Source organism: Calypte anna, chromosome 2 (genome assembly GCF_003957555.1).
Source record: "Calypte anna isolate BGI_N300 chromosome 2, bCalAnn1_v1.p, whole genome shotgun sequence".
Classification (NCBI taxonomy): Eukaryota; Metazoa; Chordata; class Aves; order Apodiformes; family Trochilidae; genus Calypte; species Calypte anna.
Window position 1 is genome coordinate 5,161,309 of NC_044245.1, and position 143,871 is coordinate 5,305,179.

At 42.6% G+C, this 143,871-nt stretch overlaps 1 protein-coding gene across 3 annotated transcripts; it reads left to right on the forward strand.

Annotated features, from left to right (window-relative positions):
- Positions 1 to 27,860: 27,860 nt before the first annotated feature.
- CTDSPL (CTD small phosphatase like) lies at positions 27,861 to 111,990 on the forward strand. 3 transcript variants are annotated; one of them, XM_030444540.1, is made up of 9 exons: positions 27,861 to 28,485; positions 76,844 to 76,998; positions 84,184 to 84,216; positions 87,660 to 87,713; positions 90,918 to 91,019; positions 96,814 to 96,870; positions 103,670 to 103,762; positions 105,394 to 105,579; positions 107,466 to 111,990. In XM_030444540.1, exons 1-9 carry the CDS (start codon positions 28,410 to 28,412, stop codon positions 107,589 to 107,591), a joined length of 882 nt encoding a protein of 293 aa, XP_030300400.1. In that variant the 5' UTR covers positions 27,861 to 28,409; the 3' UTR covers positions 107,592 to 111,990. The 3 variants fall into 3 exon arrangements, with proteins under 3 accessions (XP_030300400.1, XP_008500430.1, XP_008500431.1); XM_008502208.2 differs by lacking the exon at positions 87,660 to 87,713; XM_008502209.2 differs by lacking the exons at positions 84,184 to 84,216; positions 87,660 to 87,713.
- Positions 111,991 to 143,871: the final 31,881 nt, after the last annotated feature.

Consider the following 143,871-nt stretch of genomic DNA (forward strand, 5'->3'; position numbering starts at 1 on the left):
GCTATAGTCATAACTGTCTATGTTACAAAACTCTCTTTAGGAGAGAAGAACTTCAATTCTGGTGTTCAGCTCAATTTCAAAACAGCCATTTTTAGCTTGCTTTGGATTTTTTTAGGTATCTGCACACACATCTGCTGGAAGATATGATAAAAAGCCCCGTGGAGAGCTGCACATCTCTGGAATTTGATGGCATCCTGACCTGGGTTTCTTTTAAGTCCTTTGTCATTTCTGCCACTGCAGGTGCCATGGGTACCCTGTGTATCAGCTGTCTGGAATCACCTGGAGCATCCCACATGGAAAAAGGTGCCAGTGGTTAGAAACTGAGTCCCTCTTAATGCAGTCAACAGAGTTGTTCATCTGACCAAATGAATCAACTTTGGGCCCCATTGACTGGATGGACAAGATCTCCACTCAGACACTCAGGGCTCATGTGGACAGCTTTTTGCAGACCCCTGAATTCAGCTGTCTCTGCCTGTCAGCTGAACCCCACCTTTCACACCATGCAGGGAGCTCAGCTCTGTTGGCAACACAGAGATCTCTCACACCTCTTCAGGGTCTTGGGGTTATCTGGCCCAGCTTCCAGCAGCTGCTCTGAGGAGGAGGGAGCTTGTAGGACTGCATCATTTCCTCCCAGACCTGTGTGGATGCCCCAGATTCCCACAGTATTTAAAAAAAAAAACAAAAAAAACACCACATATATCTCCATTTAGTCAACTGAACAGTGCCTGCATGTTTTCCAGGAACAGATGCAGCACTCAGGAACACATTGCTGTGGACACAGTGAAGAAAAGTGGGGGATTTTTACAGAGTGCTCAGACTCACAGCTCCAAAAGTGTTTCTGGCCATAAAATTTCTAAATGCCCCTCACCTATCTTGCAGGGTGTTTGCTTTGCTCAGGTCATTGGTGTAGGCAAAACACTTTTACTGTGTTATCAGAGGATCTCAGAGTGTAAATGACTAATATGAACACTGATGTTTGTTCCATCAGTGGGAATACTCAATGAGGTCAAAATTCAGTCAGACAAAATACACTAGGACAGAAAGCCACAAGCTGCATTTCATGCATGTCCATAAATAAAATAAGCTTATATTAAAAAAAAAACCACACAAAACCCCCCAGGTTCCAGTATGTACAGGGGCCAAAGCAAGCCCTTGATTACACACCTCTGAGTCCATGGCCAATGTGACCATGAGATTCTTTTTAGATGAGCAAGTTAGAACTCCTGGTGACATGTGTGAAATAAGGAATTGGTGGCACACATTAAGAAAGAAAAGAAATGGAAAAGAAAGAATATTTACCAGTGTTTCCAATCATTGGCACTCAGGGCTGGGACCAGGCTAGGATGAGAAGGTATCTAGTTTAGTGTCCAACACTGACAAATCCTACAAGGGGAAAATGCTATCCCTCTTCCCCTGGAATCAGGGGGAGAAGGAGGGTTACAGCTCAGTTGTTGCAAGGGATTCCCCTTCTCTCTCCCTCCCTAGGAAAGCCATTCCTCCATCAAGCTCCCCTCTCCACCCTGGCCAGATCCCAGTGCTCTGCTTCCAGCCTCCTGGGATGTCCTCAGCCTTATCCATAAAGGCTGCTCTTCAGATGTTCAGCCCCTCCTTTACCAGAAATGAGGGAAAATCCTGGCTATTTGGAAACCAGTGGCACTATTCTGGGAGACTGCAGGGGATGCAGAAGGGGCCTTCAGCATTTTCCCCATTTTCCTTTGTGCAAGCACTTACTGGTGCAGCCTGAGATCCTGCTCTGGTTTCTCTCACCAGAAATGCTTTCCCAATAAAAAGAGGAGCTTCCAACAGAACAAGATTTCCCTACTTGCTCCTTTCATTTCCTGGCATTTCATCATCAGCCTCTTTGTGAGGAAACTGGCTACTGGTCCTCCCAGCAAATCCACAGCAAATGAGGTCTGGGGAATGAAACTTGAGATGAGAGAGAGAGCCTGAAATAAATAAAAAAAGGAGAGAGGGAGGGAGGGAGGGAGGGAGGGAGGGAGGGAGGGAGGGAAGGAAGGAAGGAAGGAAGGAAGGAAGGAAGGAAGGAAGGAAGGAAGGAAGGAAGGAAGGAAGGAAGGAAGGAAGGAAGGAAGGAAGGAAGGAAGGAAGGAAGGAAGGAAGGAAGGAAGGAAGGAAGGAAGGAAGGAAGGAAGGAAGGAAGGAAGGAAGGAAGGAAGGAAGGAAGGAAGGAAGGAAGGAAGGAAGGAAGGAAGGAAGGAAGGAAGGAAGGAAGGAAGGAAGGAAGGAAGGAAGGAAGGAAGGAAGGAAGGAAGGAAGGAAGGAAGGAAGGAAGGAAGGAAGGAAGGAAGGAAGGAAGGAAGGACCAGCCACTAGGTCACTAACCTTCCCGGCCATGATGCAAGTGGCTCAGCAAACCATCCAGGGACTGGAAGTCAGTGCCCTAGCATGAATTGTTGGGCCAGGACTTGAATTTGGGGTGTCTGGGAGTGGAGAGGACACCCCTGTGCTGCCTGCCTGGTCCGGGGAGATGCTCGTCACCCACCTGGACCAGCACTAGAGGGTGACAGTGAGTCAAGGATGCTGGAGCCTGGTGGCTGGGACAGCTCTTCTTGATGGGGATGGAGGGCTTGGAAATGGTGACCCCCGGACAGGTAAGAGCAGGCAAGAGGAAGTGAAGGGGCAGGTTGGACTTCATTTGATACCCTTGCTATGGGGCACTTGTGGGCCTGGGATGCACTGAGGAGAGAGTAGAGGGTGTCCTGGGAGGGTGCTGGTGGCAGAAGAAATGAGATGGCATCATGAAATGATGGAATAGTTTGGGTTGGAAGGGACCTTGGGTTGCTGAGTTTTGAGCAGTGCAGGGCTGTGGGGCAGAAATCCAGGGAAAGGGATGAGGAGCCTGGTGGAAGGTGTTTTCTGCCCCATACAGGATGGTTTGGGGCAAAGAACCAACCTGGACACAGAGCAGGAGGTGCAGCCACTCAACTCCAGGTGTTATTCCCAAAGCTCAGGTTGCTTGGACTTGGCAAGGAAATCACACACTTTTGGACACGTAGAGCAGCTGAGGTGTAAACCCCCAGCTTGATGCTGCTTCAGTTCAAGACCTCATCTTCTGGACATGAGCATCCAAAGCCCTGCCAGCCACCAGGAGCCAGACCAGCTGGCATGGAGCCTCAGAGCTCCTGCAGAGCAGGCAGCAGATCAGCTCATCTTAAACCATGTTTGTATTCCCTGAGGGGCTGTGCCTGGTCATGCATCCATTGGTAAAGTTGTAGTGATGTTTTGTTTTGGGTTTTTTTCCTTTAAAGCTCCAATTTTTAATTTTTTTTTTTAATCTTTAATCAAAATTGTAAAGCTTAAGAGCAGGTTGCCTACCAATTGATGTTAGGTACCTAGGGGTTAGAAAGAACCATCAGTCAGGACTCCTGGGTCCCAGTTTCAAATCTCCCACTGACTCTTTGAGTGACCTTGAAGAAGTCAATTAATTTCTGTGTCGTTTTCCAGACAGGGAAAAAATGAGGAGATAATTCTTCTCCAGCTCGCTGGGGGATTGTGATATTTAACTGTTTGCAGGGCACTTTGCTATCCTCAGATGAGAGGTAGAGGACTGTGACTCCATCATAGCTGGAGGAAGGATGAAGCTCAGCATGGAAAGACACAAATACTTCAGGATCAGGAGTGCAAGGAGGGAAAAACTCTAAATCCCACATCCCATATGTACAGATAGCAACTTCCCCTGCACTCAGCCCTGGTGAGGCCACAGCTTGAGTCCTGTGTCCAGTTCTGGGCCCCTCAGCTCAGGAAGGAGATTGAGGTGCTGGAGCAGGTCCAAAGGAGGCAACTGGGCTGGTGAAGGGACTCGAACACAGACCCTATGAGGAGAGGCTGAGGGAGTTGGGGGTGTTCAGGCTGGAGAAGAGGAGGCTCAGGGAAGACCTCATCACTCTCTACAACTCCCTGAAAGGAGGTTGGAGCCAGGGGGGGGTTGGTCTCTTTTCCCAGGCAACTCTCAGCAAGACAAGAGGGCACAGTCTTAAGTTGTGCCAGGGGAAGTTTAGGTTGGAGATTAGAAAGAATTTCTTTATGGAGAGGGTGCTCAGGCATTGGAATGGGCTGCCCAGGGAAGTAGTGGATTCTCCGTGTCTGGAGATATTTCAAAAGAGACTGGATGTGGCACTGAGTGCCATGGGCTGGGAACTGCAGCAGTAGTGGATCAAGGGTTGGACTTGATGATCTCTGAGGTCCCTTCCAACCCAGCCAATTCTATGATTCTATGATTCTCAGTAGAGAAAAGCAACAGAGCTCTGTGCCTGGGGGCCCAGCTCTCCCCATCAGCTGGGCTGCCCTGCCCCAGGCTTTCAGGAGCTGATCTCTCCTTGCAGTCATGTTATGGAAACAGAAGTGATGAGAAGGAACCAGCTGCCTCCATGGAGAGCATCCACCCCACATGTCCCAGCTTCCCAGCTTTGGCATGTTTGCTGGTCTTCACCAGTACCATGCTGGTACCTCCCCAGTGGGGATGCATCACCAGCTGGCAGCCTCTCAGCATCCAGCCACAGCTATGATGGTCCATCTGGGCTATCAGCTGCTTTGTGGAACCTACCAAAAAAATCCAAAAAACAAAAAAACAAAAAAAACCCTTTTAGGGCCTTAGCTTTGCTGGAAAACCAAATATTTGTAGAGGTGATCTTTTTCCTGGGGTGTCCTGTTGAGGTAAGGGGAGTTGAGCCAGGCCACACTATCCTGCCCTGGGGTGGAAATGATTCCTGTAGGAAAGGATCTCTGGGTTTATATATCTGTAAGTTTAAATTTACCTTGAAGGGAAGCTCATCACTGCTCTGCCTGCAGAACTGATCATTACACAGGTTTCCCCAGATAGAAGAAAGGGAGAGGGGCTGCAGCCAGGAGAGCCTGTCCAAATTAACCTACTTACACCCCCAGCTCTCCTACAAGTGGCTGTTTGTTTGCTTTAGGCTGGTTTTGTGTGAGGAGTAACTAGAGGTGAGCAAAATTCAGAAAATTTCTTTTCCCATGGGAAATTTCAGCCTTTCAGAGGCCAATTTCCATCCCAAATCAGGCCAGTTCAGCAAAATACAATTCTGGTTGAACTCACTTGAAGCAGTCAGACTCTCCCCAGTGTAAAACTGGAATCTGGGGAAAGAAGAGAAGGGAAAAATGGGAGAAATTTTCTTTTACTTACAGGCAACCTCCCTTTTAGATAAATTGTGTTTTTCACTTGTTCCAGTCCCAAACTGCTCCAGAACTAATGCCAGGAATTCCCTCATCTATTTATACTCAGTTTTGCTGTCTGGGTCTTATTGTACCTGGTATTTGCTGTGACATATGACCGTGCTGCAAATAATACCAGAAACATTTATCTTGTGGAAGTATGGTGGAGGGAAGGTTTCCAAGAGCCCTTTTGTTAACCTGCTGTCCCCAACCTGCAGGGACTGTCCTGCTCCCTCCCATCCTGCCAGCAAGGGTCCAAAGCCTTGTGCTTTTTTTATTAACACTGCAGCAGTGCCAGCATGGGGGGCTAAATGCTCTTTCTGGTGAAAAAAAAAAAAAAAAAGCAGCAAAGCTGTGAATTCATGTCAGTTTTGTCAAATGAATTAGTTCAGCATTAAAAAACATAAGGTGCTTGAGACAGATTTCATTATGAAATGCCTCTTTGTTCAGAGATTTCCTTTCACTCTGTTTTTCTCCATAATGTGAAAAATGCTCAAAGCGAACTGAAATGTTTTCTCTGGGACTGAGCAAAACTTTTCTATTGGATCAGGGAGAATATAGATGTGTGTAATTATCTCTCAGCATCACCAGCAAACCAAAACATCTCTTGCTCACCTCGTTGTAATTGGAAGCATCATGGGACACTCTGTTAAAGCTGAAGCCGTTTGCCATTGGCTGGAATCCAAGCAAATAACTCTTAATTGAAACTTGTTTTTACACAAGGAGCCACAAAAACATTACCATAATGAATATCTGCCAGAGCCTACTTTGGGGGACAACTGCCAAGTAGTGGTTCTGAACCTGATCTCATCAGCTCTGCTGTAATTACAGCTACAATCAGGGCCATGGATTGGTGTTTTCTTGGTATTAAGCTAATGTCAACACAAGGCAGACCAGACCCAGGATGAGGCTGATTGAATGTAAATGTCTCTATTTGAGTTTTATTTGCAGTCACAGAAGTCTGGTTATGACAGTCTGTGGTGTCTAGGAAACAATCCACCTTCTCCTGAAACAGATGTCTAAACCAGTCTGGCTAAATCACACCTTATGTGAAAATCCTTATGACTCTGCCAACTGCAAACACAGCCAAGGATGACCAACTCAGATGGAGACACTGAGGGTGTAGGTGCCTAAGTACAGGCATCTCATGGCCTTTGAGATGCTCTGTTGTATCTCACCTGGTTTCTAGTTGCCTCTGACACCTCTCACTCCAGTCCCACCTCCCATCTGCCAGCCTCATGCAGATGTCTCTCATAACACAGGGCATCTCAAGTGGCACTTGACACTTGGTTCAATCCCCTGAAGTTGCATGAGATGAAAATTTCCCTCTGAGTCTTCAGGATGGCAGGACTTGGGAACACACAAGCTGGGAACACACCATCTCCTGATGGGACCATATTTCCAAAGATGGTTCACGGAACTGCAGCCTGCAGCCTGACAGCCCTGCCCAGATTTTCAGGAGGTTACCCAGCTGAGCAAGTCAGTCTCTTGTTACCTCACCTAAAACACATGGAGAGAGGAGGAATTGCTGTGGAGACTGCACTGTGTTCTTGGAAGGTCCCTGCATTAACTCCCAACCTTTTGTCACCTCCTGCGTAATCACTTCCATGATTTTCCTGCTGACAAGTCACACCTCGTGCTTTGGGGAGGGGGGTAGCACCACGCCAAGCTGCCCTCCCTCTTTGTGGTGAGGGAGATTGCTTGCATCATGCTAGGAAGCAGGAGATTTACACCAGGGGGATTGCACAATCGCCCCAGATAAGAGGAATGTAACATGTCAGCAGTGTCCGTGTCTTTATCTCTGTAGGAAAGGGATATAGGAACAGGCAGATCTTTGTGAGGTTGATAGAACAAAATATCCTTCCCCCTCAGTCTGCCTGACCATGAGTGGTGAAGAGCCAAGAGCACCATTTGCCTCAGTGCTCTTTATCTGCTATTAGACCAGAGCTGGCACTGCTTTAAATCACCATTTCCCTTCTGCTGTCATTTATAATCACTAGAGATATTTTATGTTTATACAGCTTCTTTCATCCTAAGGATCCTACAGTGTGTTATAAGGCATGATCCAGATGCAGGATTCCCCTCTCCTGCAGGTAGAATTGCTCATCTAGGACACCAGGAGGGACTTTGAGCCTCTCTGGGGTCTCTGCCCTGGTGGCTTTTTTGCTCAAGGGCAGTATGGTCAGTGATGGTTTCCCAAGTAAGGATAGAAAAAAGCACAAGCATCCCATTCAGATTTAAAAATACTTCCTTGGGGATGGTTTGAAAGAGAAGTATGGCCTGGGACAAGACACTCTTGAAGGCATGATTACTGCAATGTTTTAGGGACCAAACTCCCATCAGATCTCAGAAGGAAGAAAAATCCATCTACAGGAATATCTGACTGAAGTTAGAATAGACTGAAGAGAGGTTTGGTTTTAAAACCCTGGGATCCAGTGAAGAATAGACCATAAACCTGGGGGTATCTAACCAGATCTGGATACCTCAGATATTTGTCTATGTCTGAGCTTATTTGCTGGATCCCATGAGAGTCCATGAAGACAAAGAAGGTCTTCTAGGGCATAACCCAATACAGTATGTCTTGAAAATATCTTGTAAATGGGGTCCAAGATGATTACTCAGGAGTAAAAGTCCACCTTGCAGATGTCTCATACTAGGAGAAATTAATCTTGCCCCTTTATACCTTGTAGCATCACCTAAGAACCCAGCAAAAAGCAGAGGATCTAAACAGAAAACAGGAGTCATGCTTTCATCTTGACCAACACTGTTGTGTTCTCTGTCCTACATCTTTCAGAGCTTTGGAGGAGAACTGGCAAACAGCACTGGGCTCTTTGATCCTTTGGGTCCATATGACAAACCAGTGAAACAGGCCTGGCTGGACAATTCCTCTCAAAGTAGTCTGAAGGATGTTTAGTTTAATTACCCAGGCCAGAAAGTGGTATAGAAATCAGCAAGTGCAGACACACTGATTCACACATACCCAGAAATAACAATCTTGATATTTAAACCACTGAAACAAAAGGAGTGGGCTGGAGATGGGATCAGAAATAGTAATCTTTAAAACACGACCCATTTTAATGCTGCTTTGGAGATTATAATGAGAATTGTGGAATGACAGGATGGATGCAAGTTTCCTATTTAGCAAATTAAAGAGAGGTTTCTAGGCTTTCCAGAAGCTTCAGCCAGCTTCAAAACAAAGTGGACCAAAAACTAAACATCACCCAGACTAATCACAAACCTCATTAGAAGAACAGATCTAAGAGGACTCTCAGTGAGCACCCGATTCATAGCTGGTGGGAGTCTTTCCACTGAATTCTCTGGGTTTTGGACACACAGGGAGCTTTTTTCCCTTGAGACTCAAATGATCTTAGACCCGTGCCTACAGCTGCTGATAGAGGCCACATTTGCCTGTCTGCATTCCAGAGTTAATGCACATTCCATCCCCTGCAGAGGACTTTGCCTCACCTCGGATGTGCAAGGTCACCTCACCTCTGATCCTTGGTGTTGGGGTAAGGCTACCCGAGGAGGGCTGGGTAATGACTCAGCAGCTCACTGCCTCCTGGCTTCCTCTCTTTAACTGGATTTTTTGCTCCAGTGAAGCAGTTCTCAGAAGGGCAGAAGCTCATGTGCTCCATCCTGAAGCTCACAAGAGCCCAAAGGCTCCAGAGGTGTAAAGCCTGGTACGGCACCGCTCAGGCACGTGTGTGGCGGGGTGATGGCTCAGATGGTTGTTGTTGTTGCCATGTGAATAACAACAACTGGAGAACAGCATCATAGAACATCACAACAAACTGCCAGATGTTGTCAGGGCATCACATGTCACCCTCTTCACCTCAGCTGGAGAAATGGGACCGTGGTTTAGGGACACATCACATGTGGGAGAGGTTCTGGTATGAACCCAGTGAGTCCTCTTTGTGCTGCTAAACCCAACCAGGGCTTGGTGCTCCTGAGCTCATGAAGTGTGTACCAGAATCTTTGAGATGGCCAAAAGCCACAGGGTAAGTGACCAGTGGGAAACCAAACTGAGGGGAGGGCTGCCAGAGATCTGTACACTGCTTTTTAGCTTCCCACTGTCCCTTTTTTGGAAGGGGATGGGCCCATCTGTTTTAGCCCCAGCATGGACTGGTTGTGCCATCCTGAGCAACCTTGTCACCTCCACTCTTTCCTCAGCTGAAAGTTTCAATCACACAGCTGCCTCAACACCAGCAAAACCCAAGAGGTCTCTGCATAACCTAGACCAGGAGAGATGGATGTGAGTCAGCGTGAAACTCAGCAGCCCTAGGTGGGCCACGCTAGAGACTTGAACAGAAAATTGTCTGTTACCTGGTGTTCCTTCACACCAGATCACTGGCACTTCTACAATCACTACCATCACCAGTAAAGTCCCCCCTGTCACTGGCAATACCACCACCTCACAGCTCTCCTTGAACACCTTTAGAAGGACTCTGAAGACACAAGTACCCTGAACACGCTCCCTACATTAGTTCTGCCTCAATTTCAGCCACGTTTAATATCCACTAATTAGTACTTTGGGGAGCTCTTGAGAAAAGTACAGAGAAAATACTTAATACCAAAAAGCCTAAAATATCTTGGCTTTAACTCGTTTATACTGCATTGTAGTCTCCAACTTGAAGCACAGGGCAAAAAAAAATAGCTTCCAACAACATCATCACTTTGTTATAATGGGCTAAATTCAGCCCTGAGGGGCTGTAGAAATTAATGGACTTTGGCCCAACATGTGGTTAATGAGGACGGTGGATTTCAAACCCATAAGGTACCATACTTCTGCCACTACAGACTGGCTGGGAATAACTCATCACTTCAGAGACACTGTATTCACTTCCAGCCCTGGCCCTGTTTGCTCTAAATAGAGGCAGCAAAAATAGACATCAAACCCAAAAACATTTCTTTCAAACTCCAAATGCCTCTGGCTCTGATTTTGATCTCACATGCAGCAGAAGCTCAAGTGAGTGGAAAGGTTTATTGCTCATTTGTGCCTGCAAAAATGAAATGGGCCCACTCTGTTTAACATTGCAGAACATTTAAGACAGGATCGATATTCATAAAATGCTAACTCTGATTAAAAAACATTAAATTTTACATCTTCAGATCTCTTTCTACAGATAATCTTTTTGCATCATTTCTCTAAGTGCTTACTAACTTCTTCCCTGCCCATACAGCTCAATCCACCCCTCTAGAAGTCCCTTTGCAGAAATTTCAGAAGCAGACTGATCCAGCACCAGATTTCCAGTTTTTCATGACCCTGTCCTCACCTCAGAAAGCATATAAGCCCGTGTTCATCTATTCAGACCGTGTTTATGTGGCTGCCTGTACATAAAGATGCTTTCTTGGAGACTGCACTGTTGCTTCTCCCTTTTGCCTCTCTGTCTTAGCTCCCAGTTTAAACTTGGCCTTCACGTCTTTGCTGCTTGTTTGGAAACAGGGAACAGCCAGAGGCTCAAAACATACCCTCAATTCTTGTATCCAAATTCTCCAGCATGATCTCTATTTTCCACAAACACTGAAAACATCCAAAAAAGCACAATTCTTCAGAAAATACTAGACTGCAATTCGAGTGGGGTCAGATCTTCCAAACAGCTTTGTCATTTTTTATGTGGCTGATATGTGTAAAAGATCTCTCATATTCTCTGCTCCTCTCACAACATATCTCAGCTATTCTTAGATGAAGAGGTAACAGAGGAAGGATCCCCCCTGATTGTCTGAACAAAGCCTAAAAAGTTTCACCTACACCTCCTCTAGTGTCCCAGGGAGCATTTTGTGGTCCAGAGGCCAAATATCAGTCAGGCTGTGTCCATACTATCAAATGGAGACCTTATTCAAACTTCCCATGAGGAAAGGTCCCTCATCCATGTGAACTCCCAGACACTGACTGAAGACTATCTGGGACAGTGGCCTGGGCCAAAAATTGTGCCAGGAATCATTCCAATAACAAGAAAACTATAGCAAACAAACTCTAGGGTGTCAACACTTTGTTTCACTCCTGTAGATGTACCCCTTAAAACCTTCCCACATCACTAAAAAAAAAATAAAAAAAATAAAAAGAGAGACTAATATTTTTCTTTCTGGACTGCTTGTTTTTAGCTCAGGGTTGTTCTCTTTTTTCTAGATAGAAAGAAAGAAGTTCACTGCTGATAGAAGATGTGCTGAAGCAGAGCATACCCATGTATTTCTTTTGGGCTCAGCTTATGATTTCATTTCCGTGATGATTTTCATTTCTATGGCCCATAACCTTAGCTCCTCAAACTTGTTGACTTTCAGCAAGATAACCACAGGTGGGACTTGGCATTGTGAGTATGGACTCCTGTAGACTAAATATATGTAGGTTAGGACTTTGCAAGGAGTTTAAGGAACTAAGTTCCCAGCTCCCTTCAAACCCAAGGGCTCTACTTGGTCTTCCCTGATACAGACTCTATCTACAGCTGTCCCAGCTGAGATGAAGTGGAGGATATTTAAGGTATTATGTTTGGGTTTTTACTATCTCCTCTGCACACTCCATTAATGACTCAGATCACAGTGCAATAAAAGCTGATTTCAGATTCTCATCTGCTCAGTAATTTGTTAACTTCTGATCAAACTGAGCTTTGTCTTCCTATCTCTCTTTGCCAAACCAAGAGGCCAAGGCTGGCAAGTGAACCTCATCTTTCACACTCCTCACCTGATGCAATCAGTCACGTATTGCAGTTGATCATTACATTTTCTAGATAACTCCTTGCCCTCTACTCTGTGATGTAAAAAATGTTTGGTGTGCTAGCCAGCAGCTAATGGGAAGGAGGAGGAAAAGCTCCACTCATGTCATATGGTTGTTATCAGTTTCATTGGTGTAAAACTAGGAATAATTTAGCACTGGGTTTGGTCCATAATCAGCAGGAATTACTCGTCTCTCTAGAATGAAAACACAACCTCTATCCTCAATATACCTCATCATACCTCATTCTCTTTGGGTTGCTGTAATAGGAAAGTTGCCCAATGAACAAACTTCACCATCTTATTTTGTTTATGATTTCTGAATCCTCAAAATATCAACCTAGTCATCCTTCAAGGAGCTTTCACCCCACTTTCTCCATTATACAATTCATTTTAATTAATAGCCCTTACTCATGGATGCTCTGTGTTTCTTAGGAATTACCTCTCAAATACAACCACTTTGCTTTTCTGGTTACCCTGTCTGCTCACATCAGGTCTCTCATTTGGAAGATACTGGGACTTTCTTGGGAACTGACTGACACCTCCAGCCTACAGGCTTTAAAGTCACTGATCCTAATGAATCATCAAATCTAAGGGAAAATAGAAATTTTCAACACTTTGAAAATTGACTTTAAGACCTCCACCACCAGTTCTGGAAATCTCAACTTTGGGCTGACACCCCCATGGAGGAAAGAGACCTGTATTCATCTGGGAGTAGTGATAACACCTTGCCCTTGTTTCCAACAGAGTAATTCTGGAAGCAGACTTAGTGCCTTCAACAATTTCCATTGACTAAGGGCAGCTTTACACCTATGTAACAGGTTTTGACTATTCTCCTACCTACCCCAAAGCTTTGGCCTCACATGTCTTTGCAGCACTCTGTGTTCACTGAGCAATTGCCCTGCAAAACAGAAAGGCAGCTCCAGAGAGCAAGTTGTTGCCAATAGCAAAGAACTGGTTACTTAAAAAAGTGGTTAATGTTCTGAAATACTGAGTGGTTAACAACACATCAAGTGGATGCTGAGAGAATGCTCCTATTTACTCAGAGGTCCATTATTTACTCATAAATTCCTTGGTTTAATTTCTTTGTAGTCTATTTCCTCTATTACATATTCATAATCATAGTCTCATAAGTTCTCCTCCTACAGCTGCTAATTATTCTCTATGTTCACCACATACCCTTTTGTGCCATATAGATGGTGAATAATAATTTCCGTAGAACAGAGGTTTGGTTTGGTTTGTTGTTTTTTTTTTTAATTAAAGCAACGTTCTTTAGAAACAAATGCAATAAAATTAAATTTAACAAATCAGGAAAAGTCATTAAACACAAATGCCAGTCAAGATGCAAAGCTGAAATTCAAGCCACATCAATCATACTTCTGTTGCTCCAAAAGGTTGATTTCATCAATTACAAGTCCACAGGGTTTCAGTGAGGGAACTGTTCACACACATTCCTTTTTAGTTCCCAGTTACCAGGTCTGTACCTGGGACAATCAAAGAACATCTCTGGAAAAAAGGTGTGCAAAAGGTGTGCTCCATGCAATATGCTTCTGAGTGATGAACAGAGAAGACACCTCAGACTTTGCATGCTGCCTTCCCTCTTCCATGGGAACAAGATCAGGTACAACCAATGAAAATGAAATGAAAATGAATTCCAGCGGTGAAATGGCTGTGACTCTTTCCCAAAATACAATCCCAATGAAAGCATTTGAAATACATCACTGAAAAGAGAGGCTTACATGATCTGAGGACCCAAAGCCATTTACTTCTACAGGAAACAACTGGGTGAAGTTCTTTTTTATTTATTTATTTTTAAAAGTCTTAAAAAAAATGAAGAAGTCTTTACAGTTCTGCAGGGGAGTTTTTTCTGCATCAGCACTTCCCTATTCTGTTTATTAAAAGTATCTGGGAAGGAAGGACATGGTCACCAAGAAACTAGAACTAGACTGAGCAAAGTAGCCTGGTGCACAGCACAAAATTCAGTACTTTGGTTCCTGGCTTCAAGGGAATGGGGTAAGAAATGTCCAGCTCTGGAACTGTATATCTTCCAAGTATTTATTCCATTCATTTACAAGTTACATAGGACTGAGCACTTAACCATGGCCACACTTTGCTTACACTTCACACCACCAGCAACAACAAAAAAAAAGCAAACAGTAGCATGCACCATGCCAATTATGCTTTAAATACCTATTTGGCCCTGGGTAAGAAAGAAATAGTAACTTCTGAGAGAGAGCAGGCTCGTGGTGCAGAAGTTGGATTGTGTCCTACAGCTATCTCATAGATCTGCTTTCCAAAATTGCAGCCAGACACCCAGAGCTCCCATTAAAGTAATTGATTGCTCTGTGAGCTTAATGCTTCAATAGCCCAGGATCTACAGAACACAATAAAATATTCTATATCATAATATATAGCAAATAGCATTGAAGTCAGTTGGCACTGGTGAAGTAAAACCCAAGCTGAAGATGGATATTAGAGTGCAGGAAAAGGCACCAGGGATATTTAAGAAGCCAGCAGCTGGCTGTGTGGAGTTTAACCTGCCTGTGGGATTTCTGTGAGGGCAGAAAAACCCCATCCCATTATCTCCAGAGAAGGAAGAAGAACCATGAAGAGAGGAGGGTAAATTATTAAAGGATAGGCCAAGTATGACTGAGAGCTTATTAAAAAGGGAGGAGGATGGGGAAGCAGAGAAACAGCTTGCTAGGCTGGTTCTATTAAAATCTAAGGCTAGATCCTCTGTGTAAATTAGCATAGCTCCATTGACTCGGGTTGACTTCTCTGGCTTTATGGCACTTTACCAGCTGACATTTTAGCCCATTAACTTGAAGCATTGAATGTTGCCCTGTGAGCTTGCTCTTTGTTTGTTCTGCCCCCTCTCTCCTTTTTTTTTTCTGCCAGAACTGACAAAATTCTTCAGCTGAAACATCTGAGGAATGACATCTCATCAAAGATGGATGTTTCCATGGAAATATCTGTTTCAGATGAAATTTTTTGAGCCTTTCACGGGAAAAAATATAAATAACTGGTTGGACAAGTTTTCAATAAATCAAAATAGAAACTTTGCTGGATAAACTGCAATGTTGTTTGGGTTGTGTTTTTCCTTTCTTTGCTCAAATAAAGAACTGAAGACAGTAAATAAATAAATAAAATGAATACCTGAAGAAATGACCAAAATGAAAATTTACTGTAAATTTCCAAGAAGAGACAAAACCATATATCAGATTATTTCTCTACAGATGCCCACATTTATGGTGGTCCTGAGGCCACCAGGAGACGATGAGGAGCTGGTGGCAGTGATTGCAAGGCAGAGGAGGGAAAGGGAGAGATAAATGCTCCTGGCTTCTCTCTACACGAGGGCCTTTTCTTTTTTTCTCCCTCTTTTCCCTGCTCCTCCCTTCCCACTCATTGCAGCTAGTGCCTCAGACTGTAATCTGCTGGAAAAAAAACCCAGAAAAAGCTGTACCTCCCCTGCACCAGCCATTGCTGATAGTGAGATCCTTTAACATCAACCCAGAGGGTTTTTTCTTCCTCCTTTTGAGCACTGATTTACCCCTACAAATGGACTGACATTCACTCAGATGGGAAAATGAATTCCAGGGGTGAAATGGCTGTGACTGTTTCCCAAAATATGATCCCAAGGAAGAAGAACTGGTTATGGGAGATTACACACACTGAAAATGAATTTATTTACATGTAAAATAAAATGCAGAGTTCTGTTCAAACACACAGAGGAGTCTGACCACAATGGAAGTTGGTAACTACTTCCCTGAGAGTTTTTATTGGGAGTCTCAGCCCAAGAACACTAGAAAGAGCAGGAATGAATCCAAGATCCTGGACATGTCCTTCTTCCACCTCCACATTTGATGGCAGACTCATGCTCCAAAACAGTGCTGGGGAACCACTTCTGGGGGTCCTATTCAACCACTTCTGGGATCCCTATGCAATATAGGATGTGACAGCCAAGGCTGTGCTTTACAAAGGGGGAAAAGATTCAGGTCAGGATTTCCAGGGCTTTACCTTACCCCCACTTTCCAGAAAGCTCTCTGTAAATGAAATGTTCCAACTTCATCAATCTCTGCTCCTGGAAATGCAGAACCAGCTTCCTTGGCAGGGTTCAGAATAGAAAAAAAAAAAAGTAAGAACCCTCCTACGACTGGGGAAGAGCTACCAGCTGCTTTGAACATTTGGAGAGGAATACTTGGAGACTGTGTTGCAAATACACCAATATATCCCACTTTCCAGGAGCCTGAAGTATGTTTGGCAATAGACAGGAAGGAGCTGCTGTTGGTGTGAAACCTCAGCTGGGAGGCTGACTAGAACACTGCCTAATCCTCCACACAGATGAATATGGTGGTATTATTTTATTGCTCTGCATAAGGTCCCATAAAGAAAGTGTCACTTGCCTTACTTTTCCCACATCAAGCAAAAAAGCTGTGTTTAAAGCAGTGCTTAAATTCAGGCAGCTGCTGGCCAGCCTGGGTATGCCATCTGATGGAGCTAAGGAAAAGACACAGAGTTTTGTCACCACTGTCAAAGTGATTTTGTACAGAAAGTGCTAAAGCAGACCTAGGCAAGGACCACTTCTTTTTGGTGGAGTCAAACTCCAGCTTTCCCTCTGAGCTAGTTAGGTGAGGTCAGCCAGATTAAAATAAATAAATAAAGAACATTTTGTCCGGCCATAAACGCAATTAAACCCAAAGAGACTGCACTGGGTTATAGGTGTTATTCAGTGCATGTGAAGGGGTGCCAGAATCTGCCTCTGAATAGTTTTGATTAACAAACCTTTATCTGAATTGTTAAAGAACTGTTCATTTCGTTAAGCCATTATTCACAGCCTGTGACTGGTCATAAGTAATGTTCTGCATCCTGATGAGAGGCTTGAAGCTTACACTGGGATGATGAATGCCTGACAGCAGATAATGAATAGTGTACTTCCCTTGCAATTCACAAATGCTCTCGGGTGTCTGAATTGTAAACCAGCACTGAACAAGCACATTCAAATACCATTCCCAAAAGCAGCAGGATTTCAGCTCTTTCTCTATGGGGTAGAGTTTAATTTCCCCAAAGCGAAGCAGCACAGGTCAAGCAGGTGTCCTGGAGCTGCTGCTTGGTTTTGTCTCAGGCCCAGGCAGGATGCAAACAAAACCCAACCCCTCGGCCACAAGTTCCTCCTTAGGGGAAGAATTGATGGGGGGTTCCCTGTGAGGTCAAACCCCAAAAGGTCCTGTCACCCCACAACCCAGGCACTTCCCCTGGAGCTGCATGAATACTCGCAAATAATAACCCACATGGTCACATAGGAAGCAGCGAGTGGAAGCCAAGTAATTCATTTATCAATATATTGGCCAACAGACTGTCTTAATTATTTTACTATTCTGGTAAAAGCTAATGCATAAAGAGCTTAAATGTTGCATGGCTCCTGCAGAGGGCTCTCAGCCAAGGGGAATTTTGCACCAACCACCAGGCAGTTTGAAACCTTCTCTGAATGCAAATGGACCAAAGGAGCTGCTTCTACATGGAGCTGCAGGATGACTAGCTAAGGGGCAAAGCACTGAAAATAATGCTTGGGCCAACACATTGCCATGCTATTTTCCAGTTTTATAGCAGTCTCTGTCCACCGGTCTGGCTTGTACCCAGTCATAGAATCATAGAATTGGCTGGGTTGGAAGGGACCTCAGAGATCATCAAGTCCAACCCTTGATCCACTACCGCTGCAGTTCTCAGCCCATGGCACTCAGTGCCACATCCAGTCTCTTTTGAAATATCTCCAGGGATGGAGAATCCACTACTTCCCTGGGCAGCCCATTCCAATGCCTGATCACCCTCTCCAGAAAGAAATTCTTTCTAATCTCCAACCTAAACCTCCCCTGGCACAACTTGAGACCCTGCCCTCTTGTCTTGCTGAGAGTTGCCTGGGAAAAGAGACCAACCCCCCCCTGGCTCCAACCTCCTTTCAGGGAGTTGTAGAGAGTGATGAGGTCTCCCCTGAGCCTCCTCTTCTCCAGCCTGAACACCCCCAACTCCCTCAGCCTCTCCTCATAGGATCTGTGCTTGAGTCCCTTCACCAGCCCAGTTGCCTCCTTTGGACCTGCTCCAGGACCTCAATCTCCTTCCTGAACTGAGGGGCCCAGAACTGGACACAGGACTCGAGGTGTGGCCTCACATTGGCTGAGTACAGGGGCAGAATCCCTTCCCTGGACCTGCTGGCCACACTCTTCCTTATACAGGCCAGGATGCCATTGGCCTTCTTGGCTACCTGGGCACACTGCTGGCTCCTGTTCAGTCATTTATTTTCCCCCCAAATGAAGGTAATGGAAGTATGTACGGGAAATGTTTCATTTACTGACCTAATGGAAAGTGAAATTTAGGATTAGCTGCCAAGAATATCACCTGAGAACACCAAGATGCACGTTTTGCAGCAGAACATTTGATAGACAGCCACATGCACAATACTTCACCCATAACAGAAAGGGGAAAAATGGTTTGGTTTGAGATTATCTGCAATTCACCCCTTGATCTTTCAACCCACCTGAAGAACCAATGGAATAAACGTGGCATCCCAGCCTCTGGAACACTCAATACTTTGCAACTGTGTGAAGTCTGTTGCTGTGGCAGGCCCACCTACACTTCTTCAGCTAATTGCACCAGAATTTATTTGCTTCCATTTACAGCCACCTCTTTGCTAGCTGTAAATGACAGCAAGAGCACTCGTCAAGTCAGTGCCTTGGGACAGGCTTCAAGTTGGGAATGGCATGTGTGGGAATCTCAGCTCAGCAGGATCCTGCTGGGATGGCAGGGCAAAAATAAACAAGCAGAGGCTTCCCACTGACACCACATCAGCTTCATTTTTACCCTTGGCACCTCTTTAACAAAGAGGTTGTGGGAGGTCTTTGGTGTCTGCTCATAGGGCTGAGGCTCCTGCATCCTCCTGGGCCACTCGGTGCTTCTGTTTCTGGTGGGTGAGTGATAGGACCAGGAATTAAAGACTTGGCCTCTCTTCCAGGATAGCTTCAGTCTCAGACTGGAAAGGTTGCAGATTCCATAGTCCAAATCCTGCCAGAATTTGCCCACGTAGTCTCCATTAAATTACTCTTTCTATGCTTTGGTTTTCCACGTGAAATTATATTTCCTTTTACACTTAAATCATGTATCTCTAGGCCATGAGTCACTTCCTACAGCTTTTCTGTACAGAATCTAGCACAATGCAACCAATTTTGACAAAGATTATGGAGTAATCACCATCAAATATTTTTATTACCCTCAAATTCATCATGTTTTTTCTACATAACTGCATGTTCCTGATGCTTAGACCTTCCTGTTAGGTGTAGATATCTATCAGAGATCCTGTGCCACAGCCCTTTTACTGGAATACAAATTCAGCAGTGAAAAGTGTAGGATGTTACCCCAAAAACATTTGGCAATGGCCAGTGCCTGCTGCTTTGGGAGCTGCCAGGAACCAGTCAAGCAGCAGCATCTCCATAGCTTTGCATATTCAGGAAAGCAAAGTGATGTGGTGCTCCTGGTTTTCACTGGACTCCTTTTCATTACAGAGCCAGCACAAGGAACAACTGGAAAAGAGAACACCAAACATTACCAAGCAAAGCCACAGCACTCCTTTAAATTACTGCTGCTTTTTCCATATCTAAAGCTCCTTTCCCCAACAAAGATCACCCCACAAACACCCTGCTAGGAAATTCTCCCAGGGAAAGCCACTAGTGCTGAAATGATAAGAGTTGTTAGAAGCTTTTCTTTAAGGATTTTCTATTTCCTACCCTTTCTGTGGTTCATTTTCCTTCCTTCCCTGCCACTTCCTCCATTTACCCTTCCCCCTCCCAGCTTGCACACAGAACTCACCCATGCCTAAGGCTCCCTTTCATTAGATCTGCAGACACTCTCTCCTCTTTTCCCCACTCAGGGAAACCCACTGTGACTCCACTTACTCCACTTCCAGCCACACAGCCCACCCCACCACATGAGAAATGCTCTTTCACATTCTTAACACTCTCACATCCCACCAGCAGGTGTGTGAACAAAATTTCAACCAAAATTAAAAATAAATAAAAAAATAAAAAAATAAAATAAAATAAATGGTCAGAGTGGTGAGTAAGCAAAGCTCCCAAGACTTCAAAGAGAGTCTGTGGTTTTCATGCTAGCATTTTTTGTGGTAGTCATTCACTGCTAGTTAGGTCTAGGATCAGCCCTAACCAATCACACCACTTCACTTTCCAAATCCAGCCCATAATTAAAAAAGAAGGGCAGCAGACTCTCACTAATGATGCAATGATGTGTTCTCAGGTGCTCTTCTAGGCATGAAGCCAAAAGCTAAGTTACCATTTATGCAGTTTGAAATGAATGGCATAAAATTAGGCACTGACTGGAATTTCTCATTGCAATTCTTAATCGTTTTGACTTTCTTTTTCCAACAGTCAGCAAGTTTTTCTTTGGAGAAGTCCTTGTAAAAAAAAAAAATAAATTAAAAATTAGATGGCTATTTACCATGACTATCAGTTGACTCAGATGACAGGACATTGCATTTACAGAACCTTTTGTGTACATCACTCATCCTTTTCTGTTTCTCAATTAGGCCAAATTCTGCTGCCTGTATTCATACTTTTTGCTTTATTTCATGGCTCGCAATGATTTTTTCACTAGTGACTCCTAAAGTAAATGACTGCCTCAGCATGCCAAGATGACCCCAAGTCCTTGCTGAGGGATGTTTCAGGCCTTTGTCATGCCCTTCTTATCCTGTTTATCATCCCCAAAGCCAGGACTTTCTCACAGCTCATCAGCTGGTTCCCCCAGAAGCAGCAGACAAATACCTTCCCATGTTTAGTGTGTTTGATGGGAAAACATAATCAAGTCACTAACGTGGCATTCATGTACCATCACTCTTATTAATTCACCAGCCACATCAACTCTCTGTCAGTCAGGATGGTGTTTGGTGGCCTGTTTCAAGGAGGAAAGTTAGATATGTGAGAATTGGTCAATGCCTCAGTGGAATCAGGTAATACACTAAAATTTCCCATATTTAAGGGGCAAAATAGACACTTTTAAGATCATGTATCAGCATTTGAAATGAGAATTGGGAACATTTAGAAGCAATTAAAAGCTTATTAACCTCTAAGAGTCATCAAAACATTGTGTACCTATCCTTCTTGCCTCCAGTGAAAGTCCAGGCAATCCAGCAGTGCTGTGATGATTCCCACCCGAGCTGGGGCACAGAGAAGAGCTGAGTTATGGAGCCTCTTCCTAGAAATCAGGTGGGACATTCAGAAGTGTAACTCAGGGAGCAAAATCAACCCTGTCTTGGGAAGAATACCAAGAGAGCAATGTCAAATCCCCCAAAAGACCATGAAGGCCAGCATGAAGATGATCATGACCTAGTCTGGAAAGGACAAGCTGCTGCACTTGATGCTATGTGTCCTCAGGGGAATGTGCAGTAACTGGTTACCCCAGTGCCCTATAAAATCTGCTCCCAGGCTTTCCACAGTTGCTATTAATAGGAGTTTTAAACAGCCCCGGAACCATAACATGAGATTAGCTGTTATTATATCTGTTCCACAGACAAACTATCTGACAACCAGTAAAACTGAAATGGAAACCAAGCCTCTCCTGCTGCATTCCTGCTGGAATGCTCCAGGAGGATCCTGGAGGACAGAGAGCTCACAGTGGGTAACCAGATAAGGGCAAAGCCAAGTTTTAGCCCTGGCCACTGCTGTGCCCAAGCAAAATTAAAATACAATCAGAAATTCTGTTCCTGTTGTCACCTCTCCCCTGCAGTCCCTTGATGACACAGAATTCCCATCTCTCATCTCTGACCAAGAGCAAAATTGATCAGACATTGGAATGGGCTGCCCAGGGAAGTAGTGGATTCTCCATCCCTGGAGATATTTCAAAAGAGACTGGATGTGGCACTCAGTGCCATGGGCTGGGAACTGCAGCCGTAGTGGATCAAGGGTTGGAGTTGATGATCTCTGAGATCCCTTCCAACCCAGCCAATTCTATGATTCTATGATTCTAAAAAGTTGTAGCATGGATATAAGGCTACAGTGAAACAAGCAATGATGCTACTTAAGAGTTATTGCCAAGCACACGGCTGCTCCTGGCCCCCTGCTATTCCTTCTGTAGCTTGAAAGATTCCAAAGAAGCCTTAATCTGGTTTAGCCCAAATTATTTAGGCTAAAGAATTTAAATACTTTCCTTGAGCCAGCTGGTTCTGACTGACTGGGAGCTTTCTTAACAAAAGTCTGCCAGCATGATGAGCACCTTAGGGCAGAAGGAGACACCTTAAATATGACCACGTGAAGCAGAAGATGCAACACCAGTAGCACACCAGTGAAAGGGATTTTGCTGCCCTTTGAAAAGATGTAGGAAGAGGATTTGGCTGCTTGCTGATGAAACACAAACCCTCTTGCAAAGTTTTATCAGTTGCAAGTGGAGAGGAGTGGATGTGTCACTCCTGGGTCAGCAGGTGAGGAGCTCTGCAGAGCTTTCCACCTGTCAAAACTTTATGAATTTTATTAATTCAACCCAGCACCAAAACTACAGCCAAGCATTTTAGTTACCCCTTCAGCTCACGTGGGGTTGAGGGCTTTCCAGGCATAATTTCTCACGGAGGTGCCCAGCATCTGGCCTCATCTTAGCTGGGTTCTGTAGCCAAAGTTTCTGAATTAAAAAGCCTATAAAGCCTATAGGAATTAGGGATGGAATATAAATTGTTAAGGGGAGCAAGAGCTCCATTTACACTATCTTTGGCACTAATTTAATCCAGGATAAGGACCTGTATTTTCTGTTATGACATGAACAGTGAAAAGTCAAGGAAAACATAAATTTGTACTAATATTAAAAAAAAAAATTAAAAAAAAGTTATTTTGGGAGCAAGGAGGGAGCCAACTTATGTTACAGTTTCTGAAAGCAGATTTAATGAATCTTTCTGAGCTTGACAGTAATACCAATTCCTCCCAAACATCTCAGCCTGAAAGAGACAACTCATAAGGTTGAAACTAGGTATAGTTACAGCTGACTGAAAGGACTTAGAATGGAAATTGCTATGCAACTGCTACTTTATGAATTGCTGCCAGGTCTGAAGATAATACAGAAAGCAGCCATTTTCTTCTGATTGATTTGCTGCTCTTTTATCCCTCTGTGGAATGACAACAGTAACCTCTAAATGATCGAATTGCTTGGAGTTTTCTCATTTCCTTTTTGCACAGACAAAAAGACATAAGTACAGTGTATTTACAGGCAAAAAAATCATTGGAATTCACAGCATTTGGGGAAGCCAGAAGTGATCAAACACGTACTAGTTGAGTAAATTCTGATACATATATTCCAGCAGAGGACATGCTGCTTTACTTGGGTGAAAGCAGAGTCTCTTAATGCTCTACAGTTTTCTCATCCAAATCTCTCCTGCCATATCAAATAGGTCACTGCACTGAAATCAGGGCTATATTTTAAATAGATTGCATTAATTTTATGAATGCACCATAAAAATGGGAACCCCATAACTTTGTATTGACACTGTTTTACTGTAGCAATTTACCACTGTAATGGCACTACTTAGGAAACAATGAACAAACTGCAATGAGATAATTAAGGGATAATCTCCATTACTTTGAAGTATACAAAGCCATAAACAGCTGCCAAAACTGATTAATAGCTGAAGTGGAGTTAAGGCATTTAATCAATCTAATAAACCATTTATTACAAGAATATCACAGCTTAGACAAACTATGAAACATTTATCATATTGATACAAACTGCAGTGTTTTCCATCCTGGAGGATCTAACATCAGGAGACCTTGATTGCTCTTCCATTAAAGTCAAGGATGAAACTCCCATTGTGGGCCCAGGGTCAACCTTTCACTGAGCTGATATCAATGAAAATAAATGCTTCCTTTTAATGTAGGACAGTTCTGCTAAAAAACCTTTTCCCCCCCCCGTTATAAAACATCCTATGGCATTGAAAGGAGAACACGTTTTAGTGGCAAGGACAAATGTCAGGAGCCATGATGAAAATCTGGGGTTGCCTCCTGGCTTGTACTGCAGTTTCCTGCCATGTATTATTGTTTTTTCTGGGTCTCCACCTCCTATTTGTGTCACGGTGAGGAAACCATTCCCTTGTTCCATGGGATTATTTAGGATTTAGTTCATGTAGCATACAAAGAAACCCCAAAGATACTGTACACACTTTAGAGTGTCTAAAGGAAAGTAAAAGCAGAAAGGAAACAACGTGGTTTGTTGCTTCTTGGTTTGGCTCCATCTGTCTCACAGTTGGTTCAGGAAAAGGAGTAAGGGCTGAACAACCCTGCCTGGAGGAAGGGACCAGTTTCCTATTTCAGCAGTGCTGCCTGATCAAGTACAGCTGAGCTTCCTGAATTCCCATTTTGCTTCCCACTGCTCTGCCCATGGGCTTCCTCCAGCTCCTGGTGTGCTGCTGGTATCCAACTTTTCTCCACCTTAAACTGGAGGGGTGGAGAATGGATGGATGGATGGATGGATGGATGGATGGATGGGTGGATGGATGGATGGATGGATGGGTGGATGGGTGGATGGATGGATGGATGGGTGGATGGGTGGATGGATGGATGGATGGGAGTAGCAGGAGGGCAAGCACAGAGATATCACTCCTGGGATGTTCTTTCAAACAATTATACACCTTCTACACCACCATAATTAGCAGTTTCCCCTCTAATCTGAAATAAATCCCAAATTCCTTAATAAGATGAATAAACAGCTGACTGTTTGGGGTTTTTACAATGCAAGCTGCAAAAAGCTATTCTATCAACATTTAAACCATACATAAAACATTGGCTTCAAGGTGCTGTTGTATCTGTCACCCTTACAAACGGTGGCTTTCATCAGACAAGGTGTTTGTATCTCCTCATACCTGCACAGAAAAGGTGTTGAGAACATGGTCTTCTTCTGCATGTCATAATTTCTCTTCCCCTGCAAAGAAGTGGAAGATGTCTTGGGTGCTGGCTGACTCTCAGATATGCTCTGAAGCAAGACCTCTGTCTTAAAGCTGGTAGGAAGCTACCTTGGTTTTATTCAAATATAAATATTGATATAAAAACTCGTAGTAAATAATAACAGAGGTCTGAATTGATTGTTTCAGCAAAATATGAAATAATATAATTTAAAAATTAAAATAATTAAAAATCCCTCCAGTGCCTGGGTGGGTAACAGATCAAGCAGTTGCTGGATTCCAACATAACCAGTGCTGTGATAAACCTCCAGAACAGGACAGGAGCTGGAGCTCTCAGCTTTTAAAGGCAGCAGGGCTGATTCCAGCAGCCAACATGTACTAACTCCTCTTCATCTGTGCCCCATCTAACCTGCAAGGGACTGTTTGCAAGACTCCCATCTCGAGAAGCCCAAAGCTAAGCAGCAGGTTGGGACTTGTACAACTGGATGCAATGCAAGCAGTGGCATTGCACTCCTCCTCTCTCCCCGGTGTTTGTCATAAGAACAGGACGAGCAAACCCAAAATACAAGTCCCAGAAACCTGCAATACTGGTATCTCTGCATGCACTGCTGTTTAAGGAGTGTTGGCTTTGCCAGAGAAAACACATCGAGATTTCAAACACCTTTGAACAAATGCAGCCACCTGGAAGACTCACAGCAAAAACCTGAAACCTGTTGACTGTAGGAATACACTTGCTGAGAGAGTGATAGGCCCAATTTTTAAGTTATTTTCCCCAGAAATTAGATGTGGCACTACTGGAGAATAGGAATTCCTTGAGGCTGAGCCCGTGGCCTCCCTTTACGGTAAAGCAGAGAGAACAGCTGCTTGCAGTTTCTGGAATCACACACAGTGGTCATTTCTGCATTAGCTTGGCAGCTGAAATGCCATGGATTTTGCTGCTGTTAAGTAAAACTGTCCAGAGCCACATACATATTTTTATATATATTATATAAATTATATATATATATTTAATATATATTTTTTTTAAACGATCACAGGAAGTGGCTTTCTTTTAGGGGAAAAAAAAAGGTAGTTTTATCATTACTAAAATTCACATTGCCTGGATCTATGCCAGCTACAGATTTCCCTCAATTAGTTAATGGAATTTAATTTTTTTTTCTGTCCTTTTTGTAGCAAGGTTAAAATAGAAGACCGTATATACATTAGAAGTACTTTTTTTTTTTTTTTTTTTTTTTTTTGGAGGGAAAGGAGGTTGCAAATCCTTTTTTGATATTAAAAATACCACCGTGCTTTCTTTAAGGTTTTCTCCTGATTTCACTCTGACAGACATTTTTCACCTCACTCTGAGAGCCACTTTTTGGGAAGGCTCCCACACCTACATCCCTCAGCATCCTGCCCCAGATCCTGGGTAGTGGCAGGAGGGTAGGGGAGGAGCAGGGCACCCACACCACAGCTTTACATCCTGATACACCAACAAACAGCAGCACTGGGAATTCCTGGAGAGTCAGACATGCCTTTAACTAGGAAAAAAAAAAAAAAAAAAAAAGAGTATTTTCTCTCAGAGAAGCTGCCATACAAGCTGCTATAGAATCATAGAATAGGTAAGTTTGGGAGGGACCTTAAAGCTCATCTAGCCCCCATGGGCAGGGACACCTCTCATTCAGCCAGGTTGCTCCATCCAAGCCCATCCAACGTGGCTTCCCAACACTTCCAAGGATGGGGCATCCATAACTTCTAACATGTCATCGAAATCTCCCTTTTTTCAGACAGAAACAGGTCACCCTCATCCTATCACTCCATGCTCTTCTCCAAAGCCCCTTCCCACCTTTCCTGCAGCCCCCCCAGAGAATGGAAGGGGCTCTGAGGTCTCCAGGGAGCCACCCCCCTCAGCCTGTCCCCACAGCACACGTATTTCAGCCCTTTGCTCATCTTCGTAGCCTCCTCAGGGACATCTCCAGCACCTCCACCTTCGTTTTTGTGCTGGGGAGGGGGGGACCCCAGCCCTGTCTCTGCCCGCAGTTGCCTGGCTAGAGTCACCCCCTCACCCAGCGAAAGAACGCGGCCACCCGTAACACCCCATCCCAAATCCACACCTACACCACGCGTTCCCCGTTCCCCAAGGGACACCCAACCCCGCAGCTCAGCCCACGGCTGCCCCCGCCACAGCCCTGAGGCGACAAACGGGTGACGCGCCCCTTCCCGCCACCCCTTCCACAGTGCCCCGGCCCCTCCGCTCTGGCCACGCCCCCTCCCCATTGGCCACGCCCTCTCCGTATTAACCACGCCCCCAGCTGGCCGTGCCCCTTTGTACGCAATTGCACTCCGTTGCCGCGCCCCCCTCTGGGGCCACGCCCACCCGCCCTAGCCACGCCCGCCGCTTTCTGTAGCCCCGCCCACTCCCTTTATAACCCCGCCCCCTTGTTTACCGCGCAGCGGGGCCCGGGCGCTGCCCGCTCCCACCTCCATGTTGGAGCGTCCCGCGGGGCGGGGGCGGAGCGGGGCGGGGCGCGGGCAGCTCCGGGCGGGCTGACAGGCTGCGAGCGCGGCGGTAGCGGCGGCGGGGACGAAGGGCTGTGGCGCAGCGCGGGGAAGCGCGGCCCGGGGGGAGCGCAACGCAGCGCAGCGCGGCTCAGCTCAGCTCGGCCCCTTTCCCCTCCCTCCCTTCCTCCCCTCGCACCGCGCTTCCCTCCTCACCCGCGCACGGCGGCGGCCCGTGACCCGGGAAAAGGGGGGGAGGAGGAGGAGGCGGAGGAGGAGGAGGAGGGGGCGGCCCGGCGTCGGTCCGCTGAGCCCGCAGCGCTGCCCGCGGGAAGGGGGGTTGTGGGGGGGGAGGGAGGGAGGGCCGGGGCGGAGGTGTGAGGGGGGGGCGCGGGGATGAGATAAGCGCGGAGGAGGAGGAGGGCGGCGGGAGGGACGGGGGGGTGGGGGTATGTAGGGAGCGGCGGGGGATTGTGCCGGGGGACGCGCTCGGGGGAGGCCCCGCGGGGCGGCTCAGGTGGATGCGGGGGGCGGTGTGAGCCGGGGGTTGGCCGCGGGGGGAGGCGCGGCGGGGAGCGGAGGGCCGGGGGCACTTCCCCCGCCTCGGGAGGCGGCGTGAAGCGGCGGCGGCAGCGGCTTCTCCGGCGGGGTCTCGGGGGGAGCGCAGCGGAGGGCTTCCCGGAAGGGTGAATTGGATTAATTATTATTTTTTGTGGTTTGGTGTTTTTTTGGTTTTTTTGTTTTTTTTTTGAAAGGGGGGGGTCGATTCGCCTTCTCTCCCCCCCCCCCCCCCCCCCCAATCCCCGTTCCCTCCGCCCGCTCCCCCTCCTCAGCGGAGAATTGGCGCCTGGAGGAGGCGGCGGTGGCAGCGCTACCGGAGGGGCCCCTGTGCGCGGTGCTCCCCCTTTTCCCCCCTTCCCCCTCCCCCCCTCCCCAGCTTGGCTTCGCTTCTGGAGGAGTTGTTTAGGGTTTTTTTTTTTTTTCCCCTTTTTTCTTTTTTTTTTTAAATACAAATCTGCGTATTGATTTTTAAACAAACAAACTCCCCCCCCGCACACAAGCCTGCCTCTGGGAGGGAGATAGCCAGGTGAAATCTCACTCTGTTTCCATGGACAACCCGTCCATTATCACCCAGGTGACTAACCCCAAAGAGGAGGAGATCCTGTCCTGCACTCAGGATAAAGGTGAGCTGCTTTTTCCCTTTCTCCATTGGTGGTGGTGTTTGGTTTTGGTTTTGTTTCGTGGAGCTTTTTCCTTTTTTTTTTTTTTTTTTTTCCCTTCGTGGAAATCTCTGCTTAAAAAAAAACCCGCACGTAGTAACAACTTGAATTCTTCAGTATAATCCTCTCGGCTGTTAGGAATAGAGGAGGGCTTGTTGGGCTTGGGTTTGCTTTTTCTTTTTTTTTTTTTTGTGGGATGAAGATATTTGCATAAATGTCTCTGGAACTGCTTGCTGGATGCGGCTGAGAACTTCTTACAGTGTTTTAAGATTGAGTTTAATCAGCCGTTATTTAAATAAAATACTCTGGGAGCCTGCGAGGTAACTTTGTAAGGTTGCCACTGTTTGCAGTTAGTGCCCTGCTTCAGGGAGAGCTGTGGTAGATGTGTTGGAAGGTTTTGAAACCTCAGCTGTGAAGATTTTAAATTTTTCCCTCCATTTTATGAAAAAGAAAAAAAGGAAAAAAAAGGGGGGGGGGGGAATTCCTGATTGCTCTCTGTGTTCCTATATTTCCTCCTTCCTCACATTTGAGGATCTGTTGCTTTCAGGTTTGTTTCTCGAGGATATTTTTGTGCCTGGGCAAGAATCATGAGCACATGAGCAAGTACTTTTAAAAACAGGCTTTTTCTTTACTCTGTAGAGAAATAGCTGTTGCTTGTATAAGCCATCATGCTTAGATTGCATTTTACTCCAAAAAAAGATGAATCCTGCTTGGCCAAAGGAGCTGCTTCTCCTCCAAAGTCTAGACACTGACCTTAACCTCGTTTCCTCTTGGAAGCTCAGAGGGGTCTTGTGCTAGACGTGGTTGTGTCCTTGCAGCTGAGGATGGGGAAGGTGCTGGTCAGCAGCAGGGTTCAAGTTCTTGGCAGTTTTGTGGGGTTTTGGAAGTTAGTTGGATGTCAAGTTTTAGCCTTTGATACTGGTGGTGCTGGTTAAAAGGATGGATAGTTAGAAATAAAGTGTGTGGTGCTGTAGGTTGATAGACCTCCAAGTAGTCTTCTAAAAATGAATTGCTACATCTCCCCCTAATGCCTTGAGTATCCAGAAAGCCTCCATTTCAGTGTAGCTCCTCTTGTAAATATGAAGGGTCCTGTATCATTGGAGAAGTTGCTCCCTTTTACTTGGGAATGAAAGGCAGTGTGTGAAATATGTCATCTCATCTCACCAGTGCTGGCTGCAGAAGGAGTATGGATGTAGACTAAAAAAAAAAAAAAAAGCCATTGATTTTTATGGGGTATTCAAACAAAAAAAATGTTTTTGTTCGCTATAGGAATGCTCATGGTAATCTCTAATTCCTATTTGTTGGTGAAGTGATACGTCCACTGTGAGGCCTTGTTTATCTCAAGAGATTTCTGATGTTTTCCTCTGTTTTGGCAATGTTGAGCATGGGGTAACTACAGTTTATATGGCTCTGGTGTTCTCCTTGGGATGTCTCCTGGCTTTGGGTAGACTTGGGTGGTACTGTGCTCAGATCTTGTGGTGGTCCTGACGGCCTACATTATTGCACAGGCTGGAAGAGCTTCATTAATATTATATATTATCATATTATTAATGAAGCTGGTTGAAATTTTAGTATAAAAAAGCCAGTTGAGACAAGTAGGGGAAAATTTGACAGCTCGGAATAAGAGTGAGCATCCACATCAAACAAGTGTCTTCGGAGTCCTCGGCACAGAGAGCTACGCTGCGGAGCAAAAATATGCATATAACTTGCATAACTATGCAGCAACTTGCATAATGTGCATTGTGTTCTTGCTGTTGTTTTGTCCTGGGCAGAAAATCACCAAGGTCTTAATTTCACAGCAGGGTTTTATTGGGGGCTGCGTGTTAGCAAGGGTGGGCTGTGGGGAGAGAGGAAGGAGGGTGATCGGAGACAGGCGGAAACTTCACCATCACCTTGAGACAGGAGGTGGATTACTGTGGGTTTTTTCCCCTTTTTTTTTTTTTTTTTTTTTTTTTGGATGGTTAAAAGTGCATGCATTGGATATGTGCTTTGTGGTGAGACTCTCAAATCACCCCAGAGCAACTTTAGCAGGAAGAGAATTGCAGGTTTGGGCTCTGGAAGGAGAGCGTTGCTTGCTCCTACCTCTTCCACTACAGGTTTTGCCACTGCTCGAGGTAGGGAGCTTGTGCAAACCCGTTGTGCTGCCTGCTTTCCCTGCCTGCTTGTGTAGTGTGTCCCCCGAGTTTTCTGTGAAATTTAACATTTTTAAAGAAGCCTTTAGGTCAGGTGAGCTGCGAGAGAGCCCGAAGCTGAGGTGGTGAACACAGATAGGTCTTAGTGGGAGACTCATCTCTATCCGGAGTCTTTGCTGTTAATTCAGATTGAACTGAAGGTGTTGTTACAAAATGGCTAACAAGTATGTTCAGGCATAATAAATTACCTCTGGATTTAAGAAATACGAGAATCACCTTCTGAAATTTTATGACAAAGTGAATTGCAACAGCACTCTGCTGTCAAAAGGCTGCTCGGTTTACTGAAAACCTGCTTTTTCCTCCTAGTTTAGTGTTTGGCTGCAGAAATACGTCCTAGGCTACTGAGTAGCGTGTGGTGGCTTTGGGAGTCTGGATTTTTTGACGGGTTTTGGTATTTGTTTGTGTTCCTCATGAGAAAATACGTATTTTTTGTCAAGTTGGAGATCAGCTTTACAGCAGCTGAGCAACTGCTAAATAATGCATGTGGATACCTTCAAGTGTTCAGGGTTTTTTTTTCCCCCAAGATTTTTTTGAAGCTTTTAATCATCTGTGAGTCCAGTATTTAGCTTGATTTATTATTTTTCTAATGTATTTATGTTTTTAAAAAGAGCTTGATGTGCTCAGTACACTTAAATCCAATTTCTCTTGTGAAAGGGAGGGCAACTGGCAAGAAACTGAGCTGTTCCCTGGTGGGGGGGGGCAGTTATGTTGTTTGGTAAATATTGTACTTCACAAATAAAAATGGCCAGATAGTTTCCTGGTAATCCAGTTTTATGAAAAATTAGCATTTTGAGATAAGTGAAGCTGTGACAACTTGTTAAAGAGAAGCTTGTTAATAGTAAAATGGAGTTGTTAATGTTTGTTTTTAACAAATAGTAAAACATTTTGAAGGTGGAAAAAACCAGATCTTGGTACATGAACCATTTCTGTTGCCACATGGTGGTGCACTGCATTTAGTTGTCAAAATGAAAGCTGAGCATGGAAAGTTGCTACAGTCATATTTTTTTTATTATTGTAATGTTTGCTCTGGAATACCCGTGGTGTTTATGCATCTGGAGCACTTTGGGTCCCTGTCTGCAATGTTAAATTAGTTCTGGGAAATAGAAACTAGCATTCTCCCAGTTGGAAGTGGTGCATAGGTGATTAAAAATATCTTGAGCAGTAAATTCACGGAGAACTTAATTCCCAGGTAGTTTTTTTTTAAGTAGGGAAAATATTAGTTTTTCACAGAATTACTTTGTGTTGTGGTCATTTGGCACTTCTGGAAATTGGAAGCATTAACAAGACACAACTTGGAATTAAGATGGAGACAGAAGTGTTTGAGAAAGGGCTTGTTGGATCAGTGATAAATGTGAACAACTGAAGGAAAATATAAATAAAATGCTGCAGAGAAAACCTGAAAATTTGAATCTCCAAAGAATCGATTCTGCAGGTAAAACCAACTGTTTATTAGATAAGGAAAGTATTAATTCTTATTAATTAGTGGAACAGCAACCTGTGAAGTAAAATCTATACAGTTAAATCCATGGAAAGCAGTGCAGTGCTGTCAAACCTTTGCACTGAGAGCAGTGTAGAGATCAATCCCAGCTGGGCTGTCTTGGTTGGAAGAAATGCATTTCTCTCTTTTTACCTCCATGCTTTGATTTGATCCTCGTAACAGATGCAAATTCTCCCTGTTTCCATCTGCCAAGTGAAGTAGTAGTGTAATAACAGCCCAGTCCTTCAGGTACCAGATCCTTCAGGCTGTGGTGGTGTTTTTTCTCTATTCAGATTCATCTTTCCTGATTTCTGTAGAATTTCTGTTAGCTGAGCATCTAGTTTCATTTATTTAGAATAACTAAATGCAGTGTTCCTACAGAACTGTATTTTCTTTAGCACTACATTATTTTTTTAAAAGTTTCACAGTGGATCCTAATCCATTTTTTATGAATCCATATTAATATGGATTAAATTATGGATCCTAATCCATAATTTTTTTTTAATAAACAGCATCATTCCCCAAGGATCTTTTAATCTACAAGCATTTCTCTTCCGTCCTTTGAAATAACATTTGGAAAACCCAGCATTATTAATTATAATTTAAAATTACAAGTTCTTAAGACGTCAAGGTAAAAGCAAAAATAAGTGTCTTTAATTGTGTCTTCAGTAAGAAGCATTTTTTAAATATGTGGCAATATTTTAATTTTTTTTTTTTTTTTTTTTGCCATTACATCACCAGGGCTTGGAGTACTCAAAGATTTAAACACATGGTAATATTCCTGAGACAGTCTCGACAAATTCTTGTAATATTAACAACAGATTTTAACTTCACCATTAAAAAAAAAAAAAATGGATGTGGAAACCACTCCAGCACTACATTGGAATGTGGATTGCTTGCAGAGGGTAAAATTTTAAATCATTAACTAATGACATAGCTGTTATATTGAAGCCAGAGTAACCATACAGTAGGTTTTATGTTCCAAAGAGGCTGTAGTAACCCAAGATTTGATTTAGGGAAGCTGGCAGTAAGGGTGAGGATAATTTTACATGAAGATCTAATACTCAGTCCCTGTCTGTAAGCTGCAGCCTTATAATTTCTTCATGGTTTGTGTCATCTTACATTCCTGTTTGTTTCAGTGCAGTGATTTAACTAAAGTGTTCAGAAGTTTACCAGGCCTTTAAAAAAACCCCAAAGTTTGACCTACATTTTGTCAGTTCAGTAATTCTGAAATGCAAAACAGGGTTTTCTGAGGTGATCAGTAAAATGTGGAGTGATTGCTGCTCTTCATCTTCTAGAATTTAATGTGAACATTACAAAGAAGCCTCTGGATAATCTGGGTCTGTGTTTTTTTTTAAATTGATACAAAACTGAAATAGTGAGAAAAGGAAAGCTGAGAGAAGTGAAACCTCACTCAGCTGGTCAGTGTTGGTGTCAGACCTTGTTCCCATTTGCATCCTGGTGGCTTTAACTGTGGCAAACTTACTTTTTCCATCACAAAACACTGAATTTATGAACTCTGCTATCTTGTAAAAGTCATCATTCAAACATGAAAATGGTTGCAAGTTAGGTCTAGCCTGCAGTTTTTGTATATGTTAATCCTAAAGATTCACTCCCTGAGCAAGTGTGCCTTTTTCTTCTGCTGAATTTTGAGTTGGAATGGTTGTTGGCATTGACCACCATGGGGAGTGCTCAGTATTCCATTATCCATTTAGAACCCAGTTTCAGGTGACCCTGGAGATGGAAATATTAACTTGGGGAGTGAATTTAGGGGAGTTACTCAACCCTACTCAATGGAGAGTTTCACGTGGATTTCTTTTGAATTGTATTTAAAGTGTGCCCACAAGATTTAACATTTTCCTTTTTTAACAAAACCCAAAAAAACCCAAAACAAACAAAGGAAAAAAAAAAAAAAAGGAAAAGGAAAGCTGGGTCTTGTTGTGCTTTCTCCCTTAGGTTTTTACCTGCTCTGTGGGTTGCTAGGGGAAGATGTGGCTCATCCCTCCTTCTCCTCCCTGCCCAAGGGATATATCTTGTTGGGAGAGGAGCCAGGCATGTGGACACGTGTAGGAACAGGAAGGAGAAGAGAGCTGCCCAAGTGCTCTGGAGGGACAGAGCAGAAGGTGGGAGCTCCTGGCTTTTACCTCTCCCCATATCCCAGGGCTGGTATGGGGATGGATTTAGGGTATGCTCTGGAATCTGAGCTGCTCTGCCCCTGTTTGTCCTCACAGCTCTCCTGGGCAGTGCGTACCCTCATGGTGCATCTCTGTTGACCTCCTTAGGTGGTTGTGTGTGTGGTTCCTTATCCTAGTCCATAGGTATATCCAGAAAGGGAGAGGAATCTTCCAGGCTGAAGTAGGAGAATGGCTGCTAGGGCTCATTTAGATGTTTAATGACCACATCTATCTTCCTAGTGAGGATTCTGCACCTTCTGATTCCTCTCAGCACTGGAGAAGTGTCTGGAAAAATCTCACAAAAATGCTCTGCTCTCCATATCTCTCTTCTTTTGGGGGATACTGATAGAAGTTGTAATTTCTGTGCTTGTCAGGAGGTTTAAAATTCTTTGATGAACTTCCAAAGCTTTTTGTAAGGGGTTGTGGGTGGGCACAGAGGGAAGATGCCTGTTGTGCTGTAATGCAGACAGAGGTGTTTTCAAGAATTTCAGGCTGGAAATATTTATCTTCTATAAATTCTACTTCTGGCAGAGTTTGACAAGAGCTTGCTTTAATTGTACTTGAGGCATATAATGGACATAGATGAGATAAATACAGAAGCCATAAGGAGCATCTAAATAGATCAGAGTTAAAATATGTTCCAGAGAGGGTATAATTTTGACTTTTTTTTATATTTCTAGAACATTTGTTAGAAGAAAAAAAAATCTGAGTATCTACAGTCCTTTCAGTACCAGCTGCTACTGTGGAACAGGGATACTCAGAGTAAAAATGCCAACTTCAGATAAATAAGCAGAGAAAGTTCTGTCTGATGTTGGCCCTACATAAAGTTTGTAGGCTGTGTTCAATGTGTTATCAAAATGATCACTTGCATAGAAGTGCTGCATTTTGTTTTCTTTCTACAAGGTAATAAAAGTGCAAATTTTATTTTTTTTTTAAAACTTCATTATTAGCAGTGATTTGCTGTACTAGAAACTAGAATTCTATTACTTATAAAATTTATTGTGTGTTAAATCTGAAGAAAGTGATGGCAGAGTTGGGGTCTAGGGATGTCAGAGATTTTTAAATGAAATATTATTTTGCAAGGAAGAACTATTACTCCCTTCTGAATGTTTATTAATATATTTAAAACCTGACAGGGGCCAATAAGGTATTGCAAGACATCATGTCCAGGGGAGCAACACGAAATGAAGGAGCCAGGGTCTCTCAAAATCTACTGTATGCAACTTTTGAAAATGTTTATAAAAAATCACAATTTTTTAGTAAATATTTATTCAATGTCAACCTGAAGTTACTATTCATACATTAATGCTTTTGTTTAAAGTCAGGTCATCTCTCACGAGCAACTGGCCAGCCAGTTCTGTCAGCAGTTTGCTGCTGCTATTGCAGGATCTCCTGAGTTTCCTGCTAGAAACTGATAAATTGATTTTTATTCACCACCTCTGCAGCTCTCCTGCTTCCTGAGTCGTCCTCCAGGGTTCCCAGCAGAATTAGCAGTAAAACTAATCTCACTCCTTGTCTGCTGTAATCAGCTGCCAAAATTTAAACTCTCTTGTGGATTTGATGGTTGGCAAAGCTTTGGCATCCCCTTGGTGTCTGGCACTTCTCTGCTGGGCTCTGGGTGTCGAGGGAGGAAGAGGAAGGAGAGATGCATCTCCAGCTCTTGGGGATGAACTCCCAACTTCTCCCATTTTGGGGCAGCTGGATCAGTTTCCATCTTCACAGCTCTCAAAATAAAATCCTAGTACAACAGGCACTGCTACAAGGGACACATTTGGAAGAATCCAGGCATGTTTCTTCAGAGCTGTGTTAGTAAAAGAATTTTTTTCAAGGTATGGATTTAATACACTGTTGTTCCAAGCATGTATTTAACAATTCTTAGGCAGTGCTGGGTTTGTTTTTGGTTTTTTTTGGTCCACAAAAGCTGTTTTGTATCTGCTTGCCTGAATATTTACATACTTGCACTGGTTACCCACAAATGCACGTACCTGTGGTTAATGTGGACCTAATCCTCAGAAAGCTTTGGTGAAGTTCTGAATTATGGGTGTAGGTTTTGAAGCTGTTTTGCAGTCTAAGGTTGGCTTGAGCTGTGCAGTGGACAATTTTTTTTTAATAGTTCAGATAAAAGTACTCTGCAAAGGGGTGGTCAACATTGACACATTTCTGGAAGATATTTCATCATTTAGGTTTGCTTCAGCAAAGCACATTGAAAGATTCAAGATTTGCCACCTGGAGAGAAAGGAACTCCTAGGATTGTGAAGGATCTGAGTAAACCTTCACAAAAGCCTTAAAAATTAAAAAAAATCAGGCTTCTGGGGCTTTGTATAAATTGGTGAAATATGCACATGAACAATTTGAAAGTAGTGTAAAGGAAAACTACTCAGGAAGAATAGTTTAAGTATGCATTTTACAGAGTTTTTTGGAGTGAAGCTCTGACTTTCTTTTTGTATTCTGTTTTGTTTGTTTGGGTTTTTTTAATTCTCTCCCTTGTGATGCTTTGCTTGTTGCTTTTCTCTTCTTGCCATAAGTTTCTGGATTGCGACAGCTGCCTCCTTGTGCCATGGGGATGCTGGAAGGGGCTCTGGGACATCTGGCACTGGTGGCTCTGTTGAGGGACAATTCTGGTGAGAACCTACAGGAGGTGTTTGGGTAGGGAGAAAGTGCAGGGATGAAGAACCCTGGACCATACTGCATGAGCAGGTTGGCCAGAATGACATAAGAGCTACCTGCAAGGAGAAATGTTCTCTTTTTCTTCACTCCATATTAAAATTTGGGAAGATAAAGGTGTCTTCATCTTGTGTTTGGTGCAGGGTCACCACAGCTTTGGTTCTTAAACCCCAGGCATTTATTCCTTCTGTGTAACAATTGGTTAAGGACCTCAAGTGAATGCTGTGCTGCATTTAAAGGGAGGAGGGACATGGAAAATAACCAATAAAATAGAGTAAGCATGCCAGGGTTCATGCCACAGCACAGCATGGCTTCAGAATTAAAGGTGGAATATCCCATGTGGGTAAAAGGAGGAATTTATTTCTGAGTTGTAGGGTTGACCTGTGACATCCGTGGATATATTTGGTTGTCAAAATAGTTGATCTGGGGATTCCTAAGGATTATTTGATGGCAACTTGCATTTGTTATAATAAAAGTAATCTTCTGAAGGTTCTGAAGAACAATATTCTAAAGGTACTGGTTGTATTCCAGCACACAAATTGTGTTGTCATCAATAAGCAGGAGAAGGAAGGGGAAAAATATCTTGGTGACCAAGTGGACATGTTAAAGACCTGAAATCCTATTTATTGTCAACTTTCACCTTCAGTTTTCCTGTGTGCTGGAGGATGATTCCTTCTGCCAAGTCATATTTCTTGCCCAGTTGCCAGTTCTCAGAGCTTCTTCTGATATGAAGCTGATTCTGTTGAGAATCAGTAAGTTGAAAATTAGTTGAGTTTTGGAAGCAGAGAAAAGGGGAGGTTGTGTCAGTTGGGGAATTTAAAAAGAAAAGAAAAGAAAAGCATTACTGAATGCAATCTACAGTGCAATTCATTTGCTAATTACACATTGACATAAATTGGAAAGTCCCAGAAGGAGGGGCTTTACAGCATAACTGTAAAACAATTTGCATCTGTGTAGAGGTCTGTGCTTATCCACAAAGGAATGAGATTTTAAGTGGATTTGTTTAATCGGGTTTATCATGAGCACATAGTTTTGGGACTCCTTTTTTCCTCATACTGCAAAATCTCTTGTCTTTCTGGAAGATTCCCTCTTGTCTTGAGATTAATGATGTCAAGGAAGCAAGTATGGCAAAATGTAATGACAAATGAAAGTGAAAACTAAAAAACAAAACACCCAAGAACCATCCTTCTGAATTTTAGAGTATTGAATACTGGAATGTGTCTGGCTCCAGATTACCATGCAGAGGGCTTGGAACTAGATGATCCTAGAGGTCCCTTCCAACCCTGAAAATTCTGTGTTTCTATGATAAAACTGACATTTTAATGCCCTCAAGTGCACATCATAGAATGGGTTGGAAGGGATCTTAGAGATGATCTGGTTCCAGCCCCCCTGCATTGGCAAAGGCCTTTTTTCCCTGCTCTATAAGAAATTTGAAAAAGAAATATGAATTCTTGCTGTCTTTATGGGAAAGGATACCAACAACATAGACACAGTAACATCTCTCCAGAGAATATCCACTCTTAGTGTTGAGGGTTTTTTCTTTCAGACTTGTTGGTTCCCATCATCTTACTGTTGGTTTTTCTACTTTTGTTAGCACATCGTGACAAGGAAAAAGGAAAAAAAATCTGAGTAAAACTGTAAATCATAATTTGGCAGATTTGACACATCCCTGTATTTCCTTGTTTATGACTGTACCATTTTATTATAAATCACCTGTTTAGGATTTTGGCAGGTAAGTGAGCTCTGAGAGCAGTGTGGTTTTAAAAATGTCACTGCCTCAGTTCTGGTAGTGATGGATTCTTTTTGATACCTTTAAATCAAACAGTTGTTTACCTTAAACATAACAGCTAAATACTGTTAGTGCCTCAAGTTTTAAAGCTGTAAAAGGAGAAAAATGAGCTTTCAGACAAAATCTGACCCAAATGCAAGAAATAACTTGAGTAGATTCCTGTGGACCAGGTGCCTCTGGATCCATCACTAAGGTGTCATTTCCATTAGATGCAGTGGCACTCAAGAGCTGCAATAAATACCCCATCTCAAGAAAAGGTGAGATCAGGAGGTTTTTCTTTAATTTCTGTTTGAAGTGTCCTTTCAGGAAGCGTCCTAGACAGAATGAATTGATGCTGTTTCATTTTGCACTGTGTAATATGCTAGATGAAGCCCTGAAGTGCAAAGCTTAATGTTGACCTTGTGTTATTATGGTTCTGTTCAAGTTCAGTTTCCCCAGTGGCTGTGAATTCCTGTTGGACCTGATGGGTCTGATTCTTCCCTCCATCACCCAAAAATATTCTTTCACCAACTCTGTTCCAGGCACACTTGCAATCTTTCTAAATTATATATCCAGAAATACTTACTGGCTTTGCAACATAAAAAATTAATTTGCCTGTGCTCCTGAAACCAAGAAAACAAAAAAACCCAAGTAGTCCCTTCCCCCCTCTCCCTCAAAAATTTTTTTTTTTAAATTCAGACAGGCTAAAACCAAGCAAACAAAACAATCCCAGTGATATTAGCAGGGGTAGAAGCTATGAAAAGGAAACAACTGATCAGGAAAATCTCAGAAGACAACCTTGTGGGGATGACCTGAAGGGCATAGCAGGATGATGTTTAGCAGGGTAACCAGGCACTCAGGCTGTACAAAACACATTCCAACCCCTTGAGAAAGGGGGATGTTAGTGTACGAGGATAATGCATTGGCTTGAGTAGTGTTTGTACAAAAACATAGAAGTAACTCTGGGTTTGTTTTGGCAATGTCTGCTCTGGGTACTAAAGGATGATAACACAAGGCTGGGTTGGCTTATCACACAATACACTGAGCTAGTCCCAAATCCAACAAACTTAGCATCTGTTTAGTTCAGGCTTTGTTTATCCTTAGTGCTGTGGATGGGTGGATGTTGGAATTCACTTTAAATAATTTGAGAAGGCCAGAGGTAAAAGTTCATTATTATTTTTTTAACAGTAGATGCTTTCTTCTTCCACTGGATATCTGGGAGTCTAAAGCAATGTAAGGTGACAAGTCCAGCTCCTGGTGACCTTAAACAGTTTTGCTGTGTGTGCAGTGACTCAGAAAGGCACTTGGCACATGCATGGTCTTCAGTGGATGAAGAAAATCCCCTCTACACCCTTATTCAGGAGCTCATAGGGAGATGCTCCATGAAGGCAGCTCCCCAAGTGTCAGAGACAACAGTGAAGTCCTGTGGTGGGTTCAGTGCAGGAGATGCTTGAGTTTTTGAACTTTATTTCCAAATAAAGATTAATTTAATGTCATGCTTAGAATTAAGCATGTATTGAGTTTACAGTCACAATTGATTTTTATTTTTTTTTCCTTTACTAACAGTACTAGAAGGAAGTAAAATGTTTCTAGTGGCCACTTTAAGTTGCCAGTTGGAGTCAAGGTGGGAAAATAAAAGGAAAAATGTATGGTGGTGTTTTTAAACTGTGTTCAAGTAGCTGTCAGCCAACAGCATGCTGATTGCTCTTAAAGGAAAAAAACCCCAACAACTTGAAATATTTTATTGTTCAGCTGCTTTCTTCAGTCCCACTGTAGGTGGTCCTTGTATGATAGCCTTCAAGTAACAAGTGGTTTTATATTCTTTTCTGCTAATAAGGTCAATAAAGGTTTCTGCTTTGGATAATAATGACAGTTTTGAATGGGTAATACTGACTGGAAGAGATTCAGAGTTTTCAGCTTATTAATGGCTGATGAGGTGGTATTCTGCTAGCTGGCTGTTGGGAAGTATTTTACAAAACCAAACAGGTTTTCTTGCTTTAATTACCACCATGCATGTATAGCAACTGTGATTGGATATCTGTATCCCTTACTTTCAGTTAAATAGCTCATAAGAATGTCACATTTGTGGAATTGGCTACCAAGATCTTTGAACACAGCTTTGATTTTGCTTTCCATTTCATCTTACAAAGCTGCCAAACATTCCTTGAGGTTTGATGGGCTTGTGCACTAAAACTAAATACTGAATATCTTCCTAAGGTTACTCTTAGGACCACGTATTTAGAAACCTTTAAAAATCTCAAATTTACTAAGTGGTAAAACACCTGTAAATTCTTATCTCTGTGCAGTTTGCATGGGTTAATTTCTGTAAACAGTTGGCTTGCATGTTAAATAACAGTAAAAATTAATTGACAAGAGAGTTGAATATCAGTTGTTGAATTCTTGATTTGTGTTCTGGTGAAAGGAAGGGTCAAGTCAATACTACTTCTTTTTTAATTCTTCTAGAAAAATTGATGTCAATTGAGCAGCAGGCTCTGATGCATAACCTGAAAATACTTCTTTGGAATGTTTGGGTAAAACTGACCACAAACACCCTTCCTTCTGGAAAACATCACTATTCATATCATTCCCCAGAAGTTAAATGCAGCCCTTGGAACAGTCACAGGAAATAATACCAATGTGCTTCTAAACCATGACCTACCTTTTGGTCTAAGTGGCCAAATATGCCACTTTTCTTGATTACTGGGAGAACCACATATAATTATTCTTACCCTGTGTAGGGGCTGGGAGGTGCCAGGAGATGTCCCAAGGCACTCACTACCCATTGCTAACTCCCTTCCCTCCTGGCTGTTTGTTTTTTGTTTGTTTGGGTTGGGGGTTTTTTTGTTTTGTTTTGTTGTTTGTTTTTTTTTTTTTTGTTTTTTTGTTTTTTGTTTTTTTGTTTTTTGTTTTTTTTTTTTTGTTTTGTTTTGTTTTTTTGTTTTTTGTTTTTTTGTTTTTTTGTTTTTTTGGTTTTTTGGTTTTTTGTTTTTTGGTTTTTTGGTTTTTTGGTTTTTTGGTTTTTTTGGTTTTTTTGGTTTTTTGGTTTTTTGTTTTTTTGTTTTTTTGTTTTGTTTTTTGGTTTTTTTTTGTTTGTTTTTTTGTTCTGTTGTTTGGGGTGTTGGGGTTTTTTTTGGTGGTGTTGGTTTTTTGTGGGTTTGGTTTTTTTTTTTACTGTATTTATTCACAAACACCACCTGTGTATTGATTGCAGCATTTTGGTTCTTTTTGAGGAAAAGCTGATCCAGATGTTCTGTTGTCCCTTAGGCAAGGATGTGGGACTCAAAAGAGCTGGTGTGCTGCTCTCTCTCTCTCTCTGATGCTGTTAGTTTGGCAGTTTTCTCTTAGAAACAAAGCTTTCTGCTGTCACTGGTGTTTTGGGTCCCTTCATTTGCCTTGCTTGGAAGAGTCCTAAATAATGCAAATCTGAAACATGTAGAACTTTTTCAGTTCTTTTTTTTTTTTTCCAGTTCCTAGCAATGCTGGAATGTTTTCATGGCTGAAAAATGGAAATGTTGCTGTACCTTGCCAGGTGGTCAGGATTGGGAGAATTGTCCTCCCTCTGGTAGATAGAGTTAAAAGTCAAGGCATCTTCCTTTTGGGGCAATGTGCCTTTTTTTTTTTCTTTTTTTTTTTTTTTTAATATTAAAACCTTTGCTTCCTAGAAATCAGTGTGTGGCTTTCTCATGTGTGCATGTAAATAAAGTGGGGTTTGTTTCAATAATGGGGGAAGGAAACACAGGTGCTTGTGGGATGCAGCTGGTTGTAGTGTTGTAGTTGTTTGCTTTAGGATGACCTGGATCCTGTCCTGGAGACTCCATAGAGGAAGCATGCCCAATTTTTAGCCTGACCTGCATGTTTGGCTGTGTGCAAGGATAGGTGAAATGGAGTTCAGGATCCTAATTTGACAATTTTACCATCAGCTCCACATGCTGGAGGAGTTGCTCTGGCATTTGGCTGTGCTGCAGTGTAACCAGGGATACAGAGCTGCAGCATCCCACCCTGTGTCTTTAGCTCCTCTTCAGAAGGAGGAGGAGAAGAGAGAAAACTTGGAAAAAAAAAAAAAAATCGGTTGTTGGTGGTGTACTGCTAAGTTTAGCAGCCTTGGGGGTGGTTGTTAAAATGGGCTTCCAGATTTTTTTTGAAGCTCCTTGCTCTGAGCAGCATTAGGTAATGCAGTGCTTCAGCAGGCTGGAAGTCCCATCTGTGCTGCAGCTTCCAAAGGCAAAATAGCCAGCAGAATTTTATCAGTAATTTAGTAAAAATGGAAGAGACTGAAATACTTGTTGCAGGTGAGAATCAGGTAGTTTGCTCAGGGCTAAACTTCGGGTATTTAAATGGTGATTTGTGGAAGTTTCATGTCACACTGAATTCATCTCACTTTACTCCAGAGACAAACCTGATCTCAGCAGCAGCAGGGGCTGCTTGTTTTGCCACTGTGGAGAAACTTCTCTGTCTGTTAATGCAGCCAGGAGAACAATATAGAGGTTTATGGAAAGGCTGCATTATTCCAGAGGCCTTTCGGATGGTTTCACAGTTTCTATAGGATGTTAACAAATCTTTTATAAATCAACAAATCTCTTACAAAAAGCTGCAGCTGAATTTGGTAAAATAGCACCTCTTCTAACTCATTTTCTGATGGATTTTGTCAGTTGGCTCCTGAGTACTTAGGCATGCCTGCCCTCAGCATTTCCACAAAATCTGTTTCAGTTGTCTGTTTTTAAGTTAAACAAATATATTTGCAAGATCATGATTCTTCCCAGAGTTACATATGAAAAGCCTTTGTAAGAAACGTTTAGTTCCCTGCTCTTCTGAAGTCTGCAGCACTGAAGGGAAATCAATATTCAGTTATGGAAAGGGATTCATCTGGAGTGATCGCCAAGACTGGTTGTGTGGAGGGAGATAGGATCCTGCTGTGGAAGGAAGGGAAGAGAGCACACAGGCATGAGTGTTTTCAGTGGGATGCTGACTGGAGTCATCTCATAATTGTTGATAGGCCAGGGTAGTGCTAAAGCAAAAAAACAAACTCCAAAGCCTGCATTCCATTAAATGATTTGTTGCACTTTTTTTTTTTTAACATTTGTATTCCAGAAGCACACATTTACCACATTCATAGGAAGAATTAAAAGCTTATAGCTCTTTAGGACTAAGACTGATTTATAACTTTTTATATGTTTCATTGGACTGAGACATTCAGTGATTTGGCTCTCAGCTTCAGGTTGCAATGGAAGGAAAGATGAGGGAGAAGCCTTCCCTGAGCTGTGCCTGGCGTGGGGCTCTGCCAGTTCCCTGCTTGGACCTCCTCCTAGCACCCATCTTCCTCCTCCTGTGAACTGGGAGCTGTAATATTTTGCAGTCTTGTCTCACCCCACAGGTATGCAGAGCTTGGCACCTGGACAGGACTTTTGTTTGTGTGAGCTTAAGCTGGAGTTCACGGGGAGGCATTTCAACACAGGTGCTTGCTGTGAGTTTTGCGTTGTGGGCATTGAATTTACAATCAGCTCTGAAGTTCAGTTCTGAAATCCTACTTTAAGGCCTGAATGGATCTTTCCATAAGCTCAGTTGTATGCTCAGTGCTGCTCTGTTATAGTAAAGATAAAGGTTAGTTGGCTGCTGGAGCTTGACACAGTAAGGTTCATGATGAAAGTCCTCAATTCAGTAAAAGTTTACAAGGCATTTAACAATTAGTGAGATGCTAACACTTCTCACCCTTTTTCTGTCATTACCAAGGTGGTATTTTATTTCTTCTGGCAGGCTCTGCTATTAAATTGCTCTACCTCTACTATTAACGCCCCAGGAAGTGATTTAAGGGAATGAGGATACCTGAATAGTAAAGATCTGGAAAAAGAAGATGGGCTGATACTTCTGGGGTAAACAGAATGCTGACAAAAAGGAGAGCAAGGTAGCTGGCATAAAACTGAAGGCAAGAAGGATGAAGTCCTTTAAGGAAATCAGTGTGATGTAAATGTCAGTTTAAAAAAACTCTTCTGGATGTCATGCCAGCCTTTTTTTTAGGTTTTCTCATTTGGCAGTATCATTTTTCAAGGTACAAATACTAAGCTTTAATTTTCTGCTACATAAAAGAATTTAAAAGAGAAGGCTTGTTGTTCATGCAAGGCTGGCAGACTGTTAGGGAAGGATTTTTTTTAAGTATTTTTTTTTTTTAACCCATGATTGTTATTTCAGCTCTTGTAAATACTTGTGTAATTCTTTAAATAACTGTAATTGATACATATGTATACAGGAGCATAAACTATATGTAAATTCCTCTTATTCAGCTTCATGTAACAGAGGGTGTTGCTGTGACCAGGGGTGTCCAAGCCCGTAGCAGTGTCCGGGAATTCAGGTTGGAAGGGTCATGGGCAGGTCCCTGCTCAAAGCAGCTCTGAGTGTCCTCTGAGCATCATCCATTTATCTTTGGAGTATTTCCAAGGATGAAGATTTCACAGCCTGTCTGGGACCCTATTCTGGGGTCCTAACTCCTAATAACTAACTCCTAATATTTAGGAGGAATCAGCCCTGCTGCAACTTGAACCCATTACATCTTGTGCTATTCCTGAGTGCTTCCAAGAGTCTCACTCCATCCTCTATTTAACATCCCCTTAGGGGGCTGTATCTGCTTGAAATGTTAATCTAAAAGAATTAGGAAAAAAAAACCCACTAACAAACCAAAGCTTATTCAATATTTCCCTCTTCCTCAAGCAGTTCTCATTTGAATATAATGAACCTGCAAAGAGCTTTTTCTACCATTATGTTTGTAATCATTTTCAGTTTCAAACCAGTGCTTCATTCTCCTCTCTCACTTGCTGTGGTTGTAATTTGTCCTGAGGGCAGGGAGATACTGCAGTTACAGGTTCCTCACTTCATGGAATAATACAATTTTGTCATGCTGTCATAAACTCATTTAAGCCAATTTTTGGTTTAGCATAATCACCTGTTGAAAGTACTTACCCTACAGTACAAGCACAGCTTGTAAAGTTTTCTTGAATAAACAAAACCCCACTTCTACCAAAAATCATAATATGTGTCAGAAAACCCTCAGAATTGTTAAGGTGCTTTTTAAATGGCAGCTGAGGTAATTTTAAAGAGATATTCCTCTTTTCTAGCACTTTTTTGTTAAGGATTTGACATGTTAGTTCTTGAGATACTGTACTCAAGTGCTTCAGTAAATACAAACTATTAATCCATGAACATTTTTTATTTGCTCAGTGACATATCAGGAGAAATTACTTGGAAAAGGGGGAAGGAAATGACAACCAGGCTGACAAAACACTGGTGTTCCTATGCCCATGTGTGGTCTATCTGAACTGTAGTTAACACCACACACACTCTCACCCCTTTTAATTGGGTTCATTTTCTCACCAGGTTGGAACATTTGGTCAATTGCAGAGTGCTACCAGTTGTGGTTTCCTATCTTGAACATGTTAGGGTAGGGAACATGATCTGTGTTAGGTGTGATAGGTACAGCAGAACAGTAAATGGGAAGCACACTTTTACAGTGTTGAAGTGCATGTATCTGCTCATTACATTAAAAATCAAACCAGGAGCAAAGTCTCTCTGGAAAACTTGGAAGCACATAAGTTCAAGAGATGGTGTAAACAAAAATGTTGCATGGGTTCCTGTTTTAGATAGAGCATGTGTTTGCTTCAAAACCATCAAAACTCCGCAAAAATGGAGCAATGAAAAAAAAAAACACCAAACAACCAGACAAAACCCCAAACCCGTTGTGTCTCTCTTCATCCACTTTGTTTGAGCCCATCTTACAGGGATGCTCAGTTATGACTGCAAACAGACTTTTTTCTGGGTATATATGTGAAGGTAATAGTGCTGTCAACTCAGCTTTTCCCAGAAGAGAAAGGAAAGGATGAGGTGCTGATGTTTCTGTTGCTGTTGGTATTATTTATTAAACTGGTTGTGTTTTTCTCTCAGTGGCAGTCATGGTCCTAACCAGGGTGGTCTCACTCCTGAGTAGTTCATTGCTATTATTGTGTATTCACACTCAATCCTGAAATCAACTTAAGTTTGTCTGCATTTAAAATTTAGATGGGTTTTTTTGCCTTTAAAATTCAACTTACCCTATATCAGAACTTGGCAGTTCATTCTATCCTGGAGCAATTTTGCATGGCAGTTTTCTACGTTTTCTGTAAAGCACACAGGGAGTAGTAGTTGATGTTAATGGCTCCTGTAGGCTATAGGATGAGTATGAGAAAACTTTGGGCACTTTTGTCAGTGCTTTACTGAAAATGAAGCTGAGAACTTGAATGGTACCAGGGAGTTATGGTCTCCCTGCAGAATGACATGATAATCCATGAATAACTCAGTGTTCCTGAACAAGAAGCTTAAAGAGTGGATTAAATACGTTGCCATCTGACAACTTTTTACAGTTTTCTTTGTTGCTTATTTTTTTTTTCCTCAAATGAAAATGATTTAAAATAGAGTATGGGATTCTAGTGTAAGGTGATTTATGTATGGACTTCAAGTGGAGAAGGAGAAAGTTGGGTTTTGAGAGCACAGCAACCCAGACAACCCTTGGTGGTTTAGGGTGCTGGTTCAGCCTTGCTCTCATCCTCCCTGCTCTGACTTTCTCTGCCATCTCCCATTTCCAGGAGGTTCTGCACATCCCCAAAGAGATGTGGGTGTCAAGGTGGAGTTTGTGTCCTTTAAATCCTCTCTTCATTTCTTCCCTGATTTTCTTCACCTGGAAAAAGGAAAAGTTTGCAGTCCCAGCTGCACAAGGGGGAGGGAAGAGCAGGGGTTAAAGATTGCAAGGAGGGACAACTTGCCCTTGGCAAAATGGGCTCCTGAGGTTACAGAAAACAAATGTGTAGACTAAGAAGGGATTTTTCGTGTGTGCTGGAGGTTCTTTAGTTTATAACTGCTGTGGATAGGATGATCTTTCTCTGTTGCTTGAATTTACCTTTCCTGGGACATGGAGGAAGACAGTATTTCAGGTACTGTTTCTTGCCCTAACTTGGTATATTAGTACCAAACCTGCAGAGATTAAATAGTTTAACGTTTCATGCAACCTGCTGTTCACACAGATTCAGAAGAATGTTCTTCAAACAAACAAAATTAATAGTATTATCTTAACATTTCATCAGAATACCATGAACATTAATTTTCATTGCCGAAGATTCAACAAAATGACAGGGTAGATAGTCCTGTGGAAAATCATTTTAAAAATCCCTCTGAATCCTATCTTCAAAGAAAAAAAATATGTTAAATTCATTTTGTATCTCCCAATAAAAATTTGACATATCCTTTCTTTAACTTTTCTTTATCTTCTACTGTGTCCTTTGATTTATTGCCATAATAACAACTAGTCCATAAGAAGCCAACTCATAGAATCATAGAATTGGCTGGGTTGGAAGGGACCTCAGAGATCACCAAGTCCAACCCTTGAACCACCGTTGCGGTTGCTAGACCATGGCACTGAGTGCCACATCCAGTCTCTTTTTAAATAGCTCCAGGGATGGAGAATCCACTACTTCCCTGGGCAGCCCATTCCAATGCCGGATCACTCTCTCCGTAAAGAAATTCTTTCTAATATCTAACCTAAATTTCCCCTGGCACAACTTAAGACCATGCCCTCTTGTCTTGTTGAAAGTCATCTGGCAAAAGAGACCAACGTCCACCCGGTTACAACCTCCTTTCAGGGAGTTGTAGAGAGCGATGAGGTCTCCCCTGAGCCTCCTCTTCTCCAGGCTGAACAGCCCCAGCTCTCTCAGCCTCTCCTCATAGGGTCTGTGCTCGAGCCCTTCACCAGCCTGGTTGCCCTCCTTCGGACCTGCTCCAGGACCGCGATATCCTTCCTGAACTGGGGGGCCCAGAACTGGACACAGTACTCTAGTTGTGGCCTCACCAGTGCTGAGCACAGGGGCAGAATCCCTTCCCTGGACCTGCTGGCCACGCTGTTCCTGATTCAGGCCAAGATACCATTGGCTTTCTTGGCCACCTTCCCTTCTTTAAGGTTGATAGCAGGTTGCTTAATATTCTGTTCATTCTGTCAAATAAAACCATTTGTGTTTAATTACTGCCCCAGTTTCTCACACGATTGGGACATACAGCTCCATTGCACTCAGTTGCACATTTTCTGGTTGTTTGCTGGTGATTTTGTTTTGGTGACAGTATCAGTGTTGCACTTGAGGCTTTGCTTTCAACAAATCACAAAGCTGTGTAAGAAGATCCAGCCTGTTCTGGTGCAGTGATAGAGCAGGGGAAGGCAGGGCACAGCTTTGCAGTTGATTCAAAAGAATTAAAAAAAAAACAAAAAAAACCCACCTCTGACTATGGATTAGGCAATTGCTCAGTGCACTCTGTTATGGGATAGCAAGGCCAAAAAATGAAACATTTACAGTAAAATTCATGCTCATGGAGGTCAGTTGTTTTTTTTCCATCTTTGCCAAATGTTGCACAACACTGAATGTTAATTCCAGACTAATCCATGTGGAGTTCTTGCATAATTTAGGGCCAAGTCTTCTCTGCTTTACCAGCAGTATTTGGAATACTTCTATATCTTGTGCTCTGCGTCTCTCATACAGATAACCAGAGATCTAATAACTGCAGTTTGGTGGATTAGCAGTTAAAACAGAGTCTTTGCTTTTGGAGGCAAGAAGTTAATCTTTGACAGTGTATTTTTGACATGTTACCAAAATCTTTTTTTGCATTAGCTCTGCCACTGTTTTCAGTGTTTGTTGTGGAGCTCTTTTCAGTAAAACTGCTGGGAAAGCAAACACAGCAGCTGAGTGCTTGTTCTGTCCATGGAAATAAGTGCTTAACTTTTAATAAAAATCATATTTATTTGGAAGAAAAACTCCAGTGTGGTAGGACAGCCTGCTGCAGCCTCATCTTCATTTCCTTCTGTGTGTTTGGCTCCAACTCTGGATGTGTTTAAACGGGGGTTCTCTGAATCATAGAATTGGCTGGGTTGGAAGGGACCTCAGAGATCATCGAGTCCAACCCTTGAACCACCGTTGCAGTTGCTAGACCATGGCACTGAGTGCCACATCCAGTCTCTTTTTAAATATCTGAGTTTTAAATATCTCTGAGTTGGGTTTGGTTTCTTGTGGTTGGCTTTTGGTTTGTTTTTTAAATGCTTTAAAGGGATTTGCCTTTAAACGTGATTTCATGTGGAATAGATGGTGATTGTTTCTCTTCTAGCCTTTCATCAATGTTGTACCCTCTTCACTTACCTTGTCTAGTACCAGAAAAATGGAGGACTCAAAGTTGTCTCCTCGCGGGGGATAAAGTTTAGCATAAAAGCTAAGAAATGTACTCAGAAATATTTCAGAAAAATTGCTTTAAAAGCCCTTGAGCTACAGGGGCTCTCTCCTGACATGAAGACTTGGGACTTACCCTTATAGGTGTATGTCCTGATATGCCATTGATCATTGATTAGCTTCTAATTTCCTAAAATAAATGGGATGTTTGGAGTGTGGTTAACTCTTATTTCTTACATTGCTGTCCACAAAAAAGAAATGTGTTCATTATGTGCACCTACTTTTAATGAAAACAAGGTTACAGCCCTGTAACCATCGGGTCATTTCCTGGAAGTGTGCAGGGTCTGACCTGTTCCTGTTATCTTCATCAACACCACTGATTTTCTTTAGGATTCTTCTTTTTCTTCCCACTCTCTTCTTGACTTCCTGAGCTACCTGTAGAGAGACCAATGTGCCAAACAGGTTGTTAATTGTTGCTTTTACTGCAGGGTCCAGTAAGACATCTCAGGATGGAGAAGTTGAAAACCTGATGGATGACCATGTCACCCCTGACCTGGACATTACAGATGTGCCCATGGTCATTTCATTCATGACCACAAACGTGATTCTCTTCATCTGCACATAAATACAGAGAAGCTGAAGAGATTTTAAGTAAGCCTGTGTGAGGCAATAGTCTAGATTGAGCATGGTGGTCACAAGAGATTGTTCTAAGGTTGAGGACCTCCTCTGTTAGCCCTGCTGTGGTGGTGATATTTTTTGCTTCAGCCTCTTGGTGTCCCTCAGAGCTCTGAGCATCATTGGTCTTGAAGGTCCTTCCTGTTTCCTTTTTTATTGCCATTCCTTGAATTCTGCAGTTCTTCATGTTTTTTATGTTGAAGCTTCTTGTTACCCTGAATATCTGGGTGTATGCAATGCTGACTGGAGTCGGACTCAACACAACCAAAATAGAATTTTTATCTGTTTCTCATGAGGATGCTTAATGCTGATACACAGAGCAGAAACTTGGGTCTCAGTGACATCTTTCCTTAAGGGAGCTGAGCATCTTTGGCACTCTGTACTCTGGTTCTTATTTGATCAAAAGGGGAAGTGTGCCCTGGTGAGAGGTGCTGATGTGGGGATTTGAGCAGAGTAACAAATCACTTCTGTGTCTTTGCTGCCTCTCTGGTACTTCTGAAACACTGCAAATGGAAGCTAAAACTGTCTTAGTAAGAAACTGAGTTGGTTTGCTTAAGAAGTAATACGCACCTCTCTCAAGAGGACTTTCATGCTTCATCTAGACATGAAGATTTCTTTCAGCCATTATTTTTTTAAAGAGATGCAAGATGCATTTGTGAGAGGCTCAGCACGATCCATGTGTTGTGGCAGAGTTGGTAAAAGCTGAGTTGTGAGAGAAGGGGATCTGCAAAGGCCAGGAAAATGCCAGGGCTGTCACAGAAGGGAATTTCTTTGGGGACAGAGTCCTTCACTTGTGACAGCTGACACCTCTTTAAGTCATGTAAGAGCAGGAGGAGACAGCCTGAGGTCTGTGTTCACACTGCAGGAACCAAGCAGTAGGTTGGACTAAGATGTACCCTGTACAAACAGCAGTGAAGATGTTATAGAACACCAATAATTCTGCATTTGCCATTTGAAAGCTGCTGCCCTGTACCATGGTACATCACAGCCATGTCCCCTCAGTGCTGTCCTTGCTCCCAGTGTCAGCTTTGGGAACACTCTGTGTTTAAATAGTAAAGCACCCCAAGGTGACACGGTAATTAAACAGTTCCTAGGATCACAGAATGGTTTGGGTGGGAAGGAAACTTCAAGATCATCTAGTCCCAACCTCCCTGCATGAGCAGGGACACCTTCCACTACATTGGGTTGCTCCTAGCTCCATCCTGAAAACTTCCAGGGAAGAGGCATCCACAGCTTCCCAAATATAAATAATTGAACTTCATTTATGGAGTCATCAGGAAAAAAAGAGTGAGATTAAATGTTAGAACTAAAGAAATCTACTGTATAATGGTAGCACAGGAAGGCTTCTGTAGTGGCCAAGTTTCATGAAAACACAAGTCCCTTCTTAGAGCATTAGGTTGTAAAAATGAAGCTGCCAGTGATGTCAGTGCAGTCATGGTTCTGTAGATGGTTTTTCTTGCCTGTCTTTGTGTCCTTACTGTGCTTTCACGTGGTTACCTGATAGCATCTTGCAATTAGCACTTGCCTTATGTTGTCTGAGTCCTGGAGTGATTCAAACCACAGAAGATGGTGGTGGAGTGAATTTTTGCAACTAGATGCTTGAGGAAGGAGTAGAGGAGGACATGTCCAGTGTGCAGTCCTGGTGTTCAGACAGGTTTGATGTAGGGAGGGAGCTGAGAGAGACCCTTAAAGGTTTGGCTCTGAAATCATAGGTAAGGCAGCACCAAGAGCACCCAAGGGGAAGGTGGCTGGGAAAGGGTGACTCTGAAGTGGTGACATTCATCAAGAGATTCAGGGCAGAGAAAAAGAGAACAAAACGTGAAAATCAGTGAGCAACAAGATGGCAAATCTCAGCACACTCTGAGAAGCATGGGACCTGACTCAGTTCTTACAGATGCAGAGCTGAAAGAAAAGCAGGACTTAAGCTGAAGTGGCAGTTTAGCAGAATTTTTTATGATGAAGACAAGCACAGGCTGTCCCAGTTCAGATGAAGGATTGAAAATACAGTAGTGCATCCTGGACTTGAAGTTTCTCCAGCAGAAGAAGGAAGGAGGGAAACCTGCAGACCTGGTTCCCAACAGAGATGATTTTTGCATGAATAAGTGTGAAAGAGTATTTTTACTTCTCTGATTTTTTTTTTGTTTGTTTTTAATTTTAAAAAAAATATTTTACATTCAGTGCCTTGTGCTTGCCAGAGCATGCACCAAGCAGTGGTTGTAGGGCAGACAAAGAATTATTGAGTATTTTAGTAATTTAAGGTAGACAAAGGACTTGGGTCTGTTGCTCAGCAGGAAGGGGAAGCTACCAGCTTCTGACACTAAAATATTTTATAAAATGGGGGGAGGGAAGCTTATATCAATCTTTGGCTAAGAATTTAATTGGGAGCAGATGGCAAATTAAATCACTGGATGCTTAGTGGCTGGTGTGAAACTATGCAACTTCAGAGCTGTGAGCTGTTACCTTTGACATCTTGGGAAGAGTAAATAAGCTTCAAAATTGGGAAGAGTGAACGTTATACTTAGGCTGCCTGATTTGTAACTTCTGATTTCAGTCTTCAAGAAGGCACATGGAAAGATAAGAAATACTGTTCCAAGGAAACCAAGGAAGAAATATATATACATATATACAAATATATATGTACATAAATACATATATATATAGGGATATATATATGTAATATACAGCAGATTTTTTCTTTCCCAAAATAAACCATGTCAAAGAAACTGAACTTGTTTCTGCAACTTGGTAACAAGGAAAAAAAAAAAACTAGCAGAATATAAAGTGAAGCTTTAAAGACTCAAAATTAGAAAAATGTGATCTGGATATAAACCTGCTATAAAATGTGTGTAAAAGTTTTTGCATATTATATCTGTAGCTCAGGGCCTGGGAAGAAAGGGAGGTGGGACTGTGCAGTGGTTGTGTTCCAGGCCTGGCACTGGGCAGTCATTGGTGACCTGGATGATGCAATGGAGAATGTACTGAAATAAAAGCCATACTGGGTGTTTCCACTAAAAATAGAAAGGATCTGGATGAGCTAAATGTATATCCTGTGGTTTTTGTGTTACCTCATCAGCCTATTTCAAGATTTTGGGGAATAATCCTCTGGAGAAACTGGGAAGAAAGGGCAACCAGTTCTGTTGTTGGTTCATAGAGTATCCTGAGGTATTTGTAGTAGTCAGATCTGATACAGCAGAAAAAAAAAAAGCCTGGTTACACATTCCAACGTGACAGCTGATTTGTAAGAATGGTGAAGTTGTCCTTCTGTACCCTGTTCTGGAAAGACTTCAGAAGTACTGTCTAAAGCTTTGAGCACCAGGTTTGGGTTTGAGAGCTTTCCAGGGAGCAAGGAGAAAAATCAGACCAGAAAAGCTGACCTGCAGTGAAAGCCTGAAAAACCTGAGAATTTCTTTTATCCTGGAGGAAGGAGGGTGTAAATCCTGGTTTTTATTTATTTTTATTTCTTTCCATATATGTCTGTCCATAGTTTCTGTGGCTGGTGTGACTGCAATTTTTCAGTAGTTTGCCAACAGCAGTCACAGTAGTGCTGGTTTTGGCATTTGGTTTTTAGTACAAAGAAGGTGTTGTTGTGGTTAATTCTCATGTTGTTGATCCAGATGTAGTCACTTTTGTTCCTTTTTTTTTTTTTTTTTTTTTTCCACTTCTTCTTGCCATTACATTATTAAACATGTACATGGCTACAGGATCTGTGGAGTAGACAATAAAATAAGAGATGAGCATTTGTGAGTCTTGAGTTCCATTCATAGCACTGGAAGCACCTTGAATTAGCAGGTTGAGTAGTCAAAAAAAATAAAATATATATATATAAATCACTTCAAGCAGCAGCCTTTCCCTCCCTTTTGAGAAAATCCTTTTTTACTCTTAGCCACAGCACATGCTTTTTACAGAATACCTTGAGGGACTGATGGTAGAGAGGGTGCTCCAGTGCACCCTCATTTTGCAGTGTTCTTCATGCCTCCTGCAGCACTTTTGGTGAGGTACCAGGAGTCACTCAGCACCAGAAGATGCCCCAGCTCCTTCTGATGAGGCTCTTGATACAACAGTCGGTGCTTAAGTCAAGAGTCATTGCTGCTGAGCCACCTGCAGCTTAAATGCTACAAAATTATTCAAAGGAAATCCAGTAAAAACTGCAGTGGAGTTGGCTGCTGATGTTTGTCAGCAGCAGAGGGGTGGTGAGGCTGGGAACAGGGCAGTCCTGCCTCTCTTCAGTGCCATGTGTACAAATAAACACATGGCAGATGTCCTTCTGCCTAGTTTGGGAGTTGTACCTAGAGTTGCTAATTGAGGAAGTGCCAAAATAATTGGAAAGGATGACAGGAAGGGTTTTTTACTCTATTTTAGGCCACGAGGTTCAGGAAGAAGGAATTGAGGAAGCTGCTGGGACACACACACATAAATAACCTCACAAATTGCTGCATTTCAAGATAGAGGAATTTGATACTTGGTTGTTTGGGTTGTTGGGTTTTTTTTCCCCTGAAAGATTCCAGGGTGGTCCTGGCAATGTTGTAAGGCTGAGAGAGAGGAAAGGGAGACTCGTTTAGGTTGGACATTAGAAAGAATTTCTTTATGGAGGGGGTGATCAGACACTGGAATGGGCTGCCCAGGGAAGTAGTGGATTCTCCATCCCTGGAGATATTTCAAAAGAGACTGGATGTGGCACTCAGTGCCATGGGCTGGGAACTGCAGCAGTAGTGGATCAAGGGTTGAACTTGATGATCTCTGGGTCCCTTCCAACCCAGCCAATTCAATGATTCTATGATCCTGTGATCCTTCTAGCTTGACAGGGAAATGAGCTGTTCTGAGGGTGGACAGGGCTGATGATAGAGAGGGATGGAGTGAGCAGGCAGAACTGCATGGGGACAGATGCCTTAGTGCAGAGAAAAACTGCTGTCAGACAGACACAGAGAAATCAGCTTTGTCAGTGACTCCTTCCTCCCTTTTTTCCCCTCCATCTGCTGCACTGGGTTCCCAGGCTGCTGTGACCAACTTTTTGCAGCCACATCTTCCCACCCATCTCCCACAAGTCTGCTCTTGCTGCCACCACCCCAGCCCAGCAGCAAAGCCCATGGAAGGGCTGGAGTGCAGCTGCATCTCCCTGACATTGAGTGACTGAAGTGTGATGCTGAAATGTGAATAAAGACACTGGGACACGGGTGGTTATCTGCTTGTAGTGGCACTGAAAGGTTTGTACCTTTACATTTGGATTATCTGCTCTCCTGTCTTGATGAGTAACATTTAGTATGTTTGTTCAGCTGCAGGAATGTGTTAATCTTCCTTTCCTTCAGTTTTTCTCCCAGCAATACAGAGAAATAATCTCACCGTGGAGAAGTTGAACAAAGATTTGATTGCAAGAGCTTTCAGTATCTTTTTTTTTTTTTTTTTTTTTTTTTTTTTTTTTCCTGGGAGAATACATTTGTAGTGGTAGCTGGAAGAGAACTGAATGTGCAGGATTAAGCTTGAGGCCCCAGCTTCCTGTATAAGGGGAGAGAGAAGCTCACAAACCCGAGATGGCAGCCAAAAGGAAAAAAAGGATACTGGACAACCATAGGCTGGGGGGTTTGCCAGCTTCTATTGTGGGACAGGGGTGACATTTTGGGCTGTCCCTGGCCATGCAGAGCTCCCCTTTTGCTGGGCTGGACACCCAGGAGGTAAATGAGGGAGCTCAGCAGCTTTAACAGCTCAGAGGGTGATAGGGTTTTACAGCTGGGAGGGTTTAGGTAAAAGAGCCTCCTCATATGAATTTTATTATTTTACAGTCAAACGAATGTGGAGAAATAGGAAAATTGGAGTTCCTGGAAAAAATAACAGGAGGAATTTGCTGCTGGGTAGTTGAAGAGCTCTGGGTTTGTAGGAGGCTCTCTTGAACATGAAGCCAAGCGACTCTGGAGAGCTGATTCCCAAACCTTGCTGGGACCTCACTTCCCTTTGCAGGCTCAGTTAGAAATGTGTTTTTGACAGTGTTTATGGCTTGCACAGTCTCTGATGTGGGAACTGGTGATCAGGCAGTGTTTACAAGCCAGTTTCACTGCAAATAGGGCACTAAAGAGCCTCCAGTTCCCATGTCTTGGACCTTCGCTCTCTCTTTTTATAGGGAATGGGAAGAGCCACCTGAAAATCCAACCCAAAGTGGGATCTTTCACCATTGGTAACTTAATGATGTTTTTTATAGGATTTATAATAAATTAGGTAAAAGATTACACCTTTGCTTCCTGCTCTCTTGCTGTGGTAACAAGGAGTGTCCCAGCTGGTGTGGAACACACTAGCTTAAAGAAGATAAATTAAAAGATACTTTTAAAGGATAATCAGGCTGAAAGTTGACTTAAACCTGCAGCTGCAGCCATACAGTTGAATCCATAATATTTTTTCCAATCATGTTAATGAAGATTACTCTTTTCCCCTTTACCTATTTCTCATTCTCCTGATCCCCCCAGCAGGGACTGCACATGGTGATGAAGACAAAGTTTGTTTGTTAGATTATTCTGCAGATTGCAGTGCCTCTGCTCCTTCCTCAAAGGACACCTTGTCCAGTTCCTCAAGTGTCATGAACTTGCTGGTGGCTTCCTGGAAAAGATACTTGAAGGCTCCAGGGAGTTAAAACACCCCGGTCCTGCCTCATAACTCAGGCTTGCCAGACACAAACACTTAAAAAACACTTGTATGGCAGCAGTATGATCAGCCTCTTGCTTTCTGATTTCTGAAACATCTGGGTTTGTATTCCTGGGTTTGTTTGCTTTCACATGAGCCTAAGGAGTCAGAAGCCTGAGGCTGTATCAGAGTCATCACTCTGCAGAATCAAAGTGGCAGGAGATGGATGTTTCTGCTTTTCTTAGAAGGACTCTGCCCTTCCTAGAAGTTTTCATCCGTTTAACAGGCAGCTCTTTTGCTCCCTCTGCTCTCTTACGTAAACTTTGCTGCTGTAAATGGTTTTGCTTGTGGGATTTGGGTTTATTTACATGTTCTGTTAGCAATGTGAACCGTAGGTGATTGCTTGAAATGGGGATTCTCCTGTCTCCTTCATGTAAACAGACAAGTTTCCATGAATAGCTGAAAAAAAATCTGTTCTACTTCAGATTATAACACTGACTGAAATGTATGATACTCCTAATTGTGCATTGGGTAAGTGATTACCTTTTTCAGTGGCAATTACAAAGCTGTACAGTATTGGTTTAGAATTGGGCTGATAAATGGTGAAATATTTTGTTGTACCTTAGTTATGGAAAAAAAGGAGCTTATGGTTTGCCCTTATTGAAATGTGGACAAATAGGGTGCTGTTTTTGGAAGCTTAAAAAGAAGATTTGTTCTCTAATACTCAATTTTTAATGTATTATTCATGAGGAAAGCAAAGCTAAAGGCTTTTTTCTTCACTAGAAATGAACTTGAAGGATATGTTATCTCTGTAGGGAAAAAAAAAAAGTAAAGGACACTACCTCTTGCTAATAGTGGAGTGGTGGGTGCAAATACTATTGGAATTTCCTCAGGGAAAAGGAACCAGAATTTTGTTGAACAGAAGGTGGGATGATCATTGAATAATTCCTATAGTATTATTGCAATGCTAAAAAAAAATGGGAATTCTGGTCAGAATATGCTTTTTAGAACGTCAGAGTGACTGTTTATTGAAGTTGCTTCAACCTCTATGTTTAAGAAGTATTACCTCTGATTTGGGCAGGGGCTGGGCTAAGTTTTTTTTTTTTACTTTGTACCACTTTCAAGATAGCTTTTCCAGATGTGTGCCTATGCATGCCATGTGGTCATACATGTATGGATGTACTCTTGATTTATTAAGGCAGGTAGAATGTCTGTAAGCTTCTCTATATGTGGCAAATAAATGGAATTTGGAAGAACATTTAAAGCTATTAATATGTAATAAATTCCTTCAGTATGGATTTTTTTTTAAGCTGGTGCAAACTTAGATTTTTTAATTTTATTTTCTGTTGTCCTGTCACTGTAAACAAGAAGTGTGAGCCAAGTGACATCATCTTTAGTGATCTTTTTTCATCTTGTGCTTTTCAGTGTGCTCTCTCATTCCTAGATCACACTTGGTTTAGTTGCCTGAAATGACTCAAGGAAAAGCAATACCAAGTTACATGTTCAGACTAGAGCTCTCAAGATATGTTTTTCCATTTCCTTACTCAAACCTTATGCAACAATTAGTTCATTAATAGGAAAAATATCTGTAATTAGTAATAACCAACCAATAAACACCACAATTATGTTTTGTGAAAGGTGGAGTTTAAGTTGTTCCTTAAACATCAAGGACCTCATCTTGTCAGTACTTGTACATCTGGTTAATGTCATGTCTGGGGTTTGTTGGATCAAGCAGTCTGTGATGCCACTGCAGGGATTTATGCTATCTGTGATAAGCAAATAAAGTTAGGGTGCTACAAACCAAGTACTTCTCTAGACCTTCCTGTTAAATTAGATGAGCACTTTTCAATTTTTAATATATATTCAGCCCCAAGCTGCTAGTGAAAGGCTGTGTGTGTGCCTTACCTAGAAATGAAAGTGAAGCAGGAAGTATTTTTCAGGTGTTTTTTACACTGGGTTTGAAAAGCTGCTCTCTAGACAAAGAACCATGGCACAAAAATAGGAATTCTCTCATCTGGAAAAGTGGAAGTTTGGAGTGGAGCAGGGAAGTGCATCCAGTTCTCTTAAGACTTTAACTGTGGTTGTCTTAATTGGTGGGGTTGACCTTTTTCTCTCTTTTCTTTTGTTTTGTTTTGCAGTACATATATCCTATTAAGAAGTACAATACAGTATTGTCTTCTGTCACTTGAAAGTGACAGAAACCTCAATTTTTTGTCCTCAGTAGTCACTTGGAACAGTTTGTACCTTCTAGCACTACTTGGATTTTTGTACTGTCTTTCCTTTTAATGGAAGTACCCAAACCTTGTGGTTGGAAGAGAAACTGGGTTTTTAGCTCTTTTTTTACATACTCACTTCAGCCACAGTCCTGAATGTTTACTGTGGATTTCCAATCTACTACAGATGTTTGTGCCATAAGCAGAAGAGCAGAAGGATTTGTAGAACTTATATTTTTTAAACTTGATTTGGGGTGATCCACCTACCTTTGGGCTTGAGAGGAGACTTGGGGTAGTGATGAGAAACTTCAAACCTGTGGCCAGAAAGCAGGCACAAACATTACACAAGCTCTGTAATTACCTGGCATTGTTCTGTGGTGGTGGTGGAGCATGTTTTAACCTGTGCCTTCTTGAAGGTATTTGGAAATTGTGCTCATCCTTCATTAAAGGAAGCGATGAAACAGTTGGGCTCACCTAGAAATAAATGTGTGCTAGCTGGCTGAATAAGCTCTTTGAACACCTGGAGTTTTCTCAAATGAGGGAGGGAAGAACCCAAATTTTGTAGATAATATCAAGGACTGTAGAACTCAATGTCCAAGGCATCCTCTGTATGAAAAAATTTTCCTTTTTTTGACCTCTTGGTGAAAAGAGGAAAGGGAATAGACAAAAAAACCCCCTCTGATCATCCATCCAGAAGCTTTGCCCTGTTTGCTGAAGCTCTTTCCCTTGTGAATTGTGTCTTTGAGCTGGCCCATGTAGTATTGTCAGCAAATAAACTCACATGAAATGTGCTGTCACCAGTCCTGCTGGATGGTGGCATTTTTCTTGCCACACACCCTGGGAGGACTCCCTGGAGCCCCCAGAAATCCTGTGAGTTGGGAAGCACTCAGCACCTCCCTGAGGGTGCATTTGATGCCCAGGGTTGCTGATTTAGCCTCATTGGGGAACCCTCATGTGAAGCTCTAGTCCTGTGTTTTATTTGGCTTTTCATATGAACAGCATTTTTCCATCTGTATTTTTCTATGCATCCATTTGGATTTTTGGGTATTAGATTAATAGTTTGGCGTGGTTAGGAAAAGGGCTGCATTGATATGGGTAGAAGAGCAAAAGGGTTAAAAGAAGGGGTTATTTTGCAGCATTTTTAGGATAAGCAAGCCTGATGGGGTGTTTCTGGTTTTGGCCAACTCTGCTGACTTACAGGTGATGTGGGGAATGGTGATCTTGGCCTTTACTGTAGATGTTTGCAATATAAAGAACTGAGCTCTTCAGTTGCAGCTCTCAGTGGAGGGGAAAAAAAATAATTTTTTTTAGGATGGGTTCTGGTGTACACAAACCAGGTGAATTATGCCCTGCAAGTACTTAACAGCTTGGCTTTGTGAGCACTGCCTGAGCTACCAGGAGGCCGAGGAGAATATCCATTGGTGTTACTTTGGTGGAAAAAAAGAAAAAAAAAAATCAGTTCTGTTCAGTCTGGATATTCTGGAGATTGGTCACTACCCAGAAACTTCTCCCTGTTAGCTTTCTGGGTCTTGGGAGGAGATTTTTGGCAGTGTGTGTCTTAAATAGACCAGACCCTACTGTGTTTATTTTGTGGGGCTGGAGTTTCTTGCTTGAGTTGGGACCATGGGAGGTGACTTGAACCTCCCATTTGTGTGTGTGGGTTGCTGGAGTTCTTGAGCGGGCAGGAGAATGTCTCTGCAGTAAGAAAGGGTTAGGTCCAGGTTTGTACTGTTGATCTTTGTTATATTTTGCTCTAAGGAAATGGTATTCAGTCACATATTTCTCATTGTTTTTTCCAGTGCCTCTAGAAAAAAAAAAAAAAGATCGTTTAAGGAAGGCAGTAGTGAAGGAAGCTCATCCCCAGCTATTTGTCCTCCTCTTTTTGGTTAGGGAGGAGCAGGAGAGATGCCAGGTGTTTATCTAGAAAGTGTATGCAATCCCATACACTGCTGCTCTGCTTTAGCTCTGTTCAGCTGCAGGAGCTGAACTCAAACTCAGAATCTGTTTGGATTTGGTAACTCATGGAATATGGTGGGGCTGGGCAGAGGGAGGAAAATGGGCAGGCAGAGGCTCTGCCCAAAGTGACAGCACACAGCAGGTAGCCAGGAGAAAGCTTTTAAAATCATTTCCACTGTGCTACAGTGCAGGACATAATATTTATTTGGGCCAAAAGGGATTTATAAGGGAATTTTACACACAGCTGTGGCAGATGTCTTACAGCTCCCTTTTTTCAGTACAAGTTTCGCTGCGTGCAGCTGGGCACCCTGGAGGCACCTGTGTGCTTTTTGGTTCCAGTTTGTTTTTGCTGCCCTCCTCTTCTGTCTTGGTTTGGCAGGGGGTTTGTTGGGTCAGCACCTACTTGCAGAGCTGGTGTGAGCATCCTCACTGCAAATTGGCAGAGCCCAAGCCAGAGCTGCACAGGGATGCTGAAGAGGAGGATGCTGAGTGTCAGTGCTGGCTGAGGTCTGTAAGCTTAGAGCTTGGTTTTTTTTGGGGGGAAGGAGAAGGGAGAAATCCTTAAGGTGGCCTTCTGAGTGTTTGAATGTAGACTTAATATGATTTAATTTCTATGGGTCTGTGTGCTTGGGATTTTCCTCCTTATTTTGAGTGCAGAGTGTACTGGATGGGTCAGATGGTTGAGACTTCTGCATGAGATCATCAGCATCTGCTCTCCCCTGAGCCTATCTGGGACCTCTGTGAGTAGAAGCACTGGTAATAAAGCATGGATCCTGCCTCCCTAGAAGATGAGGTGTAAGTGCTCTGCAAGTCCTGGCTTTCTTAGTGCCAAGAACACCAGGATGGTGAGGTCTGGTTAGTGTAAGGGGTGAAAGTCTGGCTCTGGTATCCCAAGAAAGAGAAGGATGCAGAATGCTGGGGATAATACTGTTTCATGATGTCCTATAGAATCTGCTCACCTCATCCTCACCAACCACTGCAGTACTGATGAAGAAAAGCAGTTTTCTATATTTTTTTTTTTCCTCCAGATGGGGCAAAGAGCAGCTGATCTGGAAGTGTTCTTCATAAACAGCTTGGGCAAGAATGTAGGTTGAGGATCTGGGCAAGCTGTAAAATCAGAGTAATTTCTGTTGCATCATGCCTTGGTTATCTCTTACAATTAGCACAGAGGTACCTCATGAAGGAGAAAGCTAGGAAAGGGTTTTAATTTTCTTTATGTCTGCAAATGCTTTTTTTACCTTATGCTGTGATCAATATCACAAAAATCACAGAAAATTAGGGGTTGGAAGGGACCTCAAGAGATTCATAGAGTCCAACCCCCCTGCCAGAGCAATATGTGGCCTTTCTTTGGGGATAACACGGATGGGTTTTGTAAACTGGATCCACACAGTCACAAATTTCTTCATTTTTGCTCTGGTAAACAGCTGTTACTTTACTGGTTTTGGGTATTGGTTTGTTGGGGTTTTTTGGGTTGGTTTTTTTTTAGAATTAAGAAAACAGTTTATTTTTAACTTCTCCATACTTGTAGTCCTGAAGAACACTGGTTCCTTAACATCTTCAGTTTTTATACAGAGGTCAGTTCTAAATACTTCCTTGTGGCTTATCTGTAAAATAGCAAGTGGCTCACTTTCTGCTTTACAGGATTGTTAGAAATGAAATATTAAATTGTGTGCATTCCTTTTAGCACAAAGTTTAGGATATTTCAGATAGGTCCAAAGTACTTGATGATCTGGGTGTTTGGAGAAACAGTTAAACATGTCTGCAGTTGTTGCAACCTGCAGCTGAACTGTCAGCTTGGTAGAGGCATCTAAGTACATGTTTAAGGCACCTAAATTCTTTTTAAAATATCCCCTTCTGTTAAGCTTAATGGAATAAGAATAATTAATTTATTTTGATTTTTTTTATTATTATTATCTCAATTTCTAAACAGGCAACGAAATGTGGCTTTGTTCTAGAAAGGAATTCCTGGATGCTGGGCAAGTTTTGCTGCTTTTTTTTTTTTTTTTTTTTTCTGTCAGAACTGTAATAACTTTATCATACAAAGCTTGCAGTTCTCTCTTTTGTTTCAGTCTTAATCTAGTTTCAGCTTTCTGATTATCATATTTCCAGGTGGGAATGTACTGCTGGTAATGGTCTGGGAATGCTGAATTGGTGAAAGGATCTTCAGTCCAAAGTACATGTCAGAATTGCTAGGAATTCACATTCTCTAACTTACTTCAGTTGAAAATACACTTAATATTAAGCAGTTTCTGCAGTTCAGAGTTACAGCAGCTGCTGGCACTGGTAGAATTACCTTGTAGCCTGTTACCATTCCAGGCTTCTTGATTCTTCATGTGAAATACTCCCATTTTTTAATGTATGTATAACTTATCAACTTGCCAAATAAATTAAGCTGAACACTTTCTTAAAGATGGTTTTGATATTTAGTTCAGCTTTGTGTTTTATTGTGGCACATACCCAGTCAGTAAGGAAATAAAAATAATGTCAGATGTGAGTTGGTTTTGGCTGTTCCTTCCTCTGCAGTCAGTTGTTTTGCTGGGATTTCTTTGTTTATTTGTTTGCTTTTTTGTTTTGCTTTTTGCTTTTGTTTTTTGTAGTTGATCAGGATTCAAATAGACATTTACATGTTTTAAACTTAATGCATTAAGTCTAAAAAATGACAGTGTGTATCCTGCTGGCCTCTTAAAATGTGTCCCAGGGAAGAGGAGGTTGGAGGCCACAGAGAGCAGAACTTGTGCTTCACCAGGGCATTTTTTTTTTGCAAATTATTAATGAGAATAATTTGCAGGATGCTTTTGTGGCTTTTTTGACATCTCCCCTTACTTAGGAGTGTAACAAGAGGTGCTCTGTTACAGAAAAATGAACTACATTTTCCAATTTTTGGGAGAGATACCTGGCAGGGCTGCTCTTCTCCAGGTGATACTTCCATTGAATTGAAAACCTGATGTTATAATTACTTCAGATTTAATATAGTTACTGAATATATTGAATTTTTTTTTATGAAGTGTATGAAGTTTATTTTATGAAGTGTAATCTGAGTAAAATCAGCTCTGTGAAGCTAAAACAGGAGGAGAATTTACTTTAGCAACAATTCCCCTAAGTCAGTTTCTGTCCCAGCAGAGACCCTCAAGTGTCTGCAGGGCTCCTGCTTGAGAAACCCTCAAAACTGAAGATGCAACAATGATGTTGATAATCAAAATCTGATGTTTTGATTTTGCTCCCAGAAGCACGGGATTCAAGTCATGTACTAAAAGCTGTATGTTGGCTGAACCTTTGCTTTCCAGAACATTTTTTTGTAATTAGAAACAGCTATTACTTTTAGATTAAATTAATGACCGAAGGTAATACAGTGATCTAGACAAAGTCTCCTCTTCCAAATGGGTGGAATTCCTCTTTTTTTCCTTTGTGTCTGGGTTTCATAATACAGAGAAATTTGGGGAGGGGCAGGTAGGATGGGGAAAACCAGTAACTGGTTGAAGTAACAGCATCTCTATTAAAGTCAGTGTCTTTTTGATGTTATGCAACTTCTATTTTTGTTCCAGAGAAAGAAGGTAAATATTTCATAAGTAGTCATGCATGTTCCTTACTCCATTAAGACAGAGTCTTTTCCATGAATTATACTGTTTTTAAGTGGCTTTGGTTCTGTCAAACGTGTTGCCAGGAACACCATTTTAAATGTGTATTATTTTCGTGCAGATTTGATGTTTTATGAGGATTGCACTCAGTGTCAACAAAACAGCAGTGATTTGGGCAAAATAACTGGTAATTGCAAATAGGCAAAAAAAAAAAAAGGAAAAAAAATTCTAGTTTTATTTTTACTATTAGGGATATATCTTTGGATGAGTGATTTCACTGGTAGGAGCAAGACTCAGAGGCTGTCCTGAAATATCCCCAGGGAGTGAATGAAAAATTTGTAAGGGCTAAATGGTGAAACAAGACTTCTCTTTGCAAGGAAGCACCCTTTAACAGCATTTTTGCAAGATGAATCTGTTAAAGAAGAGCTGTTCCTGGGAAAGAGGTGAGAAAGCTTGCAAAAATAGATTAATACTCTAGATTTGATGTCTTGCTGAAGTACTTGCTGCAAAAAGTGCAGTTGGGCATGTTACTGTCTCTATGGGAACATCTTGCAGCTATATTTAGGAGAAGTAAATTAAGCTTATTCTCCCCAGATGAGCGAGGGTTTGGTAAAGGCTTGATTGGAAGTGTAGTCATGTTTTTGAGAGGAAAGAGAGAAGAATTTTTCCGCCTTTTGAGTTTGGTGAACTGCCTGTTTTACACTTTTCAAGTCAAAAAAAACCCCAGTGCTCTTACCTATGGTGTGGGACCTGTTTGTGGCAAGAGACAGGAAAAAAACTCAGCTTAACTTCACAACTTCAGGTTGTTATTTGGCCATTTGGGGGGAAAAAAGAGGTCTCAACCATCTGTTAATTAAGCTGAACGAAGTTGATAAGGAAATGAGCTGCTTAGAGATACAGTGCCTGGCAATATTCTTTAGGTTTAGATCACTCTTCGACTTGAAACATTTATTGCTTGGGTAAAATACATGGGGCAAGTGGATAGCCTGGAGTTTTACATCCTGTATAGTGCTCTTGGAGCACAGAAAAAAGGGCTTTGCAGGTTCAATATCTTCACACTGATTTCATGGTGTAGCTTCCTAAGGAAAACACGGCCTGGTGTGTGTCCGTGCCACGGGCGAGTGTCTGTCCGTACATCCGTGCTGTGTGTAACATGAAAAAGCTCTGCAGATGTGCTTTTCTTGGGCTTTTCACTCTGTTTCACTCTTTTCACCAGTAAAATAAAAACTGGTGTGGGTTTTTTTTTTTATTTTCCAGCAGCTTTGGGTGTCATTAATGTGTGGGGAGCAGAGCTGACAGCCTGGGCTGTGCCCACTGCTCGCTCGCTTTTCCGGTGTTTTAGCTGCTCAGGGTTGGGTGAGTTGTTCTTTTCTGCCTTTCCCACCCCGTTACACGTAAGCACAATCCCAGGCAGAGTAGATTGGATACTGTACATATTTTTGCTCTATAAACACATGCTTGTTTACATTTACTTCATTGCCATTTTGACTCTAATCCTCTTCCGATGCCAGAGGGTATCAGCCGTGACTAACAGACTCCCAGATTCTGCCATTTTGACCCCATGTGCTGCTCATGTTTCCATGTGTTTGCTTCTCTTTTGCCTTCCCTCCCAAGTCTTTAAGAATTTATTATTAAATATCTTCCAGGATTTAAGGGGGCCCACCTGGGAGCCATTCAGAAGAGTCAGGATCCACATACATACGCACTGGTTACTAACTCTGTTACTTTAGGGTCGAAGACAAACTTCAGTGCTGAGTCCTTGCTCTTTAGTGCTGCACAGAAAATGGAAATAAAATAATCCCCTGTTTTGCAAGGATTTTTCTATAGAAAATCCAGTTCTGGCAACAGAAATGCTTCATTTCAGTTCTGTTGCAGCTTGTAAGAAAACACGAGAAAAGTGGTTGGAAAAAAAAAAGGCAAAAAAGAAAAAAAGTGGGGGGTACTTAAAATAAACCCTCTGACATACATGTAATTACTGCTCACTTCCAGCACCCTCCTGAAGCTCAGCATTGCAGATTTTGGATCTTCAAAGGTCTTTGCAGATCCAGCTTCACAAAACCTTGACATTCCCCAGTGCTGCGAAGGCATCGAATTCTTTTGATCAGCAGAAGAGGCCGGTTTGGATTCATGGGCCACATCTGCTGGTGAACTTTGTGCAGTCTGCCTTTTTAATTTTTTTTTTTCCTTTCCCCCCCCCCTCTTTTACTAGAAGAAAGGTTTGTTTGTTGGCTGCCTGCTCGGGGCGGGACAGGAATGTAATGCATGCACAGCCCGCGCAGTATTTCCTGTTCAACTGCTGCTCCAGACCTCAGTGCTGGGAAAATCTCCAGATCCAGCAGCTCAAACAACGAAGAAGTGCTGCAGTTTCTAAAATGCTTTTAAACTTATTCTTTTTCTTTGTTTTGTTTTGGGTTTTTTTTTCTTTTTTTCCTTTTTTTAACCGAGAATATATATATTTTTTTTAAATGAATCTTCACGGCGTTTTGCTGCTTTCAGTCTGTCAGATTCTCTGGGTGTTGCTTCTGTGCTGTTTATAAATTCCTGTGGCTCTGAAGCACTGTAGGTGCAGCGAGATGGCTCCATAATGTCACTGCAAAAAGTTATGTTTATTTAGTAGCATAATTCATCTCTATAATGCTGCCTGTGTAGTGCAGTTAGCTGGTTTTTCCATCCAGTTAAAAACAGGGGTTATCTTTTGCTACTGGAGCTCCTTTTGCATTATTTGCTGTATTTTGCTTTGCCCTTAAACTGTTTCAGAGAGTTGCTTTGGCATTGCATTAATTTTGCTTAAATAGTGAAGTCTTTTCTTTTACCAAAAGGACAAAAGCTTTGAGCTTGGTCACTTCTCCCAGTGGATATTAAGCTCCAGTGCTGCATCTTTGCCTTGTGTGTATGGTGAAAGTGTTACGAGGGGTTTTTCCTTAAAAAAAGAATCTATATTTCTTTTCAATGTAGCTTTGCTCCTTTGTACATGTGGCAGCTCTGTTTGCATTTCAGACTGCCAGCTGCTGGAAGTGCAACTTAGGGGAGGTGTGTGGCTAGTTATTTATTTTATTTCTAATTTTATTTATTTTTTTAAAGCAGCTGCATGTTCTGAGAACTTATATCCATAATCTCCTCTGGAACATATGCAGTGCTGTGGCATTTCTCAAAAAAAAAAAAGCAAATGTTAGGGAAAGGCTTAATGGTGAGCTGTGTATATGTCCATGGATGCATTTTTAAAAGTTGTATATCCTTATAGCATCTTTTTTAGGGTGTTCAGCAGCTGTTTAGTCCTGTATGAAAAGGAAGCAAGTGTACACAGGGCAGCCCTGAAGACCAGGGTACCTTTTACAGGCCCTTGGGCCATGATGCTCTCTTGCAGGATGCCATGTGCTGCCCAGGTGGATGGTTTCCAGCACAGGACAGGTACCAAGGAAAAGCCAAGAGGTTCTTTTCTAGCTCAGAGCAGGCTGGGTGAGCACATTCAGCTCCTGCTTAAACACTCTCTTCTTCTTCACTTGATAGAAGGAAAAGGAAGAGCAGCCCCTTGGCTCATCCTGCCAGAGGTGTTCCTGGATTTGGGCATCTCCTTTCTGCTTTGTGTTCTCAGCCATCTTCTGTCTCTGGATATTGCAGTAGCAAGCAATAGAGGGACAAAACCAAAAGTGCTAAGGGTCAGTTATTTCCTCCCTAGCTCACAGGGACACCCTGCTTTTCACTTTTTTTTTTGGAGATACAGATCTACAGCTGCTGCTTCTCAGAACTGGAAGTGCTTTTGGTGTAGCTGTGCTTGGCTTCTCAAGTACCAGGGGATGAAAGGACCTGGCCAAAATCTATACTTCAGCTTAGAGGGTACTTAGCTCAGAACATAGTCCAGTGGGTTATTTAGGTTGTTAAAAAAGTTCTTAACTTTTCAGCTTAATCATGCCACGGATGCCCCTGAAGCAATGGATCTGACTTCAGTCTTGCAGCTTGAATAGAGGAAGGAGTTTGGCCTTTGACAGATTTCATGTCCTTTAACATTGCATTTCCTGGTAGCAACCCACCCCATTTTTTTTTTGAATGCTGCAAGACATTGGTGTTCAAATCATGGCTTATGTGAGAGCCTGATGATTATGATACAAAGGCTATTCCATCAATCTGTGTGGATGTCGAGCCAAAATTCAGTGTGCAGACTGAAACAACTGCTTTATGGGTTTGGAACTCGGGATCCATGGAGTTCATATGCTCTTTGGAGCCTTTTCATGATTCCTTATCCCTCCTTATCAGTCAAGAGGCTTCCCGTGTAGAGTTCTGCACATTTTATTTGCTGTACCTCCTGATGCATCACAGCCTTGCAGAGGGGCAGCAGTGCTGAGTTGTCAGTCATCTATTTGAAAAGGAACTTCAGAATTTTTCTGCTTTTCATCCTTAGAAAATGGGCATCCAGCAGCAATGGCACGTATTTAATTCACCCAGATTTGAGGATTGGAATAAATAATGTATGTAGGGCAAAAGAAGTTCTTCAAGCTGCTGCAACAAAAATGTTTCACAAGCTTTGGTTAGGTAGAGGTCTTTTTCCTTCATAGAGCTTGAATTAATATTCATCCCAATGATTTTTCTCCATTTGTCCCAGGTATTATGTGAAAGGGTATTTTTAGAGGAATTTTGCAGGTATGGAAAGCAAACTCTGGTGTTCTGATACCCAGTAGGTAACTTCTCTTTGAATAAGATGTTCTTGTGTAACCATTTAATCTTAGCATACAGGTCCAACATCTGAAGTTGCTTTCCAAAACATGATGGTAAAGTTCAGTTTTTCTTAAAGTTCTTAAAAGTTCATAAATTATATTGGCATTTTCAGGTCCAAGTGCAGTGACCTATGTTAAATAAATTAAAAGTAAGATTAAAAAGATATTAGCTCAAAAATAAAAGTAAGTTACTTGGTTATTGCCATGCCACCAGCTCCATTCTAGAGCAGTCTATTAATGCAGTGTCTGGGAAGGGGCTTGGTGGGAGGATAGATAAATGTTTTGGAAAGATTTTTCTTTCCCTAAAGTAGCCTGGGATCCCTCCCTTCAAGTAAACAGTTTCAATGGAAAAAAACCCCAAAACCTTAAGTTGATTTAATTATGTTTGGAGGAGGAAAGGAGTTGCTAGCTTCAGTTGAAATGAAGATAATTTTGGGGTATAAGATGCTGAATATGAACAGAGCAATTTGCTTGGTTTATACATGACTGGGGAAGGGTTGTTTCAGGTAGGTGAAGTTGCTGTTACTGCTGTGTTTTCTGCAAAGGTCACATGGAAGACTAAACCTTTCAATGATAAGCTGCAGATGACATTTAAAACCAAAGTTATGTGGTTATCCAGTGCAGATTTGGCATTGAGTATTGTAAAATAATTTCTATCCCGGGCAATACATCCCAAAAGTAGGAGCTGTATAAACAAAGTGTTCTGCTGTTTGAGTCATGTAGGATACAAAATATTCATTTCCTAGTATTTCAGGAAGATTAAGTATGTATCTCTTAATCATGTATAAATTTTGAAGCTGCTGCCTTTTGAAGAAAGACTTTGTTTAATACCACTTTATTCTGACTTGCATCATTCCATTTTGTATTGTAAACAAACTTGTTAGCAGAGGGCTCATGATACACAGATGTTCATTTTATTGCATTTAGCAAGTTCTCTAAGCACATGGAAAGTCTCTTCATTACCCAGTTTATATTATTAGAGGGGACTGGCTATTGCATTCATTTAATTAGGAAAAAATCAGCAGTAATTAGCTCACTCATGTGCTGCAGAGGGATGGGCTGCATTAGGAGCCCTTCAGTCATCTCATGGTGGTTTCTTGTGTGGTGGCTGTGCAACAGTCTGTAATTTCATATAACTACAGCAAAATCTGATGGGAGAAGCCCTCAAGTAAACTTTTTTTAGAATGCAGTGCAGGAGGGAAAAGCTTTTTCTTTAACTGTGTAACTTGTGCTGCTGTTGGGAATATTCTGAAGGGAGAACAGCAGCACAATGCTCTGCTTTCATGGGGTGCTTTGGGTGAAAGGAGGTTGGAAAAGATGCTGTAGATCCTTGAGTTAGCATGTTCTTGTATTGATTTATTTTACAGCATTTGTAACATTTTGGGGGTGGATTTTTGTGTTTTTCTTCTCCCTGTTCCCTCTGTATCAGCACCCAGTGTGGTATCTCCTTTTCAAGCTTTTGTGATTACAGTGATTTATTTTAAAACTTGCCTTTATCCTCAGGCTTAGGGGTGCTGTGTGTTCATCAGTACTTGCCCCAAGACCTTGGCAAGCACAGTTCTGTGGACCATCTTTGACTTCCAGAAACTTGCAGGCAATTCAAGAAATAACTTACCCATGCACAGACTTCAGGCAGTGAGGTTTGTCCTTAGAAATGCCTCAAAAGAGCATCTGGAAATTCTAGGTGAGACTTGGCACCTTCACATCAGGGGAAATCTGGACCAGAGAGACTTCCCTTCTGGCAGGGAGAGCTGTGTTCCTGTTTCTGACCCTGCTTGCAAATAATCTTCAAGAAATTCATGTAATTTCACAAAATATTTCCCTGAAAGCTCTTGCAGACTTCCACGAGATCCTCGGGGAAGAAATTCCACAGGGATCTGTGCAGTCTGCTCTTCAGTGTAGTCTTAAGCTATATGGAAAAGGGAAGAAGGAAATAAGGCAGCAAAAACTGTAAGGGAAAATGTATTTGTTTATGCATGGGTGTGAATATCTGTGCATGGATGTACAGCTTGTATACAGATTTAAAACTTAACTGTGAAGAGTCGTGGGAAGGCAACATGATTTGGAATGGTTGGCCTCTAGAATGGCAGATGAAAATAACTGCAGATATGCATAGAATTTTCTGCAGGGGAAGAGATAAGAATTCTTGCATTGGCAGTGAAGCCTGAAATATCTACTAATGAAGAGATCTTGATGTTATAACAAGATCTTCTGAAAAATCACATTAGCACATTGTTGTAATATGCAAATAAGGCATTAGGAATTATTAGAAAAGTAGGAGAACAAAGCATTGTGTGGGTGGATAAATTCATGGTGCTTTATCCTTTCATCCTGGATATTGTGTGTTGTTCTATACCCCCTCCTCCTGCTCAAAAATGTGAATTAGTGATGGTACAAAGAAACAGCTGAGCTGTTGGCTGAGCTGGGGACCTTCTTGCCCCAGGATGCTTTTGGCATGAAAACTTGGGGTAGGGTTCAAAACGTGGTGGGATAAAGTCACAAAAGAAGAATTATTTGAGGACTGTTGCATACCCAGTTGGGTAAGGAAGCCCTTAAACTGCTGTTTCAGTGCATCTAGGATGGTGCTAAGGGAAAGTTTGGCTTTGTTTCTTCAACTTCTCTGCAGATATCTGCTGGATACAATCTCCTCAGCCTCCATGGCTAACATGCTTTCATCCTGTGAAGTTACTTGGTCTGGGCTTTTTTGGTATGCAGTGTCTGAGTGTGTGGTATGCAGTGTTTAGGATTGGAAAAGGTCACTTGAAGTTGTCTTCAGTGTTCAGAGGTGCTGGGGCAATGGGAATAGTGGATGCTGGAGGAAATCAGTTCCAGAAAGCAGAGTTATAACTCTCAAAAGATGGAGGGGGAGAGAAAAAATTCCTCTGAATTCCAGATGCTGGATGCTGCTCAGACATGCAGTTTAGATAATTGAGTTTACTGCTCTGCTATCATAACTGCCTGGTCTTACTTAGAGGCTTACAAGAAACACTTGAGTTTTGTCCTCTGCCTTTTTTTTTCCCTCTTTAAAATTTCCTGGCATCCAGAATGCTTGAATTTATGGCAATCTTTCAATACTAATGCTTCTTGACATTTTTGGGGTTACAGATGTTACCTGTCTGTACTGTCAGCACTTCAAGAAAAGAAAAAGTACCAAACAGCACAACTATTGCCTTTGGTCCAGTACAACTAAGGAAGGAGAAACCATTTTCTGTGATGCACAACACTTCCATAGTTGCTTAAAATGAGATAATGGTGCAAAATCTTTTCTCCATATGAAATTCCTTGTGTGTGTTAATTCTGCATGGCACATAAAGCCACTCGAGAACCTTGCTGCCTCCAAAGTTGTAATGGATTAAGTCACAGTAGAGCCTCTGTTATTTAAACCCCCAGATATCTCTCTACAAATTTTGATGTTGTTTTAAAGACCTGCTTGAAACACGACTCTATTATGAGTGGCAACATTGCCAAGATTAAAAACAACATGAAGGAATATTTTTCCTAGAACAAGTATTTCACTCAGCAAACACAAGTGGCCATTTTAGATGTCTTAACAAATTTCAAGGAAAACAAGAATTCTTAAATGATTTGGCCAAATCAGTAGTTTTTCTCTGAGTGCTTTTTGAGCGTTTGCACATTATTTACTCTCTTTTCCTGCCTTTTTATGCTGAAAAAATAGAACTCTTGGTTCCTAAGTGGTTGTGCTGTTCCTATTCATCTGGTGTGCAGCTGAGGCTTTTTACCAGTTCATGAATTTAAAAGCAGACCTGAGGAATTGCTGGAGATGAGGAGCTGAAGTGTCTCTTGGCCACACAGATCCCTGCTATCACCTTCTCTGTTAAAACACTCGAGTTGTTCCTGGGCAGAGATTCTCTTTAAAAATAGAGATTTCATCCTCTAATCTGGTTATCAGGCACTTCAAATATCTGGGCCATCCAGGGTCTGATCTTCAGCTTTATGAGGTTTGAGGACAAACAGCAATGTTTAGGTAAATTTTTGCCTACCATGGAGTTTGTATTCAGTAACCCCTTGAAGGCTCAGGAGTATTCTGCAACATTTCTTATGCAAACATTTGGCAATTAGTTTTTCTTGCTTAACACTCTTAACTTTTTATTAACTTCACAGAAATTGATCCTGCTTGAAGACCAACTTTAAACCCATTGTAGAATACAAAATGGACTTTATTACAAAAAAATGCAATCTTGGCCTTGGAAGGACATTTTAAGCATAAAAATTGTTTGCAGAATGAAGTTTTGTATTCCATTCTTGTATCTTACGAAGTCCAGGGAAACCCAAAACGTTCTGATACCCGTAATGTCAGAGTTTTTCTATTTTAAGCCTTCAAATGTGATTATTTGCAGTCAGATTTTTAAGTAGAGGCTGAAAACAAAATTATGAGGGAGGTTCCTGTGGCACCAGCTGTAGGGAACAGGGCACACAGCAATCTGCTTCCCATTCAAATATCAGCATGTTGCAGTGTTTAAGGGGGTCAGAGAGTTCTTTGTCTGGATGATCTGTTGCAACAAACAAGTTTGAGCCTTGAGTGCTGTGTTGAAAAAGTCCTTCAGAGCTGCACAGGCATCCTTTGGGGATTTGTAAACGTGTGTTTCTGCAAACTTGCTGAAAACAGAATGTGCTATTTAGAGAACGTGCCTTTTACTGTATCACATCCCACCAGTGGCCAGAGATTTGCATCTGTGTTCTGTTGAACTGGAGTATTGAAAAGCAGTGATGAGATTGGTTTCAGTTTACAAGGGTCTTAAAAGTAATGAAACGCTTCCTTAAACACAGACAGATGCAAATCTGTGCTATTATTCTGACTTTTATTCTGTTATCTGGGTACTTTTGGAAAGTTTCTACAACTTACTGAGGTTTTTGGTACCAGGACACTATTCCTTATTAGCAGCAATTAATGACCAACCCCTTAAGGTGGAAAAATATCCTAGCAAATAGGGAAATGCAAACTGTATGGAGAACAGAATATTACTGTTGAACCTGTTAGACACCTTGCAGGTGCTTTAGGAGGAGAAAATACTGATGTTCTGTATCAAAATCAGAAGATTCTGTTTTAAGTTTCAGAGAATGCTTGAAAGTTCACTCAGTATCTGCACCATGAGACTTTCTTGTCAATGCCCACACATTTCAGTGGTATCCCAAAATTATTCCAGGGGAGATTTGGTCTGTTTCTCCCACTGAAATTTTCTTTATATATCAATTATTGTGTTACTTGTATGCCTTGATTGACCTTGGTATGTTGGCAAGTATCAGAAGGGAGGTGGTGAATTCTATACTGATGTGTGTAATGGGACTTAATAAGTATTTCACCCTTTTAAGTTTGGGATAGGGAAAGAGTTTTGTTCCTTCTAATGCAGAATCTAGATAAACTGTGTTGTGTAGGGTGCTGCAAAACTGGTGCTGCACCTTTCATAGCATCCTTTTTTCTCAGTGTAAATCCACTTCTTAAAGTCTGCTACTTTGCAATGCTCTGCTGCATAGCTGTGCAAAAAAGAATAACCTGTTTGGGCTTGTTTGTTTGCATTTTAAATGAAATAATTTGTTGACTCCTAAAAGGAAACTTTTGCTCTCTGTAGTCTGAAAATATTCCTCTGCTCAATGGGAGGGCCTTAGCCAGAGTAATCAGAGTAGTAGTTATAGTAAGTTGTAGTAAGGCATTTATTTACAAGATGCTCCTGATGTGGATGTCCTCAGTACCAATGGCATTCAGTGCCTTGTGTTGCAGGGGTGCAGACAAACACCAAAGGCAAAGGGCTGTGCAGAAGGCACAAGATGAGAAGTGTCCCTCCCCTTGGCAGGGTGCTGAACCTGCTGGGTATTGCACTCTGATGGAGGAAACCAATCCTTAGAGCCAGCAGCAGATTGAGAAGATACTTAGTGATCAAAACAAGTGTTACTTAAAATATTCTAAAACGTTTTTCCAACTTTTTTTTTTTCATTATTATTATTTTAATCTCCTGGCAATCAGATCTTGAACATATTGACTCTTAGGGAAGTGACTGCAGAGGTTATGTGCATTTCTCTCCTGCAAACTGTTGATTTTACCTATGCTTTTTAGTCCTTAAAAATGTTCCACTTGCTTCCATTGACCTGAATGTAATTTTTTAATGTTTTGTTGTTGTTGCTTTTTTTGGCGGGGAGAAGGGGTTTGGTTTGTTATTTCTTGGGAGGGTTTTAAATCATTTTAGATTAATAAGCAAGTAATTAGAAGTCCTGACTTTTTCACTCAGTAACACCAGACTTGTTCCAGCAGCCAGAGCTGCTGCCTTTGTGGTGTTTTCTGTCCCCCAGTGCTGTCAAACAGTAACAGGAAATTCATAAAGGTCTCAGATCTTTTTCTGTCCCTTGCAGGAGTTCAGACATTCCCCATGTCATTGTGTATTTGGCTAGATAATATGTCCAGGCATTCATTTCATCTCTTCCATTTTGGATGGGTGTCAAGGAGATGGAGTTAGGCTCTTCTCAGTGGTGACCAGTGATAGGACAAGGGGTAATGGGTGTAAATTGGAGCATAGGAGGTTCAATTTGAATATCCGGAAAAATTTTTTTACTGTAAGGGTGACAGAGCCCTGGAACAGGCTGCCCAGGGGGGTCGTGGAGTCTCCTTCACTGGAGACATTCAAAACCCGCCTGGACACGTTCCTATGCGAGGTACTCTAGGTGGCCCTGCTCTGGCAGGGGGGGTTGGACTAGACGATCTTTCGAGGTCCCTTCCAACCCCTAGGATTCTATGATTCTATGTATTTTAGCAGCAAGTCACCTCGTGTCATTTACAGCATCTACTTTGGCTATTTCCAGGAAGGCATTCAGAATAATGCCTGAATGTGGCAAGACCTTGGTTGTGCAGAGGTCCAGGTTGGTTAGTGAGAGGCTGATGTTGTCAGGGAAGTTTGACAAGGGAAAAAAAAAGTGTTGAAATGGAAGGAAAGGGGTCTCAGTGTGATGGAAAAATGTGTGGTTACATTAAGATTTATGAAGCAATTCTGCTGTAATAACCATGCATCTTGAATTCAGCCATTGTGTATCTGCTAAACCAGGTCTGTGCTGCATGAATTTATTTCTCTGCTGTTTGTTTTTTTTTTCCCTAGTGTCCCAATGTAATATCAGCTTGAAGAAGCAGAGGAGTCGAAGTATCTTTAGCACCTTATTCTGCTGCTTTCGTGACTACAATGTCGAACCACCATCTACCAACAGCACCAGTGCTCTTCCTCCTTTGGTGGAGGAGAATGGAGGACTTCAGAAGGTCAGCCTTTAATCTTATTTTGCTGTCATACTAGTCTTTCATAACTAATGCTTAACTCTTTGTCTCTCTCTGGGTTTCCCTCCTGGGAAATGAGTTATGAGTTAGTGGGAAAGAAAATTACTGTTTCTATGGTGAATTGCAAATTTTATCTGTCCAGCTGCAATTTCAAGCTAGTTTATCCAGGATGGGTGTTGGCAATGTAGATTTTTGCAAGCAAACAGCATTTAAAATCTGAATAAGACATTTTAAAAATTGCACTTAAAAATTGCTTTAAAAAGCACTTACCATAGTGCTTCAGATGCTGAGTTGTCTCTGGCTTTGATTCTCTTCCCCAACTACAGGAAGGTTAAAATGTGTCCAGTGAAGCATAGTGGGACAATTTTAAATGTCTGTTGGAAGGATTTCCAGTGACATAAAAATAGTACAAAAAGTGGGAGAACCATAATTTCTAGGACTTGAATCAATTCACTGATACTTATTGCACACTGAGTCCAGAGGTATCAACTTCTGGCTGTTTTCCCAGGTTATTATGTTTTGTTTCCCTAATAAGTTAAATTAATACAAACACTTAACACTTCATTGCTACTTTCATTGAGCTCTAGAAATTTTACTGCTTTGCTACAGTCATTAAAATCACAACACAAATAATTTTTAAATCTGATTTTGTATTTTATTACTGATACAGGAAATACAAGACTACATCTTTTCCATACCATGTGGTTTCTCAGCACACTCCAAACTCCCATTAGTGCTATACTTCTAATTGGAACACCACTCTTGTTCCATTTTTCCAGGACTTAAAAGGATTTTAAGTACAGATGCATCCATCCTGGGGAATAATAACAGAAATTGAGACATCTTTATCTTTTCAACCTTCTGCTCTTCACAGCAATTTTTCAGATTTGATGCAATTGATTTCTTACCTACCTTGTCCACTCCATTTTTGTTTAGTTTTGAATTTTGCTGGTTAGGGTTGACATGCACAGTATAAAGAGCAGAGGAACTGCTGGGTGAGGGAGGGGAAAGGAAAATAAATGAAAGTGACTGCAACCCAGAACAGGTTGGGGAGGGTAAAAGCTGAATGCAGGAGTTCATGCTGAAACTGCTCACACAGAGGGAAAGTGCACTGAAAATTCCAGTGCCAAGAGGAGGAATTGTATGTGTATTTTTAGGCTTCTTTTGGTAGCCAAAGAACATTTTGACAGAAAGGAGGAAAATTCAGCCTGGATGTGCTGAAGGGAAAGCTGAGGAGCATGTAGCATGTATGCACATGTTCACCTGAGTAACAGAAGGAATAGGAAACTTAAAATTACCCTTTCCACAATAGTCTGGAATGGAAAGGAGGCAAAAATTAAGGTACCAGCACAATTACAACTGAGAGAAAATGGGAGTTCATTAGAAAGAAAAACATAAGGAAGAGTTTGGGAGGGGGGTTTCTGCTAAAAAAAAAAGTCTGGTTTTCAGACTGCATTTTGTAGATCACTTAATTGCTTTCTATATATATCTCATGCCTTGAGCAAGTGATTGCATGTGTTCACACAAGTTTCCATCCTCACCCTGTGCTATCTCAGTGAGCAGTTTGGAAGTTGTGTAATGCTCCTGCATCAGCCTAAGACAAAATTCATAGAATTACCAGACTGCACTTAAATAGTTTAAAAGCTGAAGGAATATGTTAAAAAGAGTAAAGCAATGCATTTTCTTCAAAGAGAATGAGAGGCAATCAGATACGTACAGTTCTTCAGAGAAGAAATCAAGTGTAGCTAAGCTTTTGGGTAGTTCTGAAATGAGTGCAAATATTCCTGTGACATTTCTATTTTAAATGCAATCATATTGCAGAGTAGTGAGCTCTGTGTGAGTTTTTATGTGCTGTTTTTATTTCAAGTGTTAATAACATGGTTGGTGTAAGCAGAAAATTCTTTCAAATAAAAACAGCACTGAAGATTTGGATGTATTTCAGTATGGTTACACTGTCAGGCTTGAATGCTTCACCAGGAGAGCTCTGTTTAGAACTGAGCAGGCTGCTTGGATTTGACTGGGTTACACTCAGCATCTTGTTCAGATGTAGAAGTGATAAGTAAGTTGGGGGGAAAATATATGCCACATTGGTGAAATTGGTTCTAAATTGTTGAAATTAAATGTCAAGGAATGACAAAATTACCTGTCCTAGGAAAAGAAAGAAAATAAAGCCTGACAAACACACTGCTTAATTTCCTCTGCTGTTAAATTAAAGCTCTTGTTGCCATTAATCCTGCCTGCTAAACTAAGAATAGCTTAAATTTGCTGAGTTGCTGTTGAACTGGTTGCTTACTTACATCTTGCTGTCCTTCTTGTATGCTGTATTAATTATTTATCTCATCACAAGTGACCTCTGGCCAAGGCCCAGTCAGTTCATGTGTTGTGACCCTTTCCTTCAAAAATGGAAACAGAAAGTTGCCCAATAATGTTAAATAGTTACCACTGGAAACTTGCTGTATAAAATGCCTTCCTTGTACTTTCCTTCTGAATTTACTGTTCAGTAGAGTTGCTACATGAAAACTGGTGATAAAGACTTCAGAGGAAGGAAAGGAATGGAGAAATCTTCACTGGGAATTCAGTGTTTGTTCAGTGCTGCTTCTGGACTATTCTTGAAGTGAATGTGACAAGTTAATTTCTTTCTAATTAGGAGACTCCAGTCTTTAAATGCTAACCTGCTGTAAAGGAGGGAAAGCAGGGAAGAGCATTTTCTAAAGTAATTGAAAGCACAGTTCTGGAATTCTGTTCAGAGTGGTTATATTGTGTGATTTAATTTTAATTATTATTATTTGCTGGAAAAAATCAAATCAGTGCCTTAAATTAAATCAGTGCCTCATTTAGTATTTTACCAAATGATGTGACTTGATTATGCCTGGCAAGGCAAGTGTCATGTCACTGCTTTCTTCCAAACTGAGCATGGTTTTGAATAAACAGGGATTTTCAGTGCTGACTTCTGTTCCCTTAGTGGGGAAAAAAATAAATCAAGAAGCCCCAAAACTTCTTTAAAGTATTGAGTTCACTTTTAAACCTTCTACTCACAGAGCAGCTGCTTGTGCAAGTGTGACTCTAATACTGGTAATGAATGGTCTGTTCTATCTCTTAAAGTTTCACTACAGCATTTTTCAACAATAACTTGTATTTACTGAAACTCTGGTATATTTGTTTTTCTTAAAATGCTGCAGCTTTTCAGTGCAGCACAAAGTGGATGCAAAGATGTAATATCCATTGCAGTGGGTATATGAGCCTGGCTGCAGCCTGGATGCCAAGCCAGATGTGTCATTGGGAGCACAAAATGTTCAGCCTCACAAAATCATTCCTAAAGTTTTTCCTGCCTCCTCAGCAGCAGGCAGCTCACTAAGACCTTCCAGACAGTTTTTGGGTTGTTTGTTGTTTTTTTTTTAAGGGCTGGAGCGTTGGGAGAAGGCAATGTTTTTTCTGGGTTTTTTTCAGCACAAATTCAAATTTCAGCTTCTGGTTTTCAGTTAGCAACATCACTCAATTCGGGTATTTTCTGGGCATGCTTCTGGGTGCAATTTGTTTTTGTTTTTTTTTTTCCTGGGTAAGTTTGTTACCTGGGTTTTGATGTGTTTGCACTACAGGTTTCATCTGTGGGCTTCAAGGAGTTATCTAGATAGGGAAAAGTGAGAAAAAGTGGATGCCAAGTGGCTCTGTCTTCCTTTCACCTTCAGTCGTGGTGGGTGCGGGAGCTCTGACAAGTCTATCAGCACTTTGCCATTTCATTTAAAACCTACTTCCACTGGAGTCATCCCTGCTTGTGTTTCACAGTCAGATACAAATCTGGCAGAGAGATGGTTCCTCTTCAAGATGAAACATGAATGAGGAAAGGTTTTTTTATACTTTGATTAGAGGAGAAGATCTTGGTCCGTGCTCAACAGGGAAGAGGACAGAATTAGAAGAAGGTTTATTCTGGGGCAGCAGCTGCCCTTGCTGCTTTCCCTGTTAATGGAATGAAGCCAGAAAAGGTCAAGTCCTTGAATTTCCACCTCACCCATATTAAACACCACAAAAGTTAGGTCTCCTCCCCACTGCTTTTTGCTGCATGGGGCTCTCATCTCCAGGTGAGGCTGGAAACCGATTGTGACGTCTGCTGCAAGGATACCTGCTCATAGCACATGGGAAGGTGCAGGGCAAGGGATCTTCCCTGTATCCCATGTGAATAGAGTTCCCTAGAGTAAGGAAAAAAAGGGAAACCTTCTTGAGGTCTAAAGAAATACCTCCTTTGTGCAAGAGATGCAGAGGAGCAAGATGTGCGTGGACTCTTTGATGGAGAGGCTGCTGGCAAAGTTCTTTCTGAAGCATCAGTATCACTCTCTGGTGAGGAGGAATATGACTGAGATTACAGTTAATAATAGTACTCTTCCCCCTGATTAACCTTTGTTGATCAAAGCAAGAAAATTCCTGGTGTTTGGTTCTGTTGGTCACCATCAGCATGCAGGGCTGTTTAGAAAAAAAAAACCCTTTGCATAGCTGTGTTTAGTTCCTCTGCCTGCTGACCTTCTTTGCCTCCCCAAAAAAGTCTCCTGTATTAAGAGACAAAGCTCAATAATCCAAGCCAATGAAACAGTCAAATAGTAACTAATGATTGTTTTAAAAGAACATATCAAGATCTAATACAACCTTTCTGTTAAATAAACTATTATGATAAATCTGTTGTTCTCTGAAATCAGCTGCTTCTCTGAAGGGCTTGTTGTTTAAAATGGAACAGTTGAATAGAATGAAATAGTTGAATCTTTTAATAGAGATTGTTCTCAAAAAAGGCCAAATAGTGTGGGCTGTCACTTGATGCTCCTTGATCCTGCCCAAGCCTGGGGACTGGCAGTATCAGTGAATAGGCACAGCACTGAAGATGTTCTCTCCAACTAAAAGGTAGCTAGGGGAAGAGGTAGGATTCATCATCCTAGTTGTATCTGTTGTGTCATAAAAACAACAAACCAAAAGCAAACAAAACCTGATTTGAGTCACTGGACAAATCAAAACCTGATTTCTCTCACTGGACAAATCAGTTCCTGGGTGATCTTAGTGAAATTTAGCATTCTAGGAACAGCTTTGTCCTGTTACCAGCATCAGGAGCTCATGGAAAGACTTCAACAAATGCACTCATCTGTCATCTGTTTCAAAGAACAGCATTATGATCTACTTCCCTTCCTGTTCCAAGGCACCAGGAAATGAGGCAGAACACTTTTTAAAAGTTTCCCATAGCAGGCTTGTTTGTAAAAAGCTTTTGCCTGTTCATAAGCACTAATGCTTTAGCAATAGACTTTTATATTTATCTTCCTGCTTGCTTTTCCAGTTGTCATTATTACTCCTCTGATTTTTGCATTGGTACTTTTAGGACACCGAGGAAATTCACTTGGTTTTCTTCTGGCTTGTTTTAAGAAATTTAAGGGGAAAAAAAAAAATTAAAAGTGAACAGTAATGCAAGTCTTTTTACAACTTAGATTCTTGATTCCCAATTAAGTCAGGCTTAACAGTAACACTCTGCAGCACTTGCTTCAAGGGATTGCCAAAATAGAAAGCACATCAGACCACAGTGAGTGCCTCAAAGTCTGTGGGAAAACCTGATGCCAGGCACAGCTATATTTGTACCCAGGGGTCAGATAATCTTGTACCCCAACTGTGGATATGCCTTTACCTCTCAAATACTGTTTTCATCTGTTGACGGAAGAGGAGCTCCAGTTGTATTTTAATCTATCACATTTAAAAAAAAAAGCAATTTAAAAAAAAACAACACAAGTTTTCAACCTGTGCTCTGCCTGCATAACCACATCCTTGATAACAACTTGATCACTGGCCAGCTAATCCAGCTCAGATTCACTCCTTTCTCACTGATGTTCCACAAGCAGGGCATCAACGTACTGAATTATCTTCTTTCTTTCCTTTTTTGCCATTTTTATCTTGAGGAAAACTTGGGTTCCTACCAGGTTTTGTTTGTAGAAATGGGGTATTTTTACTGAATAAAGAAATCTATTTTACTGAAGTAAATTTATTTACTGAAGTAAATTTTTTGATAGTTCATGGTTCCCCAGCTTGCTTCATTGGGTTCTCTGGATTTTGGTCTCTCTTTGGTAAAAATTTCTGCTCTTGTAGCACTAAAAAGTGGACTTGCAAAATAATACTGAATTACTTCACATTGTTAGTGATGTGTCAACACTGGATTAGACTCCAAAAGAAGTCAGCACAGGACTTTTTCAGCTGGAAGAGAGTGTTGTAATGCTGAAAGCAGTTCTTTTAATAAATAGGCTGCTGGTAGGCAGAGCCTGTGTTGTCCAAGTAATTAAAGAATGCAATCATCAGCCCTGTCAATAATTGTGCTAGAAAGGTCAGCTTCCTTTTTTTTTTTTTTTTTTTTTTTTAATGTGCATTGCCCACCAGAAAACTGATGCTGGTCTTTGACAGCTTGAGAAGATCAGAAAATACAATTTCTGCTTCCCAAAATGTCTTAAATATTGAGCTGATGACCCTGTGCCCAGCCTTCTCCCTTAGGAAGCTATAAATGAAAGTGTCTTTGTCTCCATATGTCAGGTCCCAGGATGAGAAGAAAAGGTCAAGTTGGCCAAGACTGCTTTGCCTTCTCCCAGGAATAATAAGAAAGTGAGACCATGGGAAGAGCACTGATACTGTTGCTTCTTTCTAGCTGAAGAAAGTGGGATTCCTTGGATTAGTTTATTGGTGTCCTGTCCTTCTCAGACATTTTGCTGGTGCCTCAGGGAAAATGCTGGGGCTTTTTGGGGCAATTCTTTCAAGTGAAGTCAACTTCAAGGAGTGGGCTTCTGCCCTGCTACCAAGGTCTGGCTGAGCCTCTTGTTGCTGTAGTGAAAACACACAAATATACCCATTAGTAGTTCTTAAAGCTGAAAAAAAATGACAGTAAATACAGGTACTTTCTGATAATCATCTCTTATTAATCACAGCATGGGTTTTACCAGTCCAGTCTCCTAAAAATCATAAATGCCAATGTACTAACCAGTCATTTCAGCAACTAAAATGCAAGATTCTGTTTTTATTATTTTATTTTTTTTACCCTGTTTTTTTGAATACTTTGAACTTTTGGTTTAAAATGTTTGAGTACTACATTTACTGCTTCAGACCTTTGTTCTACCCTTTAAAAGCCATTACCCTTACAGTGATTTTTTTTTTTTTCTTTTTCCCCAGGGTGACCAGATGCAGGTCATGCCTATACCAAGTGTATGTATTTTTATCCCTTTTTCTTTCAATAATTTTCATAACTTTTGCTTTGATCCATCTTATGTTACAGTCTAACAGGTCTGGTTTGTGTTGCATGTTAACAAAAGGATTTTATGTTCTGTCTGCAATGTTGTTTACTCAGAGATGAATTGAACTGTGCATGTGGTACAGGGACTAAAAGAAGAGCTTGGGGTTTGTGTGGTTTTCATCTTGCATCTCAGTGACATTAATTTCCTAATTCTTCAAACTCATTTTGAAAAGGGGTGAAGTAGCCTGAGAGCTGAAGTTGCTCATTTTACAGAGACAAAAGGTGGCTCATCATCACTAGGGGAGACACAGTTACAGAAATCTTTTTCTCTGTTTTTTTCCTAAATTGCAACTTGAAAAAGGAAGAGTTAGAAACTGCATAAATTGTTTAAAATAAGCCACTTCAGGGAAACAGAAGAGTACACTGACCATGACTGCACTCACTGGAGATGATGCTTTCAGTATCAGCTGCTGTTTTATGGGCCTTAATATTTCTGCTTATCTTAAGCTTGGAATGCCATTTGGCATCAGAATTATTTTACAAAACTAAATAAAAGGAAGAAGAAAAACACTTCTTCAGACTGAAGCTTTTAATTTGATTAGGTTTAGCTTTTTTTGGTCAAAAAGCTGCTCTTTTCCTCCTTGTTTTTTTTATGTGGATGAAGACTTAAATCTGGAAGTACATTTTTGACCTCCTTTGCTGCTGATCATATTTTATTATTGCAGTTTTCCAGGAAATCACAGTGCTGGTGTTCCTGACACAGCCCTCTTTCTTAAGATAAATGGTAGCCCCTAAAGACCTGAATATTCCCTAAGAAACCAATTTTTTTCTAATTTTCCCTTGCTTCTCATGTAGCCCAACTTCACAAGACCTCTTGTAGGATCGCTGTGCTGCAGCACAGCATCAGGAGATCACTATAATTGTGCAGATCACTTCCTACCTTCACCACTTTTTCTTGGATTTGAGAACAACTAGAAATGACTCTTTATCCTTTACCTGTTATTTCTAATGTATTTCTAATATCACTTTCCATATGGCTCATGCATGTTAGCATGCATGTGTGTATGCATGTGCATGCATGTAATTTGTGTACATGCAAGTCTGGAAATAGAAACTTTTGGATGTATGAAAATAGTGACTTCTAAATTACTTTTCCATACCTGCCAGATTCTATTTGGTGACTGTAGTTGCTCTCCTAGTAGTAATTTAAATGTAAAACATGTTCTTGCTGTGCTCTGACTTGGATTAAAATTTTGAGGGTTCAAATTAGGGTTCAAACAGCACAACATTTAGAAACAAGAACACTCTATTCAGAGGAAACATGCAATGAGATATTCTGCTAGAACTCCTTCTTGGCCATCTTAAAGATCTGTTAGATTTGAGTAGTGGTAGGTAGGAAAATTGAAGAAGAGGTGTTTTGGGGGTTTGTTTGGTTGCTTTTTTTTTTTTTTTTTTCCTTTTTGTAGCTCACCTGTATTTTTGCTGACAGGTATTCCCAGCACTTTAACAAGGCAGTAAAATTCACTTTGCAGTCACAAGGTAGAGTTCTCAGGTAGCAGGTGACTTTAAACACACTCCTTCTTCTTCTCCCATGCCACCTGATGCCTTCTTCCAGCAGGACATGCAAGTTGTTGTCAAGCAGCCACGGCCCACAGGCTGTTGTGTGACATTTACTACCCCAGAGTGTTTCTGGCTGTCAGACAGAATCCAGTGAGTATGTAATAGTCTAAATAAAGAGAGAAGTGAGCTGCCTTTGGAGACAGTGGGTAGGAGTAAAGATGCAACATTACATGAGTTAAACACCTAAAATTGCAGCTCTCCCCTGCCAGTCTTATTTTAGGGCTGTTTGTCCTGAGTGCTGGAACCCAGAGGTTTGCCCTGAGACAGCTCTGAACCTGGGTGTTTAAAACCCATTTATGCAGAAATTCATGATGCATCCCTGACGTAGGGGTCATGGATGAGAACTAGGCCTTTAGAACTGGATGTACTGTGCATGCCAGGAGAAAAATCTGGTAAACAGACACAGAGTGAGAACTTGGTCAAAATTAAGCTGGATATTTACATTTTATAGGGCTCACTGCAAGTGTAATCACTTCCAAGTGTTTAGAGAATTTCTTAGTGACTCCGCTCGCTGCTCATTAAACTTCCAAGTTGAAGCCTGCAGTCAAGCTCTGAGGTTTTCTGGTGCTTTTTTGTGCATGTGTAAAATCTGACAGTCTGCTGAGGTCATCTGTTTGAAAATGTCCATTGCTTTATGTACATACGTGTGAAATCAGTGAAGTTCATCTTGTGCTTAGTCAGATTTTTCCTGTATTAATTGCACTTAATTTAAAAAACTCGAGTTAATGTGAATTTTCACTTGGTTATTGATAAAGATATTGATTGCTTAGCAAGAAACATTCCAGCTTCAAGTAAGGTTCTCCAGGAAATAAAAACAGTACAAATTTGTTTAATTTTAAGATTATCTTTATTCTGTTTGTGTTTCTTATTCTGAAGCTCTTTTTAGATAAGGCAGAGATTAAATAGCACAATTGATTTTTTTTTTCCTATTACTGCAAAATTATTTATTTTTAGGGCTGAAATAAACACACAAAACTAGAAAAAAAACCATTATCAGCTGGGCAGAATGGTAATCTGAGGACCTTTGTGATAGACCTGTCTTAAAAATACATCAAGTGTAGCTCAGCACACCTATTCTTTCCTGGATTTTTCTCAAGTTTGTTGGGAAAGGAATATGGTAGAGAAATCAAAGTAGATTTGTAGCAACTGCAGCACTTGCTTTTGTTCTTTTGGATGAAAAGGTTAGATGGAAATACCAAGTCTTAATCATGCACCAGCTCCAATGAGTTGGGGTACCATTTTTTTTACTCAACTCAAAATCCCAGTATTAAGGCATGGTGCCAGAAGTAGCCCTCAGAATCCCTGCAGAAGTTAAATCTGAGTGCTGGGATGTTGGGTTTTTTTCACTTTTCCTCACCTACATTTAGATAATTTCTTCTTACAACCTTTTCTAGGGAAAAAAAAAATGTTAGGAGCTGCCTGTTTTGTAACAGGAGCTGGTGTCTTTTGGCAGCTGTTGTTTTAAGTGGGAATAATTTATCTTCTCTCAGAGTGTTTCTCTGCTGGGGAAGCTGTTAGCAGAGTGCAACCACAAAAGTGTGAATTGAAAGGAACACGAACAGCAAATGAAAGTGCTGCACAGAGACTGGGCAAGGTCTCCAGTATAGAGAGGAAGAAGAGCTTATTAATTCTGACACTTATTTCAGTAGGGAAATGCAAGCCTGCAGGGAAGAAAGGTTATGATTGTTTTATGCAGTAATTTTCTGAAAGGTTTGTGTTGATCAGCTGTTTATGCTACAACCAAAAGTCCTGTTTTCTTGCCACCACCCCCCCTTTTTTTTTTTCTTCTTCTTAGGGAATATACTATTTCCACGGGACTGAAGCAGTGCAGCAGTCGTTTCACTACAAGGTCTGTTAAGCTGATCAGCCATGAGACCTGGCTGGAATGCATAAATCCCAAACAGTGACTAGTTTAAAAGCCTTAACTTGTGTACAATTTATGTCTTGTTGGAATTGAAGACCAAGCTAGGACTTACTGAGATACCACATGTTATTTTTCTGCTGAGTTCTGTGGAAGTCTGCAGTCTTGCAGAGAGTATTACATAGTAAATACAAGTTGCTGTTCACCACAATTAAATACTCTCAATGGTCTTAGATATCTTTAAAGCTACCTTATTAAACAAAAGAAATTACAAAGTTTCATAACTGTTCACTATTAAGTATGATGGAAATTACAACTGGTAATTACAACTCTTCTTGGATATGTCTCCATCGGCGAGGAAATTAAAATGCAATGTTAAGTAATGTTTGTTTCTGCCTAAAAGCATTGTGGCTCTTGGCATGTGGAAATTGCTTTAGATCAGAAAGCTTGAAAGGCAAAACAAATGGACTGATACCCTGTGTACAAATCCTTTAAGTTCCTAAAGCCTCAAGAATGTCCTTGCTCCAAAGTCCTACACCAGATGTTAAGCAGTCTCGCAGCTTCTAGTGCCTTCAGCTTTGGAGTAGTTTCCTTCACCCTGTTAAGAGTGTCAGGTGGCAAATGTGTTTTTAAAGTAGAAGGCAATGGAGATAACAGGTTTTGAAATGGAAAAATTATTTCCCTCATCTTCAAGTCTGTGAACTGTTGAAAAAGTATCTTTGAAAACAGGATCAGGCTGAATTCAAGATGCCAGAGCTTGTTGGAAGGTTACTGAGCCCTAGGTGGGAGACTCTCCCCAGGAAAAACTTCGAGTTGCAGGCTTGTTAGATACAGTTAGCTCAATAATTACACATTATCTCCTAAAGCAGTACTGAAAAGGGAGAGAAACTCCAGCAGTAACCAGCATTTCTGTGCAGGTGCCCCACAGGGAAGCTTGTTCCTCTCCCAGCTCCTGCTTTGGAGCAAGCAGAGCTGCAGCTGGGTGAGGAGGATGGGAACAGGCTGTCTCTCACTGTGCAGTCAAGGAAATTGGGTTCTCAGGACTTGGAAGTTTCTCACATTATTTAGTCCTTGGTCTGTGTCCATCCCTTCCCTGATACCAGGTGTACTTGCTTCCAGATAAAAAACCCAAAGATATCTGTAATAGGTCAGTGCCTCTTCTCTTTCATATGCATATCCTTATATGAAAGATCTTTTTTACAGTGTTTTCCATAGAGATTTTCAATTTCAAAAAAAGAATTCACATAGCAGAACAAATTGCTGGCTTGGAACTCCTTGTGCAGATTAACTTGGTCAAATGTTTGAACTAAATACTGACACTCTTAAGAGTACAAAAATTCACCAAACTACTCTTTTAAAAAGTATATTTAAGATTTCTTGGGATGCTCCTACCTTTTTCTCTCCTTCAAAGCCAAGAGATCAGTATTGGATCATGGGTTCTGAAGATTACTGGCTTTGAATGGGTTTGATTTTTATGTCAGTAGTCTCTATAGGTTGCAAGTCTGGATCCTTCTTATTATAAAAAATTCAGGTTGGATGCCTTAGATTTTGAAATAAGAGGGAAAAGCCTAAATGCCTGAGATCTGATCTTACTTGCTGACTTGCAGAGGTAGAACTCAGGCAGTTGTGGAAGTAATGAATACACAGGACTGTCCATAACCCAGAAAGGATGTGCTACAGATTTTGGCCTGGTTAGGTTTCTGGGATGGATGCACACTTTACAAGCCTTAAGCAGCAATTGCTTTTTCTTAAAGGTCATTCTTAGATGTGTGCCAAGAAAACAAATGTATTTGTGAGCAAAGCAGATTCCATTCTGATAGCTGAAGAAACAGTTGTGAATTGTAGGGAACTAAATCAGTGTCAGTGAACACTCCTAAAAGAACCCCAGTGCTTCTCCTTGAGCTAAAGACACTTCTGTTTAAGACTGAAATCTTATTAGTTACTTCATTTAAACAAGAACTTCCTGAACATCATTGGCCAGCATCTGTCAACTTAAGAGAGCATCCAGAATCAATCTGTGGTTAATGAAGAATTGTGTCCTTGCTGCTGGAGTTGTCACAGGGTGTTTGCCTCGTGTTTGTCACCCACAGTCTGCAAGAGGGTGGGCTCAGATCTCTGCAAGCACCTCTGCATGAGGCTGGTGAAAAGAAATCTGAAAGATTAAATGCATCCCTACCTGAGCAGCATTGTCTGAGCAGATAAAAAGAGAGCAAAAGAATGAAGCTGGAGCTCTGTAGCCAGTCCTTAATTAATTTAATTTCCTCTCAGTCTTCAGCTTCTCCCTGTTGGTATTTTTCTATAAAACTAGTTCTTTTCTTTCATAAAACAAAAATAAGCAAACCACCTCTGCAAGTGAGCAGCAGCAGTGTTCCAGCTGCAGATTGAAGTGTTCTCTCCCATTTCTGTTACTTCAGGAAAAAAATCCAGTGCCAAAATCTAAAAGTAAAAAAGCTGTAATGCAAATTAGGATGTGAAAGTGGGGACTGAGGGATTGGAAGACTGTGTGACTGCTTTGCTTTCAGGAAAATTGTCAATTCATGTAATTAGTACCATATTTTAGTAAGGGCAGCATACTCTAGAAGAGCCTGGTTTAGGAGGGCTTTCTTTACTGCAGATTTAATCTATTGATTTGGAACATAATTCACATAAAACCTCAAGGTCAGCACCCTCACAAGTGGTAAAAATGAGAGTGGAGACATGTCCTGGAAGATCCAATCAGTAATACTGTTTTCCTTCAGGATTGGTATCTCCACTTCAGCATCTTCCATGGCAAACAGAAATAATCTGTGTAAATGTTCATCTGTCTGATATGGCTGAAAATGTGAATAGGGTAACAACAGCACCCAAAACTGAGGCAGTGGGAGGAGAGTCACTGCAAAAAAGATACTGTGTGAAATGGCCCATTTTTTAATTGTTGCTTTTTAGCTAGTGGTGGTGTTTCACCATTTTCATTTCCAATCATTTGAGACAAGTTTCTCATTAAAAAAAAAAGCCTGTATGGGTATTGCATGAGCCATTAATTTCCATACCTGTACTTGTGATGAGCCCAGAAAAACATTCAACTAACTTTTGACTCATGCATTTCAGTTCCCATTAACTACTAGAATAGCAATGTTGGCAGAAGAGTGCCCCTTCAGTAGAGGTTTTACTTTTGTTTTTTTTGCTGTCTTCCCCTTTCCTTTGTGTTTTTAGCCACCAGCTAAATACCTCCTGCCAGAACTGACAGCATCAGACTACGGGAAGAAGTGTGTGGTCATTGATTTAGATGAAACTTTAGTGCACAGTTCATTTAAGGTAAGTAAAATTCAAAAGCAATCCCTTGCAACTTGAAACTGTCAGTGAATGTTGGAGGAACTGCTAAGCCTCCTGACACCTCACTTCAAGAAGGACAGGGAACTGCTTGAGAGAGTCCAGCACAGAGCCTCCAAGGCAATGAAGGGAGTAGAAAATGTCCCTTATGAGGAAAAGGGTGAGAGACCCAGGAGCTGGGTCTGTGCAGCTTGGGAGAACTCACTAAACTGATTCCACTTGCTTGGTATTTGAAAGGTTTGTTTGAAATTATGGCATTTAGGACACTCCTAAATAAAAATTACAGTTAAATATTCTGCTGAGCCTGCAGCCTCAGTCCTACTAATGCAAAAATATGGATTCATTTGGGAAATATTCATCTATACATCTCTCATTTTAAAATGTAATTCAAATACATATGTGTACATAAAGAGATACACACAATAGCCTTGGGTCCTGTTTTGATTCAAACCCTCTACAAACCCACAGAGTTCACAATACATTAAGCCTCCAAATATTTTTGGATTCTTTAAGCATTTTCTGAAAACAAGACAAGTCATCCAGGCCTCAGGGAGCATTCTTTTTATGTGGGAAAAATCATATTTTGAGGGGTGACCACATTACTGCTTATAAATATGTAAAGGACAAGTGCCAGGAGGATGGCACCAGGATCTCTGCAGTTATGTCCAGGGACAGGACAAGGGGCAACAGGTACAAGCTTGAGCATAGGAGGTTCCACATAAATATATGGAAAAACTTCAGTCTGAGGGTGACAGAGCCCTGGCACAGGCTGCCCAGGGAGGTTGTGGAGTCTCCTTCTCTGGAAGCATTCAAATCCCACCTGGATGTGTCCTGTGTGACCTCCTGGAGGTGACCCTGCTCTGGCAGGGGGATTGGATTTGATGAACTTTCAAGGTCCCTTCCAACCCCTGGCTTTCTGTGATTTCTGTGAAATGGTGAATGTCCCAAGATTGGAACATTTATTGAACTTGTTGTTTTCAAAATATGGTTTGGTTTTGGGTTGGTTTCTTTTGGGTTTGTTTTTTTTTTATGTTTAAATGATGTCATAGTGTAGGAGCGTGGAAATTCAGCAGAACATTATATGAGGTTAGAGGTACCTTAAAACAACAGATTTGGGGCAGCAGTGTTTGTTTGCTGTGCTCTGTTGCTGGAGAAGCTTGCTTTCCATGGCAGTATGGATTGCTGTCCCAGTGGCAGTAAATGTTTTTTATTTTAGCTTTCACAATAGGAAAGCAAAAAGCATCTTGCTGGTGGTGATGACTCAGTCATCTTGTAGAAGCAACTTTTATAACCCTTCAGAATTCAGCATGGGGTGGAAGTAGTGGTATTTTTCTATTGTTTAAGTGGGGCTAAAGTTAGAATAGGGAAAACTCAGAAATGCAAATAACCTAAATAGACTCAGAGTACTGGCAGTATTTCTGATGAGCAAATGTCAATAAAGCAACTCCTAGTTTTATACATTGATACTGGTGAATTTATAAGAAGCAATAATATTTTTCCTTACCAGTAGCAAATCAGAGTTTGCCATCAACTTCACAGTTTTCTAGTGTTGCTGGCATTCCATTTTTCACTGCTAGCATAAATGCAACGTTTTAATCCTGCAGCATCTAGTTGCCAGCATTTTATATGCAAAACCATAAGTCAGATTGTGGTTAGAATTTGGCAACAGCTTCTCTTTGTTGACTTAAAGAAATCCTTATATGGAGATACCAGAACAAATATTCCTGTGTCTCAAAATGAAACTGAGATTCTTCTCTGCCTTTACTGTGCCTAATGGTATACAACAATTTGTGGTGCTGGTGTAGAGGAATGTTGTAACCTCAGTGCCAGATCTTTGGTTTCTATTCCCAGACTGAACTTGCTCTTGAGAATATTTCAGGGGGACTGGAAACACAGCTGGATTGGAAAGGGAGGGACCATGCTTTCCTGATTAAATGAGAATTAAAAATAGGGAGAGCTGAGTATAAAAGTCTAAATTTACATTAAAATAGGGAAATATTAAGCTTAGTGTTAGCTGAAATGGAAGGATAAAGGTTTGTTTTCTGAATGCTGTGTGTTACTTTGTACTTTAATTTTTCTGGGTTTTGAAAAAGAAAAGATTGTTAGGTTGTCATCAATTTTTAACCGTTTTGAAGAAAAACATGTTTAATGGCTAACACTGAATCCTTTCTTGGAGGGTTGAGGTTGGCTCGTTTGACTCATCCCATGTATTCAAATGACATTTAATGGGTATTTAAATGATGTTAAACCGATATTTAAGAAAAATCAAAAAGGTTATTCAGCTTAGTCTTGAACACTGAGTAATGGTTTGTGTTAAGAAAAGAAAACTGGTCCTTTTTTCTGTGAAATACACAGTGTTAGGCAAACACTGGAGCTCCTGCAGGATTGGAGCCTTACAGCTATGGAAGCATCCTGGTGGGAAGCCCTGCCAGGGGAGTTTGTAGCAGAAAAGCAAGAGATGGAGGAGCTGGCACTGCCCAGTGGTGTTGTTTGGATTTTCTTTCCTAAAAAGAAACACTCCAGCTGAAGTGAGGCTGCTGCAGTCAGCAGAAATAAGGATGGAGAGCCAGAAGAGCAGGGGGTTTAACACCAATATATGCACTTCTCTGCCTCAACAATCAAATTATTTTTGCCTTTTTTTTTTAGTTTTGTTTTGTTTATTTTTTGTTTGTTTGGGTTGGTTGGTTGGCTGGTTTTTTGGGTTGGTTTTTTTTTTTTCATTTAAACATGTCTGCTCTACCAGGCAGGTCCTGACTTCAAAGCTCTAAAAGTTTACATAGATTTGTGACTTTCAGTACAAAAGGGTTTATTTAAAACACATGATGTTTTAGAATTCATAATTCTGTTATGAAATAGACTTCATATTTCAAATGCAGATCAAGGTGTTTTTTTTAACCCAACCAGAGGAGCTGAGTATTTAAAGTGCTCTTTTTGAAAGCAGCAATATCAGAAGGAGGGTAATTCTTGTATTTTTATGCCCCTGCATATTTATGAAGCTTTAAGGAGGTCCTGGTCTTTCATGTTAAGTGCATATTAAAGGAGTAAAGTTCGGGGTGCTTTGGCAAGAGCAGAAAAGGAATAGATAGACATTCTAGTTGTCATTCCCATCAGAAAACAATAATAGAAGCAAGAATCATAAATTACCAAATCAAGCAGATATAAAGCACCGTTTTGTATAAAATGAATTAAACCACATGCAAGTCTGGAATGTGGTCCTATTCAGAACTGGCTGTGAAACTCTTTTAGAACACTGAAAACTCCAAGGCCTTTTGTTAAATAGAAACAGCTCTAACTCAGGATATTCAGTGGGAATACATTGTCTTCTTTTACACTCTCTCTGTGGCTCCCACACGAGGCTCTGGACGTGCTTCAAGTGTGCAACCCCAGAAACTTTTATCCAGGAAACCATTGCAGGTTTTCCTCCTGCCTTCCCATCCTGATGAAGCACAGGACCCCAGACCAAGCTCTCTTCCTTATCACTTGTGCCAACAAGAAAGCCACATGGTGCCTGAAGTACAAGTGGGGGAAGCAAATTTGGTCAATATTTGGACCAATGTATTTGGTCAATGACCAAATAAAAGCCATTTGGTTTGTGTTAGAGAGTCTTAAGGTGAGTTTTATTTGTAAGCAAAACTTTGGTTGTCTAAAGAGAATGGGTTTTTCTGTTGGCACCTGGTTGGTGTCACTCCTGTTAAGGAAATTTAGGAATAGAAATGTTTTTATCAGGGGGCTTCAAAACCTTTGCAGCTTGCAGTGAACTGTTCTTTTTTTTTTTTTTTTGCTGCTACAGAATATTTATCTTCCTTAAGGGAGTCATGCATGGATAAATTCTGCAAGTGCATGCAAGTCTCTTCAAAGTATGCACAGAGCTGGCACCCACTTGAAACCTTTGGTGGCTGAGTCTTATTGACAGTTCATTTGGGTTTCTTACAAGGTGAAGCTTCAGAATATTTTTGTGTCCCTGCTCTGTGGCTGTTAGAGGTGCTGTGGAGCATCCTCTCCATCTGAGGGGCTTCATGCAGGTAACAGATGGAATCCTCCCCTCTGTCTTTTACAGAAAGGGAGAATGGGAGATGTATCTTGGATATTGCTTGATTTCTATTGAAAAAACAAACAAGCAAACAAACCAGTCTGGATTGTATCTGTGGGTATTTGAAGAAATTTTGATCATCCTAACACAGTGGTTATCAATGAGATGGAGCTGGTAGAGTTAGTTTATGTAGTTTATGGTTGGACTTGAAGACCTTGAAGGTCTTTTCCAAGCAGACTGATTCTGTGCTGCTGAGTTTGCCAGCATTGGGTGCTCTGGAGGTTTGGTTGGCAGCACTGGTCAGGGTGAGGAGATTCAGTGTGGTTTCTCACTTGCCCTCTGATGTTGGATCAAGCCATCGTCCTTACTGCTTCACTTCTGAGAGATGTTACTGACCCTGTGTAGATTTTTGAGGTCATTTTGCTCTCCTTACAGGAAAGTTGTTTGATAGTGGAATTAGAATCATGTTTTCCCAGAGAATGGGGTCAGAGTGATGCTGTGAGGTTGATAGGGCACACTTCTTCCTTCCTACCATTTTTCACAAAGTTATGTGTTAAGGCTCACTGGTTTGTGATCTCAATCTCTTTACTTTGTGTTTCCCTGGTATCCTCTTGTGCCCCCCCAGGTGGATTTTCATTCTGTTTCTTGTCTGGCACATCCTTGAGAGAAATGCTTCTTGAGATCAGCCTGCTGGCTGATCCAGAAAACAAAGCAGGAAGGTCTGTGCCAGTCTGATAGAGCTGAGCAAAGGTGTTTTCCAGCCTTAGCAAAGCCACTTGAGTTACCAACCAGCCTGCTCCCAGCCTTCCTTTCGGGCAGGTATCTGGGAAGCACGTGGCCTGGTAATCAGTCCAGTTAAAACTATGTTTGGCAGCTCTGGGTCTCAGCCATTTCCAAGCTGCAGCTCATTGGGTGAGTTACAAACTCCAGCTGGCCATGTTTACATGATTATATTTTTTTACCATGGGCGTAATGCGTGAGCCATACCAAAGGGTTCTGCCAAGTTTGATGTCCATGAGAAGCAATAAATACTGTGAGCTGCATGTTCCCCAGCTACCACTGCTGCCTTGCCAAGATTAGACCTTGTGTACTCCTAAACTGTCTGCAAGGACACTTCCCTGTTTCCAAAGTCATTTTACTTCACCCAGTGGTGAAGTCTGAAGAAATAATTTGCCTTCAGCAGGCTAGAAAAATGGATTCAAGGACTTGGAGTCTGCCTGCTCTTCCTATCTGAATTAAAATGTAGCTTTACATTATTAAATGAGAATCCTTTAGCTATATGACTGAAGTCTTACTGCATCTTGTTGCAGCTCCTGGTTCAAGTGTAACCTTTAGGTATTACTTTTACCCCCTTATTTATAATTCATTGCTAACAGATGACACAGAGCAGAGTATGGGAAGCACATAGCTGAATTGCATTGTTGTCCTCCACACAGGCTTGATGAAAGAGTTATCCAAATAGATTTTTATCCTGGTGGGGGAGGTGTTATTCAAGCAGTAAAGCACATTGCATTGTGTGAAGCTTAAAAGGATGAGGGAAGAGGGAAATGCAGTGTCTGGTGAACACAACTGTGTAAAGGCTTTTGAGTTGTGTGTGTAAAGGGACACGTGCAGAGTGGATTTGTGTAATCAATAATCCTTACTGACTTCTTCCTGAGAAGCAAGTACTCCTTTCCTTCACACCCCTGGCATTTCCTCTCCCTTAATCTTATTTTTAATGTTGATTTATTTCTTTGTCATTCTTTCTAGCCAATTAGCAATGCTGATTTCATCGTTCCTGTTGAAATTGATGGAACCATACATCAGGTAAGCTCTGTGGTTCTGTTACCACTGCTCTAGCAGTGTCCTCAGTCTCCCAGGGGTTACCCCTCTCCATGTGCTGCTTTTTGCATTCAGTAATTTGTCCTTTTGCAAAATCCAAAACCCTGGAATGTGCCCTGCAGACAGGCATCCATCCCTCTTCCATCAGGTGGGTGGTTTCTAACTGCTAAGTTAAAATTAAACGTTTTAAGAATATCTCTTCCAGGACTTCAATACTTGACTCTCTCAGTTTCAAAATGTTTTCAAACATGCTGTAAGGATAGGTTTTCCAACATGGCTAGGCCCAGAAAAAACAACTTGAATACTGTATTTCTTGTTCACTCCACAAACAGGACATAAAATGGCTGTAATGCCTTTGGGTGAGTTGTTCAAATGGACAACCCAAAATGTTCAATTTTATATGATAATCTATAAGTTCTCTCACATTTTCTTTCTATGAGTAATTTAAGTTTCTCTGATAGGACTTTTTATGCACTTGGGCATCTTTAAAAGGTCTGGACAAAATTGCAAAGAGACTAATTTTTATTTCTTATTCTTTAAGAACTTCAATTAAGACTGTGAAATGGTTTTTAGGAAATGCAAAACGCCCATGATTTTAAAATCAGTCCATTTGGTGTCTTTAATCAGTAGTCATCCCTTCAGATGTTAAGTAAATTACAGTGCTGTAATTTTTCCTCTTCAGTCAGGCACTAAAGGTCTTGCTTGGAGATGAGTTTTACTGGTCAGTGGGAAGCTGAGTCTTTCTGATATATAAATCTTCCAAATTACTTGAAACATCTTTTGTTGGTTGTTATAGGTTAAAGATAAGGCAGTTACTGAGCTGCAGATCTTCCCTGGATGTAATTTAATAGCAATACTTTAGTCTTTGAAATTTTGCCTGGATTATTTTAACTTGGACAAACAGGTTTGTATTTTCATCTTGGAACAATGGATCATAAAATTTGTTCATAGTTTTGATTACCTGTTACAAAAACTGCCCATGTAATTGTCACTCTTAAAATAATTACTAAGTATGTCAGAGACTGGAATGTGTTTTAGAGTGATAGTTGTGTGAGTTTCTACACTTTGCTTCCTTTATGTAGAAAAATTCAGTATTTAGGGTACTTAAACTTGTAATGTTCACCAGAGCTGAATGCTTAAAACATGTAAATGATATTTTGAGACATTTAAGTTGTGATATTGTCTGTTGCCATTTGGTATTTGGGCTTTGGTGGTCTTTGGTTCTGTAATGCAGGTATTTTCTCTCCTGAAGCTTTTCTAGAATACTTTTGTTAAAGGGACTAAAATAGGGAATAAATTGTGATCACTTAGCTTGTCAAGATGGTTTACTGGTTAGATTTTTTTTCAAAATGTAAATAAGACTATTTGGGCTTTAAAGTCAAGCACTTAAAAAGCAGGTTGCCTTTCTGTTCCCTGCTGGAAACTCTGATTCTTCCCCAAACCTGATGCAGTTGGGCACTGAAAATAAACCCCAAACCATGACCAAATAATTATAATAAAATTAATAATAATAGTAGTAATAAGAATAATAATAGAAAACAAAAACAAATTAAAATTAAAAAATAAAAAAAAAAAAAAAAAACAAAAACAAGAACAAAAGCAACTGTTCAAAGCAAGTGGACTGAACTTAACCAGGAGGAAGGGCCCTCATGACAGAGAAGATCAGGTGAAATGCTTTGCTGGAGACTTCCTGCCTAATTTTCAAGGAAAATCACTTGTATTTGAAGTTCTGAATCTCTAAAATAGGTAAAAGACTCGATCACATCTGGGTGGTAGAAATGAAGCTGTTTTTAATTTGTGATTCATGAAATAAAGGTAATTTAGACAGTATGCTGAACAGGCAAAGTCTTGGATTCCTGTGTTTTTAATCACCTCAGCAGGCAAAATGATTTACTATCATCCAGCAGGCTTATTTTTATTTAACTGTGATAATGTGACCTGTTTAAAATATCATTTGATATGTGAAATGTCTGGAACCACAGTGTCTGTAGTGTGTACCAGTTGTACCAGTAAGACTTAATAATGAGCTGGAGATTGTCTGGCAGAGTCTTGTTGTATTTGAACTCTGCCTTAGACAAAACCTCATGGGAAACAACTGGAGAACACCATTTCAGAAGTGTCCCTGCAGAAACAAATTGGAAATTAGACAGGATTTTTCAGATCTTATGTACCAAAAATAGAAATTCAATTGCTGAGCACTTGAAGCAGTTTTGAGACCAACCTGCCAAACGAGTTTTGTTCATGGTAAATGTGATTTCTTTGGTTGGTTGTTTTGTTTTGTTTGTTTTTAGTCTGGGGAATTTATTTTCCCTTATGTCATTTATAATCCACAGTTCAGAGACACTTTTGTTAGGGAGCAGTTCAAATCCTCATCTTCAAGAGTGTTTGGGTAAACCAGCTCCCCTACTTAAAAAGAAAAACAACCAACCAAAAGGAAAAACAGCTTTATTTGAACACTCCTTGTCCCTCTCTCATTTTCCTTTTTTCAGCCTTATTTAACTTGTCTTTAGAAAGGATTTGTTGCTTTATTTTGCAAGGGAATAACTCGTGGGGAGGAACCTCTCTGTGCTTCTGTTCTGGCTCTTTAGATGCCTGCAGAGGCTGTGCCTGGCAAACCCCAGGCTTTGTGCTGGGAATGATGGCACAGATACAAAAGGGCAGTTCTAACACAAGCTGACAGACTCCTGGCCAGTTCTTTCATTTCTCTCTGGTGCTCTGAATAAAAGGAAATGAGAGTTGGTCCCTAGTTCTACCAAATTGTAAGTGAGAAGCTGTGGGAAGTCCAGTGAAATACACTGCAACCAGGAGTGCTCTTTAGAGGAAGTTTATTGACGAAAGTAGAGAGTAGTGGCTGGAGAAAAGATGTACAACCTGTTTGGTGCCCTTGGTGTAACTTCTGGAAGAACACTCTTGGAACGTGCTTCCCATTTAAAAAGTGCAGTCACAACCCCCAGATGAGAAATCATGTGTTAAATACAGTTTTAATCCCCAGCAGCTAAATATTTTTAGGGTATGGTGGCCCTTTTCCTGTTTTCCAAGTTGGCTTTGGTGGTGGTGTCAAAACCTAAAGAGTTAACTTGGAATTTCATTCTTTAATACGCTTTATTACATGAGTAAAACTAGATTTTAAGTGTTTTTATATTCAGTTAACAAATCCTTATTTGAAGCTGTTGGAAGCAATGTTTGGTGTGTGTACTTTGATGTAATGTAGAAAATATTTTGTATTGGTTGGGGAAAACACTTTGAATACTCAACTTTCTTTCTCTGAAGGACAACATTAATTCAGTTTCTTACAGAAGGCTGTGGCCTGGTTCAAGTAATCCAGGATAGGCTGTATCCATTCTAGCTGGCCTATTCTTGGTTACTTGCACTGGGAGGCAACCACAAGAGTGTGACTGACCCAGGAAGATACAGCTCGAGGATTTGGGTTGCTCTGCTCACTGCTAAGAAGATGAACCCAGCCCCCAAAAGAAAGTTACAGGAGCTGGAGTTTTCCTGGACTGATTTCTTTGTCATTACTTGAAGATTTTGTTATTGTAAAGGTGGTTTTGAAAGGCAGTTCTGTGTGTCCTGTTTAACTGATGAAAGTTGAGCTGGATTTCTGTTTTGGTTTACAAACACCAAGTCCAGGTTAAGACTCCTTTGAGGTAAAGAAAATGTAGGTGGAAATACCAAATTCTTGAAAACAATTAAAGATAATTAATTCTTTTCTGCCATTAGCAGCTGTTAGTGCAGAATCCTGTGAAAACTTGCCTAGTGCCTGACTTGTGCCTTAACGTTTTAAGAGTGGGGTTTGTTTAAAATTAAAAAAACCACACTGTATTTCTCTAAATTCTTACTGTGATAAGGAAGAAGTCAGTGAGTGTACGGTACAGAAAAACTGGAGAGTTGTTTAGGTTTTGGGTTTTGTTTTTTCCTAATGCCCTGAAGACAGTTTATAAATCTCAGAAAAATGCCAGGAGCCACTTAGTCTAGAGACTTAAACTGAAGCCATCAGGCAACAGAGGAGAAAGCCAAGCCACAAATAACCATGTGGCATTGAGATACAAGTCCAGCCCCTAACAAAGTAGAGGGGAAAAAATTCCCAACGAGGAGGAAGAGGAGAAAAGAGCTGCACTGTCAGCTGAAGAAAGCTTTTTATGTGGAGTAAACCAAAGAGATTTTGTATCCTGGGATACCAGTACACTTGCAGTTGCTTCCAGGAACTAAGTAGGACTTTTCCAAAAAAAACTTCAAGGAGAATAACCACACAGAGTATTTAAGATACATTGTTCTGAGGGAAAGAAAAAAAAAAGTACTGTATAAAACAAAACCATGAAGGAGTTGGGCCTTTTTAGAGAGGGAGGAAATGAAGGGAAACATTTGGTGAGACCTTATCCTATGAGATCATATTTTATTATTAATAAGGCATTTAACATCAGTGAATTTGTTGGCCAAAACCCAGGAGGTGAAATGGAAGGCAAAGCAGCAAGAGAAACTCAAGTAGAGGAGGTTGAGGATGCTCTGATATCAGGAGGTGCAGCCTGCAGAAGGCAGACAATAGAACTTCAGATGCTGTGTGCTTGGAGCTCCTCCTGACTCCTTGCAATCTTAGAAGTCCTACAAATTGCCAGGAGAGTGCATGTTACAAATGCTTGGGTTTTTAGTAGCCTGCTCCTCTTCACAAGCCTGTGGTTAAGGAGCTTCTGGGTCTGGAGCTACTGGGTTGATTTACTGTGTTCCCTCTTCATGGAGCAGGGGGTTAATGTTGCAAGCAGCAAAGTTCAGATCCTTGGCGTGGAGTTTGTAATCCCATTCCAAGTGGAAATATTTCACTGCCACAGGCACAGAGTGGGTTGGAGAGTGGAGACTGCAGCTGCAAACACTGGTGTTTAAAAGGGAAATTAATACTAACATCCAGCACTTACTATCCAAAAATTAATTTTAAGTCTCTGGAATGTCCCTTTTCTGTCCTGAAAACCAGCTGTAGGAATCTAATTCAAGGCTAAAGAATTAAGAACTCCATTCTGAACTGTTAGAGTTAAGGAGTAACTCACCTCATGCTTCCTTGCCTCTTACAACTGGGTAATCTCGGGGTATCCAGACACAGAAGGACTGTGCATGTCTTATCTGTATCTTTAAAAATGGGAAGACCTAATTTGGGAAGGAAATAATGCAGAACAACTTTGTGTAGTAAAAATGAAGTGAAATAATTAATTGCATTGTTACAGGAGAGGAAATGACTTGGTTTATGCCCAGTGAAATACAGGAAGCTGCTCTAATTATTTGCAAAGCAAGTGGTATTGAAGTACATCTGTTAACTGTCCTTGATTCATAAAATGTCAGATTTGTTTGGGTAGGTGCTGCTGTGGTTAGAAAAAAAGTCTGCATTATAATTTTTTTACCTGTATCAAAGTTTCAAGATATTGTTTGAGTTTGAGGGGGCAGAAATAGTTTAGTTAAACTTCTTAGAAATAACCTAAAGCAGGTCAGGTCTTCATGCTATGAGCTATATGGTATTTAAAGCAAAGTGGAAAAATAATGTTTCTGCTTTAGTCATTAAGGTACAGCTCCATCATAAATGTTTTTAATGAAACTTTGCTTTCAGATTTAGGATTTCAAGTCCCTATTATGCAAATTTTTTTCTTTTTTTGCTTAAGGCTTTTATTGTTACATTTTAGTTCAAGCTGGCATCTCCATATTTTCTCCTTCAGGCTTTTTCTCTGGGTGCTTCAATTCTTTCCCTTTTTAATAATATGAATGTAGTAAAATACATACAATTAATCAAGTTCTACATATCAAAGAAAGAAATTCCTGAAATTGCATCCTGAATTCAGCTGTATGCCAGACTTGAAATTTCCAGTATTAAGGATTATTTGCCAAGTGGAGAAGATAAAATGCTGCCAGTGTTTTGTCTCAAACTTCTAATCTGTGTGCAAACAAGATTAATATTTTTCAAGCAGACTCCCCTCCTCAGCTTCCCAGTATCTTGTGAGCTACTTGTACTCTTGCTGAGCAGCAGTTATCTTATCTTGGTGTGTTCTGTGAAGGGAAATCATCTTGCTTGCTTTGAAAAGAGAGGCGAGGAGGCTCTCATGTTTATAAATCAGGTTGTTGGCTGTAGGCACCCGAGCTGTGGCAAGGTGAAACCAAGCTGCTCAGGAGGAGAGAAATCTCTGTGCTCACCTTCTTATGGGAATGTCACAATGGAAGATGCTGTAGAAGTTGCCACCAAATTTCAAAATTCTTCATGGAGCTCTGGAGACTTTTGGTGAGAGCTCTCTGCAGTGCCTGAGAATTTTCCATAGTGAGAGATGGTACCTGGGGCCAGGTATTCAAGAAATGAAAGAACCACAAGGAAAAAAAAAGAGTTCCCTATCGTGCAGTTCCTGCCATCAGAGGGGGTTTCATCAGATTTATTCTTTCTGTAAAGCCCTTCAGGACTAAACACACCAGCACCAAAATGGTTTCAGTTGAGGGATCCAAATCCTTGCTCCTTGAGAAGCTTGACTGCTTCTTGTTGCCTTTAATGAGATTTTTCAAGAGGCATCACTCCAGATGATGCACAGTGCTTGTGAGTCCATAATCAGCATGGGTCTTGGCAGCTCATGCATTCAGATTTCTCATTATTGGATGTCTACTTTTATACTTAGGTGTTGTTTGTTTTTTTCCTTGCAGCATTTTATTCGAAGTGCTTTCATGCTAACTTTTGTTTCTAAAAGTGTTGGGATTACAGGAGTGTTTAGCAGGCTTTCTTTTTGCCTTGTAGCTTAAACTGTATTTCACCTGGTGATTGTCATTCCAGGTTTATGTACTGAAACGACCACATGTGGATGAGTTTCTTCAGAGGATGGGAGAGCTCTTTGAATGTGTACTCTTCACAGCCAGTCTAGCCAAGGTTTGTTCCCCTCTTCATCTCATTAGCCCTTCCACTGCTGCTCGTTGGACTTTTGGTTGGGATTTTTATGGATAATTATATCCACAGTTGGAACTATCTTAATTTTTCCCCTTCTTTTTTGCTTCTTTGTCTGACAGTGTGTACTTTGTCTGCTAGTGTGTGGGTAAGTGTTTCCATGGTAACACCATCACATATGGGCTTGTCTCATAATGTAGCCTCCATGCATTGCTCATAATGCCAATATGAAAGGCTCACAAGTTACCATGGTTATAGTGAGAAATTAGAACAAATAGCCTGTGAGTAAAGCAGTATATTAAAGCTGGGCATGAAATAAAACTCACTCTATTTAACACTATCTACACAATCAATCAGTGATCCAGAAATTTACTTTATATATGAAAATTGGGAACACGTTTTTGGTTCTGTCAAGGTGCAATTGGAATCTGGAGTTGGAAAAATCAGATGCTGTGTAAACCTTGAAACATCCTCCAGGAATATTTTGTGCCCTCTGGTCTCCAGTTAACAGTAGTACCTCGTAGGTAGTTTTGTGGTAGACATTACAGTAGTAGATATCTTCAATTCTTCCCTTCTTCCAGTGTTTTGTATTTGTGGTGTCTTGTTTGTGAAATTGCACTGAGTATTTCCAAATAATACTTCATCACAATAAGCTTTTACTCCAACCTGGTGTAGAGATGGTGGAAAGGGGCAGGACTCCATTTGGACCTACTAAATGCTGCCTTACCAGAGAATTCTTCCCTCCACTCTGTTTACCATGTGAAAAACTTAAATAATGGAACAATTTCCTACTGTAGTTAGATGAGTGGCAGTTTTCTTAGTTAAGAGATTATTGATTTCAGCATCAGTTTTGATTCTCAGCTTGAAATACAGGAAAATGGTAACTCCTGTCCTGCAAAAATAATTTATGACATGGTTGTTTCCCATTCAGGTTTATTGGAATACTTTTTCTTGGCCAGTTTATATGAATTGTAGGATTCTAAACTGTGCCTCAAAGTATTATCTTATAAAAAAAAATACAATTTCCCAGTATAGTACAAGGGTATTTTTCCTTTTAACATCTTTGATTATTATTTTTTTAATGGTCCAATTATGCAATTTAATAATCTTAAGATTCTCAGTGACCCAGTGGCTCCATGAGCATCATTTGAAAAAGCTGCATTGAGCTCAGGTGCCTTCATTGCAGTTTTATTTTCAGAGCCACATAGAGATGAATGAGCTGTGGAGATGGCTTTATATAGATTTTCATATAGATTTATAGCTTTTTTTCATATAGATTTAGTATTGGCTGTTTTTCTGGTAATGTTTGGTGAGGTCTCTGGATCCATCAACTTCTGGGTAACTCTAGGTTGGCCCTAAGAATATAACCTGATCAGTAAACCACAGAAGACTATTAAAGTGCAAGTTACCTTTCCATAGAAAGATAACCCTGCTATTTCTGTGTTACATCTCTATTAATCACTTCAGCTTTGCAGGCCTGTGAGTTAATTAAAAAGGAAGAAAATTAAGAAAGGGCATTTTACCTGAAATTAGTTTGTCTCCCTTCTTTGTGCAGTTCTATGAATTAGCCTTGCCTCCACGTTGCTAACTTCATGTTTCTGATTTCTCTTTTTAAGTATGCAGACCCAGTAGCTGACTTACTGGATCGCTGGGGTGTGTTCAGGGCAAGGCTCTTTAGAGAATCCTGTGTTTTCCACCGAGGGAATTATGTGAAGGATCTGAGTCGACTGGGACGTGAACTGAGTAAAGTTATTATAGTAGATAATTCTCCTGCATCTTACATCTTCCATCCTGAAAATGCAGTAAGTATTTTTAAGGATTAGAAGTACTCAACCCTAACTTTATCTTTCTGGTCCTTGCACAGACTTTGATTCAGAAAATAGCTTTTCAGAACACTAATTTGTATTACCTGCTGTGTTTTTCTAGACTGTGGGGTAGGTTCTGGTGTTCACTGCCAGCTGGTGAAGGATTAGGGCAAACATCTTGACAGTGTCTCATAGGCACAACTGTTCAGTTTATTTTTTGGTATGAAGTCCCTCAGTTTTGAGAAATACCTAATGGTGTAGAACCCAAATAACAAATGTAGCTCTAAAAAGCAAAGCTGCCCTCCAGTATAGTTTTTGTTCTTTGGAGTGGTGATTACACAAAGGATGGTTTCCTTGAACTGCTTTTGGTACTGCATCTTTTTTTCACTGTGTGTGAATGAAAAAAAATTATTAGACAAGATAATTAATGATTTACTGGTTACAGTCTTGAGTTCTGCATTTGTGGACAAGGGGAAGAAAATATGAAGATCCTGTTGTGTTGTTATGGTTTTCCTTTTAAGTATTCTTGTGATAACTTGATTCATAATTAGAAATGGTAGTCAACAGGTTCATCAGGTTTTAGGAATAAAGATAAAAGTCATCCAAGAGTACTTCAAGGAGCAGTGTGAATTTTCACTCTGTGTGTTGTATCAGATCCAGAAGTTTGGGTAGAATCTTCTGGCACTTGCTCCATCCATTGCTACAACCAGTACAGATGCTCACATCTGGTTTGTAGCTGCCAGGACAGCAAGCTGGAGCTCCCCTCAGATCTACTGACTTAAACATCTGAGCTGTACAATACTTTCTTTGATGTTTTTAGGTTGCCTTGTTTGTGAACTGTTAAAATTGACATAAGAAGTCTTCATAAGAGACATTGGTTTGCCTGGTGCTGCCTCTCCTGAATAGCATTTTTTTTATTTGCATGAGCTCTTTATCTTGTAGCAATCAGCTTTTACATTCAGATCCTGCTACCGTGATTCCCTAAATGACTGGATAAAAACTTTTTTCTGGTCGATGCCACACATGGTTTAAAGTTGCTATTTATAATAAGCAGGAGCTGCAGCTCTGATTTATGTTCATGGTTAAAATTACAATCCTGATCCAGATCGTCATTTGGTATCTCAGAATTCAGTGCCAAGAAAATAATGAGCTGTAGAAATTTGGGAGATGAAATTAAGGGCCTTGTCAGAGCAGTTTAATCATACACACAGGAGTGCTGCTAGCTAGCTGATACTGGAGTCTGTGCAGAAATGGAGCTTGTAACAAGATCCAAGATAGTCTTTTGAAAACCTCAGTGGACTTCCATAATGAAGATACAAAAATCTCCTTCCCCAAACCCAGCCCACATATTTAAGAAGTGTTATTATATGCATTGTTTTCTGAAGCTGCACCCAAGGATTTTTATTTTAATTGGAGAACTGTTCCATCCTCAGTGTTTCAATCTTTCCTCTGCATCCTGGTGCCAGGAGTGTTTGTTGCTGCCTGCCTGTGTTGAGTGACTCAGGCTGATAATACTTGGAGGGGAAAAAAAAAGACTTTCCTGTAAATAAAGTGTCAGTACAGCTCTGGAACCTGCATCTCCCTTCCAGTCTGTTCTGAGTATTGAGGTGGCAGAGCAGATTGAGCTGCCTACTGTTTGGTCATAGAGGTTACCTGGAGATGTAGGAGAAGTTCATCTGCATGTGAAGTGGTTGGCAGCTGGATTTGGGGTTGGTTTTGCATACTAGAAAATGTGGACTGCAACCTGTTACAGGTTTTGAATGCTAAAAACCAGCAGTTTGCCTTCCTGTGATGGCAGTGGGTGTTACAGGGCATCTACACAGGCAAAACTCGTGTGGTCTTCATGTCTTAAAGACACCTTAATATCTATTGCTTTGTTGCAGGTGCCTGTGCAGTCCTGGTTTGATGATATGACAGACACAGAGCTGCTAGATCTTATTCCTTTCTTTGAAGGACTAAGCAAAGAGGAAGAAGTTTACAGTATGCTTCATAAACTCTGCAACAGGTAGCCCTTAACTTTGACTGACTTCTGCTACTAGGTTGCAGTTGCTACAGGCTGTCTCCATCTTTTTCAGCTCTTTCAAATGTAAGCTTTGGGGAGGTCACCCCTGTCAGAAGTGCTACTCTTGATCTTCCTGTTACATTGGACACGAAGGACAATCATGAGTGATGCTATTATTAAGCCTTCAGAAGCCTGACTCCTAAGGTCATGTGTTCAGACTACTTTTTTAAAGGAGAAAAAAAAAAAAAAAAAAAAAAAAAAGCTATTTTAAATGGGACTCTTTTAATGAATTTCATAAATGGACATCTTTTACTGGATCAGCTTTTCTTAAAACATGCCAAAAAAGAAGCTTGTATTTCAGCAGTTGAATTTCTCTCCCTTTCTTCCCCTCCCACTATGCAGACAATTTTACCCCCCTGCTTAGAGCAGTTGACCTGACTCTGAATTTTTTCTTACAGAATGAAGTGCCTTTTTGAATGTTATTTTAAGATAAAAAAAAAAATTCATTTTTGTATAAGACGTATTTCCAGACATCTTTTAGTCTTGTATTGTCTAAATGCTTTAAAAGGAAAAAGGAAAAATTTTATAGAGCACTGTAATATATAACAAAGGAAAAAAGTTGAAACAAAGATGCTGGGTTCCTGTCTCCACAACGACATGAAGTTGTATTACATTTTGTCATGCTCAGAAGGTTCAGACGTTTGTGGGAGGGGTGATTTTTGGATTCATGTACATGGTTGTTTCACTGATTGGATTTTGGGCACAGTTTTGAACACATCTGCAGTTGTTTGAGTATTAGGGAATGATGGAATTGAGAAAATAAGGTGGCGAGCAGATCTGAAGCACCTTTTATTCTAGACAGATGAAGTTCTGTTGTCTCTGCTTACGCACAACTGCCATGCCTCTCGTTTGGAAAACCATTGTCCTGGGAGAATGGGGAGGAGATCTATTTATTAGTTTTAAGATTCTTTTCTTCAGAAAACCCATCTGGGTAAGCTGGATCTGTATTGAGCTGTTTGGAGTACTTTTTTCTTTTAATTGCTGCTACTGTATACTCACCAAATGGAGTTGACCATCGGCTGTTATACTGTTTTTGCCACTGTGCCTGTGCTATGAAACATTTTCAGTAAGCTGCAAACTTGGGCAATAAACAAAATGCAGGCTTCATTACCCACCCCTATATATTAATCCTACAGTATCTTGATATACCAGAGAACTCAGTTAAAGGTGACCTGCAAAGGATTTTTTTTTTTTTTTTTTTACATAGTTTGTTTGGTTGTTTTTTTTTTTTCAATTGGGATGAAGCCCTCTCCCATCTTTGCTTTATAAAAATGCAAAAAAAATGTTTTCCCACATTCTTGATCTGCATTCGTTCCTCCTTATGATGTAAGTTGCAGGCTTGGAGCTTCATCAAGTCTTGCAAAAAGGGCAGAAGTTACCAGCCTAGACTAAAAGTGGTCCTCTGGCTTTGGAGTTGAGTCCTCTGAGAACCTGCTTGGCATCTTCTCTGGTGCCATTGGTACCATTTTAAGAGTGAGTCTTAAATATTTTAAGTCTTGAAGAACAAGGCACACCTACGGTTTTGGGGTTTTTTTTCCCTTTCCAGTGTCACCTTGTAATTATTTTCCACATAAAAATCACAGCTACATTTGGCTGTCACCAGAGAAACCTAATGGAGTAGTTGGTGCTTCTAATCAGCCTTATGCTAAATTCTGACTCGTAGATCTCCTTCGCCTTTCCTGGTTTTTTTTCTCAAAAAGTCTCAGCGACTCAGAAGAAATTTCTGGTGCCAGACTTGGATTCTCATCCTTGTCTGAAGCACTGGGGAAGCAGCTTCACAAATTCCTTCATGGAAGGGCAGGGCAGCCCAGGCAGGCAGTGAGAAGGTGCTTGTAGGTGCAGTATAAAGCTGGCCAATGTCTCATCCCATGCAGTGCAGCTGTCTGCCAGCTGCCCTCTGCATCTGGGTGTTGGGGGCAGTCCTGTGACACTCGTGAGTCTGTACAGCATCACCCTTTTGTTTTCTTACCAGCTGGCATTACCTTAGTACTGTATAATTCTGTGCCACAACAAAAGACAAAGTTGTCATTAAAAAAAAAATAATAATACAAGAGAAAACAAAACAACCGATGTTGTTTGGGGAAAAAAAAAAAAGGTGGTATGGATTCTGGTTAGTCCATCAATGTTTACTTTCAGTTTCAGATTGTTTTAATTTTGTATTTGACTTGGGAGTAATGAAACTGTAAGCTGCCAAAAAGTTGTTCTCTGAGCAGTATTTTCAACTGTGTTTGAAGCTTCTTCGGCTCCAGGCACGGTTTGCAGGGAAGTATTCAGGTTGTAGTTAGTTGTGCAGGTATGATAGGAATGGCTGGAAAAAAAATTCAGACTTTCTCGCTAGCGTTAGACCAAACAACCTTCCAATCAGACACTAAACAACCCCACCAAGATGTTGCCATTCAACGGTTGTGACATGTGAGAAAAAACCATGTCCTTGGTTTGCATTTCTGAGAGCAGCGATTTCATAAACCAGTTGCCTTAAGTCTGTGAATGAATGTTGATTATTAAAGTGTCTTGTATTGCTTTTAAATCCACATAGAATGGACAACTGAGCTTCTGCACCAGCTTCTCGATGAACGGTTCTGATGTTCTCCACATCCATCCTTGTTTCTTATTTATTTTGGCTCTTGAAGTTCAGAAATCAAAAAAAAAAAAAAAACAAAAACAAAAGAAAAACCTTATTTTCACTTAGAGCATTAAAGTGACACTTGTTGAGAATAAAAAGGCAAAAAAATTAGCAACAGTTTTGATCTCTGTTAGTATCATAAGAGTATTTTCTATAACTTCTGATGCTTTTTAATTTTATTTTTTTTTTAACTCACACCCATTGATATAAAAGAGTGCTCTTCAGTCAGGTTGGGGCTTCCCTGGGTATTCAGATTTGGCCAAAGGGGTCAAATTGTCATAGTTGTTTATTTTGACACTTTCATCCTACTTGACATTTCAAGTGTTAAGTTTGAGTGGATATACAGACACTGTATGTGTATAGAGTTTCTAGATTTTAACAAAGCAATATAGTTCTGTCCATAAAGTCAGATAATGAGTGGAATGTTTGTAAAATTTGCAATACGGGTATTTGATTGTATTTTAAATACAAGATCCTAAAAAATTGAAAATTAGGACAAAAAGACTTGTTTCCTGAATCTCTTGCTTATTTTGAAGTGCAGTTAATGCACGCAGGTCACCAGGGCTGTTATAAACCCTGGGGTTTGATTCTATTTTCTGCATATTAGAGAAACACTAAAAAGTCTTTTTGCAGTTGGTCATTCTGTTCAGCTCAAGAAACACTGCCTGGCTTGAAGTTCTGTTGTCCTTTTTATGTCGGGTTAAAATAAAAAAAAAAAAAAAAAAAAATGGTTTTTTTTGCCTGTATAGGTATTTTTAAATTAAGCTGTAAGGCAGAATGCCTTAGATTCTTGAAATTCAACTGAAGTGTTACAATCCAATTGCCATTTGTAAACTAGGGCTGTGCGCAGAATACTTGTTAAACCACCAGGAAGCATTGGCAGGTTTTGAATGGAAGATGGTAGCAATTGTACAATATTGCTGTGTTCATTTAGGTAGCTTTGGAAGAATAACTTGTCTTATTTGTTTCACCCTTTAATCTTTTTGGAACAGCAAAGTTATATATGGAAGAAACTCAACACCTGAAGAGGTCTGGTTATCGGTGTACGCAGTCACTTTTATCACAGCATGATTTTGATTAGACTGGTTGGGGACAATAAAGTATCTAAATGACACTGGTGTGTACTGATGTTGCAGCTTTTGAAATTTCAGTGTAAAAAGAAAAAAAAAATAATAATTCTGTAGCTATATAATTTACAAACACATAATCCTATGTTTTACAGATTCTTTTTAAGCTAATAAAACACAGTACCGCACAGCCCTATTTGTAAAACAAAAACAAGTTTGTGCCTCTGATTTCCAAGGTGCTGTGATGTTTTTATGCCTTTGTGGGGTGAGGAGGGCAGGTGAGACTTGTGGGGGGGCAGTTGCTTAAAAAAAAAAAAATATATCTCTGGGCTAACTATGCAAAACCATCTGTCAGTTTTCTGTTTCACATTATGTTGTAAAAATCCAGCTGACTCTTTTTCTTTCTTGTTAAAGATCTATTGGGAACTTCTTAAAAGAGGAGTAAGCAATGGAAATGTTTCTTTCTTTATTTTTATTTTCTTTTTTTTTTTTTTCCTTCCTAATAATGGAGCTGTTTACACTTTAATGCAATGAACAATCCAGCGATACTTGAGAAACACTACAGATACCACATGAGTGTTTTCAGGAGAGAGAAGTGTTGTCAATCAGGTATTGAATGGTTTCTTTACTGTCACAAATAAAAAATTTTAACAATAGAGTTACTTGTGCATGGAATACTTCTCTGGGAAAAAGAATTTCTGCACTTCTCCTTCAGTAACAGTCACTGCCCTCGTTTGAACAGGATTTTCCTCCTCCCAGTGCACATCCATGTTAAGACAGCAAAAATCACCCATTTCTGTTCCACTCTCCTCCCCCTCTCCTCTTTTTAAGTCATATATAGGACTCCTTATTGACTGCCCTGGCACCTGCTTGTGCAAACAGAGCTGATGAACTACTGATGAACTCTGCTAAATAAATTGATGGTGACTCTGGCAGATGTTCCAGCTATTTAGATCTCTTGGATGAGATCATACAATAATTTGTTCAAGTCTCAAAGCTGTGTGACTTCTTTTGAAGGGCTTACTTCAGCTACTTGAATAGCTGTTCTTTAACATCACTGCCATGTCCAAATGAATATCTGAATAAAACACTTTATTTGGTTGGTTTGTCTATTTTGGGACTTTTTATCTGACGCAGAGCCTTCCTTTCGAGGAAAAGACTCATTAATGCTTAATGAGCAGAAAACCTCAGAATAAAACCTGTTAGAATAAGCAGCTGTCTCAAGATAGCACATTAGTTGCAATTAAAAATATTGTTTAGTTATTCCTGTGATCAGTCGGAATAACCCAGGCTGCCTTTACTTTGTACTGGTAGGCTGAGGTGTTGATTTTTTTTTTTTAGGTTTTTGTTTTTAGTTTACCCATCTCCTTAGCTGCTATTAGGATAAGGATGTCTTTCACTCAGTAAAACAAGTGTTTCAAAATTCCTAAGACAGCTTATTTAAAGTGGTGAGAAAGATACTGTTGTTGTATCCTTGCTGTTTGAAAGTGTTGGCAAAACTGAATTCACTGTAGTCTATCAGTGTACCTCTATGCATATGCCTCCCAATCTTTTTATTGTGTTCTGACTCAAACAGAGGGCCAACCCACCTGAAATTCCCTGCAGGATGGGATAGGGCTCTTCCAGGTGGGTTGCAGCTCTGGGGGATCCTGCATTCTCCAGCAGTTTTCCTGGCAAAGCAGCCTCCTCCATCCAGCCTTCCTACCAACCCAGCTATGCTGGCAGCCCAGGCCAAGTTCTTCTGGACTTCTCTGTTGGTGCTGCTGGAGCTCCTGGAAAAAAATAAATCATCTTTGGGTCATATATTGGTTTTGGCAGGTTGGCAAACTCCAACTTGAAAAGCTTCCAGGTGTGTTTTGTTGAAAGGCTTCTCAAGTGCCCTTTCGCAGGGAGCTGTGCTGAGGAGCAGCTTGTTCTGTAATTGCCTCGTGCCACCTTAATCAGCTCTGCTGAAGCACAGGACATGCAGTAAAATCTTGGACTTTAATAGATTGGTGTGACTCAGGAAAGTAGATCTGCATCTGCAGTTGCACACTGTGCCAAACAGCAGTTTTAAGAGGTTAGATTGGGTCAGCACCCAAACTGGCAGCAAACTGAGTTTCTGAGGTGCTGCTCGACTCAGCTGAGCTGTATCCCCCGGACTGTGCTGGACCCCCTGCTGCAATCGTGCCTTCCACTTCTCTTCTCTGCAACTCTCCATCCTTTTGATTTTGCAATTCCTTTTATTTTAGTGTTGTAGGCCCATTTGGTGGGGATGTAAATCACAGCAAAATGCTGGACAAAGAAACAAAACGCAGCTGTCCCCCCTCAGCCGTGGCCATCGGGCTGGACCCCAGCTGGGACAAGGCTGCTGCTACTGGAAGGCTCAGAGAGGAGTCACCATTAAGCCAGGAGGATGTCACCCCCTCAGAACCACTGTGCTTGATAATCATGGTTGGTTGTTCTGTCCATACAGTGTACACCACCTCGGAATCCCCAGCGTTATGATAAATGTTGCTCTCAAAGGGTCTGAGGGTTTTTGGAGGAGTTACTGCCTTGACACAGTGGGGTTTGTTTTCTTTGTCAGATTTTAATGGCTTTTCTGATTAAAAAAAAAAAAAATCTTTACAGTGCAACTGTGGTTTTATTATTTTTTCCATGCTTTGATTCAGTTTGACAATAAACTGTGTTATTTTTTTCATTCTCTTCATGCCTGATAATGCATATAGTTGGATGTCCAACCCCAGAAAGCCCCTGCTCCCCTCCAACTGCCATTCTCCTGGGGAAAAACCCTGGTAGCAAAAGCAAAGATTTTATAGAATTAGGCCAGAAAGTTCTCCTTGTTTCACTCCTGTCCCTACTCTTTGGACTTGCTGGGCTTTAATAAAGATTAAAGCCTTGACTGCTAAGCGTCAAGGGCTTCTTGCTCCAGCAGCACATTTGGCAGGTACGTTCAGTTCTCGTTCTTCCTTTTTTTTCTGTACCTGCTGAGATGTGAATTAAACAGCCTTGGTGCTTCCAAAGCCTGTACATAAGCTGGAGATGAGAAAGAAACAAGATCCTGGATTCTGGGGGGAGCTTCCCCCTTCCCTGGAAATGTTGAAGGCCAGCTCAGGTGGGGCTTGGAGCAACCTGGGCTAGTGGGAGGTGTCCCTGCCCATGGAAGGGTTGAAGCCAAGATGATCTTTAAGGTCCCTTCCAACCTAAACCATTTTATGATAAGGGGCTGGGAGAAAACAGGTGATGGGAACTAGTGGGATACTGTGTGCATTATGCCTCATACTTCCTTCAGGAGCACCCCATGGAGCAGAAGGTTCATCCCCATGGTGGCCTGAGAGTGGGGCAGGAGGCACATCACTGCATCTTCTTCCAAGGTGTGGTGGCATCTATCTGGTACCTGGCTAAGCCTGTTCTGAGTACATCAGTGGGGATTTTGAGCAGGTAACCTGATGCTGGTCTTGGGTTAACTGGTGATTGCTGAGCAGTCTATGGTCAAACAGCACTTGCACCTGAAGGGAACTGAGGGAGCTGCCTTTTACTTGGGTTGAAATGGTTGAAGGTGACCATTATCTGCTTGTCACCTGGCACATGGTGGCTGAGTTAGGTCTGCAAGCCTAATGCAGGTAAATGTCATTGAAGAAGTCTGAATTAAGCACTTTTTGGCAGATTAGCCAACAGAAATATGAGTATCTGATATATATTCATGTGATTTTAATAGAAAAATAATTCTATAAATCTTTTCAGGATTGGGATACTGTACGTCACACTCTTGAGAGGTTGAAAACTGTAGACAGGTATAAACTGTGTGTTTTTAAGAATATGAAAGTTTTGGGTGTAATACCTGGTGCCTTGGGCTCTTTTGGGCCTTCATGAGCAATAGCATTTGTGAGAAGGAGAGAGGAAGATTTTTGTCAAGTCTTAACACTAAGTGTCTCACTGCTGTGTGATAAATAAGCAGTGGAGAGGAGCAGCCCTGTGACCTGCTTTAGGTAATGGAGGGGAATGGACTCAGTGATCTCTTGAGGTCTTTTCCAACCCCCAACATCCTGAGCCCATTTCTAGCTGAGTGGGACCAGGTGCTGTGTAGAGTCAGGCTAAGAGTGATCACATCCAGGTCCTGCTCTGGGCACTGCATCATGGGGACTTGGAGCTCTGTGACCCTTAATCTTGCTTCTAGTGCTCTACCTAAATTCTGAAAGGACCTTTGAGCTCATCTGAACCCTCTGTAACACATCTTGGTACTTCAGTTAAGGCAGGTTCAGATGAGTAGTAATTCACTGGTCCTGATCTCTGACCTGCTGACTCAAGTCTTCAAATAATAACTGGATGGATGTGAACAAATATTTGGGAAGATGGTGGTTGCAGTTGGGAAATGGTTGAAGTATTGCATCCCAGAGAGGAGGATGAGGAGGCAGATGTGGTGGGTGCTGGAGAGCTCCACGGTGACTTTGCACTGTGGGACTGTGGTGGGCCAAGCTGTAGCACGGTCTGGTGATGGGTGCACTTGGATTTTATACATCCATGGCCAAGGTTTTCTGAGAAGAAAGAGGGTTTTAAAGGCCGTTCATGGCTTGGTCACACCACGAGATGGTGCAGCTGTGCAGCGTTGGCTTTTAAAGGCACCATAAAGGAAATTTAAAGGACTTTATTTCAAGTAAAAACATCACCAAAACTTTGATAGCTGAATCTCCTGCCAGGGTTGCACTGCACAGGTCCATAGGTAACATCTTCCTTCAGTTAAAGATCTCTCTCTATTTCAGAGGCAATTTCTTCATTTGCCCAAGAAATGCTGGGTTTCCTTTGCAAAAGGAACTTGAGTCTCCACAACAGAGTATGGTGCAGGTAAGCACGATAGTTTTAGTTTCTAATTTATTTCTTTTCCTTGAAAATGCAGAAACATGACCAGTGCTTAAAAAAAATAAAAAGATAATTAGTCTTTCTCAAATAGTTGAGTTGTTACACCTGCCTGTATGTGTTAAACCTTCTTCCCTCCTAAAACTTTGCTGCTGTTGTTTGGGCTTTGGTGGTGTTTTTGCAAAGCAACCTCGTTTTGAATTGGCTGAAGTAGATCACACGAATTGCGGACAAATGTTGAGTCTCCAGGAGGGTGGTGGAAAAAATAAAAAACACATTAAAAAGGAAAGCAAGGTGGTGCCAAGCTGGCAGGTGTGTAAGGACCATCAGTCCCGGTGCCTCTTCCGCTCTCCCACTGGCACGTGGGCACTGAGCCATGGCCAGACCTCAGCCCACAGGAGGGGAGGGTTTGAGACTGGGCCAGGGATGCAGCATCTGCCAGGGAATGGACCATGTTGGTGGGTTTGGAACCCATAACCACCACCCCCACCCCCCCTTGCAGCCCATCTCTCTGGTTTTCTCCTCTTACTGAGATTTCCAGTTGCGTGCTCCTTCCCCCTATGAAGGAAGTGCCCTGGCAGGAAAAACTGAAGGAGTTGGGTCTTTTGCCTGGAGAAGCTTCTGGATGGATGGATGGATGGATGGATGGACCTCATCACAGCACTGCAGCACTTCCAAGGAGGCTACAAAGAGTATGGAGGTTCCCTGTTCACAAGGAGTCATGGAGAAGACAGTGGGGACGAGTTGTGGCTGACGAACTCTTCTCTTGGCATAAGGGTAATTTTTTACAGTGTGAAGAGTCAGTCACAGGAACAACCCCCCCAGGGACATGGTGGAGAAAGCCACTGCTGGAGATTTTTCAAGATGCAAGTGGATGTGGTGGCAAATAACCTTGCCTAGACTCTCCTTCCCACAAAAGCTTGGAACAGATGATCTTTCAAGGTCTGTTCCAACCTCGATGATTCTCTTGTATCTTCTTCTACCTCCTGGCTGGCTGTCCCTGACACTGGGGTGAAGGAGGGGAGCTCTGCAGCTCCAGCAGCCTATGAGGATTCATCCAACCTCAGAGGATGCCTTGAAAAGCTAAATCCCAGGATGGGATCCATGTCTGGGCCATATTCCTGAGTTTTTTGAGGTGGCAGCTTTGCCCATCACAGGCAGCCTCCAGCAGCTCAGGGCCCTGGGGGATGCTGGAGTTTCAGGGACATTGCTGCAAGGGCCACCAAAACAAAGATGTTCTCTACACTCCAAATATCAGATAATCTGTGAATTCACATTCCTCATGAGACACAGCATGAAGGTGCACCTTGATTAATACACCCAGGCAAAATGGAGAATTTAAATTAAAAGGAGAAAAATCTCTCAACCTTGACAGGGAATACCCATATGCCAGGGAAAAGATCAGGCTGCAGCTAAGGACTTGGTGGTAAACGTGGCTCTGATCTCTCCATGATCCTGGTTCTCCTTGTATCCTTGCTCAGATGTCACTGGGCCACCAGTGCTTCTCACCTCTCTGATGCCCAGAAAGGAAATTATCTGACTTCCTGTCAACCGAGAGGTAAAAAAAAATAAAAATCCACTAATAATATTTTTCCTTATATTTTCCTTATATTTTTCCTTATATTCTCTTATATTCTCTTATATATATATATAATATATATAAGGAATATTTCCTTATATTCTCAAGGCTGCAGCCTTGTCTTGCTTGGTGCTGGCTCTCCCTGGCTCTCCTGCAATCCCTGCTTTGGGAGCTGGGGAATGAATGGTTTTTATCTGCCTGCAGTGAGTCAGCTGCTGCAGCAGAAGGAACCGAGCTTGTTGGCTGCTGTAGATTTACAAAATTGCAGCTTTACAGAAAATCAAGCTTTTCTTATCTTCTTCCTAACCAGGCTGTCAGCCCTGATGCTTTCCTACTCTGGTTTCAAAAATAATCCATGTGATGTGCTGCTCTCTGACAGCCTGGGTTGCACAGGCACTGGGTTTTAGGCTCTCACCCATTTTTAGGGGTATCACCACCAAAATGGGTGTTGGCTGCGTCCTGGAGGCAGCTTGAAGTGTTGAAGCTGAAGCAGAATGACCAACAAGTCATGATAGTAGGTTCCCTTCTTAATACAATTTTCAGCTTTAAGGCAGATGGCCCCCAAGGACTATGGGTTGATATTTATGAAGCAGAAATGAGATCATTATGACCCTCAATAAATAAAGATCATGGCAAGGGAAAGGGGTTTAGTAGGAGTGCCCAAATGCAGCAGGGCCTTAAGGAAGAGGTTCAGGATCTGATGAAACTGAACCCAAAGGGAGTGAAACATGGGTTTAGCTGCTGAGATGGTCGGGGCTGAGAAATCAAAGCAGTTCATAGGTCTCTCTGCCATCAGAGCAGGAAAAAAAGTAGCCACTGTTTTATGTTCCTCAGCAGAAACATAGTGGTAGAAGGGGGAATGTTCCATTGAGGGCCAACATACCCATTCCATGGCTGGGAGGTGGAGCTGTAGAAAAGGAGAGTCCCTCAGATCACACAGATGATCTGTGACAGAGCTTGGACATCACTTCTGGGTCTCCTACACTCAGTGTGTCCCCTCCAGTCCCTGTGAACCCACATGGCCTTCACCCTGCTCACAGGTGCAGGGGCTGCTGGTGATGAAATACTCTCAATCTTTACTGGACTGAGGCACATTTGATTTACAGGTCCACACAGTCCCACAGCCCAAACCACCTGGCCCTGGCTGGGGTAGGAAGGACACCTCCCACCACAGGTCACCCTTCTCCATCTCCACAGGAAGGCTGTGGAGCACTCTTGGCTTTGGGGCATCCCTCTTCAGCCCTTGTGGGGGTTGATGTGGTATGGGGCCAGGCTGGCCACAAGAAACCACATCCAGTGCAGGGGCTGAAGTTGAGGGGAAAGAGTATTCTTTAAAGCTTAATCTTGCTTGTGTCTCCTGCCATTGCATCAGCTTTGGTTTGGATCTGAGTCACCCAGGCTGTGCTCAGGCCAAGTGCTAGAACAGCCATTGAAATAAATTATTTGCATCCTGGTATAAACCCACAAACCATCTCCTGTTTCTGCTTCCCCACAGGTATTGATGAACTCTCACCTCATGGTAGGGGCTTCCTCCTGATGATTATTTTCAGCAGCAGCTGACAAGTTGGAAAAGCAGAGCAATGTCTGGAGTAAATTCAGGAGAGAGTTCAAATTCCCCTGCTCTACTCTGCTCTCAGGAGCCCCCCCTGCAGTGCTATCTCCACTTCTGGGGCCCCCAACACAAGAAGGATGCAGAGCTGGAGCAGCACAGAGGAAGCAAGGAAGATGATCATGGTCCTGGAGCAGCTCTGCTACGAAGACAGGCTGAGAGAGCTGGGGTTGTTGAGCCTGGAGAAGGCTCTGTGGACACCTTAGAGCTCCTTCCAATCCCTGAAGGGGCTAGAGGAAAGCTGGGGAAAAAATGGGGCCTGTTGTGATAGGACAATGGGTAGATGTAGTCTGGATAAAAGGAAGAAATTTTTTACAATGGAGGTGGTGAAACACTGGAACATTCAAGGTTAGGCTGGAAGAGCTCTGAGCAACCTGATTTAACTGAATATGTCCCTGCTCACTGCAGGGATGTTGGACTAAATGACCTCTAAATGTCTCTTCCAACCCAAACCATTCTGTGGCTCAGCATCTGCTATAGCTTGTGAAATGATTGTGATGCAGGTAAGGTGAAACCTGATGTGGGGAAGCATCATGTAAGGTTGGAACCAGGTGACCTTTAAGGTCCCTCCTAACCCAAACTATTCTTTGATTCTGTGATCTTTCCTGCAAGATAATTAGCATGTGCATGGTGAGCACTAATGGGCCCTTCTGGTGGAGAGGGGGGTGTGTGTTTGCTCCTGGAGACTTCTGCTTTTGTTCTGGGGTGTCAGAGGTGTCACTTTAGGAGAAGACATCTCACCTGCTGTGCCCCTGCTGAGGAACCCTGCCAGGAGAGGTGTGGCATGGAGCAGGGTGCTCAGTGCTGTGTCCTTCTCTCCTGCTGGAGAGCTGGTTTGTCCATCATGATGTCAATTAGAGCTGGGTGAAAACTTTTAAAAATGCTGATCTTTTATCAGAACAAACTGCAAACTTGTCAATTCCTATGAACCTTTTGCTCACCTCTCCTGTTTTGTGGCTGTCTGCAGAGCAATGGGGGAAGAAAAAAAAAAAAAGTAAGATTTTTTAATAGCATTTTTGAAGTTCAAAACAGTTCTGTGATTATTGTTTCCCATTTCTTCCTTAACTGAGCAGCAGCTCCAGCCTGATGGCTTTTATCTGTTAGCAGCCTCGAGACCTGTCCTAAGGGCTGTTCTAAAAAAGCTGTACTGCTGCAATGAAAGACACACAGGGGAGAGCCAGGGCTGCTACAGGACTGGTGAGCCCTGCTTGGCCTCTGAACATTCAGTTGCAACTTGCAGCTCGTGCTGTGTGTGGAAAACAAGTGAATTTTGATTTTGGAATGGTCCCAATCCGAGTCTGTAACTTGTGTGAGGGCACAACCCTGGTTTCCTGAATGTTAGTTCAGGGTTTAGCCTGATGCTTGATTTAAAAATGCACCCTGAGAAGGGAGGAGGGGAGAGTGACTTTTATCAGGCTAAGGTGGGTGGGAGGATGGGTACAAGCTCTCAGATACTGGAGATGCCTTCAGGTCTCCAACAAAGGCAGCAACTTCAAAGCACTTCCACAAAAGGCTGTCTGAGTTGGAAAACATGTGAGATCAGAGAAAATAATGTCAGGTGCTTTTTGCTGGGGAAAATCAGTTGTGGGAGAAATTCCCCTCATCCCCAAATTATTTGGGGCCAAGTGTCAAGAAGTCATTGTCATCTTGAGCTTGGTGTTTCTCCTGTTACCTGCTCCAGGTGATGTTTGTCTCCATTAGGTGCTTTTCCAGAGGGATGTGACATGGTTTTTCCCATCCTTCAACTCCCGTGGCTCTACCCAAAGCTCCTGCCTTACAGGAAATTTGAGTAGAAATTGCTTTAGTTATGGCCAAAGCCCCATGGAAAGGACTAAACCCTCCTGTCTGGGAAGGGACTAAACCCTTAAGATCTACTTAATCTCAGTGGGCTTGGTGGGGCTTCCCAAAGATCTTTTCTTAATGCAGTTCCTCCCCCAGGAGAACTCTTTCCCACATGGCCTTGGTTACTGCCTGGAGTGAATTGAATTATTGTGCCTGAGAGAGGCAGGGTTGAAGACCCCACTGTTATTTTAGGGAAGCTCCATGCAAAATTCTGTTGTTGTCAGTGGGGCTGTGGATACAGTCACATCTGACTGATGGTCTACCAGCCAAACCAGGGAAGGGGTGTAGGTGATGGGTCTCTAAAGCCATGGAGAAAAGATCTGCAGTTCGAATGAGGAGCCAGGTGAGTTTCACCACTGGTGGGTAAAATTAGAGATGGGAGCAGGGAGCTCTTCCTGCAACACAAACCCAAGCAGATGATGGATGTGAACAGAGAGCAGAAGATTGCATTGCAGGGAGCTGGGCTGCAGAAGGAGGGCAGGGGGATGTGGTGGATCACAGAATCATAGAATAATTTGGGCTGGAAGGGACCTCTCAAGGTCATCCAGTTCAATCCAGTGAGCAGGGACACCCTCAACCAGATCAGGTTGCTCAGAGCCTCATCAAGCCTCACCTTGAGTGTCTCCAGGGTCTTAACCACCTCCCTGGGCAACCTGTGCCATTTTTCCACTAGCCTCATGACAAGGGTATGACAAGGCCTTGGATCACTTATGCTTCCTGGGTAAAACAGCCACAAGTTTAGAAAAAAAAAAAAATCTATTTCAAAGACTATATTCAAGAGGAGAGTTGTGTAAAATCTGGGAAATAATTGCTGCTGCTCTGCTGGATACCAGGGAGACTCTGATTGGAGCTGTGGCCAGAGACAGTGTGCTCAGAGGTGGAAACTACAGATTATGTGGGCTGGCAGAGCCCAGAGAGGTTCTTCTAGAAGAGACAGAAGTTTGTGGTCAGGATAAGCACCTGGTTTTCAGCAGGCTGTGAGATTTGTATCATGTCTAGAAGATGGCTTCATTTTCAACCAAAAAATATTTCAGCAATGTATTAGGACTAGCATAAAGCTATATCCTGGGTTTAACGGGGGCGTGATGATTGGGTTAGGTTGGGTTGGGTTAGGTGATTGTTGTAGGCTCCTTCCAGCTGAAATCTGTTCTCTCCTACTGTCTTTGCTCTTCTCCTGACTTCACTTTGCTCTTCTTTTCTTTCCTCTCCTCTCCAGGCAGAATACCTGCAACTCTCTTTAGCCACCAGACTCTGGTGCCATACAGTCTGCAGACTCCAAACATGGCCAGGCACAAACTCTGTGGCCCCTTCAGCATCCTTCAAGCTTCCTCTTGCTCTTGTGTAAGAGGGGACACTCCTCATCTAGACAAACAGAGCAGGCACCCTGCCACCATCACTGTGATACTTTTTTCCTTTGGCCACCCCAGAACTTCTGGGGCCCCAAGGCAAAACGTGTGGCTTTAGATACACACCTGCAGCTGGGATTTTCTGGCATGAATGCAGCTGGACTTACCTTCAAAACCAAGTGGTATGAGAGCACCCAGTGGCCAGGCTGGATGCTTTGCTGCAACCTTGGCTTTCAGAGAGCAGAAGCTGCAAAGCACCCTGGTGCATCAGCATTAGAGGAGCCTTTGGGAAGCATAATTCACCTGGGAAGGCTGGTTGGGGAGAGGAGAAAGAAGATGTAAGGAAATAGCTTCAAGGCTGCATCATCTGAGATTTAAAGTGTTTTGGATTTTGGCTGAAATGGCTGAGAGCTGGGGCGTGGGTTTGTATTGAATAATTGAAAAAAATCACCAGAGATGTGAAAACAAACACCAGAGATGTGCAAACACCAGAGACATGCAAGCACCAGAAACATGTGAGCACCACCAAAGGTGTGCAAATATGAACATTGCTCCAAGCTCACTGTTCTCCCTCAGCTTTTCTCCTCTTACCTGAAACCTTAAAACCAGTCCATCCTGTTCAAATCCCTTCCCTCAGCTTGTTCCTGCCTTCAGTGTCTTACAGATGGGCTTTTCCCTCCTTCACTGGAAAAATGATTCATCCACCAGCCCAGGAATGCAACCCTGGAGGCATCGTTTGTGGTTGTCTCCCAAAACGATCTTCTGGAGCTTGATTTTTCTGTGGAAGGAATGTGGTGTGGAAGAGTCTTCTGCAGTAAATCTTTGAGCCAAGAGGAGAGTCCCAGTCTCATCCAGATCCTTGCTGGGGAGAGAAAACATTCAAAAACTGAAGGCAAGTGCAGCAGATTGGCTCAGGATTTGTGTCCTGAGCCACACTGGGACTCTCCTGCCCTTTCCACCTCCAGAGGCCAGTGACCTCCACTGTCACCCTCCTCCTTCTCCCTCTTTTCAAAGGCAGTGATGCTTCTGACTCCAGGTGAGGCAAAACCCAGGCAAACATGCCCAGAAAGCCCATGTGTGAGTGCACATCAATGTAACCACATATGTGGTGCATCTCATGGTCATCTGTCCCCCAGCAAAATTGCTCACTGTCTGGTGGAGATGCCTGCAGCTAGAGGAACCAGGGTCCAATCAGGTGGTTGGGTAATACATTTAATCCAAATAAGCCAAGCCCTGGGTGTAGTCTTGTGACCTCTGATGCTTTCTCTTCATGCCAAAACCTGCTAAAGTAACACTGCCCTTTGCAGTGGGCTCTATAATGGCTGCTGTTCAGAAAAGCCAGGAAACACAGCAAGGAGAAACACCAGACCAGCCAAATTCTCCCCGGGGAATGGCACAAGGGTGCCTCAAGCATGACCTCCTCTCACTTTTATTAGGAAGAGCTCTGTCCACATGGAAGATTTCTTGTTCTGTGTTCAAATACAGTCACAAGAACTACCTAGGAAAAGGCTCTTGGCCCACATGAGCTCCTTGCTCCAACCATTTCCCAGTGGGAAGTGCTGGTGTTTGCATGGATTAACCACCCCAAGTTAAAAGTGAAGTTCCTCCTCTTGGGGGGATCTGGATGTATCAGCAGCAGGATCAGGATTTCCCTGCAAATCAGAGGATTCCTGGGAGCACCACTGTTCCTCATTTGCTGTTCCCGGGTCAGGTCCATCCGGTACCAACCAGACCTCTGCTCCCCCACTGTGGGGCAGGGAGGAGACAATCCACCCAAAGGCACCTTAATCCAGACAAGGAGAGAGAGGTTTGCATTTCCCAGTTAGAGAACCAAACAGGTTCAACTTGAGAAGGGAAAAAACTTAATTAAATCTACAATGAGAAAGAGAAACCATGGAGAGACCTTAACACCTTCCCACTCCTCCCTCCCTTCTCCCGGGAGGGCCCGGATCACTTCACTGCCGCCTCCCCTCAGGGCACAGGGTGCACAGGGGGGGTTCAGGGTCAGTTCCCCACATGGTGTTTCTGTCTCTCCTTCCTCCTCAGGGGAGGACTCCTCACCTTCTTCCCCCTCTCCAACACGGGGTCCCTCTGATGGGAGAGGGTCCTTCAGGAACCCCTCAGACATAAGTCCCTCCCATGAGGTGCAGTCCCTCAGGAACTGCTCCTGCCCGGGCTGCCCACAGAGTCATTGCAGGAACAGTCACCTCCTCTGACACGGGGTCCTCCATGGCTGCACATCCACATCTGACCCTCTCTGTGACCCTGCACAGGCTGCAGCTCCATGTCTGACCACCTGGGACACTTTGGGGGCTACAAATCCACATTTACCCCATTGTGGTCCTTCAGGGACTGCTCCACCATCCTCCTCCATGGGCTGCAGGAGCACAGCCACCATCTCACCGTGGGCTGAGGGGAAATCTCTGCTCAGGCACCTTCTCCCTCTCCTTCTTCACTCAACTTGGTGTCTTTTCTCTGGCATTGCTCTCTCCCCTTCTCCTCTTCTCTCTTCTCTTCTCTTTTCTCTTCTCTTCTCTTCTCTTCTCTTCTCTTCTCTTCTCTTCTCTTCTCTTCTCTTCTCTTCTCTTCTCTCTTCTCTTCTTTCTCTTCTCTTCTCTTCTCTTCTCTTCTCTTCTCTTCTCTTCTCTTCTCTTCTCTTCTCTTCTCTTCTCTTCTCTTCTCTTCTCTTCTCTTCTCTTCTCTTCCCTTCTCTTCTCTTCTCTCCTCTTCTCTTCTCTCTTCTCTCTTCTCTCTTCTCTCTTCTCTTCTCTTCTCTTCTCTTCTCTTCTCTTCTCTTCTCTTCTCTTCTCTTCTCTTCTCTTCTCTCTTCTCTCTTCTCTCTTCTCTCTTCTCTCTTCTCTCTCTCTCTTCTCTTCTCTTCTCTTTCTCTTCTCTTCTCTTCTCTTCTCTTCTCTTCTTCTCTTCTCTTCTCTTCTCTTCTCTTCTTCCCTTCTCTCCAGGGGAGCTTCCAGCAGCTCCTTCCTGTGACCTCCCTGCTTCCCAAACACCACTGCACCGACCCAAGACATCGTGGTGGTTGGAGGTCACCATATCTTGTTGGCACCCAAGCTCTGGAGCCAGTTTTTTAGGTGTAAATGCAACACAGTAAGACGTGTGGGTACTACAGGGGATACAATGCCTTGGTTTTCAGCCCTGGCTTTCACAGAACCACAGAATGTTTAGGTTGGAAGAGACCTCCAAGATCATCCAGTCCAACCTTTGACCAGCACCATAATCTAACTACTAAACCATATCCCTAAGGACCAAGTCCAAACACCAAACTTTGTGAAAATAATTTCTGATAGGGCAACTTAGCTCTCTGCTCTGTGATGTTGCCTAAAAAGTGTCTTTGTGAATCCTTCAGTCAATGAAAAACATCCACAATAACAAAAATTGAGTTGTTTCCCTCAAATAGCCCACCCTGCATGTAAGCCTTGGGCTGGTCTACAAGAAATAGGTGGAGATGGTCACACAGGGAAGTGCCTACAGCACCCAGAAAACTCTCTGATTTTTATTCATCAGCTAAACCAAGTCCCTGGTTTCTCCTTCTCACAGCACTCCTGTTGGAGCTCCTTCCATCACCATGACGTGACCAAGGTCTGATGTGAAGGGGTAATGGACCAAGAACACACATCAGGTGTAGATGGTTCTCTGCACCCTCTGGGGACAAAGGAAGACAGGGAGGGGCAACATTTAGCAGAGGGATGATTTCTCAGCCTTTAGAGTGAATGATTTTTCTTGGTCCTTCCTGGTTGGCACAAGTCTGGCTGCATTCTTCCAAACAATAGTTTGCTCACCCCTGGGCCAGCCCCAGCCCTGGCTGCTTGCTGTACCCTGAGTCCTCTAGGCAGGATCTTGGCTCTGCTTTGCATGTCCTGGATCTCAACATCTTACATAGTTTGTCCTCATACTTCACCTCCTAAGGTTTGAAATTCATTAGCCTGGCTCAGCAGATGGGACATGCAGGAGTTGGTAAACTCATCTCAGCTGTCAGACTGCCTGTCCTGAGGAAATTTTGGCTCTGTTTCAGGGAAAGACTTGGGGAATAAGCCCAAAGTTGCCTGAGAACAATCTAGATCCTGTCCCAGGGCACAGCTGCCATCTAACATGGTGCATGGCTGTCCCCCTACTCTTGACATCTGGGCACCACAGTCACTAGATAGTTGCTGTGACACAAGAATCATAGAACAATTTAGGGACCTTAAAGCTCAGCTTGTTCCAACCCCTCCTCATGGGCAGGGACACTTCCCACTAGACCAGGTTGCTCCAAGCCCCATCCAACGTGGTCTTGAACACTTCCAGGGATGGGAGATCCATAACTTCCATGGGAAAGGTGTGCCAGGGTCTCACCACACTCACAGCAAAGAATTTCTTCCTAATATCTAATCTAAATCCCCCCTCTTTCAGCTTGAAACCATTCATCCTTGTCCTACCACCCCATGCCATTGTCAAAAGTCTCTCCTCAGTTTTTCTGTAGCCCCTTCAGGCACTGGAAGTTGCTCCAAGGTCTCCCAGAGCCTTCTCTTCTCCAGGCTGAACACCACTAATTCCTTCAGTCTAGCTCCATAGCAAAGCTGCTCCATCCCTCTGATCATCTCTGTGAGCTCCTCTGGACTCACTGCAACAGCTCCATCTCCTTCCTGTGTTGGGGGCTCCAGAACTGGACACAGCACTTCAGATGAGATCACACAGGAGTGGTAGAGAGAGGAAGAATCACCTCCCTTGACCTCCTGGCCAGGATGCTGTTGATGGAACCCAGGATTCTAATTTCTGCTAATTCTGTGGGGGAGCCTGGTGTGTGGTGGCAGCAGGGCAGGGCTTCAGGCTTTCATCTTGCACCTCAGCCCTCGGCAGGGAGTAACTTTGTGTGGTCACACATGCAGCTGGGTTGCTGAGATGAGACAGGTTAAAAATTAAGTTTGCAAGGGAGGGTGGAGTTATTTTGCAGGCACTCAGGTGTGGTCACCACCATGAGCAATCAGATTTCCCACAGCTATGACAACTGCAGGTCTGTCTGAAGGCTAGAAATAAATAAATACTGAGGGCAAGAGCTCCAGCAGCTTTTGCTTCTAAAGCCAGCATGTCCTGCAGCTGAAATTGTCACCATTCAGTGATCCCAACTCTCATTAAAACCTTTGGGAGCAGTTGTGTTCTCCAGGTGCTAAAGGACCAGCTTTGTACCCCACAGAAGATGCACCTGGGTCACATCTCCTATGGGGTAGGGGTAAACTCTTGGGGATCTGAGTTGACTTTCTGGATCTTGAATGAATTTCCCATGTAATCTTGTCCCACTCCACACCCCCACCCCCGCCCAAAAAAAAGCATAAATGACCTCAGTTTGCTTGAGCTCCCACATGAAAACAAGACATGAATCCCTCATCTTGCTTTGCTCACAGTGTGATTCCCATGAGAGGACAATCTCAAGGAGCCTGGACCTCAGGGGATGTCACCACCCTAGCACAAACAAGTTCATCCTCCAAGGGATGAACTTTGCCAAGCTTGCACACCCATTAACCAGAGCCTCCCCTGCCTGTGCAGCTTTTGCTGCCAAATGTCTCCTTTCTGCTGGATTCAGCTGATGCTGGAAATTGCAGAGACTCTGCTTGATGACCCTGACCAAAGCGTGCTGGAATTTTCTGGGTTTCATAAGGTTTTCATTAGGGCTGAGAGAGAAAAGCCCCTGAGGTTTTGTGAAACTCTGAAATGATCCATACAGCTATTTGCAAAACCTCCTCACTCACAGGGATGTTTGATTTACTGATCCACTCTGCTTTTTTTCTTCCTCTCCTCCTCATCATCTTCTTTGAGGCAGATGTGCTGCTCTACCTAGGGAAAACATCTGCTCCATCCCATGGCTGAGGACAGGGTGGTGAAGGGATGCTCAGGAGCAGGTTGGGCTTTCATTAATGAGTTGCCAGGTTGATCCTTGGGTGATCTGGGCTTGTTCTTGCCTTTACTACCTGGGATTCAGTCTGTAAATCCCCCACGTCTGCTTTGCAGAAGGGCTGATCAGGATCTAAGATCTCTCTAGAAGAAGATTGTCCTTTAATAACAGTAACCAGCAGCTGATGTCATGGATCCTCAGTTCAGCTGGCTGTGGCTTAGGTAAAAATTGGAAAAACACCCAGAAACACAATAGTTTTGTTTTCCTGCATGTTGTTCCTCCATGAAGTTGCCCTAAAGCTCAACCCATTAAATTCACCATCTCTTTACGTAGAAGGCCAAGTCCTGCTGAGCCCTTTGTGCCACCAAATACTTTCCTAAAGCTTTTGGCTTTCTGGAAAAGCAGGCTTATCTCCTGAAGTTGTAGCAAACCTCAGCTTTTCCATCACAAACTTCATTCATCCTAACAGATACTCAGCCAATAACCCCAAGGATGTCAGGTGCCCAAATTCTGGCATCAGCATGAGGAGTAGGGTTTGACAGCAACCTTGGGGTGATGGGTTTGGGGGACTCAGATCCTCCTGGAAGCCTCCCCAGATAAAAGGATGGCCTGAGTATACCCAGATCTGAACTGGGGCCTCTCTGCTTCATTCCTCCTCTGGCTGGAAGGCAGCCAGGGCTGCTGTTTGCCCGTGCCACGTCATGGTCCCACCTCTATCCTGTTTTCTCAGTGCACCTGCTAAATTCTTGGCAAAGAGGTGGGGGAGCAAACGGAGAAGGGTGCAGAGGAACCCACACCCACAGTGCACACAGGCAGGACCACCCACCCCAGGAGACTGCCACCTCCTTGGCTCACCCTGCCCCCAGGTGAGTTGCAGATTAACCTCCTGAAAGGTGACAGCAGCTCTTTTGCTCCAAGGCAGGAGTAATTTTCACCAGCAGGAAGCTGGAAAAAACACCCTCCCCGAGGATTTTCCTCTGCAGGTAGTTTTGGAAAACGGGGCGTGCTGCAGCATATCATTCTGCAAAGCCTTCAGAAGCAGCCAGAGCTCATGCTAAGGACCAAGGGAGGTACAAGGGAGGTCTGGCATGGTGTGGCCATTTCCCATCATTGCAACCACTGCAGTCACATTGTCAGCAGAGCCTTAAAAGTCGTGCCTCCAACTTTCAAGAATGAGCTATAGATGCTTTAGGAGACACAAGAGGGATTCAAGACTGACCAGAAGCCCTGGAAGACCTTGCTGTGATGCTACAAAACATCATTATCTCTCATCTCTGACCCCTCTCTCCTTTTCTCCTTCATGTGGAGGTACTTTTTCCCATAAGCTTGAGCCTCACCTGTGAGCATGGGCTCACAACCCAGCAGAGATGGCTTCAGAGGGGCTTTGCCCTAAGATTGACAAGCAATAAATTGGAGCAACAGGTACAGGTTTCCTCTATCTCCATGTTGTAACCCCAGTGCAAGAGACACTGCTCCTGCCCTAACCTGCTGCAAGTTGTTTGCTCTGAGTAGGTGAACTGCATCACTACAGCTCTTGCCAAAGCTATTCCTGCCCCAAATCAGCATTTAGCCCCATGCCCTTGGCTTGCCAAGGCAAATCCTTTCTTCTCAATTGAGAGGAGAGGATTTGGCCCATTCTACTCCAGCCTCAGTGGGATTTGCTGTTCTCATGGCTGTGGGCACAGCATTGCCCAAGAGCTGAGCTGAAAGGGATCACAGGATTAACCTGCAGGACTTTGCAGGATCACAGTTTCTCTGTCTGCTGAGATCCACCAACAAACACAAGCTTGGAAGAACTTGGATGAACAAACTTAGAAGAACAAGGATGGAAGAACTTCCCACAGCTCAAGACACTCCCAGCTCAGCCTCACACTGCAGCACAGCAGCTCAGAAGCAGCCATCACCCCACTACCTGGGCACCTTTCCCTATCTCAAGACATTTCCATGTGCTGCTGTTAACTATTAACCAGCAAACTGTTACCTGTCAGAGGCAGCTCTGTGCCCTACAAAACTCTCTCCAGACAAAGCCCTGACCTCCACCAGTGTGAGCCCACCAGGCTAAAGAGCAAATCACTTTCCCACATCCTTGCAGGAAGCTGGGTCAAATCCTGGGGCTGGTGCTCTGTCCTACACAGCTGTCTGTGTCATTCCTGCCTTACTCACAGTTTAGATGTACTCACTGGCTGAGATGTACTCCTTGCAGGGTCTTTAGCTTCAGTGAGTTCTAAACCCCAATAAGCAAGGTCCTTGCATCTGTTATGGTTGCTATAGATGCACACGTGTTGTTTTCTCATTTTTTTCCCCATACCCAGGAGCCCAGCAGCTGAGGGAGCAGTAGATTTTAGCCCAATCCTCCTCTATCAGATCTGTAGGGCTCTGCCTGTGAGAGGCACTGTGTAGATTTTCATTTGGACATCATGATTTTGCAGGGCAGAGAAGTCCCTGAGCAAGGAAATGTGTAGTAAAATATCATCTGACTTGGTTGTGAGCCAAGGAAAGGCCTCAGAAATTTTCAGCTCCTAGAAGTCAGGACATTTAACCTCACATAAGCAGTGATTGGCATTTGCACTGATCCCTCGAGCAGCTTGTGGGGATTTTTTGCCTCCTTTCCTTGCTTTTCCAAAGTATGAGGCCCCTGCTGTTATCTCATCTGCAGGGTTTGGCTCTTCCTCCTTCCTCCCAGAGCTCCATACCCAAAAAGCAGGGTGGAAATACCTTTGCAACGTGTCATTTTGCAAATACATCCTTGGCAGAGCCTTTTTCCCCATGCACAATGTTAACCTTGTCCACAGGCATGTGGGACAGGCAAGGCTGAGGCAGATGGGGGCCATCCCATTGCCAGACCTTCATTCTGCACTTCAGCAACCTTCCTCCCCCCAGCTTCTGACTGACCCCAGCATCAACCTGTGACAGTGTGTTCAGTGTCTTAGGCTTGCACTGGGACACTGGAGACAGCTTCATCTGCCACCTGTATGCATGAAAAAAAAAAAATATGAAGCCACCAGGTCTTTGAGCTCTGGGAATGCTTAGGATCAGAACATGGGTGCATTGGGCCGTGCACATGGGAAAAAAAGCTGGGCAGGAACATCTCAGATCATGTTTCAGTTATGAAAGTCAGGCTATTCAATTTTCCACCAGTACTGAGTTAAACTGCTTGGAAATAATGTTTTCTGCTCTATAACCCCATGGCATGACCACAATTAGCAGGAAGCAAAAGTGCCTACAGCTCAGCCCAAGCTTTTTTATGGCAAACATTTTCTTTTCCTTCAGCACTGGCTGCTCTAAACTGCTTTACACCTATTCCTATGGATTTGGGCTCCTTAAAACCCCACCAGGATTATTTACTACTTTTTTCACTGTGGCAATGGAAAGGAGCAGGGTCAGGCAGCTCTGACATCACCAGTGTGTGACCCTGATGTGTGTAACCAAAGCTGTGGTTATGGGGATGAGACACTTCATCCCAGAGCTCAAATTCATGTAGTTACAACCATGGAAATGAATTGGTTCACATCAGCATATATCAGCACTGAAAAGGACCCAGAAACACAGCAGCTATTAATTAAACTCGTGGTGCTGGGGATAAGAACTTCATGTGGCAAAAGCACCATGGAGTTTGGTACCAATCTTCTGAGATCTCCAGGTGTTCTCACCCCGTCCTAACACCTCCCACCAAAGCTGCTACTGTGTGACCCTCACAAGCAGTGGGCTTGGTGTTGATTCCAAAAATAAAAGCAGAGCCTGTTGCAGGTCTTCATCTTCTGTGGACTGGAGGAAGACACAAAACATGGGTCCTCTGCTCCCTAACACGGAGGAAGGTACTCAGCAAGAGGAAATGAAAAGAATGAATAATGAAAGGTGAGGGCTGTTACAGGTTTTATGAGCTGTAACCTGCTAACATCAAGGGATGAATTGCTTGCTAAGAGCCAGTTTTGCATCTCCAACCATGAAACTGAGATATCTGAATCGTTCCTCTCAGCTATGGGCACACCCAGGCTGAATGAGCAGGTTCAACCCGTGCCCTGATTTGCAGCTCTCTGCAATTAGTGGTACACCTGTCTGTAGCTCATGTCATCAGTATTTTGGGTGCTCTTCTCATGACAGGGACCTTGGGGGCAGTGGACAAGATCTGTGGATATTGACTTGGTTTAAACCTATTCTGATACCTGGTTTAGCTGCTGAGCTGATCTGTATCTACTTTCAGCTTGTGTGGTTTAGTCTGAAAAAAAAAATAAGGAAATGGCAAGAGAAGCTTGGTGTGCAGGAAGGGAAGGACTTGGATACTTCCTAGTCTGGAGAGGTCACACAGTCTCCATCCTTGGAGATACTCAAAACCCATCAGGATGCAGCCCTGACTCCCCCAAAGACAGGACAAGAAGTGGTGCATGCTCTGCTCTCCAGTGAGGAATTCCTTCCACCACGCAGATGCCAGACAGGAGCAGCTGAGATTGCAAAGAGGTGGCTTGTCTTCAGGTCACCCACACCAAGTGGCATGGGGGCAGCTTTGAGAGGAGGCAGCTGTACATGACAGCCACACTTTGCAGGTATTTTTTCTTTAACAATCAGCTATGACAGTGCAAGGAGTGTATTCAAGGAGTGTATTTTAGGGATGTGGTTCAGGGGGGACCCTGGCAGTGCTGGGTTAACTGTTGGACTTGATGATCTGAAAGGTCATCTTCAACCAAAACAATTCATGATTCTATGACCCCTAGACACAGCTTTCTGCCCCTGAAGGGTGGCTTTACAGCAAAAGCTGCCAGCTCCTTTGGGTTTTTCTGGTTTATCATTACTTTTTCCCTGGGAGAGCAACCTGGTTGCATGCCCAACGCTCCGTTACATCCCCGGTTCATCCAACAATCCCGAGGACAAACCTCTCCCTGGGCTGCAACACACCCTGGGCACAGGGAGAGCCAGCTCAGCCTGGCAGGGAACAGTCTGTCTGCCCCAACACCTCTCCCCTGGGACCAACTGTCCCAAAACTTGGGGCTATCCCAGGCAGGGACTTAGATTCTTGGGTCTAAGCCTTAACGTGGCAGGGAGCAGCTCTGCACCTCACTTCCTCCAGCAGGGACAGAGAAAAGGGGGTGGTGGGAGAACCCTCCCCTGGCCTTTTAAATCTGGACAACCTGGGTTTCTAATTAAAGCAGCACTTAATGCAGAGCCGGTGGGTATTCTATGCAAACAGAGAGTTGGCTGAAACTCTTTTACCCCGGCTCCCTCTTTGTCCCTCTGTGAGCCTGGGAATGGGTGTGATCTCTGAGTAGGAGTGTCCCTGCGGTTAAGTAGAGGATTGAATTACCGAGCGCTGCTGTTCCCGAGCTGACAAGGTAGCAGAACAGCAAACAAAAGTGCCTTGAAACTCACTCACCAAAGAGGCAGCGAGGGGAGACCTGCAAGGACACCTGACGTTTCCCAGCAAGGTAAGCAGCTCCCTTCCACTCCTCTCTGATTCCTGATGGCCAGGACTGGCTGGTAACTTTTTGTTCCTTGGGATAGTCCGAAACAAACAAACCAAAAGTAGTGATGGATTTAATATTTCCCTTAAAAAAAAAAAAAAATTGCTCACCTGGTGCAAGCCAAGGTGTCTTCACTGAAAGCAATGATTAATTTTGGGTTGGAACAAGCAGCTATCTCAGCTCCCTGAGAACCCATCAAGACTACGTGTGAGCTCTTAGGACTGTTCCTTTAGGTCTGCACAGCCTGGCTTTGATTTCACACAGCGAGCAATTAATTAACAGTGTTGGGTTTTGTTTTGTTTCGTTTCGCCCTGGTTTCTTTTATGCTTTGTGGCTCTGGGGAACTGCTTCCAGCTCACCTCCCTTTGCAGCTCCGGGTCCAGGCAGGGATAAGAAAAGTGATTGGGAGTTCTGAGTTCTCCTCCATAGGTCTTGCTGGTGTCTAATTGATCAATATGCTAATGGCTGAACAGCTGGGCTGGTTTGCTCTGTGGGTGCAAGGGGTTTTTTTCTCATCCCCTTGGTTTGAGATGCAAATTGCAGTGAGATAAGATTGAGTTGTAGTGGAGCAGAGCTGCAGACTGGCTCGGCAGTGTTTTTCTTAGGCGTGCCTATTAGGAGCATAAATATTTAACACAAAGGAGCAGGGATATGAAATAGTGTGGGTGGGAGGTTTGCCCTTACTCAAGGCCACCCTCACACACCTGTACACAAACATTACACCAGCAGCAGCAAACTGGAGCAGCACTTAGAGAATCACCCAAATGCTCTTGACACTGAAGGGGCAGATAGAGCCTGGCAAGTACAGAGTTTAGATGACCAGACAGCATCAGTCCTTTTTAGTGGGGTTTTACCAGGGCTGGGTTGCTGGAGGGAAGAAAATACAGAAAAGTCAGGAAAACCCCAACCATCTCCCCTTGCCTTCCTTCTGGCAGAGCCAGTTGAGCCTCCCCTCCTTCTCCTCCTCCTCCCCACACTAACAAGGTGCCCTTTTCCTCCTCCAGCTCCTGTCCCATTGGTGGACACCTCTCATGATGTTATTTCCTAGGCAGGTTTTTGTGACAACAGTTGCCAAGGTCTCCCAGATGGGAGCAAAGGTTTTGTTCCACAAAGAGTGTCATCCTGTTCTCCTGGCTTCCCCTATATCTTGGGCTTCTTGGGGTGGTTGAGACATTAAATCCCTGCTCTTGATGGGCCAGGGATGTTGAAGATGCTCACGGTGTCTCCTGGTCTTTTCTGTGGAGCTGCACAAGTTTGGGTGGACTTTAAGAATGGTGGTTGGATCCTTTGGATCCTTTTCTGCTCTGGACCAAGTCCTCAGGGATGTGGGGCATGTGGCATGGAGGAGATGTACCACAGACTCTGACTTTGGCTTGGAATAAGCAGCTATCTCAGCTCCCTGAGAACCCATCAGGACTATGTGTGAGCTCTGACAGATCCACAGGCTGGATCTGTCCTATAGGCTGGTCCTCCAGCTGTGGTTCTTCATCCTCAGCCACTAACACAGACTGTGTCAGTCACCTGCCCCATGCTTGGGAGCTACTGGGGCTCTACTCTGTGCTGGGCACATCCTGCTAGACCAAAAGCCTTCCCTCGGTTTTAACAGAGCTAAATTTAGTGTAGTCCACTTGGAAGCAGAGCCCTGAAATGCTCTGTGCAGTGAAGGGGAGCTCAGGGCACAGTGGGACCCTTTGTGCTACCTGGCCCAGTTGCATTTTATCCACCCCTGGGGACTGCCAGTGCCACCACCCCCTCAAGGTCCCTCCCTCCTTCATCACAGGGAAGAGGCTCTTTTGCAGCCTTCTGTAATTTACCTTGGGAATGACACAATCCACAGGTTGGGATGTTCACTTGTATGAGGAAGGACTCCAGTGTGGATACCCCACACCCAAATTACCTGTGCTCCAGCTCTTTGGGTAGTCACATTTTTTACCTTCTGTTGGCCCCTCAGAGAAGCAGATTGAACACTCACAAGGGGACTCATACCCCTACAACAAGGTTAAAAACTCTCCTCATGCTCTCCCTTGCCACATAATGCAACCCTGGAAGTGGGCCTCATTATGATTTTTCCTGGATGATTATATACTTTCACTGTATTCCCACCCATTCTGGGTGTCAAAGGAAAGCAGGGAGGGATATATATCATCCTTAAGTCTTTGGCATCCTTCAGTCCCAAAAGTCTTTTGAGATGTTACTCTAATTTTCAGTATCAGATGATGTGCGTTTGCTTCAGTTTGCTTTGATTTCCAAGAACTTCTGCTTGGAAAAGAAATCCTGCCATTTGTTACTGGTCTTTATCTGAGCCTATTCATGCTCATCTGGGGCAGTGCTGTGAAGAGTAGCAGTGAAATTTGTTATTCCCTTATATCCACGTCAAAGGCACAAGGTGCAGGGGACAGTAAATTGCATGGTTGAGCTCCATGCTGGGCAGTTCCTGTGGAATGAGCTATTCAGAGCAGCTTAACTCTCTCTCCTACCTAAAAATGTCCCCTTGCCATGCCCTGGGTTGAAAAAAAAAAACAAACCAGGTTTCTGGTTGTCTATTTAAAACTTCTCTTACAAAAACAGCTGGACAGGATAAGAACCAGACAGAGCTAGAAAGCATATTCTTTTTGGGTAACAGAGACTGGTTAGGTTGGACTCGATGATCTCTGAGGTCCTTTCCAACCCAGCCAATTCTATGATTCTATGATACCCACCTTCCCTTTGGGAGGGTGCTGCAGCTTGAATTACTGTCTTTTGTTGCTGTCTATGAAATAGCTGTTCAGGTTTGAGCAGATCCCACCCATCCCAGTTTTTCAGTTGCCTGAATTCCTTCTCTGTGCTCAGACAAAACTCCTGTTGGCAGCTCAGGGTGCAAAAGGCAGTGCTGGATGAAGGAGTCCTTCTAGAGCTGTTCTCATTTGCAGGGATGTTTTTTTCCTTTGCCTTTGGGCAGCTGATGGATGTGCTGCTCTCTCAAAGCTGTCCTTGGTTTCTGCCAGGAGCGGTTCACACACTCTTGTGTTTGAGTGCTGTGGTCCTGCGTGGGCCAGGTTTGGCTTTTTACACCAAAAAAAGGGCCCTGTGGGCTGGGGCTTTGCTCTTTGCTGTGCTGTGTCCTGGAGAGCTGTGCTCAGGTGGGCAGGAGCTCACAAAAGTGTGATGCACCAACAAGCATCCATCATACACCACAGGGTACCACAGGGCAAACTCCACTTGTCCTTATTGTTCCATGTCCCTCTGTCTCTTGTTCCCAGAAATCTGCCTCATCTCCATTTGTCCTGGTGTCTTCCTGGACCCATTTCCTACCAGAATAGAGAATAGCCCCCAAAAGCCATGTTGAGAAGGAGACACAAAACACTTGAGGTCTCTTGAAGGTGGGGTGGTGGTGAGGTGTCTCCTCAAGGAGCAATTGCATAAAATGAGGAGATGCAGGTGACAGCTTTGTGGCACTCACAACGTCACAGAACAACCAAGAGACACCTCACAGCCCACCCTGGGCTGGAAAGGCTGGATGGAAAAGTGATAAACACACCACATGTGTGGTGCTGAATGTCCCTCTGGTTTCACACAGTGAAGGTAACACCAGGATAGGTGACTCGTACCAAAAAGGTGACTGACACTGGCATTCCCCTGAGAGGAGCTGCTGTGAAGCTCTGGCTCTGTTTTAAAGATTTTAAAGCTCACAGAAGGCAAATCAGTGCTTAGCAGCACATCCTTGTGGAAACCTGTTCTGGGTTGGTTGGGCCCTGCTTGTTTTGACACTAGTCAGGTGTCTTTCAGCAGAGGTGTGACACCCAACAGAACCGAAGTGTGAGTTTTCCTTTGCAGCTCTAGAAACAAAACTTCCCCCTGAGTAAATCCATTGCTTCTTGTTGGGCCAGGGATGGCACCTATGGAGTGCCCAGGTCATGAAAATCATGAAAGCTGCAGTCTGAAGTGTAAACCAGCTTTTTCCCAGGAGCCCTGGCTTTTTCTTCCCGAGTTTGATGTGATGCTTGCAGGTCTGAACTGGAGAAAATCTGGAACGATCCATTCCTTTTGATAGCTAATGGTAAGCTGGCTCCTTTCCACGGGGAAGTCAGTGCTCAGGGAACTGGTTCTCCAGCTGGTCTGAGTGAAGCCAGACCAGCACCCTTGCTCCATCACCATAAAACAAAGGTCCTGGTAGGAAGGACTTCATCAGCTGCAGTAATTAAACTGCACCAGAGAACACCTCCTCTCCTCTTGCACACATCCATTCCTACAAAATATATCAAGCTGTTATATGCAGGAGCAGAAATCCTGACTTTTAGGCTTGTTTTTTTTGCAAAGGGCAGGCCAGGTGGGCACTGGTGCTTGGGTCTGACTGTGGTTTTGTTGATGGCATTTGGTTTGGTACCTGCTGACAGATCTGGCAAGCCAGGTCCCCAGAGCAATGGTGGATTGGGACCTCTGAGAAAAGTGAAGGGCAGTGTGGCTAGTTGGAGTCTGCACCACAGACCCAGGGGACTGTAAGAACCTCCTGACTGAGAGGCATCAAATCTGCCCTGGATCCAATGTCAGGATTAGAGGAACAACCTGGGAAGAGTCCTTCTTAGACTTTAAGCACCTAAAACTAGAACATTTAAGTAAGGATGGATGTACCTCAGCCTCCAACCCCCTCTCCTAGATTTCCTCCAGGCTATTTTAACCCTGAATAGGAAGCAGTCTCCTTTCCTCAGGTTTAGCTGGGAAGATGTCTTTTGGGAGTTTCTCCGCAGCCTCCATCTTCAGCTTTTGAAGTGGAAGTGCTCCCTAGAACTCAGGAGGCTCTTGTACCTGAGCTCTCCTCCCTGATGTCTTAGCTCTTGCTTTATTTATCTGCAGTCATTAGGTTAAATAATGCTCCATTAAAATGCTGCTGTGGGAGAGAATCATGGCATAATAGAATGGCTCGTGTTGGAAGGGACATTTAAGGTCATCTAGTCCAACTCCCCTGCAATGAGCTGGGACATCTTCAACTGGATGAGGTTGCTCAGAGCCCTGTCCAACCTGACTGTGAATGATTCCAGGGATGGGGCATCTGCCACCTCTCTGGGCAACCTGTGCCATTGCTTCACCCCCCTCATTGTAAAGAATTTCTTCTAATATCTAATGGAAATCTGCCCTCTTAGTTTAAAACCATCACACCTTGTCCTATCACAATAGCCTAAAAGAGGATTGTAACTTATTTCCTGAAGGTGGTAATTACAAATTTCTGAGAATGTTTCTAACCTGAGCCACTGGAAACCAGGAAGAGGAACTAAAATGGCTCCAGCTTTGTTTTCCTTCTGCATGCAGCTCCTGCCCTCACTGTGGCACTGCCTTTGGACACAGTGCTGGTCCTGAGCCAGTGATCTCTGCCTTTCATCAGGAGAGAAAGGGCTGAAAGAAAGGAGGGATTTGTTCATAATGAGTTGGCAAGCTACCTGCTCACCTTTCCCTTGGGATACCTCAGCACTGCTGCTGACTCAATAACCTCCTCAAGAGGAGCCAGAGGTGGAATGGATCCCTCTGAAATAAGTGTGCACCAGGCTGTGTTTTATTTTCTTTGAAAATAACACACTGGGCACCATACTAGGGGGATGGTGCAAGGCTCTTGCATCCAGAAAGCTTTTACCAGCTTCTTGTGCCCCTGTTTCTGCTCACAGATCTTCAGACAGAGGTGAGTTTGCACCAAAAGAGTTTCATTGCTGGGCACTGGGACTGCTCTCAGGGGGAAGTTACTGCAGCTCAAGACTCTTCTGCTGCCACTGAAAGCTTTGAGGCTAAATAGAGCTGCCTGCACCCTGCAGAGATGCTGCCTGCCTGGCAGAGCCTGCTGCTTTCAAAGATATCCCAAGGAAGAAGGACTTCCCCTGGAAAGAGGGTAGATTTAGGTCAGGCATTAAGAAGAAATTCTTCAGTGTGAGCATGAAGTGACACAGGTTGCCCAGAGAAGCTGGGGCTGTCTCATCCCTGGAAATGTTCCAGGCCAGGTTGGATGGGGCTTGGAGCAACCTGGTCCAGTTGGAGGTGTCCCTGCCCATGGCAAAGGGAGGGGATAAAGATCTAAATGATCTTTAAGATCCCTTCCAACCCAAACCAGTCTCTTATTCTATGAAAACAGACAGTCAAGAGCAGCACTCTGCCTCCAGCATGAAGGATGTAGAAACTCAGCCTGCATGACTTGGGAGTTGTGTCTGATGCTCAGACTTTCTGCTTTAATTGTCCATACATTGTTCTTTCATTGTTGAGAATTTTGCTGGGCCAATGCAGCTCTGCTGTTCCCAGGAAAAGCAGTCAGTTGTGAACATTTTAAAGGGAGGATTCAGAAATAGCAGCAGTTTGGGAAAAATCTGCTCCTACAAAACAGTTTCCCAAGACCATCTGCTAAAAGACCAGACTGCTGGAAAGCTACCAGCAGTGGGATAAATAGAGAGGACAGAAGAGGTCATAAAGAGAGGTGTGGAATGATGAGCAAGATTTTCTGGATGGAGCAAAGTGTTGAGCTAGAATTTATGGCAGGTGGAAACAAAGCAGCTGCAAGAGACTGGTCAAAATCAGTGGAGATAAATCATGAGTTGCCTGCCCTTCTAAATCAGATGGCCTCCAAGGGATTTGAAAAGACAGCTGAGATACAGAAGGAGGGCTGTTGCAACAGGGAAGGTGGTTATTTCCCATAACCCAGTGTTTCTTTATGCTCCTTGCTTTTAAGTGAAGATCAGTGGTAGGTTTGGAGAATTAGTGCAGAGCCTCCCTGCAGGTGTCTCATAGAGGGCTGGAAGGTAAAGGCTGATCACATCAGGGGGGTTAAGGGAAAGGTTATGTGTAAGCTACTAAGAGATGGCAGAAATGAAGAAAGGGTGGAAGGACAAATTACTGGAAGATTCCCTGAGTAGAAGGTCTGCTTCTCGGTAGTGCCTGGGATAGTGGTTGGAGATGGGGTGAATTTCCAGGCTTTAAGAGATGCAGCAACTGGGGAGCCTGGTCACACTGGTTGTTGCTCATGCAGAACTTGAGAAATTACTTGGACAGACAGATCCAGGTTTGGGAATCTTTTGAATTTATTGAACAGGGAATTCAAACATCTCCTGGAGCATAGAGCATTTCCAGTTTGAGAGGCCATCAAGACCATTAAGTCCTCTCAGGGGTTCTCCTCTTCACCCCAGGCCCTGAAGTCAGTTCTCAGCATCCCAGTCTGTGCTCCATAAGACCAGTCCCCTGGGATGTAGGTAGCTGCTTGGACAAGATGTGGTCTGATGATCTTTGGTGGCCATTCATGGAAAAAGGGAAAACCTACCCAGATGAAGTCCCTTCTTAGCTCCAGAGCCAGTGACCCTGAGAAGCTTCACAAGCAACTTCTTCACAATCTTAATTCATCCTTCCTGATGCACCAGCTCAAGGTTTGATCCATGTCTACTGAAGAGAAGGCTGAAAAATCCCTTAAACCCCTTTCAGGATCCACCCAGGTGATTTGGTAGCAAGGACAGGGGATCTTTTCTGACCTGTGGGAGGTGGCTGGGTGAAGTCCTGAAGCATGAGGATCTCTCCATGTTATTGCCAAGGGGAGGGCTCAGCTTGCTGGAAATGTAGCACCTGAGCAGGGGCTCATGGTCACAGGAGAGCCAAGACTTGGAGAGCCCACCCCAGCCATTGAGCCACCTCATTTCAAAGACATTAAGTGAAGGCCAGCCTGCCAGCTCCCCTAATAAGCCATTCCAATATTTAATTGCCCATCGTGATCAGAAATAGCATCTTATTTCAAGGCCTGTTTTAGGTAATTTTAGCTGCCAGGCAACAGCTCTTTCCAAGAAGGCTGCAGTGCTCTTTGTGGTCAATGCAGAGCCCTCTCCTTGGCACACCAAACACTCTGAGCTCCTGAATCTGTCCCTCACAGAACTTATGAGGAGGGGAGTGAGCCAAGTTGTACTTTTTCCTCTTTTCCCATGTATCTCCTTCCCTGTCTCATCACCATGTCCCAGCACATCCCACATGGGTGATGTGAATCAGTCTCTCTGGTGGTGTAGGAGGGCAGGAGCTGCCACCAACACATATGTACCCATACTTATGTCTCAGGTGCTCTCACCCATCCCAACTTGCCTTCCTGCCAAAAAATTGGAAGAGGATGTTATGCCATAGGAGTTTGTGACAACATGGGAGAGAAGACAAGCCCAGACTGCTGGACCTCCCTACCTATCGTTTCCGTGTGAGATAAAAGCCACTTTTTCTCCTCTTGCACTAGGAAAATAAAAAGACAGATTGTATTGGTTGTAATTCCGGATCCTGAGTCACTTCTAGGGACAGTCACTGTTCAAACCAACCCTCCAGAGCAGCAGCTGAGGGGTCTTAGTTCAGCTTAACACCAAATTTCATTCCTCTGGGCAAAACAAGAGTTAACTGCTGTCCTCTGCAACCAAAAAATGGCACCTACTTGGGCGCAGATGCCCAACTATAATGGAGACAATGAAAGCAATTCAGCAGCCCTGGTTTACCTCATCTAATGCCAGTCCAAGTATTCCCAATAATTAGGCCTTTCAGCCAGGAAAGGCTGGAGCCACAGCTGCTTCCTATTTTCCCAAAGCTCTACAGAGCATTAGTCATTTCACTGGGGTTCTTTTCTTTTTTTATTACCCAGACTACAGCCCAACAAGTGTGCTGCCAAAACCTGGACAGGCCAAATCAAGCTTAATTCAGAATGTACTCTGGGAGTTTGAAATGATCCTATCCCCCTCCCCAATCCTTATTTTTCCTTCCCACCCAAACAGCCCAGAGAAATGTCCTCCTAGAGCTGCTTTCTAAACACACACCAGCTTGACCAAAATGAAGGAATGATTGCTGGCACTTCCACCCCAACTGTTATTCATTAACTGATCTTGGTAATGACCTTGATGCTTAATTAGTCATCCAGCTCTTCCTGAAGGCAAAGCTTTCCCCCTCACTCTGCTGGTTGGAGAGGGGATGGGGTTCATATTCAGAAAGCTTTGTTACCTATAGGGAAGGGTTTGCTTTTAGCTCCAGGTTGTCCCCACTGTGTCATCCAGCCAAGGTGTTAGCCACCAATATTTGGGTTCCAGGTCCTCTGCCCTCACCCAACAGCAGTGTTTGCTCTTTGCAGATTAATTTTCAGCATCCCAACTGAGTGGTGACAACAAAGAAAAGCAGCTCCAAGCCAGTGGTTCTCTTTGCTATGCAGTGGCCACCACTCACTGGTCCTACCTCATAGTCCATGTTCATCATGTGAACTTATCCCCTCTTTCCATGGCTGCAAGAGTCCCTGGAAATGGTGGAAATAGGGTGCCTGTGGAAGCAAAGAGATGAGCTACAGCTGCCTCTCTGCCCCCTTCCCAGGTAGAGCTGTGTCTGTGTTCAAGGAAGCAAAAGTCCATCCCCAGAAACAGTTTTTTTCCTGGTGAATTCCTGCCCTAGAGGTGCTTGACTCATGCTTCTTGCCATCATGAATTTCACACAGTGCTGGGCAAAACTGGTTTGAGTGAGATAGGAACTGCCCCAGATGCTGCTGTTGAAACCCCATGATGAAACCAAATCCTCTTCACATCCTTTTTTTTTTTTTTTTCTTCTGCAATTAGAAAAGTTTCTGCCTTTCCTGGTTTCAGTTCAGACAGGAAAGGTTTTCAGTCCATAAATACTGGATTTTGTGTCTGGGCAGGAGCTGAATTATGGGATGATCTGATTAAAGACCCACATTAAATCATTAATGAAAAGAGCTGTCTGACTATATGTCATATTCGTATTATTTCTAACTTGGCCACCAGCTGAAAGGAGCTGGAAAGTCCAAAGAAACAGCCAACCTTGTCTGTGCTCCACACCAACCTCCTCTAGAGAAAGGAGGAAAGGAGGGACAGCATTTCCCAGGAAAATGGGGACCTCCAGGGCAGGTTTCAGACAGAAACCCCCGAGGGTGGAGGAGATCCAAGATTCCTGTTTTAAGCCATAGAGGTTTGTGTGGGTTATTGGTAGAGTGGTGCTGGCTCTTGGAGGGTTTTATCCAACACAGATCTCTGTGCTC

Excerpts from the sequence above, each read along its gene's own strand:
- CTDSPL (XM_030444540.1), top strand. The coding sequence starts at position 28,410 with ATGGACAACCCGTCCATTATCACCCAGGTGACTAACCCCAAAGAGGAG. Across the intron at positions 28,486-76,843 it reads GTCCTGCACTCAGGATAAAG|TGTCCCAATGTAATATCAGC; the intron begins GTGAGCTGCTTT and ends TTTTTTCCCTAG. Across the intron at positions 91,020-96,813 it reads TAGTGCACAGTTCATTTAAG|CCAATTAGCAATGCTGATTT; the intron begins GTAAGTAAAATT and ends CATTCTTTCTAG.